This window comes from Drosophila albomicans, chromosome 2L, assembly GCF_009650485.2.
Source record: "Drosophila albomicans strain 15112-1751.03 chromosome 2L, ASM965048v2, whole genome shotgun sequence".
Lineage (NCBI taxonomy): Eukaryota > Metazoa > Arthropoda > Insecta > Diptera > Drosophilidae > Drosophila > Drosophila albomicans.
Genome location: NC_047628.2, coordinates 18070595 through 18212600, shown reverse-complemented (window position 1 = coordinate 18212600; position 142006 = coordinate 18070595). Strand labels below are relative to the sequence as shown.

At 38.0% G+C, this 142006-nt stretch overlaps 15 protein-coding genes and 2 long non-coding RNA genes across 22 annotated transcripts; 9 read left to right on the top strand and 8 right to left on the bottom strand.

The window, feature by feature from the left end:
• Positions 1-40824: 40824 nt before the first annotated feature.
• LOC117565380 (casein kinase I) lies at positions 40825-42345 on the top strand. The gene has a single exon (XM_034244453.2). It carries the CDS (start codon positions 41049-41051, stop codon positions 42141-42143), a length of 1095 nt encoding a protein of 364 aa, XP_034100344.1. The 5' UTR covers positions 40825-41048; the 3' UTR covers positions 42144-42345.
• A 29107-nt stretch (positions 42346-71452) lies between these two features.
• Positions 71453-100510, bottom strand: LOC117565315 (dynein axonemal heavy chain 7). Its single transcript, XM_034244353.2, has 22 exons — positions 99849-100510; positions 99560-99784; positions 97918-98080; positions 97613-97846; positions 95469-97048; positions 95204-95326; positions 94982-95135; positions 93624-94919; positions 93115-93561; positions 91398-93025; positions 90377-91163; positions 89955-90137; positions 89502-89848; positions 88359-89198; positions 87933-88298; positions 82158-82445; positions 81687-82102; positions 81450-81628; positions 77934-79310; positions 77249-77498; positions 72283-72434; positions 71453-72118 (listed from the first exon to the last, which is right to left on the bottom strand). The coding sequence occupies exons 1-22, from the start codon at positions 100370-100372 to the stop codon at positions 71612-71614; spliced, it is 12066 nt and encodes a 4021-aa protein (XP_034100244.1). The 5' UTR covers positions 100373-100510; the 3' UTR covers positions 71453-71611.
• Positions 72527-76813, top strand: LOC117565316 (cilia- and flagella-associated protein 91-like). Its single transcript, XM_034244354.2, has 3 exons — positions 72527-72983; positions 73054-73291; positions 73816-76813. The coding sequence occupies exons 1-3, from the start codon at positions 72662-72664 to the stop codon at positions 76709-76711; spliced, it is 3456 nt and encodes a 1151-aa protein (XP_034100245.1). The 5' UTR covers positions 72527-72661; the 3' UTR covers positions 76712-76813.
• Positions 100511-100625: 115 nt separating the features above from the next.
• LOC117565318 (elongation factor Ts, mitochondrial) lies at positions 100626-102326 on the top strand. Its single transcript, XM_034244358.2, has 3 exons — positions 100626-101121; positions 101185-101433; positions 101696-102326. Exons 1-3 carry the CDS (start codon positions 100954-100956, stop codon positions 102221-102223), a joined length of 945 nt encoding a protein of 314 aa, XP_034100249.1. The 5' UTR covers positions 100626-100953; the 3' UTR covers positions 102224-102326.
• A 44-nt stretch (positions 102327-102370) lies between these two features.
• LOC127565253 (uncharacterized) lies at positions 102371-104680 on the bottom strand. The gene is made up of 3 exons (XR_007954623.1): positions 104413-104680; positions 104060-104312; positions 102371-102509 (listed from the first exon to the last, which is right to left on the bottom strand). It is a non-coding gene; the product is annotated as an uncharacterized LOC127565253 (long non-coding RNA).
• Positions 103288-104303, top strand: LOC117565320 (uncharacterized). The gene is made up of 2 exons (XM_034244360.2): positions 103288-103730; positions 104065-104303. The coding sequence occupies exons 1-2, from the start codon at positions 103355-103357 to the stop codon at positions 104280-104282; spliced, it is 594 nt and encodes a 197-aa protein (XP_034100251.1). The 5' UTR covers positions 103288-103354; the 3' UTR covers positions 104283-104303.
• A 217-nt stretch (positions 104681-104897) lies between the features above and the next one.
• Positions 104898-119379, top strand: LOC117565317 (villin-like protein quail). Of its 3 annotated transcripts, XM_034244357.2 has the most exons (8): positions 104898-104990; positions 105369-105432; positions 115841-116050; positions 116110-116312; positions 116376-117318; positions 117809-118849; positions 118907-119098; positions 119169-119379. In XM_034244357.2, exons 2-8 carry the CDS (start codon positions 105406-105408, stop codon positions 119280-119282), a joined length of 2730 nt encoding a protein of 909 aa, XP_034100248.1. In that variant the 5' UTR covers positions 104898-104990; positions 105369-105405; the 3' UTR covers positions 119283-119379. The 3 variants fall into 3 exon arrangements, with proteins under 3 accessions (XP_034100248.1, XP_051858895.1, XP_034100246.1); XM_052002935.1 differs by lacking the exon at positions 104898-104990 and having other exon boundaries at positions 105059-105432; XM_034244355.2 differs by lacking the exons at positions 104898-104990; positions 105369-105432 and adding an exon at positions 111954-112540.
• On the bottom strand, positions 119331-119713 carry LOC127565254 (uncharacterized). Its single transcript, XR_007954624.1, has 2 exons — positions 119608-119713; positions 119331-119548 (listed from the first exon to the last, which is right to left on the bottom strand). It is a non-coding gene; the product is annotated as an uncharacterized LOC127565254 (long non-coding RNA).
• Positions 119714-119883: 170 nt separating this feature from the next.
• Positions 119884-120492, bottom strand: LOC117565321 (uncharacterized). The gene is made up of 3 exons (XM_034244361.2): positions 120400-120492; positions 120095-120343; positions 119884-120026 (listed from the first exon to the last, which is right to left on the bottom strand). The coding sequence occupies exons 1-2, from the start codon at positions 120458-120460 to the stop codon at positions 120297-120299; spliced, it is 108 nt and encodes a 35-aa protein (XP_034100252.1). The 5' UTR covers positions 120461-120492; the 3' UTR covers positions 119884-120026; positions 120095-120296.
• A 30-nt stretch (positions 120493-120522) lies between these two features.
• On the bottom strand, positions 120523-121673 carry LOC117565319 (mitochondrial inner membrane protease ATP23 homolog). Its single transcript, XM_034244359.2, has 2 exons — positions 120918-121673; positions 120523-120856 (listed from the first exon to the last, which is right to left on the bottom strand). Exons 1-2 carry the CDS (start codon positions 121581-121583, stop codon positions 120656-120658), a joined length of 867 nt encoding a protein of 288 aa, XP_034100250.1. The 5' UTR covers positions 121584-121673; the 3' UTR covers positions 120523-120655.
• Positions 121674-121926: 253 nt separating this feature from the next.
• LOC117563934 (glucosidase 2 subunit beta) lies at positions 121927-124087 on the top strand. Its single transcript, XM_034242506.2, has 2 exons — positions 121927-122985; positions 123167-124087. The coding sequence occupies exons 1-2, from the start codon at positions 121995-121997 to the stop codon at positions 123829-123831; spliced, it is 1656 nt and encodes a 551-aa protein (XP_034098397.1). The 5' UTR covers positions 121927-121994; the 3' UTR covers positions 123832-124087.
• On the bottom strand, positions 123993-124810 carry LOC117563935 (ragulator complex protein LAMTOR3 homolog). The gene is made up of 3 exons (XM_034242507.2): positions 124707-124810; positions 124440-124638; positions 123993-124265 (listed from the first exon to the last, which is right to left on the bottom strand). Exons 1-3 carry the CDS (start codon positions 124748-124750, stop codon positions 124128-124130), a joined length of 381 nt encoding a protein of 126 aa, XP_034098398.1. The 5' UTR covers positions 124751-124810; the 3' UTR covers positions 123993-124127.
• A 14-nt stretch (positions 124811-124824) lies between these two features.
• LOC117563932 (conserved oligomeric Golgi complex subunit 5) lies at positions 124825-127717 on the top strand. Of its 3 annotated transcripts, none has more exons than XM_034242505.2 (4): positions 124825-124954; positions 125225-125852; positions 125920-127002; positions 127063-127717. In XM_034242505.2, exons 2-4 carry the CDS (start codon positions 125238-125240, stop codon positions 127639-127641), a joined length of 2277 nt encoding a protein of 758 aa, XP_034098396.1. In that variant the 5' UTR covers positions 124825-124954; positions 125225-125237; the 3' UTR covers positions 127642-127717. The 3 variants fall into 3 exon arrangements, with proteins under 3 accessions (XP_034098396.1, XP_051859005.1, XP_034098395.1); XM_052003045.1 differs by having other exon boundaries at positions 124829-124946; XM_034242504.2 differs by lacking the exon at positions 124825-124954 and adding an exon at positions 125047-125127.
• Positions 127718-127887: 170 nt separating this feature from the next.
• LOC117564769 (apoptosis inhibitor 5 homolog) lies at positions 127888-130267 on the top strand. The gene is made up of 7 exons (XM_034243668.2): positions 127888-128070; positions 128226-128387; positions 128459-128983; positions 129041-129241; positions 129306-129508; positions 129570-129756; positions 129820-130267. Exons 1-7 carry the CDS (start codon positions 128002-128004, stop codon positions 130081-130083), a joined length of 1611 nt encoding a protein of 536 aa, XP_034099559.1. The 5' UTR covers positions 127888-128001; the 3' UTR covers positions 130084-130267.
• A 1032-nt stretch (positions 130268-131299) lies between these two features.
• On the bottom strand, positions 131300-132680 carry LOC117563993 (small glutamine-rich tetratricopeptide repeat-containing protein beta). Its single transcript, XM_034242582.2, has one exon. It carries the CDS (start codon positions 132536-132538, stop codon positions 131483-131485), a length of 1056 nt encoding a protein of 351 aa, XP_034098473.1. The 5' UTR covers positions 132539-132680; the 3' UTR covers positions 131300-131482.
• A 260-nt stretch (positions 132681-132940) lies between these two features.
• LOC117563991 (protein PALS2) lies at positions 132941-140783 on the top strand. 2 transcript variants are annotated; one of them, XM_034242580.2, is made up of 10 exons: positions 132944-133451; positions 133778-133875; positions 137624-137776; positions 137850-138347; positions 138721-138819; positions 138880-139041; positions 139102-139312; positions 139375-139706; positions 139778-139852; positions 140025-140783. In XM_034242580.2, the coding sequence occupies exons 1-10, from the start codon at positions 133355-133357 to the stop codon at positions 140199-140201; spliced, it is 1902 nt and encodes a 633-aa protein (XP_034098471.1). In that variant the 5' UTR covers positions 132944-133354; the 3' UTR covers positions 140202-140783. The 2 variants fall into 2 exon arrangements, with proteins under 2 accessions (XP_034098472.1, XP_034098471.1); XM_034242581.2 differs by lacking the exon at positions 139778-139852 and having other exon boundaries at positions 132941-133451.
• Positions 140784-140792: 9 nt separating this feature from the next.
• On the bottom strand, positions 140793-141680 carry LOC117563994 (proteasome maturation protein). Its single transcript, XM_034242583.2, has 3 exons — positions 141402-141680; positions 141075-141340; positions 140793-141013 (listed from the first exon to the last, which is right to left on the bottom strand). Exons 1-3 carry the CDS (start codon positions 141402-141404, stop codon positions 140878-140880), a joined length of 405 nt encoding a protein of 134 aa, XP_034098474.1. The 5' UTR covers positions 141405-141680; the 3' UTR covers positions 140793-140877.
• Between the last annotated feature and the right edge of the window lie 326 nt (positions 141681-142006).

Sequence of the window (142006 nt, the reverse complement as noted above, 5' to 3'; positions counted from 1 at the left end):
GATTAGACTGGCCGCAGCATCCAACCCACACACGTAGCACGTAGCGAAATAAGCGTCAAACAACCACCCGAAACAGAAGCAATGACCATACCAAGTTGTTCCTCTCTCCCCTCCATTCCCATTCCCAATCACCACATCAACCAAATTGAATAGAATCGACATAGTCAGGAGTGTGTCCATCCATCGTCCTCACTCCAAGTACTTATTTTTTGCACCAATGTTAATGACTGATTGTGCGTTTCTCAGCATTTTCTAAATGGAATTTTGATTGTATCCGCTTACGTGCACATTTCCCTTCCGCCTCGGGTGTTAATCATTATTGCATGCGTCAGGCTATTCAACTTCCACTACTCTGTACTATATACTATTCAATACTATACTCTTCAACTGCCAAGGCTTCGGACTAGTTTTCTTAGTCACGTCTGCCTTTGGACATCAAATAATCTAGCTGCACTTCCAAATAACACAGTCAACGTTTTGGGCATATTCATAACTTTATTTATCTAACTTTGGCGAGGGTGGAGGATTAAAGATTGGGTGTATAATAATAAAATATTTCAAATAAATTTTCCTTTAAATTATTCGTGTTTTAAAGATAACACAAAATACATACATATATTTGAATTTACTATATTGAATTTCAATATTTCATTATTCGATGAAATACTTTTTTTCATACTATTTGATAAATTATTATTTCGAACTAAAAAACGAAAACTTTAATTTCTTATTTTAATTCTTTATTAAATAATTGCCAAAAATACATTTGTCTTTAGGGATATTTGTTTGATATTTATAGTAAAATAAATTCAGGTCAAATTAAATTATAAAATCTTCTAGCCAATGAAAATCAAACATGACTTTTTTGTATTGTTTTATATAAAATACTAAATACATATTTCCATAAAACAATACAAAAAAAGTTTTTTTAATTGTCATTCGTTAGAAGATTTTATTTGCCACATTAAATTTTAAATTTTATAATTTGATTTTAATTTCAAAAGATTCGCATTTTTAAATATACAAATTATATTTTTTGAACATTGTGTATTTTGGTATTTATTTCGGTATTTCTTCTTCACTTTGTATACTATAAAAATTATGCTTTTATTACTTTGTTTCAGAAAAATGGCAAATTTATTTGCTGAGATGTTGAGATTGATAATTACGATTTGATTTTCCCCTTCAATTATTTTCATTTCTCAATACAACAAAATAATCATAAATTTAAACCTTTTTGCCATCGAATTATTTGATTCTAATATCAATTTGCCCCATTTTCTATTTGATGATGCAAAGAAATTGTTTCATTTTTCGCTTTGTTTTAGTAATGAAAGAGACAGATTTACCATTTTTTTTTATTTCTCTTCAGTTTTATTTGTCTGTGCATTGGCAACCTTTCACTTAATTAAAATTTCCTTTTGAATGTCAAAGAAAATAAATATAAAATGCGCTTTACGAACTTTTAATATCAATCCATTTTCTGTTTGAATTAAATGCATATTTATTTGCATATGTTCGGGTATATGTTCATATATGTTTTATTGCAATTTCCATTTTTGTTAGGATATGTGAATATTCGGTAAGCTGCAAATAAATACAAAAAAATGTGTTCTTTTGCTGGTTTTTATTGTGCAGTCGAGCGAACGAAATGTGCAATAATAAATGCTGACTGTCGAGCAGTGAGCAGCGAGAACGGAGAGAGCGATGTCTTTGTCCAGCCACGGACGTGGAAACTTTATGTGCTTTCAACGGTTTTTGGGTTATTTCTGGTGCCCAGGACTCGACTCTGAGTTCAAGTTTTATTTGGGAGAGTAAGAGAGTAAGGCAAAGGGAAAAGGGAAGGGGAGCTGACATCGTTAACATCATCAGTGAAGCAGTCAAATGCTAATAGCTGCCGTTTCCTGCAGGTCCGGTATTCAGGAAAATTATGCGCACAAGCGAGCGAGAGCTGCGTTTTTCCCCTCCTCATATAATTTTATTTTTGCTTCATTTCTGTGTGCTGTGTAGTTTTTCAGTTTCATTTTATTTTTGCACAATTTTATACAGACAGTTTGTTTGCAACGCAAAAATCAGCTGCACAGCAAAGTGGAGCGAAGACCGAGTGATTATACATTTCATCTTTTTTACATTTTCGTTGGTCAGCTGAGGGAGTGAGGAGGAAAAACAGAAATATATGTGTATGTATGTATGTATGTATATGAAAATGTTGCATTTGCATTTTAGAATATGCAGCAAATTAGAGCGGGAAGTGCGCACATTAACGAGGAGCAAATCCTAACGAGAACTTTTCTTGCCCAGCAACTTGCCAAAGCATTTGCAAGGCTAAATAAATGCTAAACAGGTTATTCACTATGCTTTATATATGTATGTAGTATATTATACACAAGTTGCACAACTGCAACTAGGTGAGCTCTTTAAATGAGGTTAAATTGTTGGCAAACTTCAATCGAGAAATGTAACTTATTCAACTTAACGTAACTTATTAGATTATGACATTACTCGTATAATTTAAATTGATTTTTCAATTCAATTTTGGCAAAGCTCTAATTATGGAAATTTGGATATGTTCAATTGAATTTAATTAATACTCTGCTCTCAAAAGTTCAACTAGGCTTGTCACTCAAAGCCAAAATAATTTGATTGATTTGCGAAATTAAATCGTAATAACCAATGAAATTCCAAAAAGTAATAAATGCTCAAAACGAGCAAAGCAAATCAAAGCAAAGCACAAACAATAATGGCAATAATATAGATTTATATTTTTAGGCACAAAGGCGAAATTAAACAATGAATTGCAAAGTCGTCAGTGGGTTGGGGGTGGGGGCAATATTTTCAATAAAGAAATTCCACAAATCATTACCCGAAAAACCGCAAAACACACAAAACTCTCTCTCTCTCTCTCGCTGGCTGGCAAACTTTCTGACAGGTCCACAAATGGAGAAGGACATGACGCCAACAGAACTGAACTGAACTCAATTCGAGGGGGCAACAACAGAATTTTTGCGAGGCAAACAAGTTGTGAAAATGGCGGACTGCAGGAGAAGCGACTTCTACGTCTTCTCCATCTTCTTCTTCTTCTTCTTTCTCTTTCACTGACAGCGCCAAATAAATTGAATCAAACGAGGAAGTACTGCCAACAACAAGAACAACAAGAACTTGGGTGCTGTGTGCAGCATTTTGAAGACGAGGCAACTTTGCATGCTTCGAAATTCAATTCTAATTAACATAAATTTGCACAAATGAATGTCAACCACAAGAGGCAGCTGGAAAGAATACTACGACTTTCACACACACACACACGCACACTCAGAACTTGTAATTTAATTTATGTAGCTTGGCAACTTTTTCGTGAAATCATAAGTCAGCCTCCAGAGCTACAACAGGTGGGAGAGAGAGAGAGAGGGAGGAAAAGAGAGAAGATTGCCCTGGTGCTTGATTAAAGTGCGCTTAATCCAACACCAACACACACACAACTTGTTTCCGCTCATATGTGTGTGTATGTGTGTGTAGAGTGTGGGAGTATGGGTTATTTCCGGTTCTCATCTGCCTTTAGTCTTTTGCGTCGTCTTCGTTTCTGTTGTTGCCAGCTACTAATGAGCTCCACAGCAAGCACAAATATTATTTGACTCAGAATTTATGCAACAGCAGTACGATGCCTGACACTTTCCTCTATCTCTCTCTCTCTCTTTCCCTCTCTCTTTTGTGCTTTGTCTTCACTTTTAGCATACTTCTTGCAGAGGATATGCACAATTTTTCATTGTGCCTGCCACATTCAATGATTAATTGAGTCATAAATCTAAACTGAGCACTTTTCCCAATGCTTTTGGAGGCGACTAATTAGCAGCCTTTAAATTTATATAACATAATACCAAAATGCTCAGCTAATACATATAAATGTTCGTTTTTACTTGGTAACGATGATATATTGGACAATGCATCTTTTCAAATATATTTATCATTTATTTAAATATAGTTTATATATTTAAATAGAAAACTTTTTCACTTGATTGAACCAATGTATCATGTTGCTAATTTATTTTCATTCTAACCATTCGTTGAAAATTGTCTTTTTGAAAATAACTAGCATTTGCTTGCAGATATTTGAATATATTTTTATGATGCCATCATATTGTTCAAATGTATTATAGATTTAATTGATTACAGCTATTTATTTTTATAATTTTTGGACATTTTTTATCATATATTTTGGGTTTTAAAATACATGTTTTTTAGATTATTATAGAAAATGTATGTAATTCGCAGAAGGACCCAATAAAGTATATATTCTGGTATATTTTGTATATTCTGTGGTATATTTGGAGTGTACTACAAAATCGATATACCAAGTACAGGCTTCGATATGTTGTTTTATTTCAATTTTGTGAATGCACTTGTAAATTTTCTTCTATTATTGATATTTTGTTGATTGTATGTTATATTTTGCAATGTTTCTCAAAATTCGTTTCAGCATTGATTGATTGATTTAAAAGGTGTAACTCTTGATTCCCATTTCCTTTGAAAGAGTATTACAAATGCGACCTGCGAGTTGTGACGTCAAATTTGGTTGTATATGTATGAGTTTTGTGAATTTTTTTGCTACGCTTTTGTTCTTGGCAAAAGTTGCCGGAAACGGAAATGGCATTTTGTGCGCGCGCTTGCTGCAAGGCAAGTTGACTTAACTTTGAACTTCAAGTTGCCGAATAAACTTTGAATGAAGTCGTGCCGGCAACACAAACGGGAAGGGGGAGGGAGGGAAATGGAATAGGAATGGGCAATGAGGTGATGAGCAACGACAACGTCACGGCGATGCCAAAGTTAAGTCGATGCAGTGAACCAGATGCACAGAGCACAGAGATGACAGCGATGTGATGCGCTTTACAGGGTAGCTCAATGTCAGGCACGCCCGATTATGCGAATGCAGCTAAAGGGAAGGCAACAAATTTGCCAGCGGTTGTCAGGACAACGGGCAAACAAAGGCACTCGGCGATAACGGATGGTAACGATGGCGATGGCGATGGCGGCGCATGTCAGGATGCGCTCTACGAGGATGTCGACGGCGATATGCAAATTAGATACAAATAATAGTGAACGAAAGCAAAGCAACAAAAAAAAAAGCGTACAAAGTTGAATGTGCCGAATGTAAATGGAAAACAAAAATAAATTCCACAAAATCCTTGCACGTATTCGCCGTATCTGTAGCTGTGCATCTGCAAGGTAGACAGCCGACCAAAGCAGACCAGAGCAGTCTCAAAAGGGGTGCAAGAAGGGTGGCGGGGTGTTTGATTCGGGATCGCGTTGGGCTGCTGCCGTTTGCTATTTGATATGCACAGCGTCATAAATAATGTTCAGCATTTAATTTCATTTCCATTTTACGATATGATATTCAGTTCTCGCTCGCGCTCTCTCTCTCTCTCTCTCTCTCTCTCTCTCTCTCTCTGACTTTTCTCTCTGACTCTGTCAACGCAGCTGCCGCAGCGTGCACAAATTGACAGAATTGAAAGTGTAATAAAATTTGAAATTGTATTTTCGTTTCGCGTACACTTTTCTCTGCCAGGCATTTAATTTTATGATTTTTGATTTCAATTGCAACATTTGTGTGCCCCATATATAAAGTTTCACTTTGACTTCCACTTCCACTATTGCCCCCCGAGTAACTTTACTTTAATGCATTTCATATTGCAAAAGTTTGTGAACTAAACAAAAACAAAAACAAAAAAAAAAAAAAACATACAAATTGGCAATTTGGACAAACAACACAAACAGCTGCAATCTGTCAGTGGAAGTGAAGAAGTTTGTCATTCTTTATGCAACATTGAAGATATCAAATTTTGTGCAATTGAAATGTTATTTAATTTGTAAAAAGAAACCGAATTTAACTCTATTTATTCTATACACATAGAGAAAAAATTTAGATTGAAAAAACTTGTTTTAAGATTTTTTTCCATCTACAAAAGAACAATTTTTAAATAAGATTTTTGGGTAGTGACAATCTTAAATCAAGATTTTTACCATAAATTTTGCATTAAATATTAAAATTATTTAATATTAAAAACATCTTATTTGAAGATTAATATTTTGATTATAGAATGTTTTATACTAGATTGAAAAGTTGACTGCAAATTTTTGATTTAAAATTTGTTGTTATTGGAATTATTGTTTGTTTTAGTTTAAACAATCTAAATTTAAGATTGTTTGATTTTGATTTAAGATTTACAAGTTAAATTTAAAGATGTTTACATTATTGAGAAAAGATTTTATCTTGAATTTCAAGATCTAGAATTTTGTAGATTTTCAATCTTGATAATAGAATAAACATTCTTGCGTCAATCTTGTTTAAAGATTTTATTCTTGAACCTTATTTCTTTCTGTGTACCATTGATAATCTCTCTTTCTAGTCTCAAATTTGCATTAATTTCGTTTGCTGAGAATCCTTACTCGTGCCGCATTGTTTGACAAATATTTGCCTCTGTTTAATTGCAAGCTATTTGCTGGATGTCAAAACAAAGGCGAAGATTTTGTGCAGAGGATGACAATGTCAATATGCAAAACCAAACTATTGTCGAAATATAGCTGCAAAATTAATTCATAAGCTAAGCAAGTGCGGCTGCGTGATATCGCATCGTATTGTTTCGCACAATATATTAACAAACAAAAGGAGAGATATCTAAAGCAGCAGCAGCAGCAGCAACAGCCGCAGTTTGTGATCGATTACTAAGGCTTAAACAGGCACAACTGTACTAAGGATTTGCATATCCATTTCCCTTCCGTGTCTTTATTTATTGATTGCTGCTGTTGTTGCTGTTGCTGTTGATGCTGTTGCGTGGGTTATAGAAAACCAAAGTCTGACCACACCTTGGCAACAATCTGGCTTAGCAGCAGTCACTCAACAATGGCGTTCATATATCTTCTATCTTGCAGTTGCCATGCCATCAGCTTACACGTATGTGTGTGTGTGTGTGAGTGTGCGTGTGATGGGCTATCACTTGTTTAGCCATTAGTGATTTATGTCGACCCACAGAGCCACATGCTGATGAAATGCACCCAACTTCCTGCCAGCTTCTTTGACTTTAGTTCAGCTCTCACATCTCCCTCTCTCTCTCTCTATCTATCTCCCTTACTCCCTCTGCCATCCATTTCAATTCTATTTATTTTCTCTACTCGACTTTGCTGTCCAATGCCGTGTTCTGCTTGTTGCTTTTCTGCTTTGTGATGTCCTTTGCCGTCTGTCCATTTTGTGTCTGAGCTACTACTTACTACCTGACTGTCAGCAGGCAGCTCAAATTATTATTACCAAGTGCACTCGGGCGTATGCGCAATGCTTTTTTCCACTTGAGCATGTCGGTGGCAAAAACAATAACATTCACTCTGCAAATGCTCTGTATTTGAGAGAGTTCTTCAAATTATTATACACTTCTTCAAAAGCATACAAAATGATGATGTATAATTTAAATCATTGATTAACTTTCAAATTTAAAAAGTACATCTACAATTGCTTTTTCAAACTTCCACTTCAATTGCCCATAGAGTATTCAACTGTCGTTTTATCATCACCATTTCCTATTGCTATTCAGATTTCACTTCTTGACTAGCAGCTGCAAGCAACAATTGCAATTTGTGCTGCGCACAATTGTGGATTATTCATTTGCAAAAGTTTTCTCAACATTCTCCACATACTCAAGAGGTATTTGTTGTATCCTCCTCTCCTTCCACACCCAATAAATATGAAAACAAAACGGGTTTGCTCAAGCTTGAACTAACACATAAAGTGGAGCAAACAATTCGAACTGCAATAACAATAATCATGCAATGTTATAAACATATTTGTTTATCTTTACACAAATCGAACCTTTTACAAAATAGAAAAGTTTAAATTTAATACAATATTTATTAATGTGGTTATTCTTAGCTTTATTGTGAAGTTATCTTTGTATTCTCTATTCATAATACAATAAAACGATATTAAATATTTTTTTGTGTATTCTATTTTGATAATAATAACTCGAATTATAAGCAACTTTTTAACAGGGTATTTCCTCTTCGTTTACTTCACTACTCTAACATTCTTATATGTTTTATATTGCTGCTGTTGTTGCCGTTGACAACAAAAGGGATTCTGCTTGTCAGCTCATCATGATTACGATGATTTCGATGATGATTGCCGATGATGGAGTTGTTGTTGCTGCTTGTATATTTTGCTGCAGCAGCAGCGTTGCCATTTTCTGCGAATTAAGCCAATTTAATATGGAATGGAATGGCTCTGACAGCTCGCTCCACCCAACAATAGCAACACAAAATAAAACAACAACAATAATGGGAAAGAAGCGAGAATTGCAACCATGGAAATTAATAACTGAAGCCTTTTAAAAGTTTTTTAATAGCCTGGCGGCTTCATTTGTGTTGCTTCTGCTGTCATAATTGTTGTTGTAGCGGATGTTGCTTTTGTTGTTGTTGCTGTCGTTGCTGTGGTTGCTCCTGTTGTTGCTGTTGTTGCTGTTGCTGTTGGTGCTGCTGATGTCGTCTAGCATCACTTCATTAGCGCACACAAAATTCAGCGCATGAAAATTGTTTTCCATTAGTGCAACACACCGGAGACTGAAGATCGGGCAGCAAAAGGGGTTGCTTGTGTGTGTGTGTGTGTGTGTGGGCGTGGCTGGTTGACAAAGTTGCCACTAAGCCTTTATGCATTTGTTGGCTTTGATTGTAGCTGTGCAGCCCAAGCCCAGCTGCTTGCTTTCATGTGGGCTAAACCGTATGTGCAAAAACTTTGCCCGCCAACTCGTTAGACAAATTGAAATTTTGTCGTCAATTGGCGCTTTTAGTTGCCTAGTGTGTATAATATATGTATATGTGTGTGTGTGTGTATGTGTGTTGGTGCTTGTCAAAAGTTACTCAGCACTCGGGGCTTTGGTTTAAGCTGCTCGGATCGTCGGTCTCCCCTTGGTATGCATGGTATGCTATGCAGGCGCCTATTTTAGCTGCCAGAGTTTTTGGCCAAAATTTAATTTGACGTCCCCTGTAATGGGCTTAGAGTGTTATCAAAAATGCTTTTGGCAAATGCCAAAGTCAACTCGCAAAGTTGTCAATGGCAAAAAGTTTATTTTTATTACAGATTTCAAATGCTAGCTAATCTCTTGGCTGAGTCATTCTAGTTGATTCAGCAACCTGCATTGTAGTTTAAAGACTTAATTGAATACATTATTAAATTTCATATTTCAATACCATTTTTATTAATAATAATAATTTTATTTATAGTAATTAGTAGTTTGGTATAAATTAATGTAAGGCACGCATTTAAAGATCTCTTTAAATATCTAGTGAGGTTAAAAATTCAAATTATTATTCGATTATTATAATCGAATAATTTTCAGTGTTAGTACAAATGTTCTATGTTGTATAAATTATTATTTTAATTTAAATTATAATCTTCAAAAACTTGCATCGACAGCATTTTAAGCACTTATTTAAATTATTAATTACACAGCCACACAAAAAAAAAATATTTTTTCGGGTCTGGAGTAAACATGATCTGAGCCCAGAACTCGGAAAATAAAAATTTTATCAAGTTTTTGAGGTTATGTCGTAACCCTGACATTCTGGAGTTTTTTAGACCTCGGATTCGGATATATTTTGGTCTGATATTTCCTGATATTTTTTGGTCTGCGCTTTCTTAGGTTTGTCTGTTAGTTAGTCACAACAGATACTTATAATAACACTGATATAACTCTAATCCAATTCAGGCTTTATTTTGTTTATAAATTCTTAAAATTTACTGCAAATAAAGTACGATATACCTTTGCCATTTTTAAAGCAATTAAAATGTAACAAAGTGCAAATGCATTACAAATAAATTCAAAAACATTTGCTTTGTTTTTTCATTTGCCCAAAGTATTTAAAGTAAAATTTATGGATACAATTCATGGCAATATTTGGAAATTTGATTAAGACCTCGTGTCCTGTTCCGCTCCTCTCTCGCATCGAGTGCCGTGAAATTCCAGTCCTGAAACGCTATTCATAACAAACTGGCATGTGAAATGCGTTGGATGCGCCGACCACCTGCCATTGAGCATAATTCATTTTATTTGCACACATTAAAAATGGTTTTTCTATAGATCAAACAACACCAGAGCAAAAAAAAAAACAACAAATATGAACAAACTTGCTAAACAAATATTTTTGCAATAAAGAGAAACTATAAGCTGGCCATGTGTACAGAACTTGTTTCTGTTTGCCAATGCAATTGAAGCCAGCAGCCAGTTATCTAAGTATCTAGGCAACCAATGCGAACATTTCAAGTACTTAGGAGCAGCAACAACAGCTGAAGCTGAGCTGAAGCTGCTTTTGTATGCGAATTCCCTGTAAAATATGCTTAAGAGATGTGGAAGTATTGTACGATTGAATGTTGTTACAAATTAAATACTTAATTCAAGAATCAAATGAGCTTTTCATTTATAGAATTGATTAATGATTGAATCATAATTTCATTAATAGATACATTAATGTATCTGCAGGATACTCGCGAGTTCATCACTTTGAAATGCATCTTATTTATTTATTTGTGTGCTTGAATTGTTGTGCTGGCTGGCAAACCGAGTATAAATAAATCAATTTCCATTGAAAAGTGTATTTTATTTGCATTCGCTCGAGTGCAAATTGTTTGTTAGTGAATATATGTGAGAGTGTGTGTGTGTTTGTGTGTGTGTTTGCTATTTGTCATGAGTATCTCACGGCATTCGTTATTTCAGTTGTGCTTTGTGAATATGGCTTAAGAAGCGCACAGAGAACACATTTTGCTACAAATAAAAGTTGAAAATTTCCTCATCTTGATTGCACTTTAAAATGAAAAAAGACAGCCAGAAGTCAGTTAAGTAGAATAACCAGCTAACCTATAAAGACAAGAAAATTGAAGCGAAGAGCCACAGAAAACCTTTCCTGACCGCATCTTGGCATTTTGCAAGCCTAAAATCTAATCAGCACAACGCTTGTCACCTCACCTGTGCCCCCAACAACAAAAAAAAGCATAAAAATATGCATGACACATACGCGTGGTTGGGCCTGAGTGTGTGTGGGTGTGTGTGTGTGTGTGTTGATGGCTATATGAGGTCTCTATATAGTCGCACTTTGCTTGCAATGACGATGACTCCCACATATGAAAACATTTTTTCATGGCACATGCCAGAAAAGGCAAAAACTTTTCTGCCACAGGAAAAGTTGCGGCTAAGCCAAGGGAGAAAAAGGGTGCCCCAAAAAATAAACCCAAAAAAAAGAAGTGCTCGAATGTGGCGGTCGCAATGGCAAAAAGTTGGAGCACGATGATGATGATGATGATGACGATGTTCGTTTGGGCCAACGTTTTTGGCTACAAAGAGTCATCGATCCATTAAAACCAAAAGTCTGCGCCCGAAAACTGTACAAAAGCAAAACCGATGGCGATGGCGATGGCTGAAGCTCTGTAGCTGAAGCTGAAGCCGAAGCCGAAGCTAAAGCCGTCGTCAAGCCAACGGCAACAAGGATGCTGGGTCTCCCTTTTTCAGTGAGTGTGTGAGCTGAGGTTAAGCTGGCGGGGCATGAGCACAGGTAGTCAAGGTTGCTATGGCAATATCTGGAAGCGAACTCCTCGCATGTGTGTTGGTGTGTGTGTGTGTGTGTGTTTGCATCGTATCTGTTCGTGCTTGTGTCCGTCGTTGCTCATACGCCATGTTGTGCGCAGCTAAAAGCCTCACTGCCTGAGTGTGGGGCCGACTATAAAAGCGGTTGCCATGCACAGCTCGCCGCACAGATGCGTTGTCAGGTGGCTCCACGGCAGCCACAAGGCCAGCAGCAGCAGCAACACAGCAGCAGCAGCTCCCTTGAGGCCTTTGCCGAGCGAGTCTCAAGTGCCTTGTGCTTGGCCCAGCTTGGATTTTAGTTTTGCTTCCATGTTTGTTTGGCAGACTGTCCGGAAAACTACACTCAACGCGCAACGAGTGGGCGAAATGGGCGCAATGGGCGGGGCAAGTGGGCTGGAATCACTAATGTGGTTAGCAGTAATGACTGCATTTCAAATGCATAAAGGAGATCTCTGCAGCACTTAGCCATAACTGGGTGCAAACCCTCATCTAACCTACTCGAATACTTATTATATTTTGATAGCTTTGCCATACAAAGCTGACAGCCGAACCAAACTGACAACTCAAACTCACAAATGGCAAAGAGCGAACTTTAAGGCCGTTAAAGTTTAGAGGCAAACTTTGATAATCTACAAAAGTTTACACAAAATTAAGAATATTCTCCGGATGGCAAAACGAACATATTGTGCAAAAGTTTAAAGAAAACTTTCGTTAGCTCACTGATAATCAGAAACATATTTTTAATAATACGACATAATTGGGAGACTTAAAAAACTCGATTATATTTAAGTTAAAAGTATGCCAATTAATTTGAAGAAATTTATTCTGAATATTTTGATTTTTTTGTTCCAGTTTTGAGTAACTTATTAACACAAATTCTCAAATGTCATCAAAAAATTCATTTCATAATTTTCAAAACCGAAAAAAAATCTATTTGCTTCTTTCATCTTTTAAATAGATACAAAGAATGTTTGAATTTGAATTAATTTATTCATTAATATTAGATTTATTTTCAATACAACAAATGAAAAACGGTTTTAAAGGAATTTTACGCTACTTTTAACAATATATTTTTATTCTAATGTGAGGACACAAATATAGAAAAAAAGATTAGGTTAAAAGGTAAATTTTCAAAATTACGAAACTATTTAAAATTTGTCTGATTACATAATTAAGTTAAGTGAGAATCATTTTATACATTTTTGAAAAGATTTTTTTATTAGGGTTTCAAAATGATGAAAATATCAATTTGAAATATATTTACATTAAGTGAGGATCATTTTTATAAACTTACTGATATGGCAACTCAAACTGCGTCTGATTTTGCGCAGTGTATGTTCTGACGCTTGCGCCTTGAAGCTCGCTGTGAAAAAAAAACATGGCTGCGCTCACAACCGGGACTCACACGCCACGCACACACACACCCGGACACACGAACACAGAGAAAGAGAGAGAGAGAGAGACACGCACACACACGCTCAGTGAGACAGACAAAGGCCATTTCCCCTTAACAAATGAGCAAGCATTGAGATACACACACACACTACACACACACACACACACATTGTTGGGTTGTGTTTGTTGCTCAGAGTTGTGCAAACGATTTTCAACACATTTACAATTATTGTAAGTGTGTGCAAAATTTCAAACATTATATATGTATGTGTGTGTAAGCGTGGGAGTAAATCAGCCACACAGAGTGAGATAGAGACAGTGAAAGAGAGAGAACGACCGAGTGTGTGTGTGTGTGCAAAGTGAACATTCGATTTTACCGGTTGCTGCTTTTTGCCGGTCTTTTACAACAACTCCAGAGAGTGTTATGCACTGCTGGGAGATGGAGAGACGGACAGAGGGGGGAGGAGGAGGAAGAGGAGGAGGTGGGAGTTTAACTGTGAACTCCACTCCTGAGTGAGCTGCTGTTTTGGGCATTTTATGCGTTTGGGGAACTGGAGACAACACACACACACACACACACACACACAGAGAACCTTGCAACTGAAGCGATATCTGCTTTTGCTGTGCGAGTTGGAAGACTCTTTCTCTCCCTTGAGTGTGTCGCCAACGTCGCCGCCATATTTGATGTTTGCCTGTTGGCCTGTTGTTATTTTCGATTTGTCGTTAGGCAACAACAACAACAACAACAGCAACAACAAGAACAAAGAAACTTGGCCAACTGATGTTTGTTGTCTTTGCTACAGTTCACTGCACGTTTTCCCAGCGCACTCCATCCATACATCCATCCATATAGCATACATATATCTACATATCTATCTAGCTATCTATTCACCTTTTGACCAGGTCTAGGCCAACCCCTCGCAACACGTTTGCAGCTTACTAGCGTGAGGTTTACTCTGCCATGGGCAGGAAATAGACGCTTCTTGAGGCAGTTTGACAGCCAGAGAATAAATGGTTGATAATATGGTTTATTATCCATTATTATATAATCAACAAGTTTTAAACATAACTTTTGACTAAGCGATTACATTATATCAAAGTCAGGTTATGCACTAAGTAATACAATACATTTAGACTGATTACTTATATATTTTATAGTTCTGTATAGTTGATATAAATCGAGAAAATACTCTGAATTCAGATTACTTCAACATCTTCCAGAAATTGCAAAATATTCTTAACAAAAATTTTTTATTTAATTTTCAACTTTATATTAATGATAAACTACAATATTAAGCAAACTCATTTCAAAACAATATTTTATTATTAATTCTTAAAGTAGGTTATTTTATTAAATTAAATTTAGTTTTTGTAGGTTTACGCGAATAAAAATATGTCAATAAACCATTTTAACATTACATATATATTCAACAAGTTTAAAATAATGTCATGTTATGCAATGAGATATTCTACAAAAGTATTTCAATATTAATAATTTAACAAATGAGCTGGTTGCCAAAATCATTTTTTTACTGAAAAATATTAGGTTAATATAAAATAACTAGTTATTTTTTATACCCGCTACCCATAGGGTAGAAGGGTATTATAACTTTGTGCCGGCAGGAAATGTATGTAACAGGTAGAAGGAGGCATCTCCGACCCTATAAAGTATATATATTCTTGATCAGCGTTAACAGCCGAGACGATATAGCCATGTCCGTCTGTCCGTCTGTCAGTCTGTCCGTCTGTGTGTCTGTCCGTCTGTCCGTCTGTCCGTCCGTCCGTATGAAACACTGGATCTCAGAGACTATAAGAGGTAGAGCTATAATTTTTTTTTGACAGCATTTGTTATGTTTGCACGCAGATCAAGTTTGTTTCAAATTTTTGCCACGCCCACTTCCGCCCCCGCAAATCAAAAAAATCGAATAACAAGCGTAATTTTAAAGCTAGAGAGTTGCGAATTTTGGTATATATACAATATTTACTATAGTAGTTATGATTCCTGAAAATTTGGTTGCGATCAGATAAAAATTGTCGAAGTTATTAAAAAAATACTTTTGTATGGGCAAAAACGCCTACTTACTAGGGGTCTTAGTTGCTTTGGCTGACAATCTGGTATATTGTGCCGTCTATGGTATATTTTGAATGCGGTACTATGTCGATAAACCAAATATACCATTTGGTATTTTTTTAGTATTTTTGCAGTATATTTGGTATATTTTGAGAAAATACCGCAAAATATGTTTCTTTTATTCAAAATGGGTAGCGGGTATCTCACAGTCGAGTACACTCGACTGTAGCTTTCTTACTTGTTTTTAAATTATTTTTGTGAACTTAAATAGTATAAGAGTCATAAAAAACAACTTTGCAAAAATATACTTTTTTTTTGTTACTTGATTAGATTAATACGCTCTCTTAACTTTAATAAAATGGTTCAACCAAAATTAAATCGTAAATTTAAGTATTTTATTACTATACTCTATTTTATTTTTAATAAAATGGTTCCACCTAAATTTTATCATACTTTTTAGTATTTTACTAGCATTTATTGGGTTAATACACATTCGTAACTTAAATAAAATGATTCAAATAATTAAAACATGTTTTTTTTATTATTTTATTAGTATAGAGTTATATTAACCTACAATATGTATAGTTTCTAAACTTTAAAAAAATGTTGCAACCAAAACTAAATCATATTTTCTTAACAAACTTTCCTAACTTTTTTAAAATTTTTCGACCAAATTAAAATCATAGATAAAATGAATACTTAAACTAAAGATGCGTTTAGAATACATCAAACAATCATCTGAGTTTCATAGAGCATATTGATATTCGACTTCTTTTATTGATTGTCGCTTATTATGTTGTTGTGGATGTTGTTGTTGTCCGTGTTGCTGTGGTGTTGTACTAATGGGCAGCCAGACGCCATTGGAAACGCCAAAGCGTTGGCGGCCATTGCGCGAAATGTGTTCGCGTTGGCTGGGCAACAACAGCAATAACCACAACACGTACACACTCACACACACACACTCGCTCATACTTTGAGAGAGACAAAGACAAAATGAATGGCACTAAATGAAATGAAATCAACATGGCTGCCCGGATCCGGATCCGAGTCCCGCTTTCTGTTCTCTGTTCGCTGTGTTTCTGTTTTCTATTTTCTGCTTCAAACTCAACTGCAACGTTGGCATTTTTCCCACTTGTTTTCTCTCAACTGTTGTAGTATTTTTTGTTGTTTGGTCGTTGTCTATGCTTTTTCATTTGCTTTCGTTGCGTTTCGCTTCCATTTAGCTTTGCCTGTTATTCCTCTCACACCAAAACTCACACAATCGATGCGGAACTCTGAACAGAAGAGGCGAGGCGAGCCGTGTTGTAATGTCCTATCGGGCTCATTAGGCCGCAACAAATTTAATTGAGGCACTTTTCAGCCGTGTTGCGTGCCGAAAAACGTGTTCAAAATGTAAGCCAACAAAAACAAAGCCATAAAATATTTTGCAATATAAGCGTTTTCTCATATACATGTAGTATGCTGCTGCTGCTTCCGAGTGAGTTGGTTTTGTTTATTCATTTAGTTTCACTTTTTGTCGCGTTCGCTAATTTAATTCAATTAAATGAGTTTTAAAACGTTTTTATTATTGAGTATGCTCTGTGCGTGCGCGTGTTTCTGAAAAGGCAATTAATAAAATTGCAATTGTTTAATTTCCGTCAAATGCATTTAGCAGAAACTTTAGCGCAGTCCTTGTTGTTGTTTCCTTTCTGGCCAATTTTATCAAATCTATTACACTTTAACACATACACACACACACACACACACACAACAAATTAGTTTCGATTGTTGCTGCGGCTGCTGCAAAAGTTTCGCAATGAAATTTTGCAAGTTTCCTGCCAAACTCGTCAAATTGATTGGAAAATACTTTGGCACATTATTCGAAATAGTTACAGTTGTAAAACTAATTACACCATAAATATGAATTGCTTTAAGCCACATTGTTTTTGCATTTTGGGGAATTGTAATAAAGGAAATTTAATTAAATCGAGCAACATACAAAATGTAATTGAATATCGAAGACATCAAATTGGCTTCATTACGAGTATTAAAATAATGTTTGAAGTTTTTGGGTTAATTAAACAGTTCTAACTTGTATTGAAATACAACATTTGTAATGGGCATACAATTTTCTTTGTTATTGAAGTAATGTTGAAATTGATACATGAACTGTCTGTTTTGATTAAAATCAATGAACAATAGTTCCATTTATTGAATTTTTTCTTTTTTGTTTTAATCAAATGATATTTAATATTTTGGAGTTTTTAATTTTGATTGAATATTCAATACTTTCAGTGTGTTCGTTAAACTGTTGAAGTTGCTAAGTTAATTAAAATTTTCGATTCTGAAATACAAATGATATTTTATATGTGAAGAATTTTCTATGTGCAATCAATTTTATTTTTCATTTTCGGTTCTTTCACTGACTGTTTCAATTAAAATTAATGAAGAATAATTCCATTTGTTTGATATTTAATATTTCAGATTTTTTTAACATTCGTTGAATATTTAATAGTACTAAAATAATGTTTGAATTGTAACTTTATTACTGCCTAACAGCTTTAATTAAAATAGATAAATAAAAGTTCTTTTATCAAAATTTTCAAGTTACATTCAAACTTTATAATTGGAAGATTGCCTTGAACAATCTTAAATTCACTTTAAGCCCAGTCAAAAGTAATCTGAGGGCGTAATAAAAAAACATATAATAAATTTGAGTAGTGTGAACTGTTGCCCCAAACTGCTGCCACATGTGGCATCGAGATGCTGACAACACTTTAATTTATAGCAAAGCGACGAATTTGCCGTTGCCTTTCGCCTGAAGACGAGACGTGGGGGACACTGAGGAGGGCAGCTTTTGCAGCGTATTTTCTAGTATTTGGTTGTGCTTGGTGGAAAACCACTTTTCATGCACATCAGTTGCAGCTGTTACAACACAGAGTCGACAGAAGAAGAAGAGCAGACGTGGGGCAATTGCAATTCACGACGCTTAAAAGAGAAAATCTCTGGCAGTTTTCGCCAACCGACAAGCAACATTTGATAGAATTTTAGCTAAGAGCTCTGAGAGAGGCAAGAGGCAACAGACTAAAGTGATGGATCGGAAGAAAACAAGGGAAACGAGGTGGAGGAGGGGAGGAGAGGGAAAAGCTTGTTATCATTCGGTGCCCCAACTGTCACCTTCTATAAATCAGCACATTCTACTCGCTGTAGACCTGCATACACTTGCACACATACAGTCTACAGTATTGCTTACAAGTATATACACACTCGCATGCTGTGCCATTTTGTCGCTGTCGCTGTCGCAGTCGCCGTTGCTCTTGTTGTTTCCCAACTAATTCCCTTAATGGAAAATTGCACAAGCGTGTTAAACAAAACAAAAAAAAAAAAAAACAGCAGCGAAAAGAACGAAAGAAAAATTGCAGCAGCTACAAGAAAATCAAGAGGAAAACCATAAGAAAAACTGGCAAGCAACCGGCACGTGACGATGCTTAAATACCCTCGCAACATTCAGTTCATCGAATTACTTACCACAACTTATTAAGGAGCAACTTTTATTTGTTCTACTGAACTGCGCATATGCTGCAAGTTAAGTGCAACAAAATCTCTTGTGGTAAAGTTGTCTTATCGATAGCAGCACAAGCGACAAAGTTTCTTAAAGGCGTTGTGAGAACAAAGTGGTTAACAATTTCTGTAACTGATTTATGCTCTACAATTTTCGACTATTTATTCATTTAATTTATTTATTATGCTGCGAATACTTTACTAATGCCTTTATAATTAATATATTATTTTTCTTTTATTTCAACCAATTGTATTACTTAAAATTTAGTATGTCATCCAAATTATAATACTCTCTTTAATATAGAATTCAAGCACTTGTAGATTTTGGAAAATTAATTTTCCATTTACTTCTTTATATGCTGCAAACAGAAATTTCATTGAAAATTCTTCTACTCATTGTCCATAAGATAGTTTGTAAAAAAAAAACGATTATATTTTTTAAACTATTATACAGAAATTCATACTATTAACATAGTATTCCACAATTTTGCACTACAAAAATAAAAAAAATAAGCCATGAATCTGTCATTATATTATTTATAGAACTTTATTGAAGCAATTCAATCATATACATATGTTGTTTTTCAAGTTATGAAGATTTTTCATAAATTTTACTTGGCTTTAGTTAGTATTTGTTAAATACCAACAATTCTCTTAATCAGGTAATACTTGAACATTTCTTTTAAATTTAATAGATTTTTATAATATCCTATAATTATATTTTTATTGGCTGACAATCTGGTTTAATTTGGTACTATAAAAATATAGTTTGGTTTGGTATAGTTGGTATAGCTTAGTATTTTTGCGGTATATTAAGTTGGTATATTTTAAGAATAATAGCGCACTGTTTTGCTCGACTCTAGCGTTCTTTCTCGTTTTAAATTAATATTGTATATTAATGAAAACATTGATCCCAAAAATTAAACGTTTCTGTTTAAAAGTTTTTTTTTTTTGTGCTGCACTTATTCAATGACTTTTATTGCTTTTGCTGCTTGTTGCCAACTCATACTTATTGAGCGACCCTCGCTGCTAGGAACATATCTGTGTTGCTTTTACGCATAAAATATTAGTTGCCGCATTGCAATTGTTCTTGTTCCGTGTTGCGGGCGTTGCATTGTCTCAATTGTTTCGCTCGCTCTCTTTCTGTTTCTGTGTCCCACGCTCTCACTCACACACACACACACACACACACAGATTCTGTGTCAGCCTATATTTTTTGCCATTGTAATGCATCCCCTGGCCGTGCTCTGTTTACACCCCCCTTCACCCTCTAGCCTGGCCACCCAGCTGCCAGCAAGCGAGGCAGCGAGTGTAATAGGCCGCTTGTCGTATCTGAAATTGGCTAAGCCTAAAAGTATGCAACATTTTTTTTCTTATTTTTCTGTACACATACATATTTATACCTATTATTTATTATATTATTTATTTATATGTTTATTGTCCTAGTTAATTTGTATTATTTAATTTGTTTAGTTGTATAAAATAATCTGTAGTCTGAGAAAATGGTACTCAATGTCTTGTCATGTTTTGTTCTGAGAAGCGGAGCTTTATTTACAAATGAGACTGAAAGCTCCAAAACTAGCGCCATCTATTGGTGGACCACGATACATGCAAGCATGAATTGCTAGATCAGCTGATCGTGTTAAGTCCAGACCAAAATAGACAAGCGATTACCTTTTTGAGTAGGATTAATTGTCAAATTTCCGAAAAAAAAGGTTTTTGTTGTTGGTTTTGGTTGGAAGAAATGGTTAGCAGGTTATGTGCAGAACCTGAAAAAAATAGTGGAAAAGTGCATGTGCTTTAATAGAAAAAAAAGTACATCAGTGAAGTGGTTGGTGTAGTCAGATGCATAAAACGTACTTGTGAGTATACAAAGATACTTCATTGTATAATTGTTATACTGAGTCGTAATCTTGTCATCTTCTTTTCTTTTACAAAAGTGCACCTTGCCGTCCACTTGTAGCTGTTTGTCCACTATAGGAATTTGCCAACTGGCGTAAATAAACCAAGTGCCGTTTTCCAGATTAGGGTAAATATTTGTTATACGTATATTTGGTTTTTTGTTGTTTTAAGTTTAGTTTTGTCTATTTATTTTTAGATTCGGCACTTCGTCATAAATTATAATAACTCAATCCTAATTTATATAATAACCCAGCCATAATTTATACAATAACCCAGTGTGTAAATTATAATAACCCAGTGGTAGAATTTTAAATTAATTTAAAATGAAACGTCAAAACACACAACTGCTTGATTAACGGCCAATCACCAAAAGCTCCAAGTCGCAGCTGTGCTGGACACATCAGCTGTCTGGGCAACGCAAACAGATGAGCTGTTGCTAGCTGCAGACGCTCATTGAGCACAGGAGAATTGCTTCCCAGCAGGTTGTGTTTCTACTGCAAAACACCTGCGTCCGGCAGCCTTGCGATCTCCGTTGGCTATTTGCTCCGCACTTGTGGTGGCATCGAGGCCGAGTATCTGCGTCACCCAAGGAGGAAGGCGAACGGCTGACTAACAGCTTATGTTTTTTTTTTGTTTGTTTGTTTATTATTGTTAATTTACGTTATGTTGTTTAAGTATGCATTAATAAGTGATAGTCCATCAATGTTGTAAGTGTAATATGATGTGGCGAGAAAGTTGAACCAACAACTTTTCTGGGTCCTTCATAATACAAGTACCACTGTACTATTGTATAAAATAGAAATGGCAATTATTTAAGAATGCATGTAAGGCAACCCCTATAGGCAAATTATCTTTGTAAAATTGAATTTAGTTATAAAAATTAATGTTTTTGTATTGCCTGAAAAGCATGTAAAACCATACTTGCATACATTTGTATGTATGCATGTTTGTTTTGATCGACGCTACCGGTCATAGCAGTCAGCTTTCATGCAGGCGCAAAAGCTCGCAATTATTATTATTCCCCACAGATACACCACAGACAGGCACCAACACAAGGAAAGATCTTTCTGCGTGGGAGTCTCTAATGTATGTAAGTCTGTTTCACTCTAACTAATTAATAATACATGAGCTATAGCTAAAGCTTCCCTTTTGCTGGTGGTCCATCTGACCATAGCGCTGCTACAGCTGTCTGCAGTCCCAGCGGTCAGTGACCTTGCGAGACTGGCAATAGCAAAACATTTCACTGAGTGACAGCCATCAGCTGATCCTCATTTTTACTTGCATCTAGTGTTTGCCTATATTCGGTGTGATGGTCTAACATTGCATTCCTAAATGAACCAAAACTAGTTCATTTTAGCTCATTTTTTCCTTCTCTTAATTTATTCAACATTTAAATGCAAAAATAATTATTTATATTATAATTATGCTAGATCATATTTTATATTTATAGGTTAATTATTTTTAGTTTTTCTTTATTTATTTTTTTTTCTTTTTGCTTTATTTATAATTTCCCGCCTCATACACACTTACCATGTTAGTCCGTTAATCTATTTATTTATTTATTTTTCTTGTCATTTTTTTTTCTTGTCATTTCATAATGTTGTTGATATTCCAAGTATTTTTGTTATCTGTTAATAAATTAAGTATGTCCGCTTAATTGTTCACTTTTATTTGGAACCATGCCTAACCAAGCAGGAGTAGGTTAGCCGAACCACTGTCTTTTAGGGATCCTGCCAACTTTTAGTTTTTGGCAATGAATGCAGGATCATGGTAGGGAGGGCGTCTGCACACAATAACAGCTGTGATGCATTAGAGAGTGGCTCCGTCTTCTTTGTTAACCTACCTTCCTCTCCTTCCCTTTCTCTTCTCTTTCACTATTGTTTAATGTAACCTTCCCATTACACTCCTTCTTTTCTGTCTTCCCTTATGTACGCGAATTTTAAATGTATTATTGTTATAAGTGGTGCGTCCTATTAGTTGGCCCTTTCCTTGAACCCCATGCTATCTGAGCAAAGCCCGGAGAAGCCAGCGCGTACGCCACACTAGTAAACCTTCCACCAGCACCAGACGAATACTACACTAGTGATTCGTTACACGAGGCAGCCAAACAGAGAGCCAAGCTGTCTGTTGTTCGTGCTGTCGCATTATTCTTCCGCATTTGCTGCCACTTTTCTTTATCAGAACAGCAACACTGGCCTGGTTTGGCCTAACCCCGACCCCGCGGACAGCTTCGTCTCCTCTTCCTCTTCTCCGTTTCCCTTGACTCTCCCCCCAGTCTCAATCCAGCATTGAATTCAATATCTCGTGTTACATTTCATTGCATGCACAGATTTATTATTGCGAAAATGGAAAACTCGGCTGCAGATGGTCTCTCCTTCAAAAGCTGAGAACGAAATGAAGCCCATCCTCCTCTTCATCCTCCTCTTCATCCTCATCCTCATCCGCATCTCACACATTTTGTATTAGAGACCAACTAAAGTTGAACTCTCGGGGATTTATGTTCGTGTTCGTGCTTAATATTTTCCAAGTCTTTCGCTTAGCTGGCATTTTTAGTATGCCTCAATCCCCCAGTCGCCATTTCACTTGCGTTTCCCTCTTACCTCCTCACCTCCTCCTCACCCACACTTCAAATGGATTACGCACTTACTGTTTGGCTGTTTAGTACATTTATCCAAAGGCAAAAGTTCGACTACATTTTACAACATGTGTAATGGATATGTTCGAATCTTGAATTTACAACAGCGTTTATTTTTAGATTCAATTGTTTTTCAAAGCTGAGAAAACAACCTGCTCTTTAAGTGTCACTATGATGTTTATAAATAAATTAAGATGTACAACGTATTCTTTAAATAAGATAAATTGTTTAGCCAGAGGACAAAATCTAACTTTTAAAAATACATAAAACATTTTTACGTTAAGATAAATTCTTTAGGAGGTGGGCAAAAATAAATTTCAATTTAAATAAAAGTTAAACACTTTTGGGTTTACATTTAATGCCGAAGACCAAATTAATTTATATTAATGCAAATAATTTTATTATTAAAATATGCTCATATGCTCAAAAGTTAGCAATTTTCTTGGGAATTTTAACATTCTTGTCATATTATTTTTAGATTTCGATTCCCATTAATATTTTTGCCATTGAAATTATTCAAAGGACATAAGTCACTCTTAATATTTCTGCTTCTAAAACAAAAGTTCTAAAAAATAGTTCTTCGACTCACGTTGAATTTCTCTTTATTTGAAACTTTGAGCTGCCTTTATTCGTAATCTTTTTTTTACATTGTTTGATTTTTTTCTCTATTATAATATTTTGTAAGTAATATAATGACAATGTACGTTTTAATAATAATGGAAAAAATGTTTTCTTAATAAACATTTGTTTATATTTTAATGCACAAAACATTGTCATTCAAATTTATATTCTGTAGCAAGGATATCTTTAGAATTTCATCATCTTATTATTTTGTTTGTTTATTATTTGTTATTTTCCGAGAAAATGTTTTTCAACATATTTTCAAAACAATTCAAATCATTTTACCGAAATAAATGTCTCTTAATATTTCATTTTATAAATTCTAGAGAATATTCCATCCATTGGCATTGAATTTCTCTTTATTTGAAATTTCCAGCTGATATAAAATCACAACAAAGTCAAACAATAGTGTTGACAACAAATAATTCATGATACTTATACATATTTTGGCACTTTTGGCAGAGCTCAAGAGCTGCGAAGCATATTTCTCATGAACAATTAATTAAGATGTGGGATAAATGTCACTTCAGATTTTGCTTAATGCACATTTAACCGCATCTGTGAAAAGTGGGCGGTAAAAACAATCTGCAGTTGAATAACGATTCTCATTAAATAATGTCAGATTTTGTCAGTCGTATAATTATGAAGCAGACACACGATGCACAAAGAACTTGCGATGAGTGCAATTTACTATGGCTGACAATGTGTGAGAGTATGTGTGTGTGTCTCTGTCAGTGTGTTTGTACAAGATTTATATATTTTCAATTTCCGCTTTTATGAGTGCAATGCGAACATTTTCATGCATGAGCGAATCGAATGACCTCCTCGCCAGCCAGGATGCCAGTCGTATTTATAAAAGGCAATAACTATATAGCTATAGATACTTTCACGTGTGTGTGTGTGCATAGATATAGCCATATTTTAATACACACACACACAAACTTACACATATGCTCGTTTGAAAATGTTTGAAAAGGCTGCAAACGAAAACCGCATGCAATTGCAATTGAACTGCTTATGCAAATGCCAATCAAAATGTTTTTGCTATCCTCCACTACCCCACTCTATCCCATCCCCCCACCATTAATTCTTCTCTCCCACTCAACCACACACACACGCGTTTGAGGCATAAATATGCAAAGGATGTGGCAACCACAGGCACTTGAGAGTTGCAAGTTGCGAGAGTGAAATTTGCATAAGAAAAAGGCAAACATTGTTGTGCAAATGTTGCTCGGTTTCTACTTCTGCTTCTGCTTCTGCTGCAGCTTGTCTCTGCTTCTGTTGGATTTTACCCAAGTAATCTCCATTGAACAGTTATTAAGTTTTGCGTTTATTGCCATCAAAATCCAAGCTGGGTCACATCGCATACTCAAAGGAATGGCCCCAAGGCAAAATGCTCTGTACATTTTGTGTGCATATGCGAAATGAAACGCATACGCCCCGTTGCCCAAGAGAAAATGCTAAAGACGCAGGCGAAAGCGGTGGCGGAGGCGGAGGCGGAGGCAGAGGCAAAGTCGTAGCAACTGCCTTCATTTTCATGCAAACAAATTTGCATGCCAAAGCGGCAACAGCAACAACAACGCCCCAAGGCTCTCTCTCTCTCTCTCTCTCTCTGCTCTCTCTCTGCTATCGCAATGTAGCTCTCAAATTCAGGCTGGGCGCGTAGAAAAGCGCAAAAGAAAACGAAGCGAAAAATTTATACAAAAAGTGAACAAACTATGTACATGGCTGAATTCTGCATATGTACACTTATTTTTTACATATACATATGTACATACATATGTGTACCTAAAAGATGTGCTTAGTCGCTGTGGCTGCTGCCAGATGTGAGTGCAACTAATGCTGTCAACCGTGCCACGCCCACACTCTTGTGCGCCCAACTGGCTCATGTGTCGCAGCTAAATCCCTGCACTTTGCCAAACATGTGCACATTATTTTTGCATTTCATATACCTCGTAAGGCACAAACCAAATTCGAGTAGTTTGTGCTGCATAAAATTTCGGAAAATTTTAATTTCAAAAATAAAGATTGGAATTGACTTTATTTTTGTTAAAACTTAGCTTTCAATGTATCTTTTCTAAGTATTCATTTAATGTTCAAAGTGTTTAAAAAGAGAAAGAACATTCCGACAACGTTATAAAAGAAAAATATTATATTTTATTTCAATATGTCATCGGAATATATCTCGTAAACTACAAACATATTTGAGATTTTTTTGCTACATAAAATGTCTGAAAATTCAATACAAAAATCACAAAAATAAAGTAAGAAAAAGAGTTTATTTTTCTTCAAAATTAAATAAAAGATACTCTGCAATTGAAGTTCTTAGTTGTCAATATATTTTGCCTAACTATTCAGAGTGTTAAAAAAGAAAAAGCCTAAACTATGGTAAAGTTAATTTTAAATATAATTTAAACATGTAGTATTTGAAGTACAAAGTTCTAAAGTAGATAAACACAATTCCGACAATGTTAAAAAGAAAACTCTTTAATTTGAATACTCAATTCCTGAAATGAAACTAACAAACTAACAGAAATTCTATTCTGTTAAAGTATTAAAAAAGAGATTTTATAAATAATGCTCAAGAGTTTTGTATAAATTTAAAATTTGATCACTAGTATATGCTGATATCAATCTAGCCACGAATTAAGAGTAATTCAATTTACTGCAAGTTGTGTTTCTATTTCTTAGTTGTTCAACATTCAACTACAGCAAAGCAAACTCTATCCTATGTTATATAGGGTATATTTGAGTCAACATCAAGTTTCGCTCCATATTTGCATTTGCTTTTCATTTGTGTTGTGTTTTCTATGTTGTTTTTTGCCGAGATGCATTTTGTTAGCTAAGAGAGAATTCTGCCTGTTAGCCTTGTTAAAATATTTAGATATTAAATTCTGAGCGCAACTTTTACCTTTTCGCTTCAGCTTTTCGAAGCGCAATTTTCAAATAAACGTCAAATATAGTGCTTGTCTTGTGTCGCTCTCTCTATATTGCAATTTTCTACTTAGTATGTTTTTTTTTTTTTTTTATGTTGCCTTCAGCTTTTCCGACAATTTGCCTTTGTCAACTTAGTTGGTTGCCTGGCAACGACGCGTTTGTCGCGTCTTTACTTTACGAGGTGATGAAGGGCTGAGGCACATTTCCGCTTCCGCTGGCCTTGTGCTCATCCTCATCCTCAACCTCATCTTCATCCTCGAACTCATCTCTATCCTCGTTGTCAAGCTCGCCATTTTCTTGGCGTCCTCTTCTCGTCCTTCGACTCGCTGCTGTCGCTGCTGCTGCTGCACTAAGCCTCAGCTAATGCATATTTGTGCAAGAGCTTTGCATGTAGCTGACGTTAAATTAATTTCCACCAGAAATTATAATCTCCATCTTCCTCTTTCTCATTTTACAGCTTATTGGCATATTTTAGTTGGCATCCTACAAGTTATTTCAGCTATTTTTAATAATAAGGTTTGCTATTGCATCCGCCTCACATAAAAACCTCTTCAATATGCAATTTTACCTTTTAAGATAATCGCAAGTCAAAAACAACTTTATGGTGATGCTTCGAAAAATAAATATTTTGTAGATTATATATACTTTTTATATATACTTTTTTAATATATCATTTGGTTACTACAAAGTTAATATTTGTAGTTCTATGATTGATATTATATCACGTATTTTTATGGACTAAGTTACTGAAAAGGAAATTCATTTTTCTCCTAGTGCTATAGTCCGCAGTTTAGTATGCTTTAGTTAACTCATTTGAGTTGAAACTATACTCATTATATTACAAGAATCTTTCAACAAGTTTTCAGAACAGTTCAGTAAGTGAAATACATAGAATAAAACCCATCGCTCAATCTGTGCCTAATATTTTATCAACAGCTTGACAAACTATTTTTCTAGCTACCTTCTGGATTCAAAAATGTTTGTCAATTATAATCTTTAATTTATGAACATGTCTTTGAATTTGGTATATGTTATATATTATTAGTAATAACTTATACCAATAAACTCAAAAATATTTCATTAGAACTGAAATCGTCGCATATTAAAACATTTGCTACTTACCAAGGAAAGATTTTCTAAATAGCCCATTTAATAATATGTCTTCTTTATATTAATTGTTATATTTATATATTATATTATAGTTATATTTATATTTCATTATATTATATGTAATTTATATTGCACCAATTCTCTGCAATATTTTCACTTTAGCAATGTCTTCAATTATTTAATAGTTTTATTATATATTATTCTTTCTTTTTTTCAACAATTTTATCGTCGTTTGTTTTCGCTTTGATATGTAGAGTTTCGTTCGCTCTTGGCATTCACCGCGTGCCTTATGGTCAGAATACATAGAGGCCTACAGTGGATACCAGGAGAAAAACGTACCAAACGACGTCACTGAAAGAAACACTGAAAAACAGTTCTTAAAGTCCTCTCAGTCTCTTCAATGCGCAACTGGAACTTGTTTAACTTGTGTGAGATGCAAAACAGCTGATGTCCTTTGCTATCTTTTGCAATTAAACGCGCCTCAAGGAGGCGAGGTCCTTTCGAAGGCGAGGCAATGACCCAGCACGCAAAAAAAGAACTACCGAACCGAACCGCAAGACTTTAACATCGAACCGGTTTCACTTTTTCGAATAACAACATTTTGTTTTACGTTTTGCGTTATTTTGTTGACGATTTGCGATTGAGTCGACGAGAGCGAGGTCCTGTGTGTGATCCTTGCGAGTGCCGCGATCGAACTGCCCGAATTGCTGAATGCGCAACGATACAAAACTCTGATCCCGGCCAGAGCCTTAAGTAGTCCCACGATCCCACCTATTTAGGGGTTGATCCCAAGCACGGTAACAGGATCAAGCAGCGCTCTTTCTTTCTCTTTCACTCTCCCTCTTCCCGCTCGCCCTCGCCTGAAATCCGGTTTTGCAGTAGCCTTTGAATTATCCTGGCAGGCAGCTGCCTGCTTGCCTGCTTGATTCATTCAGAACGTGCATTGGCTTAGGACATACGCATCGAGCGCCCGCTGCTCCTTGTTATTGTTATCCTTGCCGATTTTATAATTATGTGCAACTGTGTGTGTGCGTGTGCGTATGTGTGTGTGTGTGTCCCTTTTGGCTTTGTTGTTGCTGGCGTCAGTGGCGTTGCAAATGCATTTTTATATCCTGTTTATGCGCGCGCGTTTTTATCAATGGAACTTTGATTTCTCCCTCCCTCTCGCTCTCCCTCTTTCACTCTTTTGCTGGCTTTCTCCCTCGTCAAGTCAACAAAAACATCATGGAAAATGTGAATGTCATCTGCGACTTTAAGATCTTGATGGTTTCGTCAACTTCGCCACTGTCATTATACTGCGTTTTTATTGAAATTGTTTCTATATTCTTTTGTTATGCAAATTTGGAAGTTGACTCAATATAAATGTTGTGCCAGAAAGGGGTTTGGTTGAAATTTATATAAAGCATTTGATCGTAAAAGAGATATAATAATTTATAGACTTTAAGCAAAATTATATGAATATCTAAATACACATAAAAGAAAACTGAATACAAAAGTAAAGAGTCTAAAAAGTAATGATGACAAAACATATTTTAAAAATTTAATTTCAAGTAAATTTACACATACTCAAGAAATTTAATGTAATATATATAATGCTCACACTTAATTTTCGTTAAGTCTAAATTTACAGTAATACATTAAATAATATAATTTACATGTTTGTTTTATTTTAGATGATGCGAACAAAAATATATTGCAGATTTCTTCACTGTGGCTGTAAATATTTTTCTTCTACTCAAGTAAGTACAGAATTTGCTTTACTTTATATTGTATATCGTACGTCTAATATATAAATACATATTTTATTTTGTACATTATTGAATTAGAAAGAATCTGAAATAACCAAAAGGCAGATTTCCTTGAAATGGCTTATATTAAACATATTCGCCTTCTATTTATGTGGAGAATTTACTATAATTAACAATGAAGATCTCAGGCTGAATACCTGTATACTAATTCTTTTTTGTTTATATATTAATATATTAGAAAAAAATCTGATATATTTAGTGAAAAGAACACTCGAATTTATCTTTTGTTATCAGCATAGAAATATTAGATAGTAGGAATCTTTTTATTAATAAGAATGCTGAGCTTCTATATCTATTCAAATATTCTATATATATTCAACTCAAATTTCAACTACATGTTTCTCTAAATGAAACACTAATCAATATTAAAAATAATAGTAACAATATCAGCAAATAGAAATAGCTTCTTCTTATTTGTTATTTGATCTTATATTTAAGAGACATTCTTGAAATGCTTCAATAGTGCTCTACTCAAATAGCGGATTGAAAAGCGACAACTGCTATTTGCCGATCAATTGCGAGGCGCACTCACAAAATCAGGGCGCATCTGGAAAAACTGCAGACGGAAAAGTCAGCTGTGGCAAAGGTTTTTCTTTGGTCTCGACATTTTTTTTTTGGGGGGAGGTTGCATGACAATGGGATAAATGTGCATTGTTGTCGGCAGCAGCAGCAGCAGCAGCAGCAGCTGATCGGCGAGCCAACAACTGTCAATTGAATAGAGAGACAGAGAGACGCCTATCTGTGTGGCGAAAAACTCGTAAGCCGTGGCCCGTGACACACATTTGGCTGAAATACTAACTCGATTCTCTCTCTCAGTCTTTGCTATAGCGAATTGGCGCCCAAAAAATGGGAAAAAAAGAAAACTGAATGGCAACAATGAAGGCAGCGCTAACAAAAGCCAAACGATTTCTGAGGGGCGTTCATAAAAATTGCATCACTTCAGCAGCTGTCAACTGAACTCTGAATGTTCTGTTCAGTTCTGTTTGGCTCATGCCAAACAGCTGAGGTTGCAACTGCGATTCTCTTTGCTCACTATTGATTTTAATGCGACACATTGTAGCTACTATTTAAATTTCTCATGCCCGCCCGTCGACTTTTTATCGATTGTCAGCGGATGCTTGAATGCTTTCAAAGTTGCTTCGAGCGGAAGAGGGGAGGATAAAAATAATGTGAAAGCTAAAAGTATCTCGAGTCAGCAAATGACGCGTCACATCACATAAACCTGCACAACCACATTGAAGCCAAGTGTGCATAAGAAATATGCAAATAACTGAAGGGCAACACTGAGAGAAATTGGTAATGAAATGCAAAATACTCCTTATATAATTCCCTGAAGTCACTTAGTTTAATAAGAAGTTAGCTACAACTTCTATTTAAATCTTTTAGATCAAGTTTTCTCTTCTTAGTGTATAAAAAGTAACAAGCAAAGCAGAAATTCTACAATTCCTATTTCATCAAATTAAATTTTAGATGAAGCAAACGAAAATATTATTTTGTTAATAAAAATATGCGTCTTCTATTCAAGTAAGGGAAGAATCTAACGTTTAAAACCTACATTTTTTATATTTATTATTAATACATTATAGAATTATAGAATTTGAAACATTTTGGGTAAGGAAAGGAAAATTGAAATAGAAATTATTATCAAAGTGCTTAGAATCGTTTATTAAAAACATTTTCTAACAAAACATTCTACCAAACGGGTCACTTAAAAATCTTGAACTACGCATTTTGTTGGAAATATAACAAAATGTAGATGTATTACATCATAAAGACTCTTATGTTGATATAAACATAACCTATTGCTATCTTATTTTTATTCACAACTTTAAGAAGCAATAATTTTGATAAAATATTTATATCATTTTATTGATAAAGAATTGTATTCGTTATTTCAGTAAAATAATAATACAAACTAATAAGATATTTTATTCAGTATCGATTTCTCTCTATTCGATTCAAACTGTTTAGTTGTTTTTTTCTGTCAGTGTACTCCAAGTTTATTTAGTTTTGCTTTTCTGCTGGCTGCTGTTGTGTCATAGAAATGTTTATGCCTGCTCTCTTGTGGCTTTTATGTAGACACACAAATACAGAGGCAGATTCAGACAGCATACGAGACACACACACACAGACAGACTCGCACAGCCACAACCACAGAACAGACATGCAAATGGTGTCCTGTGTCTAGCTTCCACTGTACTCGTATATCCCATGGCGAAGCTGTCTCAATGGTTGGCAATTAGCTGTTGTTGTTGCTGTTGCTGCTGTTGTTGTTGTTCTCATCGCTGTCGCATTGCTGTCATATGAGCACTTAAACATGATTTTAATGTCAATGGCTTCCACGCTCTTTTCTCTCTCTCTCGCTCTTTAGAAAAACCGCCTCAGACAAAGACAACGACAACGAAGCAAGGAAAAAATAAAAGACAAGAATGTTTGTTTACTCGCAAAGAAGATGAAAGTGTTAGAGGTCGTAGCACCTTTTTTTTATATAGATTTTACTTTTCAGCTTGATGAGCTTCACCAACTTAGTTGTATGTGTGTTGTGTTGGCTGCTGTTTAATTTGCTGTAAAGGACACTGAACAGCCGCAGGATGCACGTTAGCTGTGCAATTAAAGTGGAAATTAGTTGGCGAATTAGTGAAGCAAGAAGCTGCAGCACTTAAAGCAGAATTTCATGATCGATTTTGTATATAAATAGTCGTTGTCTTTCTTTGATGATTTCTTTACTCCACCTAAAAACTATGATGCATCACTTAATCAACTCTTTGGCAACTTTTAATGCAAAAAAGTTGAGCTCACCGAAAAAGTTAGCCAAACAACTTTTTGGCAGCCTTCAACTTAAAGCTCAAAGCCTTAATTCTTTTTCGACAGCATAAATGGAAAATGACTTTCCGGTGCACAAGAACAAAAAAACAAAAAAAAAGCAGCAAAACTTTTGCTGCAGCGCAAATGAAGTCGCTGTTCAAAAGTTGCAGCCAAACAAATTTTTAACGCCAGCGAAGCGTAAGAGATAAATAAGACTCGAGTGAAGTACGGAAAAGAGTAAAGAAAAGCGATGAAAGAACAAACAAGTTTGCTATGATTTTTATGCAAAGCACGTTCGCGAGTGAAACGAAAATGTTGCACGTCGCACCTGCAACGAGAGTCACATAAAAATGTCATTTCCTTCCGCGCGCACACACCTCACTCAAAAGGAGAAAGAGAAACGAGAAGCGAGAAACGAGGAGGAGAACGGGCAACAAACCTGCCATTAATGGCCACCGATGTACACACATTTGTGCAAAAAGGAGAAAGGTAAAAAAAAAGATAAAGCTTTTGCTAGTACGACAAATCATCAACTGCGAATACATCCTCATCATCAGCAGCAGCAAAAGCAGCAACGAGGAGAATGGACAACAACAAAAACGTATTTTTGGGTGCGGTCCTTGACATCGCGTACGACGCATGACATTCGCCTCCCTACGAATGTGTCTCTGTGTATGTGTGTGTGTGTGTGCTTCCTTTGCCTCTGTGCTTCAGAGATTTCACAGGGTTGCCTGCTGCGAATACTCGTTTCGAATTCACGATGAACTCGATTTTACGACAGCACCCGCAGCCATCAACACAGCGACGATGCCGATGCTGTCCAGAGAGATGCTCACTGTTAAGTGTATGTGTGTGTGTGTATCGCACTCCCCCACACACACATCTTCCAAGAGACTTGTGTGTGAAATTTGGCAACTCACGAAAGCCCCCTCAAGGCAGCTCCCTAACTTATTTATTCAGTGGAAAATTATTCGCAGTCTGTTTTCCGTCCAGCATTCTATGGGGATTTTCAATGCCGACACTTGAGTTCATAAGCATTTCATACGATAGCATGAAAACTCAACTTAACCGTTATATATTACAGCTTATAAAATATTATAGTTTGTATACACATTTTGAAAAATCAATGTCAATAATATTCATACATTTAATTTGATATTATATTTTAGATTCTCATTTCTAAGACAAAAGGTGTGTGGGTTTTAGAATTTTTAAAAACAAATTTATAGAAATCATTAAGTGAGGCTTTATTAAATATACTTCCAATAAAATATATTTTATTTTGCAATGAAAATACAATTTTTGAAACTTATAATTCATAGAAATCATTAACATACTTCCAATAAAATATATTTTTTTTTATAATGAAAATACAATTGAATATTAAGAGATTTTTTCTTAGCTTTCAATTCAGTAGAAATTATTCGGTAAACATGTTTTAAACAGATCAAATAAGTTAACCCATATGGCATATATTTCGAAAAAAAAAAAACATTTTAAATTTATAAAAAATACGAAAAAACTTCCTAATGATCTTTTAACCAAAAAAATGTGTGTAATATCTTGAATTTTTCTTTTTAATTATATTTTATAAGAAATATTAGATAGTATACTCACTCACTATTGCCTTGTCATTTATGATCATCTTGAGTGATGTTTGCAGAACGACAACAATAAGAAGTGTGTAGTAAGTAGTAGAGGAGTAGAACGACAGCAATATCAACATCAACAACAACAACATCGACAACAACAACAATGACAACACCAAATGAATTTAACAGACATATAGACGTATATTCCATTACAACATCAAGTACATACCCATTGGCGATATACCGCGCACTTTCAACGTTTTTAAGTTAGTTTCTCTCTTTTCTTTTGATTTGCAAAATAATTATATGTTACATGGCATTTGTTGTCAGCACTTTTTACTTGAATTATAGTAATATTTTATAGATTTGATGTATTTTTTTTTGTTTTTTGTAATTGCACAGAGTTTTCACTTTTCATCGATTTTATTTTTTTCTCTCTCTTTTTTTTGCTCCAGCTGTTGTGTGTTCAATTTGTCAAGTGTATGTGTGCGTGTGTGTGTGTGTTGATGATCAGCCTTGAAGTTAAAATATATAATTAATTATTTTACTGTCAACCGTCGAGTGTTGAGTGTGTGTTAGTATTGGTGTCGAACTGTCTGGTCCAGTGTCGAGTGTCGCGCGTTCTGATTTTGCTTTTCCTTTATTTCTTTCATTTTCTTTTTATTTTAGCCATTTGTCATGTACAAGTGTCTCCCCCCTTCTCGCTAGTCTCTGTGTGTGCATGTGTAGGTGTCTCAGTGTTTCTGTGTATTTGTGTGCAGCAGGAGGAACTCTGGAGGCCGTGGCAAAACGCTGATCGCTGAGCGTTTCGTTCTGTGTGTTTGAATTACGTGTGTAAAGCGCAGCACCAAGCGCACTAGTTGACGCCTAAACGTCTACTACGAATTGCGTTTGTTGTAGCGAACCCCAATTTCGAAAAATTCCAAATGGCGGCACACGCACACTACCGCAAAAGCAGCAACTGCGACATCGGCAGCATCGCTAACAGCAGCAGCCGCAGCAGCAGCATCTGCTGCTCACTCAAACTTGCGCAGCAGTAGCTCGCTCTCTGCTTGTGATTTATGTACAAAATGGCAAAAGCAACAACAAAATAATACAAAATACACTCACACACTGATGCATGTACATTAGTACAGCATCCGAGACACACACACACACACACACAGAGAGAGAGACACATGACTCATGCATGAACTGCGCTGCTCGCAGCGGCGACTTAATCCCAACAGTGTCCTGTTTTTGGGGGTGGCATTGGGCAAGCTCCCAGGCCGAGTATTCCGTTTATTACATAGTTGCTTCTCTTCTCTATATATATATACTGCCAACAAATATATATACAATTCAATATATACATATATATATATATGTATATGTATATACATTTAGCTAAGTGAAGGCAGGCAGACTGTTGCTGCCGGCTTTCGATTTTGAGCGCTTTTTGCTGCAGCCTCCCAGCAAAAGCTTTTTGAGTGAGTTTCGCTTTTTGGTGTCTGTTTTCTTTATTTTGTTGTTGCTCGCTCTTAATTTTATGTTTAATGTTTGCAATTTGGACTTGAGAACAGCGCTTTAGTTTAAGCACGTCCATTAATTTAACTGCACTGCTGTATAATAAATTTTATGACATTCGAAGTAATTAGAAATACTTAAATATGAGTCTCAATTTATAACATACTTTTTCGCTGCTTAAATTTGTTATTATTGCTGCTTTATAATTCGCAATATTGCGCTTAATTTTTAACTTGATTTTCATTTCAAATGTCTTTCCACTTCATTCCCTTTCCAAACCTTGTTTGCTAAACTTTTGCTCAAAAGCTCTGCTCAAAAAAAGCGACGCTTTTTGCTGTTGCTGCTGAGAGCAAGTTTCTCTGCTCTGCCAAGGTGAGAGTAAGAGATAACCACAACAACAACAACAAAAACGAGTGATGAGCTGATGAAGAAGAAGTTGCAAAAAGCAGCAGCAGCAGCAGCATCATAAAAATCCATTTTTATGGTCCCAGCAAACAGCGCTGCCTCAGTTGCCGTCGCAGTCGCTGCTTGCTGCTGCTGCTGCTGTTCTGGCTGGGACACACAAACCACCCCGCAGCCGAAAAACGACAAAAAAAAAAAAGATTAAGTGAGAAATGGGCAAAAGGGGGTCACGGGGTGTTGATGCTGCTGCTGCTGCTGCTGGGGTGGCGAGTACCAAAAATGTATGAAATTTTACTGCCTGCCAACGTCAACAGAAACTTCAAACTTTGCTGCCGCAGTCGCAGTCGCTGTCGCTGTCGCTTCAGCTGCTCTTCTGCTGCTCCTGCTGAGTGGCTTTGAGTGAGCGCGTGGAATGTTGCCATATGCCGCCATATGTACACATTTATACATACCAAAATCTGCTCTCTACACTCTCTTCTTTAGCTGACTGTCCTTGTCGCTCGCCTCTCTGCCTCTCGCTCTAACACACGCCACAGTGGCTGCTGTGTGAGTTGTTTGCGTAGCATCAGCAGCAGCTACATGCTGGGTACAGTTTCTCTGCAGCAGAAACAGCAGCAGAGCGGCGTTAGGCAGCGACTGCGACGTTGACAGCGCAGTTGGCAATACACTGTGTCCGTCCCTTCATCCCAAGCGTCCAGACGTGCAGACTTTTGACTGTATGTGTGTGGGTATGTGTGTGTGTGACTGTGAGTGTTTGTGTGTGGGGGGTGACCACTTTTTCGTGCTTGACGATGCCTGCTTCATGTTGTTTTTGCTGCTGCTATTTCTTTGATTGCCATCGCACAGGGTGCTGCAGCTTAAGCTGCTGCCGCCCTTAACGGCGATTAATCAAGCCCAATTAAATCAATATTAATATAAGCTCGCTTTATATTGTAGTAAAGTCGACTATCTCAAAGTTGATTTAACTATGCAAACACCCTGTATAATTAGAAAGTTGCAAAGCAAGTAGCATAAGGTGACTCTGATTTATGTTAATAACTTTGTCAAAGCTCAAATAAAACTCATGGCACACTCTGCCTTAATTACACTCGAGAATTTGCATAGCTTGAGCACCCTGTATGACCCTGTAGAATATGTATACTGAATAACTGAAGAGTAAATTTAGATTTAGTATTCTATTTACCTAAACATATGCTGTAAGTGCTATAAAAAGCGTTAACTTACATTTAGGAGGAAGTCTTTAAGTATCTATAGCCTAGTCACCCTGTATTTGCCGCCAATATTAGCACTATACAGCCATTATCTTGTACGAATGATTAAAATCACTATCGAAAATAGTTGAAATTAATTTACTAATACAGATAAATCTTCTTTGGCATGCAGACACCCTGTGTTTAACATAAGTAATGTCTAAGAGGCAGCAAATTGAACTCGTCACCCTGTATTTGACCCTATACAAAACTCACTTTACTCTATACGATATAATAAACTCAATATCAATACTTTAACTGATTATATAAATAGATACAAAAATTGGACACCCTGTATTTAAAATATTCAATGTTAAACAACGCCTAATAGGCTGCAATTTAGATTTAATAAGGCCAAAATCAGTATACGACCCGCATAGCAATCTTTTGCCATCAAATTGACAACGACAAAGACAAAGTGTGGCTCTCTGTGTGTGTGGGAGCGCTGGCGCTGACACCCTGTATCTATCTAGCTGGCCTGGCTGGCTGGTCATATTTAAGTTTAACAAGTACATAAGCACTTGGCTTTAAGCACATAAACAGCGAAATGGAATTAAGTTTGCCTAGCAAAGAAACATAAACTGCTACAATTACAATAACAAGAGGCGGCAGGCCCGCCTCCGAGCACAAAAATTGAAACTAGTCTAAAACAACAAACAGCAGACAAACAAGAATAATAAAATATATACATATCAACACACACACACACTCTAATACTATAGAGAGAAAGCCTGTTAAAGTTTTTTTTTTATTATTTTGCCAATGGCACAGAGAGCAAAAGAGAAGCGACAACAACAAAAAATAAAAGAAAAAAGGGGGAAAAAAGAGAATTGAGTATGTAATTTATAATACCCTTTGTGCTCGGTGCTGCTTTGTGCTGGTGAAAAGTGAAAATAAGTATGTGCAGCTGTGTGTGTGTGTGTGGGTGTGTGGGTGTGTTTGTATATGTCAAATACTTTATACCACACTCACACACACACTCACATAAATGCAGTTGAATGGCTGTCGCGCGATGCTTTTTCGCCGCTTGTCGTTTGTGCCGGGCAAATAGTTAAAACTAAAATAAATTTAGTTGTTGTCCAACACACACACGCGCACACAGACACACACAAAAGATAGCGACGCCATTTTTGTGCACGTTCTTCGTCCCAAGTCGCAAGCGGCGCTGATAAGTATGCAATGCTTGTTTGGCTTTGGCTGCTGCTGCTGCTTCTTCTTCTTCGTCGTTGCCATCGCACGAAATCTCATTATATTTCTTTTATTTTATTTGCTGCCACATCGTCATTTTCTTCTTCAGCTGCTTTCTGCTTGGCTGTTACTTCTTCTCTTTTATTTTCGGCTTTTTATGTCTATTTTCTATGGTTTTGGCCAAAGTACTTTTCTATGTATACACCGACTACCGACTACTGACTTTGGGCCAGTTAACAGCCCAGCCTCTCCTCCCCCTTCTCCTACTCCTACTCCTTGCTGGCACATCATTGTCATCTACTTACTTACTACTACTTACTGCGTGCTTAGTTATTGTTTTAGTGTGGCCTTTTGTTTCAAAATTATTAACAATGGACTTTGCCAAGTGAAAGGTGCTTTACTGCCGCGGTAGACAGGTGACGCAAAGAGTGTAGGGCGGCTGGAGGGGGAAAGAGAAAGCTGGCTAACAAATGCTGGTAATAGCATTTAATGCACCTGCAAACATACACACACACACAAACACACAGACACTAGAAGTTAAGACGCTTTGTTCTTTGTTCCCATTGTCATATTGCAACGCTTACTGCAGCTGTTAGAGAGAGAAAAACGTGAAAGAGATAGCGAGAGAAACACTTTAGCAGCGCGCGAAGCGACGGACGCAATCATCATCATCGTTATCATCATCGTCATCATGAGCGCACATAAGCCGCTTTATAAATGAAGCATTTGCCGTGTGTTTGTCCATTATTTATTATTTATTTTCGTTGCGCTTAATTTTCACTCATTTGAAGCTCTGCTGCTGCTGATGCTGCTGCTCTTGTTGTTTGTTGGCTTTGTTGCGGCCTTGTCCATCGTCCTCTATCGTCCTTCGTCCCTCAACTGCCCCATTTCATTTAATTGCGAAATTGCAAGCTAATGATCTAATTCTATATTTATACACACTGAACACATTTGCATGATGTCGCATTAAACCATTTAAATTTATGTGATTCGCTGTTGAAATATTTAAACACTTTGCTGTCGAATTTACGACGAAAATAAAGAGGATTAAATATAGTTTATAAAAATAAAAATGCGGTTTTTCACATCTTAAGGCTTACCACGTTTGTGGTAAAGTGAATGTTCTAAATCTTAATTTCAATATTTACTAAAATAATACAAAACAAAACAAGTAAGAAAGCTACAGTCGAGTGTACTCGACTGTGAGATACCCGCTACCCATTTTGAATAAAAGAAATATATTTTGCGGTATTTTTCTTAAAATATACCGAATATACTGCAATACTAAAAATATACCAAATGGTATATTTGGTATATCGATATAGTACCGCATTCAAAATATACCATAGACGGTACAATATACCAGCTTGTCAGCCAAAGCAACTAAGACCCCTAGTAAGTAGGCGTTTTTGGCCATACAAAAGTATTTCTTTAATAACTTCGACAATTTTTATCTGATCGCAACCATTTTCAGGAATCATAATTAATACAGTAATTATTGTATATACCAAAATTCGCAACTCTAGCTTTAAAATTACGCTTGTTATGCGATTTTTTTGATTTGCGGGGGCGGAAGTGGGCGTGGCAAATTTGAAATAAACTTGATCTGCGTGCAAACAAATGCTGTCAAAAAAATTATAGCTCTAGCTCTTATAGTCTCTGAGATCCAGTGTTTCATACGGACGGACGGACAGACACACAGACGGACATGGCTAGATCGTCTCGGCTGTTGACGCTGATCAAGAATATATATACTTTATAGGGTCGGAGATGCCTCCTTCTACCTGTTCCATACATTTCCTGTCGGCACAAAGTTATAATACCCTTCTACCCTATGGGTAGCGGGTATAAAAAGAAGTCTAGAGTCGAGTGTGTTCGACCTTTTAAGTAAAAGCAAAAGAGTACCGTATTAATTTTAAAATATGTTGTACCGAATTAATATACCACCAAAATGCTAAAAATATACCGAATGATATATTTAGTATATACTACACTCAAAATATACCATAGAGTGCAAAGTACCAGATTGACAGCCAAAGCAATTAATCTCTATCATTTACCAATCGAATCTGTTGAAGAATGTAAACTATTGTTTAAGAAATTATGATAAATTTAAAATTAAATTTTACAAAATTTTATTTTTCCTAAGCTTTTTATATATACATGTATAATATATAATTTCTATAACATATAATGGAATCGATAATCTAAACTTTATTTTAATTTGATACCATAAAAAGAATAAATCATAGAAAAAGTTTACCTCCTTTTATATCTAATTAATGTAATCTCGATTTTCATTTTTTAAAACAGCACAAATAAAACTCTAATTAAAAATTTCTTCAAATTTTGCATACCAAATTTAATTTTAAAATTTGTGCCATTTATTTCTAAAAACTCCACAATTTGAAGGATTGAACGAAAAAAAACGAACACGTAAAGCAAGCATAGAAAATACAATACATGAGTTCAGATATTTATTTCGGTTTTTGAGTTAATCCAATAAAGAACGTTTCATACCAGCTTCAAAAGTGGTCATCCAATTGGATACCGCAGTCCCCAAAAAACAAAAGAAAGATAGCAAACGATTTGATTCGCTGAACGAGTAACGATTAATGATCGGGCGTGCTCAGTAAAGAGATATTTGTTATTTACCTCTCGACGCAAACGAATTAAAATGGCATCGAGTCGTGTTAATCTTTCGAATTTGGCCCTCGAGAATCGTTTGGTTGGTGGCAAATATCGTTTATTGAAATCAATTGGCAGCGGATCCTTTGGTGAAATCTATCAGGGCATCAACACACAGGACGGCAAGGATGTGGCCGTGAAAATCGAAGCAGCCGACGTCAAGTATCCGCTGTTGCGTTACGAATCAAAGGTTTACGATCAGATCGGACCACACGCCGGATTGCCAACATTTTTGCACTATGGCAGCGAGAAGCGTTTCAATGCACTCGTCATGGAACTGTTGGGACCCTCGCTCGAGGATCTGTTCAATCTGTGCCATCGTCGCTTCTCCCTGAAGACGGTGCTGATGATCAGTGATCAGCTGTTGATGCGTCTGGAGTGTGTGCATCTGCATAGTTTCATACATCGCGACGTCAAGCCGGATAACTTTCTAATGGGGCTGGGCAGGCACAGCAATAAGTTGTATTTGATTGATTTTGGTCTGGCCAAGCACTTCGAGGATCCGGTTAGTCATCAGCATATTCCGTATCGCGAGGATCGCAATTTAACCGGCACTGCGCGTTATGCCTCGATCAATGCACAGCGTGGTATTGAGCAATCGCGGCGCGATGATCTCGAGTCCTTGGCCTATTGCATCATGTACTTTAATATGGGAAAATTGCCGTGGCAAGGTGTTGTGGCTGCCAACAAGCAGCAGAAGTATGAAAAGATCTGGGAACTGAAGCAGAGCATGTGCATCGATGAAGTGTTTAGGAATTGGCCCAATGAGTTTGCCTTGTTTATCAAGTACACACGCAACTTACGCTTTACCGATGCTCCCGATTATGTTTATTTGCGACAACTGTTTCGCTTTCTATTCCGCCAGCAGAATCATCAATACGATCACGTCTACGATTGGACACTGCTGCAGCAGGAGCAAAAGGAACGCGATCGTGATCGTGAGTATCGACGTCGTGCCAAACAGATGCTCGAACAGGAGTTGGGACGTCGTCAGCGGGTGAAATTGCAACGCGATGAGATCGGAGATAGCAGCATTAAGCCGTTGAAGCATAAAACAGCCGAAGAGCGAAGGCATCGCAAGTGAAGTACTTTGAAACATTCAAGTTTCTTTCAACGTGACACATTTGTGGCACATTTTAGTCAAAATTATTGAAAAAATAACTCATCGATTGCATATAATTAGTATATAAAAGATTTTATTGTTAAATTGTTGAAATGTTTTACATAGTTCAGTTTCCCTACTTTGCCTGCAAACTTCAAATAAATTAAAATTGCACAAGCAAATAAGCGAACATTTCTTTAGCATTTATTTTGTTTTCGTTGAAGTTAGAAAAAGTAAAGTACAAACTTTTAGTTGATGGCCTTAGTAGCTAGCACTCCCTTATTTTAATATAGTTATTATATTATTTTGTATAATAATTAATTAATTAATTAGTACTTCGATATATTTTATTATAATTTCGGTATACTCATTCAGTGTCGAGTATTCTCGACAGCTACCTCACTTGTTATACCCGCTACCCATAGGGTAGAAGGGTATTATAACTTTGTGCAGGAAATGTATGTAACAGGTAGAAGGAGGCATCTCCGACCCTATAAAGTATATATATTCTTAATCAGCGTCAACAGCCGAGACGATATAGCCATGTCCGTCTGTCCGTCCGTCCGTCTGTCCGTCTGTCCGTATGAGCACCTTGATCTCAGAGACTATAAGAGATAGAGCTATAATTTTTTGACAGCATTTGTTATGTTTGCACGCAGATCAAGTTTGTTTCAAATTTTTGCCACGCCCACTTCCGCCCCTTTAAATCAAAACATTCAAGTTTCTTTCAACGTGACACATTTGTGGCACATTTTAGTCAAAATTATTGAAAAAATAACTCATCGATTGCATATAATTAGTATATAAAAGATTTTATTGTTAAATTGTTGAAATGTTTTACATAGTTCAGTTTCCCTACTTTGCCTGCAAACTTCAAATAAATTAAAATTGCACAAGCAAATAAGCGAACATTTCTTTAGCATTTATTTTGTTTTCGTTGAAGTTAGAAAAAGTAAAGTACAAACTTTTAGTTGATGGCCTTAGTAGCTAGCACTCCCTTATTTTAATATAGTTATTATATTATTTTGTATAATAATTAATTAATTAATTAGTACTTCGATATATTTTATTATAATTTCGGTATACTCATTCAGTGTCGAGTATTCTCGACAGCTACCTCACTTGTTTTATATTGTTTTTATTATTTCTACCTTGGTATAAAATTACAAAGCAAAAAAATCATACCAAATCACATTCATTTCTAATAATATTTCATTTTATATGAAATTTCCAAGTTTTTGGAGTTGATCAATACATTTTCACATAAGTTGTAAAACAAGCGAAACTCTCTTAATTTGTTTTTTTTTATTTATAACTTGGTAACTTGGTCACGAAAATTAGTGTCCAATAATTTAGACACAGAAGCTCTTTGTTCTGTTTGCTCTGTTTGTTTTTACTAGTGTTCTGAGTTTTTTAAAATCGTTATACTATAGGTGCTCAAACAAATTTTTTGTTAATTTAATTCAACATTGTTTTGCGTAACTTTTAATCAAATTCTAAGGAAGCAAATTTATAGACGAAGCATCTTAAGCAGCAGCTTTAGATATTAGGTTTTGTTGTAAGTTCGCCAAAATCTTTAAATATTTTCTTAGCGTTGACCTGTTAACTTCAAAATAAATAATTCGGCAAGCAGCGAACCAAAATTTTCTTATAATTAAGTGTGTAATTCTGGTTGCAAAGTGAAGTTAAAGAAAACTAACGTCACAAATTGTCATGTCCAAAGGACGCCACGGCAGGTTTATTTTTCGCTAGTTATTTATTGAGTGGCAGCCGCACACATACACACACACACACTCACACACAAACTAACACACAGAAACACAGGAAAAACACTTGCAAGTTATGCGAAAACAAAATAAATTTTACAGCAGCAGCGGCAGCCAAGACCAAAGTCCTGCCCCAGTCGGCAAACAAAACTGCACACAATACACTGGCAAATAGTTTATCCCCAGACCGCAGCAAGAGCTGGAATATTTTGCCATTTTTCTTTACGTTTTTGTGCGACGAAAAAATAAGTGGAAAAGTTTTGTGGGGAGAATGCCTTGACTGCTGGCGATGCGCGATGCTTAGAGTTCTGTTAAAGACGGGGTCGTGTCGCACCTGCTGCCAAATTAAATTGCAAAATAAAACAAAATATATTATATAGAGAGAGTATATCACACACAAAAAAAAGTTGCCAAGAAATACAGAAAACTGCGATGGCAAGGCAACTAAAAATACGTATATACATAGAAGAGAGAGCACAATGGAACAGTCAACTATGGCTATGACAGTCTGGCAATTTCAATAATTTATGATGCTTGCACTGTAGCGAAGGCACAAAATCATTTTGACATTTCCAGCAATTTTTCTTTTGCCCAAGCGCAAAAGTTGGCGCAATGGAAAAACATAATTAAGTGTCGTCTTGAGTGCTGCCCGTTGACGTGGCAAATAGTTGATGAACAGCGCAAAAACAGAAAAACAAAAGTAGAAAAAAAAAAACAAAAATGCCACAAGACGAAGCAGGCTGAAAGTCTAGTTGCAACTTGTCGCAAATAAAGCGGCTTTTGACAACACTGACAAGTAGCAAAAGTGGCGGCAAGTTGCAGAGTTTTAGCAGAGCACAGCAAAACGCCAAACTAATGTTGCAGTTCATCCGTTTTGGCTGCCCCCGAAACACACACACATGACAATTCCTCCGTCAACGTATGATAAATTGTTTCAGATGACAACGAGGACATCGAGACAACTTGCTGAAATGATGCGATGTGTTATGGAAATTCGACGTCCGCGATGACTGCAAATGTTGTTGCTTTCACCTCAGTTAAACTGTCAGTCAGTCAGTCAGTTCGTTCCTCGTGTAATGTAATTGCACATTTCGTTGTGTGCATGCCAAATAGGTGTTTATTTAATTTGTAGCTGTGAATGGCATCCCAACACGTACAACACTTCTTTCACCTGCCTTTCTCAACTGCTGTCTGATTCATTGCGACTATTCAAAAATATTTCTGTAGTCTAGTGCGGCAACAACTAGTTGTCAACGCTGTGGCAAGGTGACGTCTCTCTCTCCCCCTCTCTCCCTCTCTCTATCCCCCTCTCTCTCTATCTCTGCGAATGACATTAAACAAACAGATCAGACAAATTTCACAAAAGTTACTCAAAGAATAAATGGAATGATGTTGTTGTCGACTTCAAAGTCTCAATTAATTACTTTTCAAAGGCATTACGATGTCTAAATAATGCAATACTTGAGTTAGCAATTCAATTAAATCAGAAAATGCCTTAGAAGTCACAGATTTATTTTGCACTTTACAACCCAATAAAAATAAATTACATTTAAAAATATATAAAACATTTTTGCCAGTTAAATAATCAAATAAAAATTAAGAATGTAAACTCGGAAATTGAAAAGCGTTGTAGACAATAATAAGAAATGGTTTTCTAAAATTTGTGAGCAACAATTTATGATACAAGAAAAACATCCAACAACACGTACATTGATTTTCCTAGAACAAAATTACGATTGAATAAAATATCCATCAATTTCATAAAAAATAATTTCAACAAACATAACACTTACTTTCATTGGCTTTTTTCACCTAATGAAAGTGTTAACAAAATGGAACTTTGCTTAATATCTGGTATCATTTGCTCTCAGTGGTATATTTTTTGAATGTATTATATTTGTTATCTGGTATATTTTGTAATCTATGGTATTTTGAATGCAGTACTAACCTGATATACCAAATAAAGCCTTCGGTATACTTAAGCATATTTTTCAATACATTAATTTAGTATATTTTTAGAATATGGTTGTATTGAAAATGTGAAGCGGGTATCTAACAGTCCAGCACACTCGATTGTAGATTTCTTCCTCTATTATTACCTTGTAAAAATGTGAACTAAAAATAGATTTGATAGCTACTTATTAATGTGCAAAATTTTACTCATTTATAATGCAAAAGCAAGCACTTCCCCATCTCATTAGCAACTTGTAGTTGAAGCATTTGAAATTATATTCTTGTAACACAAAAGAAGCTCGCGAACTATTTAATTAAAATATATGCAACGCCCACAAAGTGAGAGCTTTAAGGATGAAATTTGAAGCAGGCTTGTAAAGATGTGCATTAAGTGCGGAATTAGCAGAGAGAGAGTAGAATAAAAAAAGGGCAGACAGAGATTGTGAAATCATAATTTAAGCCAAGCCGAGGCACTTAAGGTGGGAGCAGGTAACCCAAGTGGCATCAACACGTAGCCGCAACAGCAGCAAAACTCAACTAATGGTCGACAACAACAAGGCGAGCAAAGTTTTTGCAGATTTGCTGCTTGCATTTATTTGCCAACTAACTGCAACTTACAACGTGCAACGCAATGAGATAATGTAAGCCAAAACCAAAAGTGGTGGTAGCTCACAAAGTTTTCACTCAAATAATTGCTTTCACGGGGGCCGAACTAATAGATGTAGACTTTCCTTCACAATCCCCCAAACTCCGAATACAATTTGGCAGCTTTGTTGCTGCAACTATTTAATACTATGCCAAATGCGAACTACTTTTACTACATTTTACTACCATTTCTTCTATTTTTTTTTGTGTATAGCAGTAGCAAGTATTTCTTGTGCTTTGAGTGCCACATGCGCTTTGAATTATTTATTAAGAAAAGGGAGTGAGGGAAAGTAATTATGTGTAACGTGGCGTATGCGCAATGCTTTATGCCATTTTCAAAAGCAAAGAAAATTAATTAGTTTGCCAGCTGCAGCAGCCAGCCTGCCTGCTTTTGTGGTTGACAAGCGAGCTGATAATGAATCGATTTGTTTCGAGTGAAAGAAGCGCACAGCAGGTGCGCTAACTTAAGCAGATTTCACTGTCTGATGGTCAGCAGAGGCAAGAAAAGCAAAATAACATCCTCCGCCTGCCCCCGCTAACACCTCAAAATGCCAAAATAACTTCAAGCTGTTTGTTTTGTTGTCTCTAAAGTCGTAGGTGGTAGCATCAGCAGCTGTGGGATAGACACAGAATCGAATGTCATTAAAATAAAGACAAGCAGTCAGTCCGGGTGGTGGCAACCGGCAACTGGCAACTGGCAGTCTAACAGTTTGTGTATGCTCCAGCATCATGTTGAGAGCTCATTAAAACGAATACGAATTTAATGGTACTTAAAGCGGAAATTGCCTGGGAAGTTTCCGCCATGGTAAGCACACAACAGCAACAGCAAATGGCGCTCAGCCGATGCTGAGATCGAAGTCCCCACAACAAAACTTTTACGAGCTGAAAACTATTAGAGACAGCAGCAACAACACACACACACAAACACACACACACACACATAACAAGTCACCTGTGTGAAGGGTGGAAAACATTCTAGAGTTGCGCTAAAATGAAGCCATCGCACATTGCACATGGCACAAAAAACGATGCATGCTCTGCAAAAAAAAACACTAGAAAGCAGCAATAAAAAAATAACAAAAAAGCGCAAACTAACAGTTGCAAATTTTCACTGATAAATAAGTCGAATATTGAATGCCTTGAATAAATGAAATACATTTAAGATTTCTCCTTCTGTAATGATGATGCTCTTGATAATCCTTTCAAAAGGAACTTAAATATTGATATTGGCCTTAATGCGGGCACGTGTCTGCATTTTGTTGAAAGCAAATTCTAAACTAAAGCAAATGCGGGTTTAATTTCAGCTTAATTTCACTTGCTTCACAAAACAAATTTAATAGAATTAAACTCAATTCAAAAGCATTAAGAAGCTGAGCAAATGTTTAAGAAGTATTTGTTCCTTTTATGCCGCCCCGTATAAATGTTACATAAAAAAAATTTCCATATTATTGATATCCTAAGCATAAAAACAGAGTTTAATTTTCGAATAAAACAAATAAAGTCATGAAATAAAATAAGATTCATTTTTAGTTCTATTCTTTGATCAATAAATAATTATTATTTAATAACTTACATCATGTTTATCAAAGTACTTGTCAACAAATAATAATTTTATTCAACGATTATTTTACAATTTTATTATTATACCTTCTTTATTTAGATTTTTTTTAGTTTTATTGTATAATCAATAAATAATCATATCCACTTAATAATGATTATTATTTTAGTTACTTATTTTTTTCAAAACATTTTTCTTACACTGGAATAACAATAATTTATGATAATTTGAGATTTTTTTTTGTAAGATTTAGAATGATTAAACTTTTACACATATAATTGTACATATACATACTTTTATACATATACATATGTATTTTAAATTAACCAATTATATTTTTTATGAAGCCAAATCGCTTAACAAATGTATAATACACAACTTTACAGTAGAGTAAAACGTAACCCGTAAACAAGAACGACAACTGAAAGTTTGTACTAACAAAGCGTGGAAAAAAAACGCGAACGCACAAAAGTATGCAATAATTTAGTGTCAGCTGCACTTGCCGGTGTTTATGCGCGTAATTAATAATGTCACAAATGCCATGGCAAATCTTAGATGCCCTGCCTCGAACTTGTAGTTAAACAGAGCACGCTCACAAAACAAAAAAAGAAAGAACAAAAGCAGCGAAACTGTAACTCAGCTCAGCTGACGAGGCGAAAAAGTGCGACGCCATTTTTTGAGACGCACAAAAGTATGCTATAATTGAATGTTTGTTTGCATGGCGTGCAGCGCAGGTGTTTACGCCTCTCACTTCTATCTCACTCTTTCGCTGTGTGTGTGTGTGTGTGTGTGTGTGAATGCAAGCATATGCATATTTTTAGATCTCTCTATATATGCTAACGAGTCTGTGTGTGGGTGGGTGTATGTGTTGGCGTTTTGTTTGAATGTGTGGGCTGGCAAAATGCTGGAAAATTTGCTGCATGTATGTACATATGTGAGTGTGCATGTCAGCAAAGCGCCCATAATGGCAATACCATTGTATGTACTTTGAGTTTTCAATTTCAGCTTTTTGCCAGCAGACATACAGAGTGAAACAGACATAGAATGAGTGGAAGCGAGAACGAGAGCGAGAGAGTGTGATATGTTGGTTGGGATTATGATGCGTATACTCAATTTGGTCATATGTCCGCGCTTTGGTTTTCGTATTTTATGCGCACCACGCGAACATCAAATGCGTTTTTCCGTTTGCTTGTTTCCCCCCCATTTTTTTTATAGCATTGTGGCAAATAAAACGGGCTCGAGTTCAACCAATTGATTGCGCTTATTGAATCATATTTCAAAGTCAATTGTACCACATATTGTTTGTTGCTTTGTGTTCTATATTAAATTCTTTGCAAATCTCAAATGAACTTTTCTGAATGCAATAATTGAGGGACGCCAAAGAGAAAAAAAGACGAAGTAGAAAAGTTGAAGCGCATATATAAAGTCTCAACAGCTTTTCAAATTTATAATTGTGATGGTCCGAAGCAGCACGCACACAAATCCCAATCTCTCCCCAAAGGCGGACGTCGACTTATCGTCGTCGTTCACATAACAACCGACAGTCACACATAGACAGAGACCAAGAGAGACATGTATAGAAATACACCCACACACCCAATCACACATACACATACGCACACTCAAAGTCGACTTTGAAGTGCACTTAGTTGCCAAAAAGTTAATAAAAATAAGTGCCTCTTGGCCATTGCCAAATGCCGGAGACCCAAAAAACATCCCGAGCATATGAAGTGGCGGCTTCAACTTGTAGTCCGACTTTCGGACATGGAGACTCGAGAACTTCCCCTGACACACACACCCGCACACACACACACACACACACACACACACGCAGTCATAAGTAATTTAGGGATCCGGCGAGGGACAGCTGCAAACCGTTACTCTTGTTACTTACTTACCCAGGCACGATGCTGGAGAAATACCACAAAACTTGGAAAAATAATAATAACAATCTGCAGAGCAGCCAGAAGCAAAACTCAAGTCCAACGATGCAGAAATGTTGTGCCAGCAATTGACAATAATTGCTGTTGGTAAAACATTCTTTACGCTCTTCGCTCGCTATGCAAAAAACACGAAAAACGAAAAACGATAAACAAATGGCAAACATTGCTCAAATCGTTTTCGTTGTCATTTCTCCATCATCAACAACAATAAAAACATATAGCATACTTTTGCTGCTGTAAGCATGCGATCACAATTTTCAATTAAAATTCAAAATTAAAATGAGTGTAAATAAAGTCCTGCACAAATACAAATGTTAATAAAAAGGAGTTTACATTCTCTGGAATTTGCACGTGCGCGAACTTTGCCCCATTTAACATGCGATTTATGAGGGAACAACTTTTCTGTGTGTGTGTATCGGTGTCGAAAAACCCTCCTGGAAAATGTTGCTATGACCTAGGAAGCATTTTAATAAAGCAACGAAAAAATGTGCCAACTACTTAAAGAGACGAGTGAAAAGCCGCAGCGAGGCTAAGACCCTGTAATCGCATTTCTAATTAAGTGCGAATATCCAGCAAACGTTCCAAACTCTCCTTAGCTTCTTCTTCTTCTACTTTTCCATCTGGAGACAGCAAATTGTGTTGTCGCCTAGTTTATTTCATCTGAAAATTTGTTGCTTGCCTTTTTTTTTGCCTGTGCCAGCTGAATTTAATTAAATTTCTTCACTTCAAAGCGCGGGTAATGTGTAAAATGTCCCACCGACTAGTCAAAACGAAAGAAGCCAACTTGGCAAAAGGCGACAACAAAAAAAAAAATAATGGTTAAGCAAGTCTTAAAATTTAAGGGGTTTGAATGTGATAATATCCTATAAAATGAATTACTAAAATAAAAGTTGTATATAAAAAGAAAGAAGCTTAGAAATGTTTACTTAATAAAAAAATCCTATAAATAATAATACTACAGTATTCAAAAATAATTAAATTAATCGAAAAATGTAATTACAGTTTTCACTTTATATATGTGAAGAAAAGAATGCTTAGAATAATTAATCATCATCATTAATTTTTTGAACATAACTTAAAGCAAAAATATACATACACAAAAAAAAAGATAATTTGCCCAATAATAAAATTATAAAATAAATAAAATGTTCTACAATGAATAAAAAATTGCACTAAAAATAGTATTTTAACTTAACAACCTACAACAATTAAATTAAATATTAAAATATTTTTATTTTATATAAGTAAAAGTACATCATATTATATATTAATATAATACATATCATTATTTAAATATATGTATATATCATTATTTTTATTCCAATTTTGCTTGTCGAAGTTTTCTTCCCTCAAAAAGCAAGAGAATCTGAAAAACTAGTTTCATTATTAAACTTTCACAATATTTGTTTCATATTATTTATTAATTTTTCAATAGTATAGAAAATTACTAATATAATAAAACGCAAAATGTATTTCTTATAGAAGCCCAATAATTTATTCTTTGTTTATTTATCAAACCCCTTATCATTCTCTTTGTTGCACAGGGTAGATGAGCAAGAAAAAGTGCAAAACAGCGTTGAAATGACTGCAGAGGAAAAAGGAAAACTTAATTTTTTTTTATGTTGTTGTTTTCTTTGTTGTTGCCTTCGTTATTTTTTGCAGTGCCTTCAACTTTGTTTCCTTCAGGTTACAAATTGTTGAAGCTGCTATTTCTGGCTGTTGTTGTTGTTGTTGTTTCTACTTTGCTTTGGTTTGCTCGTTTCATTTCGTTTCGTTTCTCGGGTTTCGCTTTTACTTCCCTTACTAATTAATTTCGATTCATTGAGCACTTTACAAGAAATTACACACCCACTCGACACACCCGAAATGTCTCTGCTTCAAGCTCTCCACTTCTTCCTCTTCTTCTATTTTTTTTTTTTTTTATTCCTCACTCCATAGATCCGGAATCCTATTCCGATTCCCATTGCCATTGCATTACGTTTTATACTATTGCCTGTCGGTGAGTTTATTTTATTTTTCCATTTTACCTTTTTTTTTGCTTTGCTGTGTGCTTTGCTTTCACTTGCAGCTTGTTGGAACTTTTAGCCAGGAGCAGAGTAGAAGAAGTAGCATCGAGAGAGCATCAAAGGCAATCACTGAATGCCCCAACAAATGAGCGTTTCAAATTGTTGCCAACAAATTTGCTGCCATTGAAGGAATTGCTACTGCTGTTGCAACTATGAGAGGGAGACGGAGCGTTAGAGCGAGACGACAGCCAGCTAACAAAGGCACACTAATACCTACTACTCGAGAAATATCAGCATCGAATCCAATAGTCGTCTATATATATGTATATATATGTACTCTAGCATCATCCAGTTGCACTTTTGCACATTGTGTGTTTGGTTTCATTTCTTTCGCTTTGCTTCTTTCTATCCATCCGCCTTATCGATGTGTCAATTAAATGGTCTTAATCTAATGCATGTGTTAGATGTCCGCATTAAGCAGCTCGACATATCGTTGGCTGTCAGTTGCCAACGACATTGACATCGACAAAATCCAATAGCGAGCTCCGATTATACTCATTGAACAAGGCGTTTCAATTAAATTGAACATGAATCCAAACTGATATTTGAACTAGCTCATCAGCTGGCTACACTTTGGATATTTCAGGGTTGTTACAAACGACTTTTAGACACACACCTTAAGTAATTGAAAAGTTTACCCAAAAAAAACTTGTAGACCAAAGTTGTTGAATTTGCATATCCGAGACTTTTGGATTTGATTTTGTTGTAGGCGTTATCAGTTTTCCACTAAATTTGGCACTCTAATCGATTGTATGTAAAGTGTATTTATCTAGATTTAATGCAAGTTTCGTTTTCTTACGTTTATTCATTTGTCTACGCTTAGATTACTTTTATTTAATTAAATATTGTGGTCAATAAATTCATCTTGCTTTTATTTATTTTTTTGTGCTTGGATAAGTAAATCGCAAATCGACCAAAACAGAAAAGCAACCGTAATTTTGAAGCTAGATTCGCAATTTGTATTACAAATAAATTATGGAGTACCTGATTCATGAAAATCTGGTTGCGAGCAGATACGATTTGCAGAATTTATTTAAGAAATACTTTTGTATGAACAAAAACGCTTACTTGCGGGAATAGTTGCTTTGGCCGACAATCTGGTATATTTTCAATGCAGTAATATATCAATATACCACATATGGTCCTTGGTATATTATAGTAATTTTGTGGTCATTTGGTTTATTTTAACAATAATACCACATTGTTTTTCTTTCATTGAAAACCTGTAACTGGTATCTTAAAGTCGAGCACACTTGATTGAAGCTTTCTTACTTGTTATTTTATTAAATATTATGGTCAATATATTTATCTGGATTTAATTCTCTTTTTTTTATTTATTTATGAATTGGTTACTTTTATATTATTGAATATTATAGACAATATATTTATGTAGATATAATTAAAATTTATTTTGTATTTTCATTTTTATATTATAACAAAACTTATCGTTCTGTTCGTTTCATTTATATTTATAAAAATGTAATGCATATTTTTCTCTTTTCCATATATTGATTTATTTTACTTTTATTTTATACGATATTAAGCTACTCCACAACATATTCCATTGTTTGAATATTCCCTAAAATGTAATTCGTTGGCATTAGCATTTAATTTCTATATTCATTTCGAAATTGTAATATGTATCTCCTCCTGCTTTTTATCTCGCAAACACGCCACATACTTCAGCACATTGTTTGCCTGCTGTTAAATTAAAACGAAAGCGCACAAAGCATCGAGAGTATCGACTGCCTGAGACCCTGTAATCAAATACTCGAATTCAAAATCTGAATAAATTAAATAATGTGTGGCTTCCACTTTTCACAAATTGAATACAACTCGAAACGTTTCTCGTTTTTAATTTCAATTTTTCAGGCATTTATCATACTCCACTTTGTTACAAATAAAAAAGAAGGAATCTTATTTATATACGAAAATTTCGCCTCCCTTTAAATAGCCGAGATGCCAACAGGAACATGTGCAAATTGCTGGACAAACTTTACATTAACCGAAAACCCGCAAAAACCTCAACATAACCTCAACACACACACACACACACACAAATAGAAAGAGAGAGAGAGCGAGAGACAGATACAAGCGAGGGAAAGCGGAAAAGCACGTAATAAAAATGTAGCAAAAATAAAAATTAAATACCATATAAAAAAAGTAAACGTAAAATGAAAAATAAAACGAAATAAAAAGTGAGCGAAAAAGCGAAAATGGCAGGAAATGCGGAAAATGCGGGAAATGCAAGTGTAGCAGAGAGCAATTGCAAAAAGCGAAGCCGCAGCTACCGAAAATGTATTAAATTTTCAGCATGCTCATTAAAAAAATATTAAAATAAAATTTCTATGGTAACATGAGCGCACAAACACACACACACACACATGTTGTACTAATAATACCCATATGTATTGTGAGAAATGAAAATAAAAATGCGAAACCATCGTCTGCCTGATGGCAAAAACATGAGTTGATTGTGTGTGTAAATGTGATGTGTATGTGTGTGTGTGTGTGTATTAAAGTGTAGAAGGGTGAACTGAGACCACATTAAAATTGGCATCACACACACAAACACTCGCACACACACACATGCAGATACCGTCACTAACACCGACAAAGAACGCCTGCACATTAAAACAACGCCATGTTGCGGCGCCCAGCTGCCCTCCGCTGCTGCCACGCCCCCTCAAATAAAAAAACAAGAACTGCACAAGTCGAGACACGGCACGAAAATGAGAAAGAGCGGCGAAGGGGAACGGCGGGGAGGGGAGAGCAGGTCAACAGCAGGGGGCAGGCTCTGAGCCAACGATATGTGAATATCAAGATTTAATTTAAAGTTAACTAAGTAAGATTAAGCTTTACCATTGCACACACACACACAGACCCAGAGATACACATATACACACACATGCACGTGGCCATTTGCAGGGTGCAAATGTAAACGAGGAAAAGGGAGCGGAAGAGCGAGAGAGAGTGAGGAGCAGGGAGCGGGGAGCGAGACTTGTACTCGTATCAAGTAGAGCAGAAACTCTTAATAAAGCAATTGCCTCTGGCAGTCAAAAAGTAAACGTCGGCGTCGTGCAGCAACCTGATTACGACAACAGGGGAGGGGTGCAAGGGGGAAGCTGAGGATGTGGCGGAGGCACCTCCGTCCAGGACCACGACCTCAAGCTTGCGTATGTGTATGTGTGTGTGTGTCTTTCTCTTTCTCCCTCCCACTCACTTACAAAGTAATGTGCTTGAAAGACCTTTTTTTTTGGTCGCAGTTAGTTCGCTGTGTGTTTGGGTTGGTTTAAGTTTAGTTAGTTGCCACTTGGTTGGGTGGCAACTTGGGTGGCCAGGCAGTAAATGTTATTGTAAGTGTGTGCGAGTGTGTGTGTGTATGTGTGTGTGTTTGTGCGCTGTGTGTGTATGAAGCTGCAAATGAAAGTTGCACGAACAACGCCCAGAAATATCAACTAACCATAATTATATATTGAATAGCGCAAGCAGAAGAAATTTGAAACGCCAACCGAAGCAGAACCAACTATGAACTGAATTTAATTAGCTTTTTCGGTATGGATTGCAATGCACAGTGGGAAGCAGTAATAGAAAAAGTGCATTCAAAAATAAAACATTTAAGGAAAAATTTATTGAAGAAGTTAGTCAAATAAATATATATAAAATAATAAACATATTGTAATATACAAAATATATAAATTGATTATAGTGCAGATTTATATTAGTACAGATACATTTAATTTCTCTAATTCTGATCTACAAATATGAATAATTTTTCTTAAAAGTTGTAAATTGTTAAATGTATTCTTAAATGTAGAACATTTGTTTTCTTTGATAACATTGCTCGTATTCCGAAATTTAATCACTATATAACGTTTTTTGAAAATAAGTTATGTTTTTTCGCTTTCAGATTTTTAAGGTCTTTAACTTGAGACGAACGTTTTTATTTTATCAGTCTTTTTCAAATATGATCAAATTATTGTAATATGCAAATTCTTTATGTCGATACCAAAATTTTGTTATAAAAGTATGATCAAAAGTGTTTAAATTGCATTTCTAACAAGGAGCAACAAAGTCTCATAGCCATTTAGTAATGAAGATATTGTGTTATTATATTTGATTTAAAAAATCTATTCTTTTTACTTAATTTGAAGAAGTCTTAAACTAAAACGATTCCATATAATAAAAATAATGTGTTTTAACTATTTAATATAATAATAATAATGTGTTTTAACTATTCTTTTAATTTATTTTTTAAGTGTTGAATCTGTACAGCAGAAAATTGCACCTCAACAACACATGGAATTAATTTGATAGACGAAGTCATGAAGTCATGATTTTATAACATTTATTTACCATTAAATTTGTATTATTTATTATTATTATAATAAGACTAGTATTTAATACTACATTTAATAGAGAAGAGAGTACTGGCAGCTAGTACCATTTATTTTATGCGAAATATGAGACATTTTCTAACCCGTAAACTTAGTATTGTGTGCCACTGTACACTCGAGTTGTGGCAAGAAAATCTGTGCAGCAAAAGGCAAATTACATAGCGGCAGCATATTATTTGCAGCAGAGGCAGCAGCCGAAGCAGCAACGACAGCAACTTGGACACATGAAATACAGCTTCCACCAACAACAACGAGCAGTAAAACAACAACAAGAGCAACAACAATGACAGCTTTAAAGGGCTTCGAAATCCTTTTATTATCTCTCTATATATGCATGAAAAATATTTGTGCTAAGATGACGACGAAAAGGGGACAAAATGTGATGCAGAGGCGGCTGATGATAAAGTGCTGCACAAGGGGGAGGAGGAGGAGGTGGTAGTGGTAGTGAACGGGGTGGAAGGGGGTAAAAACAAATTTAATGTAAACATAAAAGCAAGTTTCGGGTAGCTAGTTTTGCATTTTATAATCAGCGCAAAACGCGGGGGTTGGCCGCGTCCCTCGATTAGGGTTGATGGTTTGGTTTTGCGCTTAAGTTTGAGTTCGAGTTGGAATCTGAATTTGAGTTTCGAGAGTCGTGGGTCGTGGGCTGTGGACTGCGGACTGAAGGCCGAAGGCAAAACACCAAAATGGGTGAAGAACGACGAAGGGTGACTCTCGATGCTCAACTAGACTGTCTGCCACGGCATGTGCTGCATTTGATGATGCTGCAGCGAGCTGAAAAAAAAATAACGAAAAGGCAGCTGAACGAGATGATGACGACAACGAGGTGGAGGAGGACAAGCGAACAGACAGCCGGAGAGACAGACACACATTTGCCCTGGAGCCTTAATAGTGTGGATTGTGTGGACGAGAGATCAAGATCGAGGCGAGACGAGACGAGGCGAGGCAAGGGCTTAGACTGTGTGCCCTTTGTGCTTTGTCAAAGGGAAATTTTATATGATTTTTAATGCTTCGCGCTTCATAAAAATGTTGCCGTGGCTACAGAAACGGAATGCAAATAAATTGGCTTCACATGGCTTCACAACCAATGGCAGCCCCGAAGCCTTTAAGCCAATTTCTTTTATGTTTATGGATAGCCATTTCTCTCTCTCGCTCTCTCTCTCTCTTTCTCTCTCTCTCTCTTTACTCTACTGTACTCACTTTTATCGTTCTATCGTTGTGTATTTGATTAACACGCTATTGAAGCTGCGCAAAATGGCAAAATGGCCCAACAGTTTTTCGATTTTATTTTGTTGTTCTTTTTTTTGCCTGCCCCAAAAATTTACATGACAAAATTGCTTGAACTTGCCAACACGAATTTATGCAAAAATATCTCAAAATTTGCATACTACCGAAACTTCTCTATAGCATACATTTTAGCGCAACACACACACACACATGCAATATAGTATTAACAAAAAGCAAAAAAATGAAAAAGGTAACTCTGCCAAATACTTTCATCGGTTTAAAAATAATTTATACACAGCATGGAAGCTAAAGAATTTCTGGGTGAAGCTGAGAAATTCCAGGTGCAGCGGAAGCTGTGAATTGTTGGCATTACATTAAAAAGTAGTTAGATGCAGCAGCTTTTCAATTTAAGCTCAGCAACCAGAACAATTTTGTAAATTTGTAACTTATTTGGAGCAAATTTGTTTAAACTCTTCATGCTTTTACTTTATTGTCTGCTTTTTAATATCGTCAAATTGTCATATAGTATTGGTATTATTTATTTTTATATCTACTACCCATAGGGAAAAAGGTATTATAATATATATAACTATGTGCCTACTGCCAAAAGAAGGCATCTCCCCATAAAGTACATATGGGTAATTCCATGACGGAATTTGTCCCGTGCGAGACTCTTTACATTGAAAATAACATAAACTAAAACAATTTTAAAAATAAGAAAAGGTTATTTTTATAGCTCTAGATTTTTAAAATTGTAAAATCGTGCGTATGTAGCGTGCGACACGTGGGATTTGCCCATATACCAAATATAACCTATGGTATAATTTAGTATTTTTGTGATATATATTTTTAAATTATTACTGCACTGTTTTACTTTCATTTAAAATTGATAGAGTGTATCTCACAGTCAAGCAGACTCAACTGTTACTTTCTTACTTGTTAGTATATTCTTTAGATATCAACACCAACATAAAGTATATTTATTATTTACATTAAATACATCAAAGTTATTCACAAAATATATAATATATCATATGTAACTATATGCGGTTATCTTGCCTTACTCACTATTCAACCACAATCAACATGAGTTTCATAGTTTAATTCACATTTTATTAAATTCTATATTCTAAAATGTAAATACAACGTTTGGAAGACAATATTTCAAATAAAACACAAATTGTGTTTGCCAGCTTCCGGCAATAAAATAAAAGTAAATAACGAAAAAATGCAATTTGCTGCTATTCTAAAACAAATAAAACTTGTGCAACCTTCAAATACTTTGCCAATATATAAGAAATATAATTAATATTTGAAACTCTTTAAAGTATTTTTAACAATGCGACTGTGATTCATATAAATATTTAATTGCAGCAAATAGCAATAATTTGCATATTTAATGAAGCAACACCTCATTTTAAGCACTTTTGCAACAAAATTCGCTAAAAGTTTTGCTGCGCAATTTACAGTGTGTCTGAAAAAACTTCAACCGCAGTGCATTAACATTCGCTGCCTAGCAACTGGCGATCAAAAAAAAAAAAAAAAATTGAAACCAATTAAAAATGGAAACGCTGAATGGTGAATGACACAACAACAACTACAAAAAAATGAAAATGAGAGCAGTGAAATTATAATATTATATACATAAAACCATTTCCACCCGGGAGCAATAAACGCTTACGCAATTTAATTGCGCACAAAATGGCACGAAAAAATACAATCAAGCAAGAAAATACAAAAACAAGAACAACAAAAATGAGGGAATATAATTGCCCAAAGCTCGCTTTAAAATTGCAGCTTAATTAATATGAAATAAAGTGCAAAAAGGCAAAAGCAAATGCGAATATTTCATAAATCGGCGTATTTATAATCATTTGTTCTTTTTTTTCGACCGCTCTACTCTTTATGAAAGGGTATTATAATATGGTACGCTAATGAATGAGACAATTGCAGGAATTCTGAGGAAATTAAGAACAATTTTATATTATTAAATAAGTACAATAATAACAAAATGAAAATATTTCATAATATGTGATGGATTTTTAAATAGTTAATTGAAAATGCATTAATGATAGATTGTTATTTTTGAATCTTTATATTTTGTTTTTCTTAAATAATTTTTTTCATGTTAAGAGCTGCTTTATTTTTATGATAAAAAAAAGCCACTATTATTAAGATGAAATTTAAATTATTAAATAAGTACAGTAGTAAGAAACAATAAGGGAACATTTCATAATATGCGATGGATTTTTATATATTTAATTGAAAAACCTTTAATGATAGATTCTTATTTTTGAATCATTATTTTTAGTATCTCTTAAATAATTTTTTTATTGACTAGTTTGATTTATTTCATGTTAAAAGCTGCTTTCTTTTTATGGTTAAAACAAAGCCATTATTATTAACAAAAATGTTATATTATTATGAATTTTTAAATATTTAATTGAAAATACATTTTAATGATAGCTTCTTATTTTTGAATCTTTATTTTTAGTTTCTATTAAATACTTTTATGTTGACTAATTTTATTTATTGCAAGTAAAAAGCTGCTTTATTTTTATCATATAACAAAGCCATTCATAATTTTAAAAATCAAATTTACCATCTTTATTTACCTTTGAATTATTTTTTAGTGGCATTGACTGCACTTAATTGAACTTTATTATCTGATTTTCATTAGATATCCGAGCAGCTTATCGATCTGTCAATTTTATTGCATTCTTCTCTACGTTAAGCCACAAGTATTTTGCATATTTTCAATGAGCGAGTGTCAGCTCATCCCGTTTATAAATTTTCCATTTTCAATTTCATTGGAAATGTTTTGAATACATGTATTGTTCTTTCTTTTTTTTTTGTGCAGCACATATCAAAAGTCAGCTTTGCGTTTGGAATTGGAAAAAATCCCCTAAAATATTCAAATACGAATTGAAATTGAAATTGAGTTTGCACAAGTCAGATAAGTGTCACGAGTATTTGACGTAATTTTTGGAAGCCACCTGTCGCTATATATTTATTTATTTTCTGGCGATATGTGCGGAATGAATAAGCAGATTTCGAGATAGATAAAATGGAAAAGTAGACAATTAAGTGAGTAAATGCCCAAGTTATTAGTTTGAATACATTTTTTTTTTGTTGCATGCCTTAAAGCGGACTCTGTGCGGCAGCTGCCTCAGCTTGCTGCTTATTAGTAGAAATATGTGTGTATATATAAAAAAAAAATTTTTGTTATTTGCGCTAAGTATGCAGAGGAGTAAAGGACCTTTGCCTGGCGGCCAAGTGTGGCGTATCCTTGCAGTTGCCTCATTTTCATATTGCTTTTGCCCAGCTCATCATAATATTGCTTCGTCGCACCCCAAATGAAGAGAAGCTGGGACACCCTTAGGCCATTCTTCAGTGTCAAAGCCAGCACACACACACACACACCTCACACAACACAGCATTCACCCACGCACACACACACATACATACTGTTTAATGCGTGTCGCTCACATTTTATGAGCTGTCGCAAAGTGCGAGAAGGCAAATGGCAAAGAGGCGAACAAAAAAATAAAAAAAATAAAAAGAAAACAGCAGCGGCAGAAACACAACAAAAACAAGTAAGAAAGTTACGGTGGAGTAAGTTCGACTGTGAGATACCCGCTACACATTTTGAATAAGAGCAAGACAGTGCGGATTTCTTCTTAAATATACTAGAAAAAATACTATAAATATACCAAAGGTTGTATTTGATATATTGATAGAGTACTACATTCCAAAAAATACCATAGAGTGCAAAATATACCAAATTGTCAGACAAAAAAGCTAAGACTTCATTGCAGTAGGCATAATCTGACATACAAAAGAATTTCGTAAATAACTTTTACGATTCTTATCCGATCACAACAAAATTCTCAGGAATCATATAGATTAAAGTTATTATTATATGCGATTCTAGCATACGCTTGTTATCCGATTTTTGTCGATTTGCGGTGTTGGTAATGGGAGTGACAAAAATTTTAAGCAAATTTAATCTGCGTTTAATCATAACAAGTACTGTCCATAAAAAATTATAGCCTTATCTCTTAGAGTCTGTGAGTCGGATAGTCGGACGGATGGTCGGACATTGCAATATCATCTTAGCTGCTGTTCTGATCAAAAATATATATACTTTATGGGGTCGGAGATGCCTTTTCCTGCATATTACATTCATTTCATTGAAGCGCAAAGTTGTAATACCCTTCCACCCTTTGGGTAGCGGGTATAAAAAAAAGTAGAGAAAGTAAAAAGGAAGTGCGCGCGTTCACCCAGCTGTGACCAGCATCGCAAATAAATGAAAAAAGTTAACGAAAATCAAGCAGAAACAGCAACAGCAACAACAACAACTCGAATAACAACAACGTCAGCGCATATAACCATAGGTAGAAAGAAGAACGTTATTGGTCATGTTTGTTGCGTCTCCTTTTATGCTGGCGCTCTTATTTAATTAAATGTCAAGGGCTTGCGTGTTTGTTTGACCCAACTGGCATTTGATTTGACTTTTAGATACATCCGAATGCTACGAATGACAGCCAAACAATTGCACACAATTTGAATATGCAGCCAGCAAAAGCGAATTTCGAGGAAATAAATGAAATGACATTAGCCGAAAGTGCTGTTAACGCATATTACATGAATCTAGGGAATACAAAGAGTGTGTGTATCAAAGTCGCAGCTTAGATTAACCAAACAGATTAGTTGTAAATACATTAAGGAAATACGCAATTTGATGATGGATAACAACATTAATTAATTACACGCGCCTTCAGCTAAGCATTTAGCTTGAAGTCAGCTATTGCTCTTCATCATCATGTCACAAGCGAGCTTAAAAGTGCCTTAAAAACAGCCGAGTACAGAATTATTATCGCTACATTTTAATTCCTCTTGACTCAGCAGATCATCCATGCTTACAAAAAAGAATAAATACAAAATAATGAAAACGTGTGAATGCTTTCCACTTGACAAAATAACAATAATACGGCTCAAATGCAATGCTTTCAATTTATTCAACCATAAATAATACTCATACGCAGCGTGTGCCACATACACGTGTGTGTGTTCTAAGCATTTGCGGCAAAAACGTTTTTCTATGTGCAGATTTAATTATCTTCTAATTGATTTGCATGCGGCCAGCATTCCAATCAAACAAAATCATTCTCAAATTATTTGTCAATATGATTCGTAAAGTTGGCTGAAATTTTGGAAATTGGAATTCGCATTTTTGTGCACTTAATTTCATGCTTCATAGCGTCCTGAAAAATCATTTTGATATTGTTTTGAAATGTGCTGTAAACAGAACAAATGTGTTATAAGGGTATGATATTTAAAATATGTTCTAGATTATAGGGAAGTTGCTTATAAATGGTATGTAAAATAAAAAAGAAGTAAGTTAAGAAAAGAATACAATGCATGTAAAAAAAGTCGTAAAATATGCACGCTATCTATTTTCAATAAAAGTGAAATAATGCGGTATTATTCATTAAAAATAGCAAATTAATATACTGAAAATTAGTAAAAATATACCGGCACCTAATATAGCCTTTTGTATATTTGAATACTTTTTTAGTATATTGATTTGGTATTTTATAATGGATATACTATTACAATATCATAGAGCACAGAATATGTCGACACCAAAGCTGCTTATAAATCTAAATAATATATCTTGTTATATATTTATTTACTTATATTCAGAAAGAATAAATTTGTGAATATGTACTTGTTAAATTACTTTACAGGGTATTCTTTCGCCTCGCTTCACTTCATTTGCTTCATTTTGACTTGTGTTTTTGGTTTGTTTTGTCACTAAATAAATGCGACAGTTGATTATAAATTGCATGAAAAAGCAATTTTCTTGTTAATTTGCAACTGATGGATTGCATTTAACGAGGCAGCCGCTTTTACCAAAGAGAAATGCTCAACATTTTCGGGATACAGAGAGGGAGAGAAACATAGAGAGAGAAGTGGATGCCAGGCAGGGAATACCACAAATGTTTCAAATTATTATGCTAATATGTCATTACATTTAATTAACCACATTTGGCAAACGACAGAAAGCTCTGAGAGAGCTCTGAATGTTTGAGGCTACATCAAAGGCATTCTCGATTTGCGCGACTTGCTTGTGTTACCACACAGTAATTAGAGCTACGCTGGCAACTCTGGCAACTACAACTACAACATATTATCAATAATGCACAGCTTGGTTTTGCTGTTTTGTGGTTTACGGCTGATTAACATTCGACCAAAAGTTTTTGGCTTTAATTAGTTGGAAGTGCGCAGTGCGATGTGCGAGTCTGTTTTGGGCTAAATCAATTTGTGTATGTTAACAAATTCAATTTAGCTAAAATCCTTAATTTCAATACAAATAAGCTTGATTCACTTGGATTTGCTGAGTCACACACATAGAGATTTGGGGACATTGGCGAAAATTGCGCAAAACGAGCAAAAATAAAAAAAAACTGTTCATAATTGCATGTCGTAAAGTTTTCAACTTCTATTTGAGTTCTCTGACAGCATTTTCGCCCTGAGAAAACAACAAGTTGTTGTTCGGCTTGGCCTGCGGTGGACGAAACAATTTTCCAAACTAATGCCTCATCTTCTGCAAACACAAACGCCTGACCCCCTTGCATCGCCTCTCCTCAAACATAACCGCAAAAGCTTCCTTCCAAGGCAAAGGACCTGCACATGTGTAGACAAGAAGCGCCGCCGGCATAGAAGAAGAAAAAGGAAGGAAAAAATAAAAGAGAAAAGAGAAAACTAAGCTAAGCAAAAACCGAAATCCCAAAAATCCCTTGATTTATTTCTAATGCTCACGCACACACACACTGGAATACACGCACATTCACACACACACACACACACATGTGGGAAATACATACATAGGATGGTAAATAGAGCAAGTGAAAAGTTGTCTGCAACAACAACAAAAACAACAACTTCAACATATCCCGCAGGAACTAAATTGTGCCAGCGGCGGTTTTCTTTACCTTCTCTCTTTCTCGTTGTCTCTCTCTCTCACTGTTGCGCCTCTTTGTCCACCTCTTGCTCTCTCTCTCCCCGCTTGCGTCTTGCCATTATGTTTAGAATATCCTGCTGCCGCTGGCTCTTAAGGAATTGCTCAAAAAGCACGAACATGCAAAGTGAAGCTAAACGAAAGTGCCTCAATTTAAGTTGTAAGCTGATTTGCTACAGCACACACGAGTAATATGACTGCACACACGCACACACACAATCACACACTCACACACACACATGTGCTGTCACATTTGTATCTGCACTTCATATGCGTGAGTTGCTTTGCCGGCAGCTTATTGAAGTAGAAAAACTTTTGGCTGTAACTGTAAGAGCAAATGCTCAAAATTAAGGCAAAACTTTTGCCATTCTAACCTAGAATTTTGACAAGCTCTAAAGGGATTGATAGACTAGAGAGTAGGTTAGAAGAAGCATGAATATATTATTGAGTATAAATAAAATATAGAATATGAGAAATGTTTCATATGGAATAGTAAAATAATAATGTAGATCAGAGATGCAGTATAAAATATTGAATATGGAATTTCTATATAGAATATAAAAAATGAAGAAGGTAATAAATGAACTAGAAAATATTTTATTTTAAATAAAAATTAAAATAAACATACATATAAACATAAATAAACATATATACCTAAAACATATAAACTAAATAAAAAAATATACATTAATAAAATATAAATAAAATAATATAACCTAAAATAGATAGATAGTATTTCAATATTTTAGGAACTGAAACTACTTTGAAATACATAGAAAAAGAATTGGTTATATAATATTTAGTTAAACGAGAATAAATAATTGCAACGGAACTTGAATTTATGAAAATTTAATATAATTTATAAAAAAAATAGAAATTCACAAATATTAATTTAATATTAAATAATTAAAAGAAAATTTCAGAAGAAGACCGCTGAATATGAAATATAGATGGTGAACAATCGAATAAAGAACTTGAAATAAGTAAAAATTAACATAGGGTATGCACAATTAATAGGACAAATTAAACAAAATATATATTCATTTTCCAAGTATGGAATAAGAAATGTTGAATATACTCAATAATGTATCTATAATGGAATGGAATATCTAAATGAAATGAAATATACATATAAATCAAATGAAATAGAATGAAATATCTAAATGGAATGGAGTAAAAAATTAAAATGGAATGGAAACAAAAATAAAATGCAATGTGAAGAAGTAAAACCAAGAGAGGTGCAAACTTGAACTTTGATAGAAAATAAGAAACAAAAACAGAAAAAAAAAACATGAAATGATATAGTGTTTATTTACTGGCAACCCAGAGTATCTGTGATTTATCAATGCCGGGACAGACTTCATTTCTTGAACCGGACGCGTCTTGTCTTCGCTTCGGATTCTTTTTGGTCTGATTTTGACACAAATCCCTTTGGTGCTAAAGCAATTTATGCGGTTGAAGCTATCGGGCGCAGGGCAAAACACACACTTCTCAACACACACACACATACACAACAGGGATAGCAAGTGAAGATGTGCGCCCTGAATATGTGAATACGCTTTTTGTATGGCCCACATGCACTTGACTGCTTTTCTCGGTTATGGTTGGATGGCTGGATGCTGGATGGCTGGATGTCTGGCTGACTGGTCGGATGGTTAGTTGCTTGGATGTTTGGCTGTTTGGTTGGTTAGAGATTGGTTGCTTCGTTGGGCTGCATAAGTGCAATTTTATGTTTTTTGCCCCTCATCCGCCCTCAAGAGTTGATAAATGGCGCCCAAAAAGCGACCCAGCCCTAAAGAAACGTATGCATTTCGCCAAATCTCAAAGCCAATTCCCCAGCCTAGCCTCTTCGCCCATCATCCAAACTCCCAACTACTACAGTGAGTGCACACGTATAAACAACAACAATATATTACACATAAAAAATGTAAATTTCTGCACATAAATTCACAAATTGTCATGCATACCTATGAGTATAGTACATATTTTGTAGACATATTCTTTTTTTATGTCTGTGTCACATCACGAGGCACGAGGCCCAAAACGTCCGATGGCGTAGAGGATAAGCCCAGAGCCACGCCCCGCCCGTTACGCCTACCTTTAGCTAAAAACATGGCCGCAGATAAAAAGCCAAAAAAATAATGCCCAAAACATTTCATGTCATAAATTTATCAACATAAGCGCCAAAAGAATCCAAACACACAAAGCCAATGTACCACAAACAAAAGTCTCATATATTATACAAATTTTCGAGCAGCGAATGTTTTATGCTCTTATAGCCAATTTAGCTCTAGAATAAATTGCAATAGAAAGGATTAAACTGGGTTTAAAATAAATGATACATTTTCGAATACTCGTATGAAACTACAAAGTTTCTCTCAGCCACTCAAGTATATTTTTACACCCGCTACTCATAGGGTAGAAGGGTATTATCAAAGTTATATTTCCTACAGGAAATGTATGTAAAAGGCAAAAGGAGACATCTCGATCCTATAAAGTATATATATTGTTGATCAACGTGAACAACCAAACCCCAGAAGGCCATGTATGTACGTGTGGTATATTTTGTACTCTATGGTAAATGTTGTACTATATTATTCTACCAAATATAGCCATTCGTATATTTTAGTATTTTGTGCTCTATAATTGTAGAATATATTTAAAATAATACCGCAATATTTTGCTTTTATTCAAAATGTAGCTCTTTTACTTGTTTTTTAATGGCATAATTATGAAATACTGCAAAAGAAAAGCTGAACAATTTTACATTAGAACTGCTCAATTCAATATTTCTTTAATATCCCAAAAACATAATCAGCAAATCGAGCCTAACAACATGCCATAATTTCCCTAATTCAAATGGCAAACGACTTGCATAAATCAATATACCCGTAACACGTATTACGAATAAATATTGATTTACAATTTTTTGTGTTTAGAACATTAATTTATTTGGGGTTATAACAACGCCTAACGCCCCCCTTTTTTTCGGTGTTCCTCACTCTACTCTCTGGATGTGTGTAGAACTCTGCTTTTGCGGCTGCTGCTGCTGTTGTAACGTCAGAGAGAAGGAACGATAAATTAATTTAAGTGCCTGAAAATATTTTTGATAACATAAAATCAAGCAATCCGTTCCAGAGATCTGCCTTTTGGGCAGGCCATTAAACGAAACGAGTTGAATTTAGCAGTTAAATGTCTTTATATTTTTGGAAGCAGACTGCTCTAAGGGGAGCGGGTGGAAAATGGGGGAAAGGGGGAAATGGCTAGGAAAAGGGCAGGCCTAGGCAGCATTATAGCAACTTTGCACATTTTATTTGTCTTACGCTTGAAAATTTAATTAAAAAAGTCGAAAGCAAACGAAGTTTTTAAAGAAAATGTTGCCCGGCATTAACGAACGTTCGAGAGTTGCCTCAGCAGCGACGGACTGCAGAAGACTGTCGGAAAATGTGGCACAAGTAGTAGAAGGAGGAAAGAAGTGGGGAAGGGCGGAGGAGGGGGCAACTTGCCAAAGTTGCCGCATCGTTATCGGCGCCATCATCAGCAAGAGCAACAACAGCAGATACAACCACAAGAACAACAACAACAGCGCAGTGAATTTCTCTTCGATTCGTTCGTTAGCAATACTTTTTAGAATAAATTGTGATGGTCCGCATCCCAGCGTCTCTCCTCTGGTCGAAGTGCCAGCCAGCCAGCCGGTTGCGTGGGTGAAGTTGAGGAGAGGTAATTTGTTGAACGCACTGAGACGTTTTTGGGATGCGGATGCCACGCTTCGTTTATGCTTCGTTTGATTCGCCGCGTCGTTGTTGTTGTTGTTGTTGTTACTGCTGCTGCTCTTCTCGTTCTTCTTGTTGTTGCCCGCGCTGGAAAATTAATTGCATGCAAATATTGGCAGAGCGAGAGCAAGTAAATATAATTTCGTTGTTTGCTCATAAATACGCATTATTATTTGGTAAAAAAAAAAAACTCCCAAGATACGAATGAAAATAGAAAACTACCCGCAACAAAGAAATAGAAGCAAAGTGAAAAAGGGAAATTTGCCTTAATACTCTAACAATGCATTGCACCACGTAATTTGCTGCTTATGAAGAGTATTCAATTGGAAATATTTTCAATAGGATTAGAGTGTTGAATAATTTATGTTAAAGTAAAATACTTTATCAGATTTAATACATTTTCTTGCTTTTCAAATTATTTCACTTGTTAAACATTTTATAGCATACTTTTCAGGGACTTAAAAAATGGATATTTTTACTTAAAAATTAAAAATATCTTAAAATTAAACCGAATTTAATTTAATGAAGCTTAAAGTCCTTTTATGCAAACAATTTATTTAAAACACTTATTTAGCTCACAGTTATATATAATATTTATACCTTATCTAAAATTTCAATTCCAAAATTTGAAATAAATTTTAAAAAAGAAAATACAAACTTCGCATTCTATTTAAGAGTTCAATATACATATACATATATATATGTATATAATTATATATATAATTTTGAAAAGAAGCAAAGAAAATTAAAGAACTTTATCACTTTCAACATATTATTTGATATTTAAATCGATACAGCAATTTGTGAAATAGTCTTGCATCTTTAGATGAAAATCTGAACAGCTTGAGTAAATTCGCTGGGCAAATAACGCATGACAGGCACTGTCATATTACAATTGATAGCAGTTTCCTCAGGAGATTCACCTTATCCCAGAGCACACCTCCTCTTGCCACTCGCGCATTTTACCCTTTCAGAGTGTCGGGTAGAAAACTACCCGAGACAAGTGGAAAAGGTAGAGAACGTAAAATCAAGATGGCGTCTGATAAGAAATGAAAGGATTTCGACAGCTCGAAATGGAATGAGAAAGACGAACGCCAAGGGAGTTGTGTAGATGGCAAGATTAGCGTGGCAGATTTCAACATTATCTAATCGCTTTAAACAGTTTGTGAAAATGTTTTCTAGCTTAATTAGCAACATTATCATTGATGGGGTCACGCTCAGCTGACTGAGGCCCAAAGGCGTGTTGGAATGCCAAGCAACAAATCGGAATGGAGTCTTATTTTTGGGGTGCAGAAAGGGGAGTGGAAGAGAGAGAGAGAGAGAGAGAGAGAAAGAGAGGGAGAGGGAGAGAGAGAGGAGAACAGTTGCCAGGGCGCTGATAAATGGCGTTTGCCGCTTCAAGGTGGTAATTAATGGGCAAGCAGAGTGAAGCCATTTTCAAGTGATAGAGTGTTATAATTAATAGGCACGATAAGCACGGCATCAAAAGGAGCCAGGTACAAAAAAAAAAAATACCCCCAATTTGATCCAATTCTGTTTCTGGCTTCTGTTGCGTAATTGCCCAATAATTGAACTAATTAAAGTTCGACAAAAGTGAGTTGAAAAGCGCTTTGAGGCAGCGATAAAATTTCCTGATTTTTTGTTAAGTGTTGCGCATAATCGTCAAAAATACACTTTCCCTATTTATTTTTGTGTTGCCAGCGATTCAGCACAAAAACTTTGCTCATAAATTATTAGACAAAATTGGACACAAAACAGAAATTGTGCAACAATTTTAAATAAAGCCAGCAAGAAGCAAAAAAAAAAGAGAAGAATGAAAAGAAAAGAGAAAAAAACAGAAAGAAAGGGAAACAGCAGCAGGGAAACACTCAGCTTAAAATGAAATATGGCTGTAAAACAGGCTAAAAGTTAAATAATCACAGTCATGTCAGATAATAAATGATTAACGTGCCTTTTGCGTACATCCCCCGGAATTGCTGCGAGTTAAATCCAAGCCATTTGGGGTCATTTATTTCGAGTCTTGAAGCACAACAAGTTGCCAAGTTGTAACTTCAATGCGCCTCTCTCTTCTCTCTGTGTGCGATATTAAATTTTATCTGCAGCCAAACACAAAGTTTGCATGGAGAGAGGAGAGAAGAGGAGAATGTTCTGCACTTCAATTGAAATTGATGAGCACCGCCCAGCAACCACAACAATATCAAATGAACCCATAGTTAAGATATGAAGGAGACTGAGGCAAACACTCTGTTTGTCTGTCCTTTGGGTTGTGCAAAATTAAATCCCAGCCTCTCACGACATGGCTCATGTTTTCATTTACTTTTTGTATGTTTTAATTTTTGTGAAAATTTGGAGCTAAGCTGAGGGGATTCAATTTACAGACATAACAAATAAAATACTAATTTCACAAAATCGATGAAAAATCTAGTAAAAATTACGAGTAAGCTTTTAAGCAATATAGTTTGTCATAAAGTTGTTTGGTGACCATTTCAATTTATTTGTCAAAATGAGAATGAAGTCATTCTTTATATAAAATATGTAATTCATTTCCAAGCTTGCTGTAAATTATACATTATTTTCTTTTTCAAGAAGTTCAATTTAATTTGGTTCTTTCCAGTGCAATTTATTTCTGGACTTTATTTACTTACCTTAGCTTTAAAATCACTTAACATTTCAATCTAGTTATCAATAACTTATTCCGATAGTTATTAATACACTTTTTCACAAACATAAATTAAAATATTAATTTGATATTCTAATTAACATTATTTATAAAATGTATTCTATTATTTATATAAACTTTTTCTGCATTTACATATTTGTAATGCAATTTTCTTTTGTTTGTTGTTCAGTAAGTTTTACTTCGAAAATAGATCAGTTCTAATTCTTTACACAAATTTCACTCGTTACGCCTTTGCTTTAAATAAAAAGACAATTGATTTAATAATCTTACTCACAACTGCAGCTGACAATTTATTTATACACACACACACATACTACTCTGTACACAATTGAGCTAATGAATGTTTTTTGTCTATAACATACTTACAGAAAATATATATTGCAGTCTCTACGCTTCGAGTGCTGTTCAACGCAATTTAGAAACTCAGCTGACAAAGCAACGCTGTGCCACGTATAATCCAATGGGCGATTGGAGTGTTTGGATTGCAGCTCAACAGCATGGCAACAACAAAATTCGTGCTGTGTCCTGTGGTGGATAAAACACCACGACGCTCCGCCGTCTTGTACATGGGACACGTGTAACTGTGACGCTCTGGGAGATCGGTGCGTTTCAAGGGACGCAACCAGATAAGTGGCATCGTGTCGAAGAGTTCACGTGGTCGTGACTCAGCCAGATATTTATTCTTACGATCCCAGCAGGCGCCCTCCAAGAATATGCCATAGACGAAGACGCCATCGTCGGGTGCGGAGAGTCCTTTGATTTGATGCTCCTCCAGCGAGAGCACTTCATAGTCAAAGGCCAGCAGATCGATGGAGATGACATATTTGCGAGCATAATTCTGTTGGGCGCCCGTCAAGAATGCCTGGGTAAAGAAGAAGCCCGACAGCCAAAAGGTCGATGGAGCGCCATGGTCATACCAATGCTGTGTGTGTATGTGTGTGTGGGTGAAGAGGAAACAAAAAGAGGGTCAACATTTGTGCAAGTAGGGGCGCCGCTTCAACCCACAAACGATTGAGCAAACAAGCAAAGTTTTGGTTGCCAAGAGAAACGAACTCAACTCAACTCGATTCAACTTGGTCGACTCACCTGCAGGAATTCGAGGCGACGCAAAAAGTCCGTGACATAGCTGCCTAGTGGCTTGAGGCTCGGATACGACTTGCTGGCCCACATCCCTGGAATTTTGGCAATCAGCACCGACTTGTACACGGCCTCAACAGCAGCGGACATTACGACGAGACCTGCAAAATGAAGAAATAATCAAACAAATAATCATCAAACAATCATACAAACAAATTAAAACTCAAGTAGGCCAAATCAAATTGAAAATTCAATTAGTACAAAGGACAATCAGAAAGTGTACATCAATAATTGAACTCAAGTTACCGTTTCGGCATAAATAAATACTTGATAAATTACGTTTAATTAGCTGCAAATTAACAAAAAGAGAAGAACGAGAATAACGAGAATGCCAGCTCAAGAGGCGGGCGTAATGAATGTGCTCTTCGAGGCGCGTCGTATGCGCAACAGCAGCTCGACATCGCGGCACAGCGGCTCCTCGCCCCGCATTGCACCCCTCGAGGTGAAGCGGGTCAAGTCGAAGGAATCTGTGCAGCTACTGGTAGAGCCGCCAAAGCATGCCAAGCGTGTGACCTTTAGCAAACAGAAGCAGCAACAGCAGCAGCAGCATCAGCAGCGACAACAAACCGTAGTTAAGGATACGGAAATGCAGACTGGTTTAACCTCATGTCTAATAACAAATCCCACGCTGGAGCCACGTGCGGCAGGCGGTGAGTTTAGTTGGTTCGTTTATATACCGCAAATCGTTGCTTGATCTTCCTTTGATTGCCTTTTGTTTAGGTGCCAATAATCCGGCGGAGCGTAAAGTCGGTTGGTTGGCGCGGACGGACAGCGAGTGTCAATTCAAGGCACCGGGCATTGATTTCCTAACGGAACGCGACACAAATGTCATCACATTCGAGGTGAAGATGCGTGATTCGCTGCAGAGCGTCAAGGACTACACGACCAAGTGCGATTACTTTCCCAAGTTTGTGGACAAGCGACCCTTCAAGGATCAGGCCACACAAACGCTTTATAGGTAATTCTCTAATTTCTTAACTGGTTTATCTGGTTTCTTTTTTTAAATATGCTAAATCAACAAAATTTTCTAAAGTAGTACTCTAGCTTTGTATTGTACGGTTATATGTTTTTAAATTATTTATGAATTCGAGTTAACTTTTAACTTTTATATATTGTGTTGAATTATTATTAAAAATCATTAGAAATTTATTTTTTTATTGATATATTTGGAATTCTTACTTTACGATTATTAGTTAATAATTTAAGTTTAAGTTTAAGTTTTTTTTTTATAATTCTTATCGTGTATTATTTGATCTCAGATTTCACTTTTTCTATTTAACTATTTTTCCATTTATTCAACTTCAAAGTAGTTTCTATTCTATTTTTAAATTTCAATTTTATTTAAATATTTTTGTTTAAATTTACTTAAATATTTTATACTTATACCTTACTATTTTCAAATATAAATTTGAATAGTTTATTTTAGTTTTTTTTTAAATAGTCAGTCTTTAATTTAATTAAATTACTTTTTTGTCGCTCTAGGGAATCTTCGGCACAAACTCTCGCATACTTGCCAGACATTGTGGACAAGGAGCAGTCCGAACACCTGGAGCTCTTTAATTTGGCCACGCTGCTGCCGGGTGACAAGCCCCCTGGACTCTACGAGGTGGAAATACTAGAAAGGGCACGCAAGCGTTGGGCCTTCAATCAGGCGCTGAAGACGAACTTTATGCAGCAGTTGCACGAGGCACGCGAAAGTGCGATCAATAGCAAATATCGTCCCATACTCGAGGCCTTCGAGTGGGAGCAATGGATCGAACGGGAGGAATACATACAAGAGTGTCAGATGATGCGCTTGGAGATTGTGATACGCATGTTCGACAAGCGAGAAAGGCAAATGCACACCGCTTCAAAGACACGCATAGAGGAAGCATGTGCCACCATTGAGAAGCGTCGCCAGCACGGTCTCAACAAGAACGAGATAAAATATCAGCGTGCGATGCGACGCCTGCAGATCGAGCACTCGGGCACCTCACGTCGCTGGAAGAAACAGAGTCCAATGCAGGCGCTGGGATCGCCGTGCTCGGAGTTCTACGGTCCGCTCATACGTCATGGCGTCGATCCGGCGCGTCGCAATTTTGTGGGCGACGGACGCAAGGCATTTGACATGCGTATCGATAGCCTGGAGAAGCGTGTCGACATGGACAAGCTGGAGTGTCCGTTCACCAAGCTCAAGGAATGGTCCAAGCCCAAGGAGTATGTGAAGGAGTACGAGCAGAACTTCTGCTCCGACAAGCATCTGCAAAAGCTCTACGAATCTCTGAAGACGCTGCGTTCGCAGGCGACGCGCCAGAAGACAGCACCAAAGTGCCTGAAGCGTCGCCCGAAGGTAGCTTCCGAGGTGGATGCGCGCATCAGCTACAACTACGAGGATGTGGATGCTACGGACTTTTTCAGGGATCGGGCACGACGCTCCGACGTCGCTGAATTGAAAGTGAGCGAGGAACTTTCACCCGAGCAAATACTGGCCATACGCAACTTCCTTGAGGATGAGGAGCGACGCAAACACAGTCCCGATATTGCGGAGCAAATGATGCGCGAACGTCGGACCGAGGATCTAGAGCAGCTGTTGCACATCTACGAGGGCGGCACCATTGGCTGGATTATGCAGTTTCTTTCGGAGGAAATGGAGCGACTCAAGGAGCAGCGTAAGCTGCATTTTTTCTCTATATTAGCGCAAAAGGAGCGTTGGCGTCGCGAAGCTGCCGAGGCTGGTCTACGGCAGAAGGAGAATAATTTACGCATACTTTACGAGGACATCTTTCAGCAGAGCAATGTGGTTAACAACGAGGTGACCGAGGACTATATCAACACCATACTAACCACAGATATGGCGCATATTGCCGAGAACAACGCAGCAGAATCTGTGATTGTTTTGGCCAAACAAATCGATGCGGATATTCAGCGTTGGCTGGACAACATTAAGCTGGTGCAAACACCGCTCACCTACGAACCTTTGCGTGAACTATTGCGTGCCATGGTCTTTCCCGACCTCAACACTTTGGTGATCAAGTATGAGAAGACTCTGATAGCCAAGTACATCATAGACGATGTGCTCTTTGGGCGCATCTGGGAAGAGTTGGAAACTTATGACATTGCAACCGTGATTGGCAGTGATCTCATCGATCGCTTGATTGACAATGATTTGTATTTCTTTTCAACGGAGAGTGAAGGCGAAACACCGCGTCCACGCACAGCCAACATCGAAGTAGAGGCCATACTGCGAAAGGTCATTAGACAGGCGGTGCCAGGAAGACGCTGGAAGACGGAAACGGAACGCGTAGCACACGAGAATTGCAACGATCTGTTTGATGGGATTTTCGATCGGATTCTGGAGGAAATTAATCGAGATATTGAACCCATGGAACCGGTGGAATTGCATCAGGCCTTCTCACGACAATTGATTAGCAAACGTGATAATATACGAGAATTGGAGGAGGAGAATTTGCAGAAACGGAGGTTGGATGAAACCGTTGCTGAAGGTGAAATCGAGAATATTATGCATTTGAAGACGCAAGTTTTGTCGCTGCTTAAGAAGATGAAGGGCGATAAGATCACAAAAGCTTTGGATACCGATGAGCATTATTTGGGTGATGCTAAAGTGAAGATCGAGGATGATCAAAGCGATGCATTGGTGCATTTGCACGTCTACAAGGAGAGGGAAAAAATTTCCGAAGTTGAGGGTGATGTGCACAGCATAATCAGCATGTTGGATGTGACCAATGAGGAGCATTTTGCTACCGTCAAGCATCCGGGGCCGGAGTCGGACATTGCTGACGATACGAGCAGTTCCAGGATGACATACATTGGCGTGGAGTTTGGCACAAAGACCAAGAAACCGGAGGATCAATTGATACACGCGTTTCACGAGCTCATCGATGGCACCGTTCCCAGTGATGCGTACACGGAATACGAGGCCGATGACGAGAGCAGCTGGTGGCCTCGAGATAACTACGTTGGCGAGGGCATAGAGGAGGAGCTGCTTATTTCTACAGACGCTCCAAGCACTGTTTTGCGACGACAATCGTCATCGGAGGCGTCATTAAAGGGAACATTGAAGCGACCAGCTGTATCGCGACCTCCATCGAGAGTTGGATCGTTACCTGCATCAAAGCAAGCATCGCAGGCGGAATTGCCAAAGGCGCAAATCCCAAGGGCCACAAGTCTGCTGATCGACGAAGAAGAAGATGAACATCCTTTGGGAAATCTTTCCTCGAATAAAACATCAAATACGTTCTTCGATGCGAGGGACACAAAGAAATTTAGTGGCGTGTCCAGCCATTATGATCTAACGGCTCCCAACGATGAAGTATCGCAGTCAGGAAAAAGCGTAAAGTCTGTGAAAAGCGAAGACAAAAATTCCCAACATCGCGAATAGAAAGGGAAAATTGAGTATGCTGATTTTGGAGCCACTATAAATAGTGAAATGATGATGTTAAATATGATTATAAATTAAAAGTTACTTTAGTTATTGTGCAGATATTGGATAGATATATTTATGGTGGTTAACAAAAGGTTTGACCTATCTCGAAAGAGTGTCTTTCCGTCTGTCCATCATTACAAATAGCTAGATTTTAGAGAACACCCTTCTGAAATATATTAGCGCTTTAAAAGTTCGTCATATATTATGAATTAAAGTTTCTAGTTAGCATACTGAATAATTAGTTTGTATTGAAAACTTATTCGTCTAGTCGTCTGTCTGCCAATTTAAACACCTAGATCACAGCGACTATTAATGGTGTTAACTTGCTCACAGCAATCTAGCGAATACTTCGGAATCTTTGATACATTTTTTACATTTCTCACTTTAATGCGCATTTAAAATCGAAGAAAAATTTAAATAGAAATTAACCCAAAAATGTAACTTACCTATTTTACATATACCATATTTTTCGACTATTAATTCGTAACTTACCCTTGATACCCTTTCGCAACGTAATAAGGCTCGTTCTGATGGTATTCAGCAATACATTGAAACGCACCATTTCCTGCACAAGCACCGTGTTCATGCTTTCGTTGTAGCGCGTTGGATAACGCAACAGGGCCGCCTCGCGATCAAACAATTTGGGCAACTTGTCCAGTATATCGGTGGCCACATTGGTGACAACCTCCTCAGGCGTCAATGCCTTGGAACCCTCGCTATCGTCCTTGCTGCCACTGGTGTCCTTCAGGGGTAGATCGTAGAGCGCAAGGAAGGGTGGACATGTGGGACAGGTGGGTAAGGATAGATTTTCGGGAAAACGTTGCGACAACACTTCAACATAAACCCTTTGGGTTTTCTCCAATTGCTAAAGCGCAAGCATGAAAAAAGCAAGAAACTTGAGAACAGCGCAAGGAGAAGAGCAAAGCAACGATGACAACTTACGCGTTTCTCATAGAGATCCTTTCATTTGGCGTACAAAAAAGGGCGAAGAGCAGTGTTAATAGAGGGTATAAACTAGACTAGACTAACTAAAGTACTCGAAAGACTTACCCAGCGTTCCTTTTAAAGCAGCATTAAAAGCGAAGCAAGAAAAATAAGCAGTATTATAAGCAGTACAAATTACTACAGACTAGACTAAAGTAGGAACTTCCTTATAAGAGAACTACCCTTTACTTACCTGTGTGAGCAGCGTGTGAGACAACAACATGTCCGTCTCCTGCTGATCCTTCATAATGTCCGCATTCGCATGGAAACCAAAAATAGATGGCGCCGAAATTTGCGGCAATTCACGCGTGAAATTCAAATACAAATCAACGTCTTTAAACACAGGCACATAATACAAGCCCGAATCATCCAAATAATACGGTTTCTCCAGATCAATCACAGCCGGACAATAGAAACGATCCAAGATGGTCTTGAGAGTGCGTCGATCCCAATCATCAGTAACTCGGCCACCATAATTGCACTCGCCCGTCAGATAGCGCAAAGCATCATAGTTTACGGTCTCATACTGATTGAGGAACATTCGCAACTGCATCAGCGAAATGCGCAGATCCGTCTCATTGAACTCGTAGGGAATATTCCAGCCAATGGGTCCAAAGTAGCGACGCTCTTGTATCACCGCATGGAAGAAGCACAGCGAATAGATCAACTGCTTGAAGATACGTGGCTGAGTACAACTCTCGTACCACTCGAGATCACTGATCGGATCACTGAGCATTGAACGAAGGATATTCGAACGCAATCCCTTGGGCGGTTCATTGGTCATTTTGATGCCATTCTGCAGCACCACAACGGGGAAATGTTCAGCCGGATACGAGGTTAGCCACAAACGGAAATCCGGATGCGTTGAGTCGGGCAACAGATTCTCGCAGACTTTCTCCAGCGAAGGCATAAAACTGGCAGCCAAATGGCAATTCTGCAACACAACCCAATTGCCCAGCTTGACGCCCTCGTCGATCATCTTGATGGCAATCGGTCCCTGCCCTTGGCCCAGCGACAGCGAAAACAAACGATTCGTACCAAAGCCTTGATCCTCGGCGAACTTGAGTAATGTGGCAGTTGGATCCGAACCGGGTGTTAAAATAAATATCAAGGGTACACAACAATGTGAATCGCCAAATGAGGCACTCAAATCGAACTGTGGCGGATCCACAAACTTTTGACCCAGTTCGCTGGTGACAAAATTCAACACAGCTGGCACCAATTTATCGGGCCGGAAGCAGCGCAACAACAGCAGCTTCTGAAAGATAGTCAGTCGGCTGGCCCAGTCCTTGGGTATGGACGCATTATCCTGGGGTATTTTCGCATCGAAGAGCTGTTTCCAGCTGGCTGAATTGGCGGCCACATCTTCGCGCAATCCCTTAAAGCTGGCGAGATTGGAGAGCCGACAAATCTCATCCCAGTTTTGTACACCCAGCCAGGGAGCGGGATTCTTGTGGGGATTCTCGAGGCCAATGCCACCAGTCAGTAGAAACATCCATTCGGCGTTGTCAATCAGGTTGTCATGCTTCATCAGATTGATGTTCAATATGAGGGAGAACAAGAGCTTATCCTGTCATGGAGCAGAAATTTCATTAGTTGGCCTACCTTCTCATTCTCCTCCGTCTCTCTCGACTACTCCCCCACTACCCCCCTCTACAGCGGATTCACTCACGCATTAAATGGGTTATACATGGGTAAAAAGGTTGCCTCGCTCAACTCGGCTCTCGCCACTGAAATCAAAGCCATTTCCTCAAACGAAGCAGGCAGAGCAACAACAACAACATCACCAAAAAAATTAAATGCTGAAAAACCCCAAACAGCGAACACCATTTGCTTCCAGATAGCATTTCAACTTGGTCCCCTACTCCTACCCCACCCACATCTCTCCCGCTCCACTTGGGGCATTTTTCACAAGAAAATTAAAAGCCAAGGATCAAAGGCGAGCTTATGCGGAAGGCAAAGGGCACATCGCATAATTGACTGAAAACATCATGAAGCCAGCCAACAACTCTCACTCACTCTCTCTCTCTCTCTCTCTCTCTTTATCCCTCATGTCTCTCTATCTGTGTTTCATCTTGTTTTCTCTATTTTATATAATTTTTTTCCCTTACTTTTATGCACTACGAGAAGTGTACGAGATATGAACGTAATAATATTATTCCCACTGTGTATGAAAGTGGCACAGTGGACGCTTAAAATGATGAGTGTATAAAGGATACCGACTTATTGGTGGCAGTGTTGCAAAAAAAAATTCAGCTGCCCTGTTATAGGTGCAAAACTGATGGAAAAGTGGAGAAAAAACGGGGCAAATATATTTTTTAATCAATAGGAAAAAGGTTGTGTAATACTCGTATGTGCATGTGAAGCAGAATATCTACAACTTAAATTTAATTTAACATTATTCCAATTTGTGAAATTCGCTTGAAGATTACCATCCAGTTTCATGAATGAAACTTAACTTTAATGAAATGTATGTTTTAGTAGGCATTTAGCTTTATTAATATTTATTTGCAACAATGCACCATAGGAAAAAAGTCAATTTTTTTGGCATAAAATCAAATTATTTTACAAATTATTTTTAAAAATAAAATATATTTTTTGAATTTACATACCCTAATTAGCCAAGAACCGTTATCTAAGATTTTTTACTAACAACACTATAGTGTTGATAAACGAACAAAGTCAGCTGTTCGATTGACTTTGTTGTGTGCTTAAATTAGTGAAAAATCTTTGCAAACTTTCACTGTTTATTTTGTGGAGCAACAAATTGATTTATTATTTCTGATTATGGAAAATCGTCCTATGGTCCGATTCAAAAAGCAACAAAATCCGAAATTACACATTAATCTTAATAGTATATATACAAAATTTTAAGTTTTTATCTTTAAAACTAGAGTTTATGCCAAAAAAATTGACTTTTTTCCCACAGTGCAATGTTGAAAAACTCCTTGTTGTCCTTGAGCCCTGACTTCATTTCAGCTATTTTAAAATCTGAAGACCCTAACGTAAAAATGAAATAATAATGATCCGTAAAATTGAATAGGGAAAGAACCTTACGTTTTTGATATATGTGAATACTGAACTATAAATTCTTTATACAAATTTCCTTTAAATTTTAAACCATTTTTAGATGAACTAAAGATTGCTTAAATGAACAAAATTATTATCTATCTCCAATAAACTTAGATCTATGCTTTCCCATCAATATATGCAAAATGTTTATCAAACTTATTATCTAATATCCAATAATCTTAGATCTAAACTTTACAACCAATATCTGCCGAATGTCTAACTTTAAGCAAAACAAAGTAATTTAAATTGACGCACCTGGGGAAAAAGAGCTCACACAGCAGACTGTCAATTGAAGTGACAGCAGCGTGGCAGGGAATAATGAAGGGGGAGGCTGAATGGTTACAGCCAGGCTTAGGAATTATTATAAGCCAGTCAAGCAGAACACGTTGGCCATCATCAGCCGTAGCAGCAGCAGCAGCAGTGGCCACAAAGAAAATAAAGCAGCAAGTACTACGCTTCGAATGGAACGCAATGGGATTATATTGCAATTACTGCTGGCAAAGGAGTCGAGACGAGTCGAGAGTGGAATAGAGTCAAGTTGAGTAGAGTGAAGTATAGAGTAAAGTTGAGTGGACCAAAGACTCGAGGTTCTGATGCGGATGTTTGACGATAATTGGCATTAAATTAAAGTACTTACACGCTCGAATAGACTGCGGCAAATGTTGACGTACAAACTGTATGTGAAATGATTCCTCAAGTCGGCCAAACGTGCCGTAATATCATCGACCTTTTCCGTGTTGTCAATTGAGCCCATGTAAAGGTTGACAAACCACACCAAACTGTACTGATACATGGGATCAATGTTGGCCAGTTCCACTGCGAAAAACCATAAATTTAATTTACTAAATTAAATGTGATATAGGCCTCTTTTTACCTATGGTAAAGAATAGAATTGTCGAATGCTCCGCAATGGGCACATAACTGAGACGTGCCAGATCGATTTGTTTCTCTGTAGCTTCCGTGATAATTTGCTTTTCGCTAATGTCATTCGCCAGAGCTTTGGCTGAGCTCAAGATCTGCACAGCCGTCTCATCCTCGAGTATATTCTCGGCCGATGACAGCACCTCCAATATCTGATCTTCAGTCTCTTTTAACATGCGTTTATTCTCAGCGCCCTGCACAATCAAATTATTCTTTTCGGCCTCCAAATCGGGACGTTCTCTGGCTACCGTAATGCCTAGCAATTGATCCTGCAATCCCTGTGTGGTAATCATGAAATTCAACAGCGTCACCTTGACAGCCACCTCGGGTAAATAGTGAGGATTTCGAAGCTTTGTGGTCATGTAGAATCTGTGAAGATATATTCAATATAATGTATTTAACAAAAATGTTAAGTATACGCAACTTGAAACTGTGATTGTACTCAATCACTGAATCTCCCAGCTTAATGCACAATGTGCCGCCTTGTTTGAACAGTGTCTTCTGCAATATGGACTCCAGTATGGGATCCAATTCCTCGCCAATGTTCTCGAGCAGCACGGGCAAACCGAATTGTATGGCATTCTCGAGGACACGCGTGTAATCCGCTTGATTCAATCGAATCACACACAATTTGTTGTTCTTCTCGTAGTTCTTTATCCATTTATTGGCCTGTCCCTGCGGATCAATCATCAAAGGCCAGCGTCGTGCATTTCTGCAAAAGGGATTACGATGAAATACGCATGTCGATGAAATGAGGGGAATGTATTTTAAAATGAACACCGGCAGAGTTGTAATAAATACAAATTTCTCGCACAACTAAATACGCAAGAAATTGTTTTAAAAATAACAAGAAAACTGAATTTGAATTTGGCAAATTCTTAGTATTCACACTTGTGGAGTATTTCGTAAGAATTTTACTTTTTGAGTGAATACCCTCTGGATAAATTTTACTTACAACGGCAGTTTAACTGCCGTTAAAAAGGTACACGAACTTTTAAATATATGCTACAATCTCAATAATAAACCAACATTATGATTTAACATAATAAGCGAGCCTTTGTGTGTTGACTTGTTGAATAATGCTGAGATTCACAAGAACTTGAATACTCTGTGGAATGAATCATTTGTGATTTAAATTTAATAAAAATAATTGAGAGAAACATAATATACACTTGAGTATTTATGCTTTTCTAAGAAATTTTTAGGAATACGCTTTTGACATGGAGTACTTCAACAACATGAACAGAAGAGAGACTCGTTTTATTTGTTAAATATTTCCAAGATATGCAAAAATATAAACGTATACTTTTATATACCCTACGAATTCAGTTAAAAATTGTAGTTCTGCAACGGCTAAAATTGCACAGAAATTAAAGTAACTAAAATGCATTTATTGATTTATTAGATCACTTTACTTAAACACGTTGAATGTCAAAAGTGGACATAAGTAGAGGCCAAGTTGACCTTTATATTATTTGGAAAATATAAAAAAAGTGAGAAACTTAAAATAAAAAACGTTCAAGGACTACTACAAATTCATAAATTAAATTTTAAAATGAATTGTTAATAGCTTTGAGCAGTTTACCAACTTTCGTATACCAAATAAGTCCAGAATACTCAAGAATTACATTTATTATATATTTTAATTCTTAAATTAGTATTTATGAAAGCGGCATACCTTTTTGTTTGCTTCAACTTAAAGGGCATAAAATGCCACAAATGTACATGAACAATATTGGCTCAACATATTTATGAGCGTAAATATTTCTATAGAAATCCAAATATGAAATTAATATAATGCACAGACGGAAGCAAGGAAAAATATAATAAATACATTCGCGAGAGCATTACATATGTGTGTAAATACAGACATACCATAAATATAAATAAATATTTGTGTGTTCAATGTATTTTATTTGCGAATGTTTAAGGCCTTTTATGCATGCTCGCTATCAGATACAGATACACAGCGATATGCTGCTGATATTCAGATACAATAGAAAATCGCAAAAGGCAGCATCAACAACAAGAACAACGAGGAGAACAAGATGAACAAAACAAATGAGTATCTGAAACGCGACAAGCATCAGCATCAGAGCACATGACAAATTCACACCGAATACAAATTGTTCGTGCGAATGAATGAACATTTTTGTAAATTGAAAACTTGATGAATGAAAAATATTTGATGGAAAAACAAAAGAGCCAATTCCGAAAACGCAAAAAAAAACCAATAAAAAAATAGCTGGCCAAAAAAACAAAAACTGTCAGCGAATAAATGCGCATACTACCAAAGTACTCCACATATAGCTATAGACATATTCATATTTGCACATATTCATATATACATCGGCATGCATATAGAGTGAAGTATGTATGTATAACACTGGTCACACAATAGTTGAATGCAGATACGGAAAACGATTGCAATTGTTGAATGTGCCTCAACTCCGATTCCGATTCCAACTACTGTAGGCAGTGTGAAAAGCTCGACCAGAGTTCAAAGCACCCACAAGGGATTGTCGGAGGGAATGATGTGATAGCAAAAAGCAAAAAAAAAAAACATCGACTGAATGAAGAACAAAATACATAGTGCAAAAGCAAAAAGGAACAAGAAAATTATTCACACAATGTAATTGCAGTAAAAGAATACAAATTGTATACAAATGAATCTCTTTTTACAAAAAAAAGAAAAGAAAAAAAACCACAAGTCTTCATTTTCATTCTGCTCGAAATTAAAACATAAATACGAAGACTTTAAACCAACTCCCTACAGAGAGAATCGAGATGAAAGCTTAAAGCTCAACACAATGCCAACAATGGCAAAATAAATAAAAATAAAAATGCTATTCCCCAAAGGCAATTCTCGTTTATTTTGGCCTTTTTCAAATTAACATTATTTAATCAAACATTTATGCAAAGAGACAGCGCACCCGAAACTGGCCAAAAGCGAATCCAGCACCTGCTACCCCACATTAGCAATTTACGTGTGTAGGCCATGTAAATGAAGATGAGAATGGAGATGGAGATGGGAGTTGGAGTTGGAGTGGGAGTTGGAGATGGAGATTCCCTGCTGCGGGTCCCCTCATTGCTGGTCCCTTTGTGTTCGCATCGAGAGATGGTCACCATGTGGTCGACGTGTCGCTCAAGTCCAACAGAAATGCGAGCATAGCCCACACAAATGGCAACCGCACAGCAAAAAGCAATACGAAAACAAAGCTAACGGAGGAGAGAGAGCTGACCGAGTGTGCTAGACGGACAAATACCCTGTGGACTATATTATTTACATTTATCATCTACTACTCAAAATTGTGTAACCAAATTCCTGCTATATTGTATGACTTGTTCATTAATTTCCTACTTTATTTTGTACATATTGCAACAAGTGAATCTTACTACTATATACTGAATAAAATTATAGCTAGCCTGAAGACCATAGGCCTTTGCTCTGGCCCATCTCCTTGCAGTAAAGAATTATATTCGTTATTATATAATAATACTTGTAAAATAATAATAACAATAAAATTTGAACTACTGTAGTATATTATAGAACTATAAATAGAATTGATTTCATCGTAAAAGATATGGAATATTTAAAACTCAACTAATATTAAAGATATAAAACTATATATTGTTGCTTTAACAAAATACAAGATATGGAATATTTACAATTTCAATATATTTTTGGGTCATTTTCATTAATGTTTTTCAGAAAGAAAACACCAATTGAAGTTTATACTACAATCTCTGATAATACATTGCTAACGAAGCTAATCATTACGATCGCGACATTTACCAGTTTTGTTCCAAACTATATAATTATGTTCAACAGTTTATTACGTATGTATATTTGAATATTTGTAAAGTTAATCGTTAGCTCGCAATAATACCTTGAATTATTACTATCACTTATGAATTTTACCTGCTTTTATAAGTATACGTTCCTTATTTATCATTCACTATACAATTATGAGCGGTATCATTTAACTAATTCTCCAGATGCGGCTCACTTAGGATTAAAGAAATGAATCTAATATTTAATAGAAAATTTATATAGCAAACATGTTGACATACAGACTATTAACACTACTTAAGATTTAACTAATATACTACCGCAATTCTTGTAGCCTAATGCAACTAATATGCTCTCCCCTGCAAAAGAGTATTTTTTTAAGCAAACACAAGAAGATAACTAAGCAAGAATTCATCTGTCTTGTGTCGCAAGCTGCAATAGCTGTAGCAGTTCACTACAAGGTAGCAATACTAGAAAGCTGAGAGCAAGTTGATGGTCGTCGTAGTAAACTGTCGTCTGAGCAAATCCCAACATCATTCATTTGCCATGTCTATTCGATGTAAAAATTAAACGTAATGCGCCCGGAGCGCACATTAATCAATTGCTTATCCTTATAGTGTGTGTGAGTGTAAATGCCTACAACTGTGCAGTTGTGTGAGTGTGGTTGCCTCAGAGCTCGCACCTCAGGTATTTTCGGCATGCTCCAAATTACTTTGAACACTTTCCGAGTCAACAGCAGTAGCAGCATCAGCAGTAACAACAGCAGAATCGGCAGCAGCAGCAGCCAAAGAATTTCCTTTATTAAATCGACAAGAGACATGGTATGGCATGTGGCATGTGGCATCGCGACGTTGCCACCGTCACTGAGGCTGCCACTGCCGCCCTTAGTTGACGGTGGAAACTTAGCAGATGCGTAAAACTCTCATACACACGCATCAAACATGAAAATGCTACGCTCCTTCCCAGTACTTTGCAGGGCTTGAGCGGGGGTGAAGATGTATTTGTACCTTGAACTAAACCAACCACCGGCGCATGCGGTGCTCCTGTGTCCCGGCCACATGCGGGCACACAGCAAAGATAGAAGGGAGAGAGAGATGAAGGGGGAAAGTACAACCCCCGCGCCTTACGTGCCACCTTTGGAAAACTTGAAGCTGACAGAGAAACGCAGCATCCGGTGCTGTTCTCACACTCGCCACGCTACTAAACAACACACAGTGCGTATCTTTAATTTTCATAATATGCGTGAATTTCAACATTTTCGTGTTTTGTAATTACAAAACAACAAAAAGAAAGCAGACACGAGGGCAGCGAGGTAGAATTAGAGGCAGAGGCAAACGTGCGCCTGACAAGCGCCTCGGCTATAATTACCGTGTCAGGTTGCCTAATTGATGTGGGCTCTATGCACGATTATAATCGAACGTGGATTTCAAATTCAATTGACTAAAATTGGGGAAAATGAGATTGGGGGTCGGACACGAGCCACAGCTGTTGCTCCACTTAACTATGAGCAACATTTGCCTGCAATTTGTGGGGTCAAAAAGCAGCAGCAGGGTTCTTAAAGTATTCTTCACAAATTACAAATGAGATTTGCAACTTTCATCAAATTTTTGGGAAATAATTTTTAAAAGCAGATGTAATTTATCGATCTAACCATTTAAACTTATTAATATATTGTAATAAGCAAAAGCTTTTACACAATTAAACTTAACACTTCTGGAAATATAATTCTAATTATTTTATTATTCAATTTTCAAAAAGTTTTCGACAAAAAATAAAACAAATTTGAAAATTGTTCAATGATAATATTTTATAAGCAAGTTCTACAAAATTGAAATTAGAAATGCAAAATAATATTATATTACTCAATAAAAAAAAACAATAGAACATTTCGCTACTCGAATTTTAATGCAATTTTATAGAATTATAGTTAAAATATGTACATAATAATGCATATTCATAACTGCTATTTGCATGTAATTTTGAATTATATACATACATATGTACTAGCAATTTCTCAGAAAATGAAATAATGAAGCCAAGCCTTTTAAAAACAAGTGCAAAGCTTAACAGCTTTCTGTGAAATGCAAACAACAAGACAATTAAAATTCACTATAATAATAACTAAAAGCTGTTTTCAGTTGAAGCTTTCAATTATATTTCCAAGAATATGATAAAAGTGGTAAATTTGAAGCCAAACTAATTGCATTTCGAGGAATTAAATTCGAAAGACGGCTGAATCAACAATTACAAGAATTACTCAGAAGCGTTGCCAATTAACGAAATTTCTCTGGGACTTATATTAAATATAGACAACTGAAACCAAAAAGGAGCTTGCCTTGCCGCTCATTAAAAAAATTTCTCCCACACAAAAATATAACAAAATTTCTACTAATTACTCGTACTCACTTCATCATAATGGCGCTCTCCACAGAAAAAGCATCCGTAGGCAGTCCGCAAATGTTCCAGAAACGAATCTCAACAGCTTCGCCCAGCACTGTGGCTAGCTGAAAGTCTGGAGTGCAGGTGACGCCATAATCGATGCACTTGGTGACCCATTTGCGAATTTGTTTCACACGAAAATCAATAGTGAAGGGACCCAAATAGGCGACAACACCCGACGAGATGAGCACATCGCCAGTGACGCTCTTGAAGCTCGCCTGCAAGTTCTTTGCCGACTCGGACCAACGAGTGCGTTCGCCTCCCAAGCCCGAGATGAGTTCCTGGGCACGTTGCAGCTTCTTGGTGCAAGCCTCGTGCTCTGCTAGAAGTATACTAAAGAAAAAAGAAATAAAACTCAGCCGCTGCATCTCTGAAGCAACTACAATAACTCACCCATATTGCCTTAACTGCTCATCGAGTATCTTTTGAATAGCCGCCAAATTTGCCTCGACTCGCGCCAATTGCGCCAACTTCTCGTTGAGCAGTTTCATGGCAGCATTATAAGTAGCTTCAGCCTCGGCGAGAGCAATCTTTTTGGGTGCCACAATCTTGGCCACCACATCGTATTTGGACAGCGCAATGACCCAACGACAGAGACCCTCGCAGGCCGTAGACGCCGACTTGATCTTCTCCGGATCGAAGGCTTCGTTGCTGAGAATACGCTGTTGCAGCTTCTTCATTACCTCGGGCGGAATATTATCCTTGTCAAAGTTGAGCAAGCTGTCGAGAAACTTCATGTCGCTCAGCACACGCTTTGAGGGACCCCAGTAATCTTCCACAGTGCCCACGCCACTGGGATTGGGCACTTTGTCCGGCTTCATGTCTTTCAGAATGCAAACAGCTTCCATCACAATGCGCACACCAATTGGCGGACTCTTCATCGTCTTGACCACAGCAATGTCAGCGGTAGTGAGCGTATTTAAAGCCGACAAGGCTGCCTCCAAAATTGGCAACGCTTCGCCTAGCTTGGCATCGCATTCATCCTTGATCTCCTGAGCCACGGCTGCCTGCTCCTTAGCCGCCTGCTCATCGAGTTTGACCAGCTCTCGCTGCTCGGCGGCCACTTTGCTGTCGGCCGTCACTTTGGCCACCTGTTCGGCCACAATTTCGGAGGCTTCCTTCAGCTTGGGTTCGAGTGCCTGCAATTGTTCCTGCATCACGCCCACTTGTTGGGCAGCAATGTCCAGCTGCGAAATACCCGTCAAATAGCGATTGCGATTCGTGGTAATGTTGCTAAAAGTTGACGTGATTAGTTACTCAATTTACTGCACTTTTAATGTCGATATTTGCACCTAACAAAAATTTACTTCCATAAAATTATTGAATACTAACTTATATAAATAAAAATTCAAACATCACAGTTAAAGCTTAACTTAACCAAAAAAAAATTCTACGATCATTGTGACTATCAAATATTAGTATAAACCTTACAGAGTAAAAAGAATTTCCAAACATATTTCTACTCTAATTGCTAAATTTACATTATTTTTTTTAAAAAAGATCTTTATGAATTTATCGACATTACTTTGTACTTACTTTCTCTTCTGACTCAACAGCGATTTGAATGTCTGAATCAATTCCAAATACGAGGTGGGCGTCACATAGTTGTAACGATGCAATCTGGTAAAGAATTTCGCCGAAAGTTCCTGCGTCGAGGTGTGGAATTCCATGCACATGTCAATGGCTGTCTTCCGCTCCAGAGCAGTCAGATCCTCAGAGGCCAGAAAGCGTGTGGACACCGCGAGTAGAGCATCCTCTGGCCAGGGCTGGAACCAATCGATGGTGCAGCAATTGACGATCGAGGGAAACTTGCGAATGCGATTGCGCAACGCATCGCCAATGGGCGACATAGCTAACACAATGTGAAGCTGTTCCTTGCAGGTCTACATAATAAAAAGGTATTCAAAGAATTGCTATTAGTATACATTGCTAACAAGGAATCATATATAATGGTATGTGTGTATGTGTAGATCAACGATCATCTCCCACCGTCACAAAGAAATTAAATAGGGCCACGGGACTGCCGTCGGTTTGCACGGCTTTGTCGCGCTGTTTGTCGATTTGCGACATCTTCTCCACCACTTCGATCTTCTCCTCGTTGCTGAACAGATTGGGCACCTCGCCCGAGTTCAACAGATTGTTGATATCCTCCAGGAAAGACTCGTCTTTGATCTAAAACGCTCAAAATGTTAGCTAAGCAGTCGAGTACTTATTTAAACAAGAGAACGGGAACCAAAAGCTACCTTCGGCAAGCCAAAGAATTTATATCGCTGCAAATTGTTAACTGTAAGAGCTATATATGATTCTCTCAATAACATTTGCAATGATATATAAAATGATAAACTAAACTATCTACAGATAAATACAAAGTAAAGAAATAGATTTAATCCGATTGAAGACGATTGCCTTACCTGGACATCCGTAAAAAGGAAAACGCCATGCATTTCGGACGCACCGATCTTGCGTAATATTAATTTAATATCCTCATGATACTCATAAGGACCATACAATCGAGTGATTTCCACTTGGAACAGCTCATAGTCGCATATATGCGAAGCCAGTCGAGTCAAGCTCTGGCGCCCGGAGCCGCCGACACCGATGAGCAGAGCATGACTACGTGGCTGCTTTATGATGCGACATATGCGCGACAAATGCTCGATGGCAAAGCGGAAGAGCACCAGATTCATTGGTTTCTTCGACATGTTATTATATTCAACAAGATAGGCCTCCACCACACTGCGCAACTCCTCCAGATCCTGCACCTCCACATAGTTCTTTGTGTCCGCCTTCGGATTCGTGAAATCACAATAGATCAACTGTCGGAAATCTGCCTCCTCCAGCTTCTTATCCTTCGCCACCAGGCGGCCAAACAATCTTGTTGGATCGATATTAAAAGAATCCTGCACTGTGGTGCACAACTTGCCAAATAGCCAAGTGCGATCCGCATCCTCCACCAAGCGATCGCCGTAGACACGCAGCACTTCATGCACCCACAGGCGACGCATCGAATTCATGTCCTCCGTTGCCTCCGGCACCGACAGCAAGACACCCTGTATTACACGCGAGAAATCGCGCAGATTGAACAAATAATGCGACTTGGCTGGCGTGGGCAGCAGATTCAACTTCGCATCGTTGTACACTGCAAGTGTGGCGCTTACAATCTCGTCGATGCACGGATCAAACTCCTTCGAGAAGCCGCTGAAAGGAGGAGAAAAGATTGAGATAACAAAATATTTAGGTTGAATTGCAAAGGAGAGTTAGTGTAAAGCAATTGGTCGAATTTTGTATGTTGCCTATACAAATTGTATACTCTAGAATTATAGCGTGACTCCTGGCAGGTGTGATTTTGTTTAAATGGGGAAAAGCTTATTCCCCATCTAGACAAAATCACGCGTGTCAGGATCCCAATTTGAAGTTAATTCAAGCACTCACCGTGTATCCAAATGCCAGAGCACAATCTTGCCAAAGATGGTGTTCATAATGTCGTCGTTAAAGTCATCGATAGACACCACATTGAAGAAGCGCTGGAAACGCGGTGTGACAGTATTGCCCGTCGAAGGCGGTCCCATAGCGACAATCATCTGCAGATCAATCAGCTTCATGGGCACAATATTCTTGCGATCGTACCACATCATGTGATCGAGCATCATGCGCAACAGCTCAATGGGCGGCTGAGCGCCATAGTTCTCCTTTAGTGGCATTGAAACATCGTCCACAAAGATGACATAGCGACTGTTGAGCGGTGGACCAAAGACGCCCTTGCGACGCTTGTCCAGCTTGGACATGATGATGTCCTGTGTCTGATTAGCCGAAGTTTGAGCCGAGAAACTGATGAGCAATGGCTTGTAAGTTGATAAATCCATGCGATTAAGCATATAGTCGATGACATAGACACTCTTTCCCGTGCCCGTTGGTCCCACCAACATCAAGGGTTTACCATGTCGCACCAACAGATCAATCACGGCAGCAATGCGCACGCTCTCATTGGTCTGAATGATGATCTGATTGACGGGTATATCACGTGGTAATGGGGGCGCCGAGTTCACATCATCCTGCCACGGTTTCCACTTGCCTTTGCCCTCCTTTATGTAGCGATAATCGAAGACCGACCCCTGCTTGGGTATGGGAAATATGAAAGGCTTGGCCAGCGTGTCCACATAGAGATCCTCGGGGACATCGTAAGTGTCGTAAAGGCTTTGTGGAAACGTTTTCTCCAGCAACGCTCGAAAGATTAGATTAAACTTCTCTCTACTCTCGGCATTCAATGAGCCGCCCAGCGACCAAATCGCCGAAAACAAAAAGATGCCTTCGACCTGGGCGCGAAAATCTAAATCTGATATGTTGGCTACATATTTCTCATCACGAAAATCATCGATGAAGCACTCAAAGAAATTCATCAAACTGACCATCAAATTGGTATCCGAAGTTGGCGCAATTTCTCGTAAACTCTTCCTCACCACATACAACAACAGAGGACAGAAACGTTGTACCAGCATTGAGATTAAATTCTTGCTCACGCTGTGAAACGAGGCGGGCAAAGTGTTCTTCCAGGAAGTGACCAGCGGTTCCCAGCCCAGCGAACTTGGCTCCAAATAGATCATGCCACAACGCGAAACAGTGGCTGGCGAAGCAACCTCCAAGTCCATTGGCTCAAATATCAAATTGGTCGTATTGGAGAGCTGTATAATCTCGCCCGACATCAAACAGAGTTTCTTGTTGTCGTCCAGCACTGTGTTCATGTTCTCAATCCAAATAGCATCCACGGGACCATCAAAGATCAACCACTTGCGATCTGGTGAATCGGAGACTGCAAAGAGGCGATAGTTTACAGCCAGAATACCATCGCTCCACTCATGGGAGACTGCATCAAACTGTCCATAGAGCTGTCCCATGGTTATGGCCTTGGGATTGATGATCGTGAAGATGGCCTTATTCTCAGAGCCATCCTTCTTCTCCATGCACTCCAACGCCTCAGCGAGAACACGATATGTGGTAGTCTTGCCACCAAATGGATTACCCACCAACATTAGACCGTGACGCACCACAATCATTTCGTAGAGCTGCAATTTGATTAGAGATAGATTGTGAAATACTCCATATATATCATATCATATAATAGGAGCTATAATTACTGCCTATATGTCCTTACCTGTTGAACCTTCTCGAGCACAAACGGCGTGCACTGTTTGTTCTGCCGCTCACAAGCCAATTGAACGCAGGCATTGAAGACCACATAATCGGCCTCGGGCAGCGTGACGCCCGGGAACAGATCGGAGGTAATGCCTTGGAATAGCGGAATATCCTGGTTCAAGAATTTGGGCAGATTGACGTCCTTAATGGAGCGTAGCACCAAAATATCCTCATTCTCATCGCGATACCGCAGCTTCAAGGCGCCAGCAGCCTTCAGCACAGACTTGACAGCACGCATGCCATAATCATAATGGCACTGAGTACTCAACTGCTCCGAGCACAAGCGATAGGTAGCCACAATCTTAACCGACAGCGGCTTGGCGGTAAGAAAACCATAAGAGTACAATTCAATCTCGGAAATCAAGGCGTAATCCGGCACCATCATAGCCACGGAACGGAACAAAGCCTAGGAAAGTAAATAAATGAGTTTATAATATACATATATCAATAATTAATCTGTGAAATTACCTTCAGATTATCGGGCAACTCGGAGCGACCAGCGTAGCCAGGATTCATGGTGATAAAGACAGCGCAAGTGGGATCCAAGGTAAGCGTGGTACCCTCAAATACAAGAGTCGGCGAACCTGAATTGATGCCGCGCTGAATGGTTAAGATCTGTTGAGCGACCACAGACAACACTTCCAAATCAATGCGGTTGAACTCATCAAAGCAAGACCAGGCGCCACACGAAGCCAAACCCTTGAAGAACTTGCCCAGCGCCAAGTAATCCAAGCCATCAGAGCAATTAAACACCACACACTGCTTGGCCACAGCTTTGGCCAAATCCTTGGTGGTCTCTGTTTTGCCAGTGCCCGCAGGACCTTCAGGAGCGCCACCCAAATGTAGATTAAGAGCAGCAAACAGCGTGCGATAGCAACGATCGGTCAAAGGAGTGACAACCAAACGTGGAGTATTCCCCAGATACTCGTAACCATAAGGCAGGGAGCAATTAATCATCCTAGTATCCAAATTGTTGTCCTCCCAGTAATAGCGCAGCTGGCACAACCACTGAAAGTCCTGCAGATCGTCTACACCCTTCTCCACAATATCCGCCAATACATCGCGAGCATGCACATCGAGCACAACCAAAGCGCCGAGAGTTATGCGATTCTGTGTGTTGAGATCACCGCGCACTAGATCGACAATCTTGTTGATTTGCATCATGCATTTTTGCAAATATTTCGCCAAACTTTCTTTAGGTGTCTCGCTGAGAAAGCACTCCGTGATCTCCAGCGTCCAATAGGTCAAGGATATCGATTGCACCGACTGTCCTGGCCACGTCAACACCCAAATGTTGCGCTGCATCTTCACATAGCTGTAAAAGGCCTCGGAGATCTTGTGATGCAAACTCTTCTTCATGTCGATCTCCAGCTCAAGCAGCCACTTCTCCACCTGACCTCGCGCCTTAGCCGTGGAGATGACATCCACCAGTATGACCTCCTCACGCTCCGAAGAACGCATAGCGGTGACCTCCAGTTCCTCGGTAAAGTTGAGTGTGCCAATGCCCTCGAAACACTTCTTGAGATGCGGCTGGACGCGTGTGGGATCCTTGGTCTCTGAGAGGATTTCGAGCAACTCGTCGTTGGAGAGGAAGAAGAAACGTGGGAAATACAGACGTTTCTTCTCCAGGTAAGCATTGAGTCCCTTTTGTATAATCTCCAGCAGATAATAAGCCTTCTTTAGCTTGTCGTTCATCTTGTCGATTTGAACGACGGTCATGACACGCGGATCGGAAGCGACTTGTTTCATTAGTTCCTTCCAGATCTTTACGTGAAATGAGGAATCAGTAATTACTCAAAATAGATAACTTGAGAGTCTAGACTCACCTTATCCACAGCGCTGAAGCGACGTCCTTCTTCGGGCATTTGCTGTTGAATGTCGGGACTGCTGAATATAGGCTCCAGATACATCCAAGTAGCTTGAACACGCAGCCACTCGTCCAGAATCTCTTGTAGCAACATAAGCTTGGCTTCCCACTTGCTGTGAACAAGAAGGATACAGAAGTTAATTAGCTGTTCGACAGAGCAGAGTAGAGCTCTAATACTTACAGTATGTCCGCCTCGAAGGGTTTGATGTAGGGTGAGCTCTTCATAGTCTGCGTTTTGATGATTTGATCGTCCAACAGAATCTGTATGTCATCCACGGCAGACAACTTGAAGGTGCCTGAATCTCTGTAGTAAATAATTTAATTGCATTTAGTAAGAGTTTTTAAGAACAATAGTTGATAGGTGTTTATAAAACGGACAATTATCTAAGAATGTAAATGTTTTAAAAGTATTTTTTGTAGTATATTCTTGCCACTCAATTCCTTACCTGTATGGCGATATATTGAACTCGACGCCCTCCCATTCGCTGACCATTTTGGCCATGGCCTTCTCCAGATTGTTCTCCTTGGTAGCACTCTCCGAGATCGCCTCGAATTTGGGCACATACTCGTCCAGCTGATACTCGATAATCTTCTCGAGCGTCAGCTCCGGCGACACCTTGATGGGGAAGCCAATAATCTCGGAAACTTGCTCCCAATGACGCGCCTTCATGCCCGGATTGCCCAAGGTATTGATAATCGGCATATGACCGCGGAAATGTTCGATTTGCTCCTTGACATCAAGTATGAGCTGCATGGTCGTTGGATGTTCACCCATCTGCTTTTCTAACTTCTGAATGACGCGATAAAAGTTGGCCACATCGCCATCGATCTCATCGGGATCAAATGAACCCACTTGTGAGTACATCCACGTCTCCCACTTGTCGATAAAGTCTTGGCCAGCATCAAAGAGGTTCTTATAGGGCTTCAGTTGATCGTGGGTCTTCTTGCGCACCGGATACTGCGAGAGATCCCAGCCATAGGCGGTTTCCTCCTCGTTGATCTGATCGATGGTCTCCATGGCGGTGACAAGTCGCTGATCGAGAAGTGTGGCACGTTTCTTGTACTTGGATAGCTGCTTAATATCGCCCCAAGTGTCGTAGCCTTGTACTTGATCGTAATAGTTTTGCAGCTCGCGGCGGAACATTTCGATGCGTTTCTTGAGCAGCTCCTGGTACTCGATCATCTTCTCGGCAATGATGCCGCGATGCTGTTCAAACACAGAGGCCAATTTTAGATACCATTGGAACGAGTTGCTGTTGTTCTTAATCTCCAGCGGAGAGTAGAGAGTGTGATCCATTAGCCAAAGTATCTCTGTCATGTTCACCTTCAGACGCGTCTCCATCTCCGGCACTAGATTCTCCTCAGCATGCACCACATAAGCTTTGAGTTCCATCAACTCGGCGGTGTCCTTGGGCACTGTCAACGCCTTCTTCGCAATCATATCGTATTCTTTACCTAGGCGACTAATCCTAGCCTGCTGATCTGCCACCATTCTAGACAGCAAATCCGATTGCAATTGTCGCGCCAACTGTTCCATGTGATCGATAAACTTCTCGCGATGAAACTCATAGAGTCCCATGCGTATTACACCCCACACTTCCTTCGCAATGCGATCCTCCTTCTCCCGATACTCGTACACCATATCGATGTACTGCTCAAACGTTGCATCGCCCTCCATGAAGCGTCCCACGCGCTCGGCATCGATGCCGTTGATCAGATCGATAAACTGATCAAAGTCTTGTAAGCGCAGTTCGGGTCCAATGCGTTGCTCCTCCAGCATCATGCAAATCCGATTCTTGGTGTCAGCCACAATGCTGTCGGGCACCGTTGGCGTTAAGTAGAACTTCTTAGAGATTTTGAGATCCGTATAGAGTTTACCCTCAATGCGTGGCATCGATTGCACACTCAACACAATTGAATCTATGACACGCAACAGTTCGCTCTGAATCTTGGAGAAACTGGGATTGAAGGCAATTGTGTCCTCCTCGGCAAGGAAGATGGAGATCTCAAAGCCAGGATTTGAGTGCTGTTTTGTGAAGGAGAAATAATAATGGAAATAGATCATAAATGGAAATAGATTAGCTTTCGTAAATTTAGAGAAAAAAAATAAAAAAAATTATGTTTTAAAGAAGGGAAGAATAATAATAAGCTTGAACGAACACACTTGGATTATATAAATAAATAGAAGAACTGTTAATATAATTAGGCTATACGTTGGACCATTTAAGTGAAATTAAAGTAATATAAATTATTATTATTTCACAAGCCATAAAAAAGCAACAACAAATTGCAAGTTCCCTAATTTAAGGCTTAAAATAACATAAATTAAGAATGTTATATTCCTAATTATTATTATTACATTACGAGCTAGAAATTAAGCGTAACTAATTCAGTCATTATCATTACAAATCCTCAAAGCCAAAGCTGCCAAAAGGTTAGGGGTGAAAAGCTTGCTTTTACATCCCAAGAAATTCTGATTTAAATTCGCAGCTAAGAGCTTTTAAAACCATTAATGACAAGGACATGACTGACGGATAGACGATATACTAAAAGATTCCCTCCCTCCCCAAAGAGCCCGCCCTTGTCTTACGCCAAAATCGCAAACGTAATCAGCGAATGCCTTCAAGCTGCGTATGCAAATGTCCTCGAGCTGTTGTGTCATTAAAGCTGCGACACAATTGAAGAAACGCTTCACCAACGTCATGCGTCTGATGTCCGGCAGTTGGCCACGTTTGCTGGCCCTTAACAGCGTCGTATGGATCTCTCCATACCAAATATCCTCTAGCATTTGCTTGGCCACATCTATGTGACCTCCACAGATATACTAAAAAAAGGTATACAACAAAATTTCAATAGAAATATCTAAAGTATGGAGAGGATCGTTGTAAAACTTGCCACAAAATTAAAGAGTGTGAAAGGCTGTTCGACCTTGCTAAGCTCCTCGATGTTGACCAAGAACTTGCTGCTATACTTCATGCTCCAGACCTCCAGGATGCTGGCAACGCTTCGATGGATGCAGAAGAGGGTTTTCATCAAACGACTGCGATTCTCATCATAGCTGCAAATGGAGGAGATTTCATTAAATGACGCTGCGAGAGCAAGTTATGCAAATTATCTTGAATGGGAAAACTTTTCACTTGAGCTATTTTAATATGGCCCATTAAGCAGTGTGCATAGATCCAAAACCGACTGCTTTCAAACGCCTAGCTTGGCCTACATTTAATGAGGCTAAATGCTTTAAGCTATAAATTAGAGCTGCCTGCCTTCCATGCCTCTTTCCTTCCTCGCTATCGATGTGCTCCCGCCCAATTTCCCAAAGACGACCCACTTAGGGTCGAAAGTTTTTCCATCTCACAAAGCGAATGTTACCACGCCCCCTCCGCTCCGCCCCGCGCCAAGTTCAATTCATTTTTAAGCATATCCCTTTTACAACTTCGTGGAATATGTTCTCTAGTGTAGTGTGTAGTGAGTGTAGTGTGTGTGTTGTGTTTGTATCTCCGCCTCCTGTGCTGCAAAAGTCTTAATGTTGCTCATCAGATGTCAAACCAATACACAGGAGGATTTAACTTTCAGCTCTTTTTGGTTCCGCCTCTTCATCAGGTTCAGCTTCTCCTTCAGCATCAGCTACAGCTACAGCTTTAGCTTCAGCTTCGACTTTTGCTTCCAAGTTCTTGATGCTGCTGCTCCTGCTGCTTTTCCATTTCCGCCTCCATTGCCTGCCATTGTAGTTGCAAAAGTGTGGTTAAAAACTTTTCTCTTTTTTTTTGGTATGCCGCAAAGCGATTTCTCGCGTTCCCCGCCCCCTCCGCACCATGCTTCACTCCCTAGTCTAACAGCCAGGCAGTCTCTTAATAATCTTGCCCTGCAAACTTCTACTTCACTCTCCCGCGTCTCATATATGCGCTATTGTCAAGTTATTTTATAAGATTTCGCACGCTGACGACTCATTTTGAATTGACTTCTTTATACAATTTACAAAGGCAGTCAGCACACGCAAACACTTACACACACACACACACACGCACGTAAGCTTTTTAAGTGTGTGTGGGTGTAATTGCATGTCAATTGCATGCTTTTGAAGCTGGCAACTTTCTAACGACTTTCCTGATATGCTTCCCCGGAACTTAATGGATTCCAATTTAACACTTCATTTTAATACGCTTTTAAGCTTATTTCTTCACGGTTTTGGGTTGTACATTCTGTATTTTAAATCGTGTGATTTTGAAAATATACATAACTAATTAATTTTGGTTAGAGTAGAGAAAAAATTAATTATTTTTATAGCCTTATGAGAAGTATACTTTTCTGTTATTAATTTAATACACAAATTATTTGATCCGGATATTAAGTCAGGATGCAATTAATTTGTTGTTTATAATTTTAAATAACAAATGGAATTGATTTAAATTCCATTTAATGTATAATTCAATGTTTACAACATATTCTATCCATTGTTTAAGATTTTATAAATAGTACTTATTTAAAAAATGAAACCAAATGAATATTCAGAATAAATCTATAATCAAGGAGCACTTACCGATATCGCCAGTGATTCATGAGTATTTTAATTTCCTTGCGTTCGGGCGTCTCAAACGTTGCTGGAGTTCCTTCTTGAGTTAGGCGATCCAACACTGAATGCCTTAAAACAAAATCGACCACCGCCTTTTTCATGGCAAACACATAATCCGAACGCACCTCAGCAATGTTTTCAACTAATGCTGACTCCCATTTTTTTAATAATGGTGGCACTAGATTTATAATTCTGCAAATTAGTAAATCGTTAATTCATTGGAAAGTTGGCAATTTAGTTAATTTTCCAAAACTACCTTTTCAGTGTCTTTTTACTGATGGTGGACACGTGTATTGTGTCAATGCCATGCTTGATGTAGTAATAATATCGTAAAACTTCACGTTCACTTTGATCTGGAAAAGCAGTATCTGCTGTGGGAGCTTCTTCACCACCTTCGTCCATGTTAAGAATGAGCTCTACTAGTTTACGGCGAAAGTTCTCTCGTTCTTTTCGCATGGCCATGTAATGAGACGTTGGCTTGCCCTGATCACCTGACTTGTCGGATGCTCTGTGCCGTGATCGTGATTTTGTGGCCACTAAACTTTCGGGTAGATCCGATAGCATTTGGCCATCAAACAAGCGGCTGGCACATTCGGGCATATTGAGTTCATACCACAGCTTTCGCGATTTGTATTCCGAATTCGCTTTTGATTGCAAGATGCTTTGCAGCACATCGGGCTTGGGTCGTGTGTATAACATTTTCGATTTCGAGCAGATGCGTCTGGCACCGCAAACCGATGTAAAGCTTGGTATTTCCTTGTTTGGATTTTGTTTCGCCATTGTGCGTGCAGCTCGTTCTTTTTCTTATGTTCTTTTCAAATTACGCGCGCACACCTAACCTTTTTGCCGGCAGGTGGCAGCACTGTTTAAAAAAAAATGTATCGAGTTGAATTATTGTCAGAGTTGATTTCGATTCATCGAAAGCGAAACATCAAATATGTCAAATCGATAGATGTGTAACAGCCGGTTGATAGGAAAGGGAAGGAAGGGGGTGGTCGATGTGTGAGAAATTGAAACTAAAAATGACCGAAAAAGAACAACAACAAAATTAAAAGCACGGGAAACAAGTATTGCACAAGCAATTTCACACCGCGTTTATTGTTATTGTTAAATTAAGGCGCCTCAACGCGTTTATTACGATTAATTAAAGACCACAACAGCCGGTGTTTGCTGCACTATCAACTGTTTGAAAACAAATGCAAATCACAAATTAGAAAAATTGATTTAACAAATAGTAAACCCAACAACCTAGGCAACAACCATCAGCACATTTTTTCTGTTGCCCATAGCAGCAGTAGGCTAGTGCAACAAGTAAAATAAGTAAATTAGAAAAAAAGCCATAGATAAATTCTCAATTAAGTATGTTGCTGCAAAAGTTTCTCGGACGTACTCTTCACACCACGCGGCGCTTTTATGCCGCCGGCGCTGGTTTGGAGAAGAGCGCGCTGTCGGCACTGAGGAAGAAGACCGGCTACACATTCGCCAACTGCAAGAAGGCGCTCGAGTTGCATAACAACGACATCAGCCAGGTGTGAGGAAGGGGATGTTATTAAGTGTGTAACCACTAAACCTTTATCTCTTATTCATTGCAGGCTGAGAAATGGCTGCACGAACAGGCGCAATCAATGGGCTGGTCCAAGGCCACCAAAGTAGCAGATCGTGTCACCACACAAGGATTGGTTGGCGTGCTCATCAATGGCAATCGTGGCGCCATGGTGGAGTTGAATTGTGAAACGGATTTCGTGGCACGCAACGATACGTTTAAGCGCTTCGTGGATCACGTGTCGCGCATTGTGCTGCACTACACGGATCAAACGGAGTTCGACGGTGACATCTGGAAGGTAACCAACGAGATACATTTATAACCATCCTATGGATGGGAAGTAAAAGTTTGTGTGTGATGACATTATCATATAGTCACGTTCATTTATCTTTCCTTATGATCCAGATCCCACGTCACAGAGTTAGACATAAACACTTAAGTTTACTTTAGAATTTAGACCCTGCACCGTTAATATCAAAAGAGTATATACTACTGTAGTTATAAATTATATATAAGATATATCTCAACATATTAATCTGTAAATTCTTGTTGCTTTGCAGCTTGGCTTTGATGCGGATGCTCTGAAGAATCTGGAAACGCCGCAAGGCGGCAATCTGGCCGATCATCTGGCGCTGCTTATCGGAGCCATTGGCGAAAACGCAAGCATACGACGTGCCCTCTGCTTCAAGGTCAACAACGATCTAATGCTTACTGGCTATGCGCATCCAGCGCCCACAAACATCACGACCACACAGAATATAACCCAGGTGGGCAAATATGGTGCCATTGTCGCTTTTCGTGCACGTGACTTTGATGATCTGGAAGTGCAAAAGGGAATTTGTCAGCAAATTGTTGGCATGAAACCCATCAAAATTGGCGAATATGGCAAGGATAAGCCGGCGGAGAATAAAGATGATGAGACGTGTCTCATTTATCAGGAATATCTGCTGGATGCCGATAAGACGGTGGGCGAAGTGCTCAAAGAGCGCGGCGTTGACATCGTTGACTATCATCGATTCGAGTGCGGCGAGCCATCAAAACGCGATCTCAAAGATCTGCTGCAGGCGCAGCAGCTGAACAGCAATTGAAGAACAATTCGAACTTGACTCTGTAGCATCCAAAATTTTGTTGTACACCTTTATTGTTAAACTCGTAAATTCTAGCCACCATAATAACAAATTCTGGAAAACAAAAAAACACGCTTCCAGGTGCCTCTTTCTATTTCAATTCCATGCGTCACCGTCGTCATGCCCCACACGTTGTGCTTGCTTTGGGGGTAGAACGAATCCAAGTATCTGCGTGCGGGAAGCACGCTTGACCGCCTGCCACACTGCTCCGACTCTGTCTCTGTCTCTACCAAGCACCTACAACCAACTGGCATTAAAGCCAAAAAAAAAAGAGAATGCCCGGTTTATGAATGAGTTTTATTCAACTGCCGCGTAATTACCCGCACGTCACTTCTTTGTGCCCCAAATGAGATGTGCGGAAACATACTATGCAACACACAGACACAGGTGTTGTTAGTGCAACAGAACCTCGCCGCGTCGAAAAACACAAAAATATGCAATGAGAGTAACCCTCCACCAAAAACACTCTTCTGGTCTTTGCATAAAAAGTAGGAAGTGCTGTCAGGTTTCCCCTAAAAAACCAAACTGCGAAAAAAGTACTTTGAATAGCGATCACGGTAAAACTTTTTCTTAGGGTGAACCAAAGAGATTATCGTTGTAACGCCAGCAGGAAATGTCTTTCATCTGTTGCTGATCTTAGAGCCTAACTGTTAATCATTTAAAAAAAACATCTTTTACTTTTGAGAATTTTGCTTTTTATTGAAAGAGAACGTTAGTTCCCCAGTTGAACTAAAACTAACTATTGTACCTTAAATACCATACCATCTAGCTATCAGGAATATTATTTTCTATATGTAGTTCAAAATTCTATGATTATATTTGAATACAAATTTTATATATTTCTTTAATGCTATTCTTCTATTCTACTTATTGAATTATTTACAATTAGAAATTATGAAATTTCATTTTGCATAGTTTCTCGATTTGATTTAGTTCACTTTTCCAGTTCCATTCCCGGATGATGGGTTCCCCAATTTCATTTTGAACTAAGAGAGCTGTCAAATATTATTGTTTGTCAAATACTTGTCAAAAATTATTGTTCAGTCATCAAGGTAGGCTTTTAGTTTGGTGCAATCGAGAACAGCTTATGAAATGGATTTTATGGATCTGGACTCATTTCGTCAGAGATATAGCGATATAACTGTCACAGCTGTGCCATCTGTACCGAAATCAAGTAATTCCGAGGAAAACCTAGATGAAGTGGAGAATAACACTGTGGAAGCAATTCAAATGGCACCACCAACACCACTTGTGGAAATCATACCACTAGGAGCAGCAACTTTCGCTCCCTCCTCTTCGCACCATACGCGCAGCAAGTTGCAACAGCAACAAAAAGTGGCAGATGCCACGGCCTATGCCAACGAATACAAACAAGTGCTGGCCAAGCTGGAGTACACCAAGTTTGTGCAGGCCCAGCTCCAAATGATGTCCCTGACCACCAATGGAGCTGGAGGAGGAAATGCAACGGGTAAGTTAAGATTAATTCGTATTAAGTAGTCTTTGAATAGGGTATAACTTCTAAACTATAAGGAATTGAAAGAGCTTTTAAATTCAAAGACACACGTAAATTCATACAGAGTATTTATCGTACAAATAAACAAATCTGACGGCTTTAAAGTAAATAATTAATTTTGTTGTTGGGTCTACAATACTTATGAGGAGAAATGTTCGTGTTTAACTGTCCCTTAATATTAGATACATATAATCCAATAAATTGGATAAGCTCTAAAAATACATATTCTATACAAACTATAAATAATTGGTATGCAATTGAATTTAAATCGAATTTATATTTACCACAGAAACGCCCAACATAGTGGATGTCTACGGCAGCCTGTTGCGGACCATAGCAGAGATGCAAAGCAATTTGGGACCAACAACAATTGGATTGCGTGCCCCAAAGGAGCGCCTGTTGCGTGACATTGCCCAGGCACGTGTCCTTGTGCGGGAGTGCATTCTCTTGCTCATGCGCGACCAGCAGCAAACAGTAATCGTAGAAGAAGCCACTCAACGTCAGTGACGTCAGCTGGCAACGCTTTAATTACTTCAACTTTTGTTTTAGTGTGCCATAGTCATAAAAAAAAGAAAAACAAAAAAAGTACATCAATGTATGCGTGTGTTTCCGAAAACCAAATAGAATTTCTACTTACCGTATGTACACACTGGCGGTTAACACTACAACGCCAACAACAACAGTAAACACAGCGAGGAGGGAAAAAAAGTGTGTGCCGAAAAGGGTCACAAAACTTAGCAACGACGCTGCCGCCAACGCCGCAGTTGACGCCGACGTCGGCATCGAAGCTACGCTTGCCTTGACATGCGACCGAAAGCCTCGCTTCAATTGAAGTCATCAACAAGCAGCAGCAGCAGCAATAGCAGCAGAGGGGACGTTGCGTTCAGTTCAGTCGTAAGCCGACTTTTCACGGGTTAAGCCACGCTCACGCATTTTCAATTGTTTTGTGTGCTTGTGTTTAATAAGAGCAGTTGCCTGCCTTTTGTGCTTCCGTTTACAATTCGGGTTAATTTGTTTGGAAAGTGCGAAAGAGCTTTTATTTCCGCTGCACAATTTTCGCAAGAAATTATGAATTACGCAAAAAGCAGCAGCAACTACTACATCAGCAACAATAACAACAAACGTTAATTATAGCACACGATCTGAATCTGCACACGCGCGCGCTCTCTCTTTCTATCTACCTTTCTCTCACTTGCTGGCTTGCTCTCCCAATTTGTAAGTGTGTACACATTGTCGAGTGTTTTGTGTAACGGTAAATTTGCGAAAATAGCAAAGCAAAGCGAAGCTAAGAAAAAGAGACGCCGCTCTTTGCTTTGGTGACAGCTCTAAAGGAGTGCGAAAAAGATTTAAATTGTTTTTAATTTGTTGGTGTTGCACTAATTGGGGAGCGGCACTTGTAAGTCTCTTTTGTATGTGCAACAACTGCTGGCGCAACTGCAACACTGCAACACAAACATCACAACAACAATACCAAACAACTGCAACAATAGCCATAAAAAAGACAGCTGCTTTGCTGCATTTGTCGCTTGCAGTTTGTCTTCATTTCGCTTTTGTGCTTTGTGTTTTTGCATGACAACAACAACTACAATAAAGACGACGTCTAAAACAACCGCGAATTAGTGCGAACAAAATGCCACCGTTTAACTTCATTAAGCAGGTGAGTGTGAAAATAAGCATTAAAATGCTGATTTATTGCATGTGCTAACAATGCTATTAAAACTGACTACATACATATGCATGAAGACATCTTTAAATTGTACATATTTACCAATGTACATTAATTGGTACTTTAATAGCATAATCAAAGATACCGAATGTACACACAATACGTCTGTCCCACTTGCGCACGAAAGGTAATTGCAAAGCAGAAAACAAAAACAATCGCATTGCAAGAAGAAGAAGTGTAACCAAATTTACATAGTCATGTTCAAGAGAAGGGTTCATTTCTAGGTTTGAGTCTCGCTTTTCAAACGTGAGCATAGAAAACGTATTTGTAGATCATGACATTTCTATTCAATTTAAAGTACCGTAGAAGGAAATCTAACCAGACACGTTCTCCACATATTCAGTATTTCGACATATGTACATAGTTTTATGTTGACATACTTTGATTCATAATGAATTAATTACCCAAATGCTTTAAAAATTACATTTTGTTGTAATATCAACAATAATTAATTGCTTCTATTAATACATTTAATTGAGAGGTAATTGTTCATAGTTAGTCGCTAGATTACGTTCAATAGATGTCAGATAATAATAATAATTTATCTATGTAATATTAGATAATGCAACATAACTTGTTAATTATTTGATTATTCATAAATGGTGCGATTTCTATGTGTCGACAGATTAAATTTAAGAGATGTGAAAAAATAATTTACTTGATATAGAGTTTATTTTATTTTGTATAGAAAAATCTAAGAAGAAAATAATTTCCAGAAAGTATACATGTATATCAAATAGATCGAATTCGAATATTAGAATTTCTTTTACTGTATCTCATCACTTTATGCTTGATAAATTGCCTCTTCAATAACGAAGTATTTATAGAAAAGGTATCTAGAGGCAATCTACTGTCTCTTCAAAATAACATTCAGATAAAATATCAATAACAAGTAATATTCCAATAGTAACACAAGTTGTCGTAGAAATGCTACCGTTAGATAGCTGCACAATATCGATGACACACAACTCTATTCTATATATAAAACGAGGAGTCATATTCTGGAAGAAATCAAGCAAAACGTGTCTAATTAGCAAGGCAAACTTTGAAGAGAAAACAAACACTTTGAACACGTTACACAATTTGAATATACACCCGAAACTCGATGGGATGCTATGAAAATAGATTTATGTATCTTGAATGTGAATGTGAACGAAAAGCGCAGCTGGAAATGGGAGACGCGGCTTTTGTAATTAAGCGTGTCTGCTACTGATCCGATGCACAGATAGATGCTTAGAGATAGCTTCCGGTGATTAGACAACCCAACAAGACCAAAAAAAAAGAACGAACACGAAGAGGTCGGCCATAAAGGTGGGAATAATTTCTACGGCTAGCAAACACTGCAGACTAGACCAAGAGCTTTCTAATTCTACAAATTTTTGATGGGCCAGACCCAGTTGTCTACCATCTAAGATCTCAGATCTACTCGCTCTCTGGGCGCACAATGCAAATGGTCAGCAATGGACTGTGTTTTAGAGGCTAGTCAAAATGGGGATGTGATCATATTTTGTTTTTTTCTCTTTTGGGTTTGCTCTGCCTTTGTCTAATGAATTTCCAAGCCCATTAAAGTAGCATTTTTGTTTAATTTGGAAGGTTTTTCTTTTTGGGCCGTGTGATAATTAAGATGAATGACCCCCGCCGAGAGAGCGAGATAGAAGAATAGGCAAACTAGTCTCTTTCTTTCTGGTCTTTTTTTTTGGTTAGAAAGTTATTGCACCATAACATTCGGAGGCGAGGTTTTTAGCTCCAGCTCCCGATGCTGAGCTGAGCTGAACTGAACTGAACTGGAATACTGGAGGGTTTATCTCGACGCGGCTCAACTGTGCCGGGCCATATATTTGCATTTTTTAGTATGGGTCAGGTTAATTGCATGTTAAATAACTGTTAAATAACGGTTACTGTACATCTGCAGCAGCAACATGAGCAGCCACAGCAGCTGTTGCTCTCGCTTGTTTGACTGTTATGGGTTAACTTCAAGCAATTGTTGTTCAACTTCTTGTGCAATCACTCCACTGTCTGACTATCTGACTGCCTGCCCTTTTGCTTGCCTGCTTTCTTTACCAGTCGAGCACCCACAATGTAATACCATAATACACGGTACCTGAAATTATTTTGAACTTTGTCTTGCAACTCGCACCCACATCTCAAAAGCTTTCGGCGTGGGAAGACAGACAACAGCAGCAACATCAACAACAGCAACATCAACCACAAACTCCTCCTTCTTCACCTCCACTTGAGAGAGATTTTGTCAGTTGTCTTGGATTTATTTTCGATATGCTCACAATTACCAATCGGATCCTAACGGTAGCAAAAACAAAATCCAACTCCAAATCCAGAGAAATGCAACAAATTTCCTAAAATGAGTTTCCTCCTCCTCTTCGATAAATCTCGTATCTTTGGTTGCCTTTCGAATTCGAATTGATTAATCGCGGCGCTTGGCTTGTGCATTATCAAAACAAATTAACAATTCGAAATGCTGCTCTTAAATGCATTTTCAGCACAATAACCCAATATATTTTATTATTATTACTGTTAGCATCGAACTCGTTATGACTTCATCCCGAATCGAATTTTAGTTACTCTTTTCAGAGTTGCGTTTTGTTTACCTTTTTGTATGACAACAATAGCTATAATTCCATTTTCTATTTTCAAAATTTATTATTCTTGTTTATCTGTTATGGTGACATAACTCTTTTTATTGCTTCTGCTTTTTACTGAAATTTGAATGTTGATAGAAAATTGAATTATGAAAGGGGTTCGGTAGTAATATTGGTAATCGAACTAAATTTTGTACATTTTGTGAATATTGCATTTAGGTTTGGTAATCGACCTAAAATTTTTACTTTAAAGGGTGATACTTTGAGATATTATATTGTTTTATATATTTTTTAAAAGGTATTCAGTTTGTCATGAAGTTAAGATTGTTTTAAAAACATAATTTTGAATTGCAATTAATTTAAATGAGAAATCTGTAAAGAGATTTAGATCAAAATACTTCAATTCAGTTCAGCTTATATTATTCAAAATCTTTAGTATAACTCTTGATAGGAAATTTTTAAGACGAATTTAATATGAAAACTCGAAAGTCTTAAGCACCATTAAACACTTCTTCAAATCAATTAATTACAAAGAGGTAACCACTTTTGTAATGAATCACTTTGTCGAGTAACTTTCAAGTGCACACACTTTTGGACAAGATCATTAAATTCCACACATCACACACCTGATGACATATTCAGTGTATTTACAACTGGAAAACAAAACGCAAAAAAGAAAAAGAATTACAGAAAAAGAATACATTTCCATTTGTGATGGAAACAGCTGTGCTCATGTTGTTGTCTATTAGAGTTGTCTAGTCTGGTCTTGGCCTGCTCTGTGCGCTGGCAATTAACCACAGCATGGGGAATCAGAATTGGAATTGGAGTCGCAGTCGGGCAGCGTGTTTGCCATAGTTTAGCCATCTTCAGAGAGATGCGCAGCATTTGCTGTTGTTGTTGTTGTTGTTGGTTGGCTAATGAAAAGGCCAGCTGAAGCTGAGAGTGTGCGAATGAAAGAAAAACACAAATCGGCACAATCACCGCTAGCGGGGCTAAAAGCAGATGGAATACTAAAGAAAAATCAAAGCGGTACATTTTGCACTGAACGTGCTCCGGGTTTTCCTCCCCTTTGGCCCCCTTCTTTGATATTTCCCTGCTTTTGCCAATCGCAGTCAGGTTGTAGAGTTGTTGTTGCAATTGTTGTTAGCCAGTAAGTAAAATGCATTTAATATGCTGGCATTGTTTAAACTTTACGTAAATGTCGTTAATGGGTGTTTGTCTTGAGGTGAGTCTACACAGACTGCACAAGAAAATCCAAAGGAAAAACCAAAGCAAACACAATAAGATTGTTGTAGACCAAAAACATAACAACAACAACAACAGAAATGAAAAGAAAAGGAAAAGTCAATTGTTGTGTCTTGACGTGTGTAATTACCATAAATTGTAAATTACATTTTTCATCATATTTTGCAGTTTTATTTTGTTGAATTTTTTCTTCTTTTCAATATGCTAAAAGTCGCACATTTCCAATGGCAAATGCTTTGCATTTACATTTTGCTTTCATTTTTTTTACCTCCATTTTTCGTTTTGGTTCACGCCTCAACCTCAACGGTTGATTGAACTTGTCAGAGTCGAAGTTGAAGTCAAAGTCTGCGATCTATTTGAAAATGTTGCAGAGGGAAAATATGTGTGAGTCGATGCGGTTTGTTTTTATTTTTGTTTTTTTGAAAGGCAGCATTATTGTTGCACTCGAACCAATAACAATGGTCAGGCGTTACATATAAAGGTACAGATACAAATGCAACAACAGAAATCATACAGATACATGTACTCCGTTGAAGACCCAAGGCGCTTACTACTTAGTATATAGGCCCATTAGCGTCTTTCACGCTTCACACAAATACTTTGACTCATTAAGGAGCCGTCGAGCAAAGCGATTACCAACATTTTGGCTTAATTGCGTTCAAATCCAAAAAAAAAAAAACTACAAAACAAAACATCAAATTGTTAAACAAATCATAAAGCAAGTTCGCCAACATTTCAAATGCTTTTCACCGGGAAATTGACACAGACACATAGCAGAAAGAGAGAGGAGAGTGAAGATAGGGGAATCTCCATTGTTTCCCTTGGGCTCTGCGACTAATGATTATAGACGATACGTCGTCGGGCGATCGAACTGACAGTCGGTCTATCTCTTTTATGCATAAATCATAAAAGTAAATGCCCAGCCAAGCAAAGCAGCTGACAAACCCATCGGAAACCTGATAGTTGCCATCCATCTATCTATCTATCTGTCGTTGAAGTAGTACTTATGTTTACCTCCTCTCACTATATACAATGCATGATTGCATATGGAAAATGTCAATACAACAAGTGGCTAATACGGAAGACAAATAAGCTTAAAGCGACTAACAAATATGCTTTTTGGCCAGGAACTGCCTCTCAAAAAAGCTAATTAAATTTATTAAACTAACAACAGTGAAAATTAATCTTCAGCGATTGCTTTTTTAAGGAGAGGAAATTACGTTAGAGTTTAATGAGGTATTCAAATTATTTTGGATAGCTAAAATCGTAGAAAACAATCTTAAAATACATCCTTAAATTATAAATCAATGCTGAATGTTGAAAATAATTTCTAATTAATAGCAAACCAATTTTACAAAGCTCAATTTATTGAGTTAAGAGTAGAGAATTAATGTTGAGCGATTGTCAATTTAAGGACAGAAAATTTCATTAAATTTTAATGAGGTATTCAAATTATTTGATGTTGCTAACATCACATAAAAAATTTACAATTGAAAATAATTTCTAATAAATATCAAACCGATTGTACAAAATCTCAATTTGAATTAAAAATAACACGAAAATTAATGTTGAGCAATTGTTATTTTAAGAACAGAAAATTACACTAAAGTTAAAATATATTTGAATAGGCATTCTAATTATATTAATATGCTACTATGCTATGCGATTATATTTCTAATAAAAAGCTTTTAATATTCATCTCCTAATTCAAGAAACATAGGCGAAAGCAGTTTGCAATAAATAGCAAACTAATATTTACTTTTTATAGACTGATCTTAGAACACTAAAATATATAATTTTAAAAATATTAATGTGTAGAACTCATAGCCAACATTTTGTTAAGTAGTTTATAGCTCTAAGCAATGTTTTAGATGCTGTGCTCTGAATAATTAAAAATAGAAATGTTTAAGAAAAAATACTCTATAATTATAACGTAGCTCTTGCTGGATAGATGCTCTGGTCTTTAAAATTCAAAAACTAAACGTTTTCAATTTTTTTATATTTTTAAAGTATTTACTGAGTAGTATACACAAAAATCTTATGACACCTCAATAACAATTTTTCAATCTCTAAATTAGAATCTTAATATTAATCAAGTTTCAAACTCTTCTTCTTAGGAATTGTCACCTCTTTGCCAGCTCAATCATAAGACTCTTTGTGTTTTTAGTAAGTGCAAGTACTTAGAGGGTAATGCCAGAATAACAACTATCCCTTTTGTTTCTGTATGCTTGTTTATCTATCTGTTACTTATATCAAGTGGCATTATGCACATAGCTAATGTTCCGTTGGCTTTAAGCTCTGCATTGCCTCCTCTCACTGTTCAGAAACCACAAAGTAAAATGCTGCGCTTTCTGCGCTTTTCTCACTTTTCTTAGAGCCAAAGACACATAACTGATAATTTCATTCATGCTACACTCCCAACTCGCGACTCCCGACTCGCAATCGCAGTTAGAGTTGAAGTCGCAAACGAAGACTTGGTCTTAGGCTTCGTCGTTGTCTTCGTTGTCGTGTCTGAGTCACAACCAAAAACGCTTCCCAGTTGGCTAAACTCGTGTGTCTCTTGGCCATAAACTTGGTGGCTCGGCATTTGCGTCGACCAGTCTGCATTTGGCTTTCTGGCAGCGACAACGCACTCGGTCGCCGGTCGAGTAGCAGCAGCTTTACCAGCCAGTTACCAACTTTTTCAACCCGTTACCCATCACTCAGTCAGTTGGCAGTCTCCTCGCAGTGCTCTTCTTAACGGTTTCGTTTCCACAACGTCGCGAATCTCACGCGAGTGGCAAGATTGTGAGAAAGGTGCCTCGATTTTCCTCGATCTTTGATTCATTGGACTTCTAATCACTTTTACTACAATTTATTTACTCAACCAAATTCTCAAGTAAACGATAAACAAAAAAAAAAAACAATATTTTAATCATAAAAATAGCAAAAAAAAAAGTACGCAAAAATATAAGAAAACACAAAACAAAAAAAAGAGAAATAGTTCAAATTTGTGGTGCGCGTAAGAAAATCGAGTTTGGAAAAGGATTTCACTTTGAGTGCTCGCCGGCAATTGAAAACTAGTTCAAGGCTGCCTACCTGTTGCTCTCCAATATTGCAAGAGACAGTCGAATAACGACAGCGACAACAGCAACTCCAACTGCAACTGCAACAACAACGGCATCAAAATGGAGATAACGTTGTCACCAAAAGAAACGGTATTTACTTTACAGGCTTTTCATTATGCATACTTATGTCTGACTGTCTTCTATCTTTGCCTCCCCACTATCCCCACAATCAAATCCAACTGTCTCTTTCAAGTTGACTCCATCTAAGCCGACAAGTTAATTTCTAGTCTCTTCTCTCTCTCGCTCTCTCTCTTTCTATCTCTTTGGCAATTACAAGCTGATAATTATTACTGGTATCTATTCGCTTTATATATTATCATTGCATTAAGTGCATTCGCAACGTTTATTCGATTTATTTGATGTTTGGACAGCGCTTAACACGCTTTTAAAAAAGGTTTTGAGTTTGCACAGAAACAGAGAAATTTTATTTATTAATGTCAACACAAAGTGTTTGGCCTTTATGGTTGTTTATATTATGTCATTAAATTAAAGTGCTAATCTTGGAAAGGAAATTTCATGATACTTATGTTGCAGATTAAAAATACTGTGTTTAATTAGGAAAATACAACGTAAGTTGTATTAATTTTAATTATAAAGCATATATATTTAACGTCCTCAAATAATTCCTAAATAAAGTCAAAAATTCCATAAATTTTGTAATATCATGAAATATTTTCTTTTTAGTAAAAAAAACAAACTAATTTGTCGGAAATATTTTTCACTCAAACTAGTTTTTGAGATTTGATATATATATTTAGCGTCTTTAAATAATTCTTAAATAAAATTTGAAGCTCAATAAATTTTGTAATTTAATGAACCATTTTATTTTTGGTAAACGAAACAAAATATAAGTCCTTTGTTGTGAATATTTTTTACTCAAACTTCTTGTTGAGATAAACTCAGGATTTCTTTTTACGAGTCACGCTTTTTCTATAATAAACATTAAAAAAACCAAAATAAATTAATTTTCTTTAGTATATATAAGCATAATTAAATCTAGTTTATCTCTAAACACTAAACCATTTATAATTCTAGACAAATTAGAACCATTAACGAGACGATAAACACGAGTTTCATAATTACATTCAGAAGTTTTCAGTTTCGTTTATCGCATTTATATCATCTGTAATGTATGCACGTGAATGTAATTCGCTTTCTTGGGGGTCTTTCACCTTTTTAATCTGGCAAATAGTTGTTAGTTGTTTGTTTTAGTTAATTGCAATTAGAGAGACAGTACACAGAAAATCGCGTGTGTTGTATGTCGTGAGCTGTTGTTATAAGGGGACTCACATACTACGAAAAAATATTATATCATTTATATTTTAGGGGGGTGGAGGGCGACCAAAACCACAACTTAGCGTAATGAAATTTCTAACGAAAACGCTTTAATTTGTTAATTTGTTGTGATTGTAAAAAACAACGTGGATTTCTTTTCGTTTGCTGGCACTTTCTTAGAACATTTCTTGGCCTGATGATGACACTAATTAATCTTGTGTTGTGTGAAAGTTGAAGAAACACATAGACTAATATCATCATGTGGAGCACAGAGTGTATAGCGGTATGTTCCAGTTTTGTTTTTTTTTTTTTGTTTTTGTAGACATCTTTTTACGGCCAAGTGACAAATAGTAGTTTGGCTGTCAGCGTACAATCTTGGCTCCAATCAATCATAGCGTCAATTGCCAAACGATGCCTCACCATCTTCTCTCTTTCTATCTTCAGTCTTTATCAGCCCCAAAGTGCAATGTGGACCAAGCCAATTCACTTGCCATTTCCAGACACTAATTAAAATGTTTTGCGCGCAATTTGACGAATTTATTTATGTTATTTTATGTGACTAACAAAAGATATAAGAGAGCAGACGAAAAAAAAAATAACTCGAATAACAATTTCAATTATAATTGCTGTCTCTGATTTCTATAAAATGTCGTTTGGGCCTGATGATGAAGGCTGATGATGGTGGTGATGCCATCACCCAGCCAGGCGAAGCATGAACTTGTTTTTGGTCAATGAACACACGCTGGCTGGCAAATACATGGAAATGAAAATGGAGCTGGAAATGGAAATGGAAATGAAAATGTAAATAAAAGTTATCAAAGTGGATGGAAAGAAAATAAGTCAAAGACAAAGGTTGATTACGATTATTAATTAAATGAAAAAAAGCCACAAGCTAATGACATAAAGATCTGTTAGCTGGTTGCGTAGTCGAAGGTCGCCGCCCCGAAAAAAAAAACTCCAAACACAAACTCAAACCACTTTCTTTCACTCGTTCCACACGCTCCATAAATAAATAAGAAAATTAATGTTTGATAAAAACAAAATACAAATAAATACAAAAAGAAAGAAAAACTGGCTGCGTAGAGTCAGAGTCGCAGTCGTCACTCTAGTACAGTTTTCACTATCACTTCAAATTGGAAAAGCAAAATGCAGAGCGTACACTGCCATCTCAATACCCGTCCCCGAATAATCAAAACTACTTTGTCTGGTTTTCTGTTGTCGATCAAGGCATCACCGACATCCACATCCTTCAGTCACAGCCGTCAGAGGCAGAAGCTCAACTGTTTTGTTCGCCTTGGGGCATTTGATGATAACTGTCGCATCGATTGAAGAGTGGACAACAATTATAGAGCGTTCGAAAGGTGTTTTAGTGTCTTCGAACAAGCTCTTTAAATGGCGCCTTGACAGGCGTCATTAAGCCACATAATTGAGGCGTGGAAATCAACAGCAAAATATGTGGTCTAACAAAATGCAGCTGCGAAAGTCGATCAATGCGTTTCGTCAGACTTTTAAAAGTGCAATTTAATAAGACTAGAGCATATAATAACTGTATTGGAGTTGATTTCAGCTTAAAAGCCAAGCTAACTTTATGTAATGGGCAATACACGCTTAAGAGTGTAGGAAATATGCAAAATAAATTAGGTCTAAATTGTCTTTGGGTCAATAATAATAATATTGAAGTCAGGTTTACTAAATCCTTTTCTACTTGTTATAGTTTGGAATATAGAATATTTAAATAATTATTTTAGAATTTAATCATTATTAATATTTGATGATATTTATTCATACTAAAATTAAAAATTGATCTGCAAGTGAAGTTTAATATTAATATTATATTAGCTTAAACCGTTTAACGCAATTAAGATTATGCTATTTTTATCTCAAAGCTGTCATATTAAAATGTAACAATATAGATACAATTTTATCCTAAAAAAATCTATAAACAACTGACATATTGAAAGTTAAATTAATTATATAAATTCATAAAAAACGTAACCAAAAGATGAATACAATTTTATCGTAAAAGATACTATAATCTAACTCCAATTAATACTTTTTTATTTTTTAATATAAATAAGTAAATTTACTAATTCAATTTCAAATAATTTTTTACAGGAGGTGCGTCCAAACACAATACCCGACTTGAAGGTGGATGCCACATTCCGTAAGGTGCCGAAGCATGCGTTAACCTTTGAGCTGTGGAAGATCGACGAGGATCGCTTAGAAGCCGTTGCTCGAGCACAATATGGAACATTCTACGACAACTGTGCATACATCATTTATGCATCGAGTTTAGTGGGACACTATGCGAATCACGAGACCATCGTAAGTACTCTTTTTTATGTCATTTCCATTGCCAACTAATCTTTCGTTTCGATCACTAGACACGCGAGCAGAAGCCGAATGTGCCGTTGGAGCGTTACATACATTATTGGCTGGGCAGCAATGTCAGCGAACAGAATCGCTCGAATGTTGTGCACAAGATTCAGGAGCTGGACTCGTATCTAGGCAATGTGGCGTCCATTTATCGCGAGACGCAGAATCACGAAAGCGCACGCTTTCTCTCCTACTTCAAGAAGGGATACGAGTGAGTAATCTTATATATTTAATCAGACTATAATCTAATAATAAATACTCTTTTCATTTCTAGTGTACTCTCTGGCGCCTTGATCAACTCGGTTCAAAAGGTGCGTCTCTTTCAGCTGTACGGTCGCAAATGGCTGCGTGCCATTGAGCTGGCTGAGATTGAGTGGTCACACTTCAATTCGGATTACATCATGGTGCTGCAGATGGAGGCCATCACCTTTGTGTGGATTGGACGCTCGAGTGCCTCGATTGAGCGTCGAAGTGCGCTCGCCTGGGTGCAGCGACAGCGAGGCAAGGATTCTGGCACCATTTGCATCGTTGACGATGGCTACGAGCAGTCGATGAGTGCGGAGCACAAGCAGGCATGGAATATGGTGTTGCCACTGCAGCAACGTCGTGTCTTTCAATCCAATCAGCAGCTGGACAGCAACAGCTATGACTCCAAAACGAATGGCGATATCAATGGCAGCAGCAACAAGTTTCGCATTTACAAGTGCAATCAACGTGGGCGATTGCATCTCGATCAACTGGACGTGGGCATGCCCAGCAAGGATGATCTAAGCGATGCACATGGTGTCTATCTGCTCGACAACTATGGCCAAAGCATTTGGTTGTGGGTTGGCGCCCAAACCACTCAAGCGGATGCTCTCACGGCCATGGGCAATGGACGTGCATTTGTGAAGAAAAAGAAGTATGCAAACAGCACGCTCGTGGTGCGTGTGCTCGAGGGACAGGAACCCGTGGAGTTTAAGCGTTTGTTTGGCAACTGGCTGACTGTGTGGCAGGATAATACACGAGGCCACAAGCCTGTGTCCACCAAGTTTGGCAAATTGGATGCGGTTCTGCTGTGTGAACGTCCCAAGATGGCAGCGGACACACAGCTGGTGGACGATGGACGTGGCGAGCGTGTTTTGTATCGCATCTTTGGCGATCAACTGGTCGAGCTGCCGGCCACCAAAGTGACGGTCTTCACCAACGCCTCCTATGTGGTCAAGTACACCGTTCAGGTGAGTGACCAACAAACAGCCAACACTCTTTGATGTGTTGCCCAATTGTGTTCGCTTTCAGCACAGCGTTGTGGCTGTGGTTGTGGCTTAGGCTTTACTCTTTTCATGTGTAAATTAAACAGAATTGAAGAGGTGTTTTTAGGTAAGGGAAGTGTAAAAATAGTAAAGTAGAAAATTGAAGTCTAAATTTATATTTACAAATTCATCTGATGATTGATTTAGACGCAGATGTCAGACGAAAAGTTTAATTGATATGATCTTCAATTCAGTATTTCTATTAACTTATTAAGCTAGTGTCGAAATCGATTTTTAAGTAAAAGCTAAAGGTATTGCTTCTGTAACCCGCAGTATTAAAAGCTTTATGGGTGCCTAGTCAAATTTGTTATTTTGTAACTCAAATGAAGCTGAAAGTTAAGCAATTGATATGCAAAAAAGGTCTCACATATACTGCAATAGATTGTTATTATTTTTATTATTATTTACTTTTCAGTGTGCCACGGTTGTGCCCGCTGATCTGGCCAGTGTGGGCGTCAAGAGCATCATCTACCAGTGGAACGGTTCGGAGGCATCGGCGGAGACAATTGCCAAAGCAGATAGCTTTGCCATGACTAGTTTCGAGTCGATGCAAGGCGCGGAGGCGATGTTTGTGCAGCTCTACGAATTCGATGAGACGCCACATTTCTTACAGCTCTTCGAGGGCAAACTGATCATAATGCGAGGTCAACGCAGCGAGCTGCTGCACTCCAATAACAATCACAATTGGGACTTCAAGACCAATATTATGCTGGAGACCTTTTTGCTGAAGATCTATGGCGATGCCAGCTACAACTCCAAGGCTGTCGAAGAGCATCCGTTGTCAGCGATCAGCTCCAAGGATTGCTATGTCATCAAGACGAGTCATGTGTGGGTCTGGTGTGGACAGAGCAGCACTGGCGATGCTCGAGAGATGGCCAAATCGGTGGGCGCACTACTGGGCGAAAGTTCGCTGATGCTGGAGGGCAAGGAGAGCAAAGAGTTCTGGCAATCGGTGTCAATGTACTTCAATCAGACGCTCGTCATCAATGGGCAATCGTGTGGCAGCAGCACTACGAGCAGCAGCAGCAGCGGCGCCGGCAGCATGTGCAACGGCAGCAACAACAGTGGCGGTGGCAATGGCAATATTTCGCCCACGTTGAGCAACAATTGCTACTTGAACACCACAATGCCAACGAAACCCAGACCGCCAGTGCAATTGTTTCTCGTCTGGTGGCAGCAGACACAATTGCGCTGCGAGGAAATATTGGGCTTTGACCAAAAGGATCTCTGTGCCGACTCCACGTACATACTGGACACAGGCACCTTGGCTTACGTCTGGCTGGGCTCGAAGGCGTTGCGCCAGGAGCGTGATAAATACACTGCGATAGCCCAAAGTTATGTACAGAATGCGCCATTTGGTAGACGCTCGGCCACAGCATTGGCTGTGGTGCGTCAATATGCGGAGCCCAATGTGTTTAAGGGTTTCTTTGAGACGTGGCACGATGAGCTGGGAAAGGCAAGAGAATGAGCGATAATCCTCACTTAATAAATAACTGATTCATTTCTTCCACAGAACTTTCTCAGCTACGAGCAGATGCGTCAGGAACTGGGCAGCGTGGCGCCCAGCAATGGTCTCAGTGAGGGCTCCGCTCTGCATCTGAACAACAATCAGAAGGACTTTGATGGCCACAAGAAGTATCCGCTTTCTGTGCTGGTGCAGGAAATGGATATGCTGCCACCCGAAATTAATCCGCTGCGACGTGAAGTTAGTTCAGATCTTTACTTTACAACTATTCAAACGGAATTAAATGTTTTTCTACTCTCTTTTCTTGCAGGTTCATCTAACGCACGATGACTTTGTTGGAGTTTTTAAAATGTCCTTTTATGAGTTTGATGAGCTGCCCAAGTGGAAAAAGCAGGAGCTCAAGAAGCTCTACAAATTGTTCTGAGACAACTCGTCTCGCCAATCTCCTGTATATAGTATATTTTAATCGGGCTTTTTAGTTATTTGGAGATGTAATAAAGCCACTTATATATATAATTATATATATGCATGGTATATACTCCGAATTAATAGACTATAATTAAGCACTGCTGTTTTTTGAATTAAAACGAAATATATATTATGCGAAATGCACACAACACAATTCAAAGATGCGCTCATCTCAAGGATTTGTTTCCACCTCCGAGGAGTCCGGCTCATCGTCACCGGAACCTGTTGAAAATAAACTGCAACTGCAAATGATTTCACCACGAAGCGAAGTCCACACTTACTTGGAAATATCAGTCCCATTATAAAGTCGAAAATGCCACCCAATAGATCCCAGAACATGCTTAATTTATGTGTGTTGCTTTTGCTGTTGCTGCTGCCGTGTTTAACGTTTTGTGACTAAATGACGCCCATTTTGCGGTTTGGATTCTTTATCGTCTGTCGACCATTTAATGAGCCGTGACAAAAACTCGGTAATTTCATTCTAATCAAACGCACGAATCCTCAATTTATCGATGCGCGTGATTTGGGTCAGTGGAAATGCTTTTAAGGGTAAATGTGCTCAGAACTGTTTTTATTTGTATTAATAACTTGCATTCATGATTTCTACACTTTATTATTATTATATTTATTATTGATAATTGCTATTATTATTATTGATAATCTTCATCATAATAATAATCGCCAAAGTACTGTGCATCAGCTACAAAAATTAGAAAATATAATTTAAATTTATTTCGTTATGGTATCTTCTATTATAGTACTACTTACTGATATCCGAGAAGAACATATCGTTGAAGAAACCCAACAAAGCCTCTACCAAAGCCCAGCAATCCATTTTATGAAACCGATTTTTGAGTTTTCGGGGGGTTTTTATAGTTTGTAAATTGTTTTGTCTTTCTTTTTGTGGTAATTTAATTAATATATTATTTTGTTAATGCTTGGTTGGATGCCAAATGGTTTCGACGAGCGCCTAATCATCTTCCACTGATTCTGAATAATCATTATACGAATTATCCGCTGGCAGGACAGACTGTTTAGTTAGAGAACAAGGATTTAGACAGCACTCTACTTACAACCAAATATGATTTCCCCTATAAACTCGATTAGAATGCCAATAATTTCGCAGTCCTCCATGATTCACAATAGTTAACTAAACTCTCGGACCAACTGTTGGCTTAATTTAAAGCTATCATTGACTTGTATTTTATTTTATTTGCATTCAACCTTGAAAATAATGCATAAAATTAATTTAATGTTATGCCATTAATTCTTAAAACATAATTTGCGTTTTGCAGCGATTAATTGAATTAGTCTGCTGCTCTTGATTTTCTAATACACATCGTAGCCATACATGGGGGCTTCCATGAAGGCCTTCTGTTGGTCTGTCGAATTGCGGCGTATTCGGCGTCCAATCGGCTCCAGATCCGCATAGCACTTGGGGAAGACGCGCTCCACTGCATCCACAGCCGCCTGATGACTAATATTGCGCACAGCGAGCACCGAGGCCAAGGCCTTGGATTTCACACAGTTCTGCATGATTCGAAAGATTATTAGTAATAATAGATTTTAGATTAAAGTAGAGATTACTCACCTGATGCGCCTCCTTCACATTAAATGGCGAAGCATCGCCCTGCATCATGGCACTCAGGAAGGAACAATGTGCCAAATTAGCTGCCCTAATCTCAGTGCACGCCAAATGATCCACATTGCGGAAATCCAAATCATTATTACAGTAATCGAACATGTGAATCATCTCGTGGGTTAAGACGCCATGCACCATACTCTTGTTTTTGGCCATATTCTGGCAGACAACAATCTGATTCAACACCGGATCATAGCCACCAGTTACGCTGGGATCGCAAACCTCACAAGAGATGTGACGCCGCAGATCCATGGGGCAACCGGAGCTGCGCAGGGCGCCCATCATCAGCTTGACGAGCGGACCATTCTTCACGCACCAATAAACGTTCTGTTCGCACTTGTAGCGATCGATGCTCTCCTTGCCCTCGCTTCCAAACAGGATGTGTGACAGTCTTGGTTTGTAAGCTTCACCACGTCGCTCCGGATAGAGATCATAACCCCATTCCTTTGGCTCTTTGTCCGGCGTTGTTGCTGGTGGTGTTGTGTCTGGGTTGGCAGCCGTTTTATTCACATCTTGCACTGGCTTAGCATCGGCCAGTATCACAGCTTCTGGTGGTGATGGAGTAGTCTCCTTTGCTGGCGCCGCTTTGGCCCACACTTGTGTCAGCAAACCCATTGTGTTGCTTTATTTATTTTATCCCTGCTGTAGGTAAGGCAAATAGTTGAATAACAAACCGGCAGCTGTTTTGCCAGTGCTGCCAATGCGTCCTAATAATCGCAGCAATGTGGCCCATATTATGGCCTAATTAATTATATTTTTATTTTAAAAAATTTTATCAAGAATTAAATATTTTATTAATATTAAAATATAAAATTAATTCGGCAATTAAAATAACGTCTTTGTCATTTTTTAAAATTGTATTTCGATATAATAATTAACCGAAGTGATATTTTGCACCGATATATCAGTATTTTATGGTCTGCAGTTTCTGGTATTTTTTTGGTACCGTTAGCCTCCACACTTAATTGTCGACCGGCATTTACAAGTGTAAAATTTCCACGTAATTGCTACGGTTCAGTTTTCACAATGCGATTGACAAACAAACAATTAGTATTGTTAGCAATATGCGCAGTCGCCACAGTATCCTCCGTTTATGGCGGCGAAGTTCCGCGTCCTCGCGGCGTTTCACTAGCTAAGGCGGCGCTCTATCAACCGCGCTCTGATGGGAAATGGACATGCTTGGATGGCAGCAAAACGATACCATTCACTCAGGTGAACGATGATTACTGTGATTGCCTCGATGGCAGCGATGAACCTGGCACTTCAGCATGTCCCCAAGCCAAATTCCATTGCATCAACAAGGGCCATCAATCGCTGGACATTCCCAGTTCACAGGTGCAAGACGGCATTTGTGATTGTTGCGACGGTAGCGACGAGCTGCCCGTCGTGGGCTGTGGCAATACTTGCAACGAACTCGGTGCAGCGGCAGCTATTGAGCGACGCAACGCTGCGGAGCTGCATAAGCGGGGCGCTGAGAAGCGACAGGAAATGATTACCCGCGGCAAACAATTGAAGGCAGATCGGGCGGCACGACGCTCAGAGCTGGGAGCACGGATCAAGGAACAGGAGGGCCTGAAAGCTGAAAAGGAGCAGCTCAAGCGCAACGCTGAAGCTTTAGAAAATGAAGCAATGGAGGCCTTCAAGGAGCAACAGCGTGAACTGGATGCGGAGACGGCGCAAGCGGAGCAGGAACCACAGCAAATGCGCCAGGAGGCGACGCTCAGCTTTGTGCGCTACGATGCCAACAAGGATGGCTTTGTGGAGATCACCGAACTGATGGTTGACATGAATCTAGACAGCGATCGCAATGGCGTTGTCACTGTCGAGGAGGCCAAATACTTTTTGGATGAACGCGAACGTGTTGATCTGGATGCCTTTGTCACATTGGCCTGGCCACGCATCAAGCCACAGAAGATGCTGGCCGAAGGTCTCTTCCAGCCGCCAGTTGTAGAGACTGAGCAGCCAAAGCCTCAAGTGCCAAGCACTGAAGCCCCACAGGCCCCAGTAGTCAATGATGGTAAGTAAAGCCGTATACTTATAATTTCTAGATGTACAATTCTTTTAAGATTATAGTTTCGTAGGAATTCGACTATTAGTTTGATGAGTTTATCTCAAAATTCTTATTTAGAATCTGTTCCAATTACCTATCCAACTACCTTTTTTGGAAATTATAATGTTTTTGATAATATCTATTGTAGAACAAGCGGACATGGAACTGGGAATTGATGAGCATGGTCACGATGGCGAAGAGGACAACGAAGATGAAGAGGATCAGTACGAAGAGGATGACGAACCCGATGTGGGCGTAGGAGAAGCCACTGCCGACTCAGAAACATCAACTGCCGCACCCAATTACGATCCTGAGACACAACGACTGATCGAACAAGCCAACGAGGCGCGCAATGCTTTCGATGAGGTGGATCGCCACATTCGTGAAATTGAGCATGAAATCAAGGAGCTGGACGAACAGGAAGGCAAAGATTATGGCCGTAACGAGGAGTGGGCGGTACTTGATGGCGAGTGTTATACGTTCGAGGATCGCGAATATGTCTACACTTTGTGTCCCTTCGATCGTGCGTCACAAAAGCCACGCAACGGTGGCGCTGAAACCACTTTGGGTCGCTGGGATCAATGGTTGGGCGAGGGCGACAAGTATAGCAAACAAAAGTATTCGAATGGTGCCGCTTGCTGGAATGGACCACAACGTTCAGCGCTGATCAACATTAAGTGCGCCTTGGAACCACGCATCACGGGAGTCAGTGAGCCAAATCGGTGTGAATATTATTTCGAATTCGAGACACCAGCTGCCTGCGATAGCGAGGCTTTCCAGGCCGCCGAACAGAATCAGCACGATGAACTTTGAAAGATAGCAACAACGAGAGATTGATAGTTGAAACGAAACGTTGGATCTGGTTAGCAGTTTGTAGTTCTTAATGGAAGTAAATGTAATTTGTAATTGTAAAGTGATTTTTGCTGATCATTCCCCCACGTACTATATATATTTGTATATCAAAGGCGCGCTCATTTTGCATTCGGTCGTAGACAAATATTCAATGTATGCTGCATTTAAGAGCCAAGTAAAAAGTTTCATTTTTTAAATATACATTCTATATACTACACATATGCTATGAGGCTGTTGCTGCTCTTTTTCCTCGCTTTCTACGACTCTGTCACGGCCATTTTGATGTCCTCCAGATACCCATCCACCTGATGCTCCAGCGCTAGAATGTGACCCGTATTGCAATCCTCGGCGCCCACAAATGTAAGGATCAAAGGCAATTTGTTCATTTGCACCACCTAAAACAATAACAACAATAAATGTGAGGCATCATGATAAATAAATAAAATCAAGTAGAAAGTCCATAAACCAACTAACTTTTAACACCCTTCTACCCTATATGACTAGCTAGGGTATAAAAACAATCAATGATAAGCAGACAGCTGGTAACAGCGAACGCTGGTCACACCCACCTGATAGTTAGAGTACATGGAAATAATGGTTTTGTTGCGGCCCAAACCCAGTTTGCTGGCCTGATCGCTGGCTGTGGTGAACGTTGGGATAAGTGAAGGCATCAATGCAAAATCTACATTCTTCTCCTGACTGTGGCTAACACGAAGCAACGGGACTCCATCGCGGTCCGTTATCTGAATCACGTAAAGTCCACTGACCCTGTGAGGAAAATACAAAAGCAATTAGCAGACGCCCTTTTTTAATAACGGTATTTAAATGTCACCAACTTGTGCAGCAAACCGTTGAAATATTTTTTGATATCGTCTGACATGACGACAGCCCCAAACAACAAAATTATAATAATACAACAAAAAATATATTTTCTTTTATGTTCGCCGTGAAAACAAAACAAACACGCAGAAAAGCGCTAAATATGGACTTACTGTTCAGAAAAAAATGCTAAAATGAAAGAGAGAAAAATCACTGCAGCGCAGTTGATAAATTTAAATTAAAACGAATTAATAAAGGTATGCTGGTAAGTAGCATAACTGGCAGCACATAAAATAATAAATTAATATTCTCAATAATACCACAAATATTCAATTCATTTTTAAACTTCATCAAAACAAAACAAACATATTAAAATACATTAAATATGCCCGTAAAATACCTAAAAAGTACCAAGTTGAGCTACAGCTGCGTTGCAATGTACGTGTTTTTGTTTTGTTTATTCTCTTCGTATTTAAATTAATTTAAATAAATTAATTTGAAACTAATAATATAATAAAATTCTTAAACATAATAGGGTATCGAAGACAATGACAACGAGTAGCCTCAATGCCAGCAAGGACAACACGTCGCCAGTTGATCCAAAAACAGATGATGACGACTACACATCGTCGATGTCTCATTTGACGATTGGCGCCCAGATCCAGGAGTTGTCAAAGCGTCTGCAAAACACCACTGAGGAATTACATCAGCAGGTGCGCGACAAGCATGGAGCTCTGCTGCAGCAAGCAACGCACGCTGGACGTTTCGATGCTGCTCTCAATACGTTAACCGATGATGTGCAACGAGTGCGTGCCACGGGACATCGTCTGAAGAATCAGGTGGACACTCAATATCAACTAGTGGAGAACCAGACGCAGGTTCTGGGCCGGCTGCATGAGGTGTCGCATCTATTACGCTCAGCAGGCACGCTGCTGACGTTGACCGCCAAGTTGAAGAGCACCAAAGACGTTTTGCGGCAAGCAGAATTGCACTTTGAGTTAGGTCAGTTGATCGAGGACAAGGAACTGAAGGACATTGAGTTCATACAGGAGGAGCGCGCGTATGTCATAAGTTCCGGCCAAAAGATACGCAATCTGACGCAGATGCAGTTGGTCACGGGACTCCAGGAGCGCAATCAAACGCAAGTGGTTAATGCACTAAAAGTATGGGACTTAATAACTAGAACTTAAGATGCTTCTCTACTAGTTGCTCCCCCTACATTTTTTTTAGATTTTCATGAACTTCAACACGTTGGAAAAATCGCTGGAAAATCTGCTGGCTACCTTCATAGCGGACATGGAGCAATCTCTTAAAGAATGCTTTGCTGGCACAGACATCTCAGTGCTCAACAAAGCCGATGCTATGCGCTCGCCAACCAACTCTGCCAGGAACAACAGTGCTCGCGGACCCGGCAAGGCGCCTCAATTGACCACGACGCAGAACTTTCGAGCCAAATTCTGGAAATCGTTACATTGGCTGCTATACGACGAACTCTATGAAAGTTGCACCCAAATCAAGCTACTAAAAACATCTCTGGAGCAGATCAATCAATTTGGCTACACTTCCGAGTCATCGGATCAATGCATTCCCCAACGCTTCTGGCAACGTGTGCAGCAATTATTGCGCAAATCATTCGACGAGTGCTCGCAACATGTGAATCAAACGCTGCAGGAAGGTCTCTCCAAGCTGTTGACCTCGGCACGAGGCTTGGAGCAGCGACTGCACAATGAATTCCAATTCGACAATGAACTCTTTGCGCCCTTGGAAGTGGGCTATGTCAGTAAATGTGCAGCCAACCTGAAGGCGTGTTTGGCTGGCGTTGAACTGCCTGGTAACGAGACCGTGGACAACTTCATCAGAGTCGCAACCACTGAGCTGAGTGCTGCACTGATCGATAGTCGCCTGAGCACCACAATTGCAAATGTTTTCATTGCTTGTGGCAAGGAATTGTGCACCAAGTTGGAGGCACAAATTAAGCTGGGGGCAGACTCCAAGCAAGTTGTCGATATGCCCAATTTACAGCAACAGCAGAACACACAGCTGGCGAATGTGCTTTACTACTACAAGGATTCAGTACGTCGCATGTTGCGTGATTTGCAACTGCAGTTCGAGAAGACAACAGGTGGAGCAAGTGGCACAATTGCACGTTCCTTGGAGCTGGCTGACCTACTAATTGGCACCATACTGCAGCAGATAATGGAATCGATTATTACCACCATCAGCATCATCATTTTAAGCATGCATCGGGAGCCGGGATTGAATACAGATCGCCTATCCACAACGGGCCCATCGATGTACATGAAAGAGCTGCAGGTTTGATAGTTCCTTCTTTTTGATATACCATTTATTACCACAAGTTTGTCTGATTTATAGGAGTTTATCTCTCGCTCCTGGTCGCATCATATTGAACTATTCGACGACAAGGAATTGACCAGCAAATGTGGACAGGAGCTCGCAAAGCGTTGCATCGAACTCTTTATACATAATCTGTGCATCTTGCGACCGTTGAGTGCAGCGGGCAGGCAGCGTTTGAAACAAGATTGCCAGAACATGGAACAGGCATTGAAGCCTCTCTGTCCCAACTTGGCTGAGCTCGGCAAACCGTCGCGTTTGTTGCGCGCCATGTCGCTGTTGATAGTGCAAACGCCACAAGAGTTGGTCAAGCAAACAGTTGGATCGGATTCCTTGGTCCCTAGCTATATAGTGCTGTTGCTGCTCTTTGGCCATGCCGGAGCAGAGCTGCAATCACCGCACACCACAGCAAATTGGTCCAATGAACGTTTAATAGAATGGCTCGACGGGCACACGGCAGAGCGCGAGAAATTGGAGCTGATATCGGGGGCATTACAAAGATATCGTGATAATGCGCGACGCAAGAATATACAGCAGTATGATGAAGTGTATCCCATGATGGTGGATTACTTTGAGCAAGCCTTAAAGGCAATTGCATAATTTAAATTTAAAAATTTCATTTGTAACGGCAATATATTTAAAATACATACTACCAGCAAAAATTGTATGTTTGAATAGATGCGATAGGTATGATACAATAGTTGAAATATATTAGCGATATGTACGCGTGATTCAATAGTTGAAAGAAGCGATAATCGATGCAATAGTTAATGTATCGCATAGATAGTGTTGTTATCGATAACCAGGGTTGTATGCTAGCTGTCGGCACATTTACTCAAAGTTCCATCGCTGACTAGACACACCATTTTGTTTAAGAAAAAAAGTCGTGAAAACGTTTTTCTTGTGCTGTGTGTAAAGTGACTTTTGCAAAGTAATTATAAATAAAAAATAGCAGTAATAATGGACAATATTGAACGACTTTATAAATGCTACGAAGTATTATCAGAGGCGGGCGATAAAATAACTGAGGTTAGTGCTAAAAGAAAAAACGCGTCAACCCACACACACAAACTCATACATACACAAATACACGCGCGCCGGCGCTTGTTTAATAAAAAAAGTGTGCAAATACACATACGCTAACATAGACATCTGTATAACATTTTGGCATTTTATTATTGCAGCATGTGGCGGAATACAAAGAGATATTGCAAGCCGTAAAAGGCACATCGAAAGAGAAGCGATTGGCATCTCAATTCATTGGCAATTTTTTCAAACATTTCCCCGATCTCTGCGACACCGCCATCGAAGCACAGGTTGATCTATGCGAAGACGACGATACACAGGTTCGTCTATTAAAACTAACACATCATCAAATCACATCACATTTAAAATTAACTTTGCAATTGTAATACAGATACGTCGACAAGCAATCAAAGACTTGCCCAAGTTGTGTCAGGGTAATGCGGATGCCACAATTCGCGTGGGCGACACGTTGGCCCAGCTGCTGATCTTGGACGATGCGACCGAGTTGCAGCAAGTGAATAACTCGCTCCTCACCATCATTAAGCTGGACACCAAGAATGCCATCATCGGTTTATTCCAGCAAATCACAACCGGAGATGAGCCAACTCGAGAGCGTTGCTTCAAATTCATTGCCACCAAGCTGCTGACTATGGGTCCCAACATTATTACGAAGGAAATCGAGGATTATATCGTTGAGGAGGTTAAAAAAGCATTGCAGGACGTGACAGCCGATGAATTTCATCTTTGCATGACTATTTTGGGTGCAACAAAACTGGGTAACACAATAACCGGACATGCAGAGCTAGTTAAACTGGCCACAGAGCAGGCAGAGCTAAATACTGATCCGATTGCGGTGGATGATGAAGTTGTAGAGCGTTTCATACAATGCGCCACAGCAGCTGCACCTTATTTTTCGGTAAGCAACTCAACTTTCAATTGTAAGATCATAAAAATAATCTTTTGGTATTTTTAGAAAACCATTAAATCGACACAATTTGTGAGCTATGTTTGCGATAAACTATTGCCCATTGACACATGGAATTTGCTTGCAACAACAGTGTCACAAGATCAAATACAGCTGCGACTGCTGAAAGTATTCGCTGAGATGATCACCAACACGGACAAACTGGAGAATGCCAGCGAACGCATCAATGCTGTCTACAATGTGCTTTTGGTATGCATTGAGTTCATGATTAATTTGTAATTATACTAAATTGATTTATTATTATTTATTACAGGAGTACATGCCGTTGCCAAAGCTAACTGATGAGGATGTGGCTGATGCGCCGCCTTCGTTTCAGTTCTCGCATGCCGAGTGTTTGCTCTACACATTGCACACATTGGGCAAGAAGCATCCGAGCAATTTAACATTTGTTGAAGACGCCGAGAAACTAAAAGACTTTCGAGCTAGACTACAATATCTAGCACGCGGCACACAGGGGTAAGTGACCCTATTTATTTTCCAAAATAATATAATCTAATTTAATATACTTTACTTTTAGTTATATTAAAAAATTGGAGGAGTCACTTAAGGGAAAAACGGGCGAGGAGCTGAAAACCGAGGAGAATCAATTGAAGCAAACAGCGCTGAAGACAACATCAAATATCAACATATTGATACGCGATCTATTTCATTCACCGCCCATTTTCAAACACGACATTGTGCTCTCCTGGATTGTGCCCAAAAGCGTAAGAAAATGGAATATTTTTTAATGTTTGTTCTTTAATTTTTAATGTTGTGTTCATCTGCAGAGTAAGCTGGGAAAACGTCATGTGCCAATCACATTTGGCGACAAGGCTGCCGCCAATGGCAAGGAGGATACTTCGGAGCAGCAGGAAAAGAAATCGCGACCATCCAATGAACAGAAATTTTATTCACCACCATCCGGCAAATACTCGGGCAAAGTGAATCCCAACTATGGGAACAACAATCACAACAACAACCATCGCGGGCGCAACCGTGGAGGAGGCGGCGGTGGAGCTGGAGGATTTAGGAATCGACGCTACAGATATTAAGATGCCACTAAGAAAACAGAATTTTTGCATATTTTCATTGCAAATCCTAGTCGTTAAACAACTACAAACACCACAAAAAAAAAAACGAGAAAAGAAAAGCTATTTGAGAACCTTACAGAGATTATGAAAATATTCGTAACGACGTTCCAACTCACTTGTTTAATAAACAACTTCCAAAATCACATACGGGCGCAACTTTGTAGAGACTGCTTCACAAATGTCATCAACACGGGTTCCAGGGTGAGTATCATGTGAGCTTTTCATGTAACTGTCTACCTTTGATATATTTCAGAGTTGGTGTGCATCAAAATATCTCAGCATCATCGAATTGTATGGTGCACCTCTTCTATTAACAATTCTCTTCTTTTATCTCTTCCTGTTTTGTTATTACACAAACAATTGCTTCGTATGTGAAACATGTTTGCAAATATTTAACGTCTCTGATATCTTCAAGCAAAAGCCACGTCCAATTTCACCATTTCTATCAACCATTCATATTGTCACCATCATATGGACGTAGACTTTGTTTTAATATATCAAGCAACAATTTTTCTATCCTATTTATAAAATAATAATACAAAAATAGTTTGTAAACGTAAACGAAATAACCAATTTGCAATATATATATCCTCCATATAATAACCACAATATCAAGTTGAGAGTAAAGTAAGGAAGGCCCCTCTATACATACGAAATAAAGAAAAACAATGAAATGATATGCACAAGATTTACAACCATGTACGTGAATGAAAAAATAATAAGATTTTATCACAAATCCTTTTAAATATATAACTAACAATTGTACTACATAGCGAAAACATCCTACAACAGACATACAAAACAATATGCAAAATTTTGAATTTCAATAAACGGAAAAACTAAAAAATGGTTTCATTAGAAACCTCAAAAATTTTTTTTTATTAATTTGCAGGGACTACAAATGTTGATTTTAATTTTAATAAAGAGAATTTTAGAAGTGACTTGGAAAAAAATGAACACCTGCTCTTTGGATTCATAAAAATGAAAGATCTCAAAGTTCATATTTTCTTCGATGAAAGTATAAGTAATTATTGCTCATATGTAAAAAAAAAGTTACATAAAGATTATTCATGAAAACAAAATGCAAATACAAATTTTCGTATATTATTGGAAATGAATCATTATCGCTAAAAAATCTTAAAATAGGATTTTAAATGGTCTCTCAATCAAACTTCGGTTGTTTCGTCGTGTGTTGTATTTATTTATTTAGCATTAATAAAAATATATATGTATGTGTATTATGTTTAGTTTATAAGCTTGTAACATTTAAGCAATTCATTTGCTGTTCCATAGTACAACATGATAGTGTAGATGTGTTGTTATATTGGACTAACACCACACGGACACATCGTTGATGCATCTAGACGCTTGGAGGAGGCTGCTGGTTGCCGCCACCTGGCTGCTGTCCACCTGCTCCAGGATTGCCGCCTTGCTGCTGCTGGGCACCCACCAGCTGTGTGGCGAAACTCTGGAACAACTGCAACATATCGTTAGGCATTGCTGGCACTTGTCCAGGAGCAGCGCCAGGTGCCCCAGCACCAGGTGCACCGCCCTGGGGTCCACCCATGTTGCTGAACAATTGACCAATCGTGTTCATGACCATCGGATTCTGTGTCATCGATTGCAGTTGCTCCAGATCAATCTCAGCGCTGCTGAATAAATTGCGTATAGCTGGATTCGTCAACATAGCATTCAGGCCATCTGTCAGATGCGATAGCTGTGGCGGCTGATTGCGTGCATTGCGCACGACCTCCAGATTGTTGCGATAGTCAGCATTGTCCGGCTCCAACTCAATCGCCTTAGCATACGCCTGTTCCGCCTCATTGAATTTGCCCAGATTGGAGTATGCCACGCCCAGGCGACAGTACGCCTTACTGTAGTTGGAGTTGTACAGGAGCGCAGACTTGCAATCTGTCACGGCGCGTTCGTTGTCGCCCAGTCGAATGTGTGCCGCAGCTCGGTTGCAATAGAAGATGGGATTCTTGGGATCAAAGGTAATCGCGCGATTATATTGCAACAGCGCCTCATTGTATTTGCAGTCCTTCATCAGACGATTGCCCTCGTTCTTGATGGACTCAGCCAGTGCCAAGGATTCGGGATTGCGTTCAATGTACAGCGATTGGAAGAGCTCAAACATATCAATGTTCTTGGTGTTAACGCCGCTGGTGCTGGGCGCCGATGAAGAAGCCGCTGCTGCATCACCACCAGGAGCCGAAGCCGCCGATGATGTTGTACTTTGTGTGGTTGCAGTTGCCTGCTGCTCTTGGGGCTCCTCATCACCCACATCGAAGGCAGCCTGCAAGCATTGAATGGCGACTTCAATGCTTTCACTTTGATCCGGCGACATCACGTCCACCTGCTTCTTCAAGTAATCAATGAAGGAGCGCACAAAACTTTGCTGCACTGCATCCGGCATTTTGTGTGAGTATAGTTTTCTTTAATTTATATAGATTTTACTAGTTAAATGTTTTGTGGAAATTCACTTATGTGGCTCATTGAAGGCTTTCCTTACACACAATCATTCACAAACACACGCACACGCTTTATGTATGAAAATTTTGTATGAGCATGCGACCGATAAATCCAGCTAAAATCAACTCTGTTGTGTGTACAACTTCTAGGGTTGCTGTGTTTCGATAACACACAAGAATACGCAAATTTTCGTAGCAAGCAGCATTTGTATGCGTACCGCGCGCGTGAAAAACTCGTTTTTTTATGTTGTTTTGAATGAATGAGCAAGCTCTCTTGGCAAAGAGCTTTTTGACACAGCATGCAACAAAAGACTTTTCAGTTAAACGCTCTCTGGCCCTCTTGGCGTGTTGTTGGCCCGCTGTATGTTTTTGGTTGTGCGCGTCTTCCAACTTGTTGTACTTGTTTTTGTTGTTGTTCGCGTTGTTGTCGTGGCGGAATAATGATTGTTCAGTGTGTATATCATAACAAAGCAGAAGATTATTCAAATTACTTTTAAACATATGCTGCGGCATTGCCAAAATTAGCAAAAGTCCAAGAAGCTACAACTACTACTTAAGCGACTGCGTGTGTGAGTGTGTATGTGTAAGAAAGAGTGCGTGTTTGTTTGTGTGTTTGTTTCCTTACGTGACGTCAGTGTGCCTTACGTACAATCCTTTACGTCTTGTGGTCAGTTGGTTTGATTGACTCACTGCCAAGACAGTTTTCTGTCTGCCACCGAAAGCACACACACACATTTAAAACGCTGAGTGGCGCCACAAACATGGTACGTTGGAGCGCACGTTCGCGTCGGGCGCGGCAGGATCAGGTGGAGCTGTTGGCCAGCACTAATAAAATAGGCGAGGACGACGCCGATAATGGTAAGTACTTCAATAACATAATCTTGATTTAGTTTATCACAAATCTAAGCACATGTACATATTTGTTTTTTAATTTTTATTTTAACATTCATTCTTAAAGTATATCAATTAATTGTTTTCAATATCCCAACAGGCATGAAAACACATTTTCATTGTGATATTTCATGGCCAAATAGTGTATTGAATTGTTTTGTTTGCATTCATATCTTTAGCTAAATTCTTCAAATGGTAATTTTTTACTCGTAAATATGCAAACTATGAACTATCAAATAGTTGCTGCATCAATGAAAAGCTTATTATTAATTTTATTCTCTATTTTATTGCAGCTGCATATCGCAATTCCGCTGATCTATCGGATACCGATGAAATCTTTCTCAAGGGTCTCTTGCTCAGTAATCCATCAACGCCGCACAAGGAGCTTATGGTATGTACATATGTAGATTAAATCTCCACACACATCATTTCTTGATTGTTACTGTGGTTCTTTTTTTTTGCATTTGGAACATGACCCAAATAAAGTCGAACCATCTGCCAATGAAAAGAAAATGATTTTTCCCCCATTATTGAACACACGCATGCACAAGCGAAACGATTGTTTACGCTGTCGATGTCAATGCATGCTGAGTATGAACACGGTACAGTGGCTCACAGCTCATTTGGTACAGACTATGTATGAAAGTAATATCTTAATGAAAATTTTAAAGCATAATAATATAGTCATGAGTACTATTTTTATCATTTTTCTTTTTCATTGTATACCTCTAAATAAAAGGTGTTGCCTAATTAAACTGCACATTATGTTATATTCGTACGCTTAAATTTTGATGGTATATAAACTTTCACATCTATTCTGTAATCAAATGAGCGGCGAACCACTGTACACACTACGTATTATTTGGAGCAAAAGTTTTGTGTGTGCGCTTACGCTTTTCTTCTTTATTACATCATGTGCTTGGGCTACTTCACGCCTGATTACTTGCGATATCATTTGCTTACCATAGCAGTAAAGAAGGGTCATGGCTGCCCATTTACAGAGCTTTCACTTAACATACAAGTAAAGAGCACGGACAACGATGCTAGAACAATAAAAAGAAATAAGTACGCTGACTTAAAGCTTGGGAACGTCGCGAGCAGTGATTACTTTACTTTTGTCGTTTATCTTATGAAGTGCGAAACGGTTTTATTACGCTGTCCGTTATGGGGACAATACTTTTATGGCAATTATGGCACAATTATGGCAGCGCAATTAACACTATTCTTTGGCACATTCAACTTGACCTCTTGTTGTACATGCGATTATGCAAACTATTAGATAATTTATGACAGGCTATTGATTTTCTCCTCATTGCAAAATAATGCTAATGAATATGGCATCTAAATCTGCATAATCAGTAGAAATAATATTTGCTGGTTTTTGTTTTGGTTTTGCTATTTGTGGTAAACCAAAAACACGCGAAAGCCAAACAAACTAGATTTAATCAACAGCGACGTCGCGTGTCGCAGATAATTAGAATAAACAATTTTCCTAGCTAAGAATGTGGTTTTAAATGTATGTGTGTGTATTTGAGTGTTATTACAGTGACCTGCTATTGAGAAAGGCAGTGAAAGTAATTAAACTTACAAGTCACGAGATTTTTCATTAAAGCAAAAAATCAAGTTGAAAATATAAAGTAAAGTCACTGCACAAAATGCCACAAGTCAATAAAAAGCAGCAACAAACGGCGACATCAACAACAACGCCCTATGGGCATACCACAAAAAAAAAAGAGTGGCTACAAAGCTTTGCAAACCGGTTTTGGGAAATGTTTTCCTAAGTAAATGCGCATACATGTGTTAATTATGAAAAGTTTATTTTAACGATACCTGGCAGCAATAACAAAATGCACACAAGCTATAAGCTGTGTGCAAAGTGGTTGGCCTACTAAATGTGCAGCACAAAAGCTCTGAGAGCGCGGCTTCAACAAGCCCGTTGAGTCGCTGTTAACTAACAGCGCCGATTACAGCGGCGTACAGTTGTAACGTTATTCCCAATAAGACAATCACTAGCACACGCACACACTCATACAACTAAGAGCGCGACTAACCTGCAAGCTCACTCACTCATACAGTGTGCTGCGCTGTGCTGAGCTATAGCCCTAGCAGTCTAACATGCTCTGCCTCTCTCTCTCTCTCTCTGTGCGTGTATCACTCACACCCAACTGTATGGTAAACTGGGTTTCATGCCCAGAGTCAGTTACTTGCGAGCTGTGCTAAGGTGAGGTTCTGTCTGCTATTGCTTTGTGTTGTTGTCGTGACTCTTGCTGACTATGTGTGTGTGTGTGTGTGCATACATGAGTTAGTGTTTGCGTGTGTGTGTGCGCGCTTTGCTTGCTTGAGCATGGCTTAAACGGGGCAGCGGCTCGGCATAAATATTCAACAGTTAGCGCCCCGCTCATTCACTCTCGCGCTTCGTTCGCTCTCTTCGATCAGTTTATAAATTTAAAAAGACGCTATTTGAATATTATAAAGTGCTTAGTGGTTAAAAGGAAATTTGAAATCGATGAGTGTTTCGTATGTGTGCCAAAGTTAAATAGAGCGAATATAGCACAAGTGTTTTTTTTCTAGTTGTGTGTGTGGTGTTGTTGTTGCTGCTGCCTTGGTTACTCATTCAACAACAAACCCCCAGTATTAACCTGGCTAACTGGCAGTTGATGACGTAGTCGCCACACGTCTCGAGTCTCGTTTTATATTGTGTAACGTCTTAACTGTGTTTTGGCATTTCAAAAAACCAAGTGCTCACACACACAACTATAGAGTCAAGCCAGAAGCTCACTCTCTCACACACACACACTCACACCTTTTGGTCTTCAGTCACGCTCGCGCTCTTCTTGGCTTTAATGCTGCGCTCGCTCGTTTGGGAGTGGCTCCAAAAAAAGTGAAAAAACAATTTAGTAACAAAAAGAGTAAAAAACGAAAAGTGCTTTCTTCAAATAAAATCAATTTAATTAACACTTTATTGTTGGTAAACAACTTGAAATAACTCGTAATACAATGTCGCACATTTTTAGGTTAAACATAAATATATCTTAAAGATTCGTCAGTTTTCCTAAAAAACACGTTTAACCTTCGCAGTTAAGAAACACACAACAACTGTTCATTGTTATTTATTAAGTGAGTAACTGCAATTTGCCTAATTAGCGTTTTTAACCTGTTGAAATTTTTTCAACAAATTGTTATAAATGTGCGTGTTTTGTACGATGACAACAAAACTGTAAGGTGAAAGCCCTTTGCAGTGAGCAACAACAACTAACAGAGCTAAGCTCAGTGTCAATAACAGTTGTCATTCCTGTGCATTTGAGCGTGTGTGTGTGTGTGTGTAAGGGTTAACAGCGGGAATTCTGTCTGCGTGGGGCTTCATTGCACACACGGAAGAAAAGAACTCAAAAACGGAAATTCGATACTATGTGATGTGTAAACAAATAAACAATAGAATCGCCGATTGACAAAAGCTCTAAATTAGGATCAAGTCAACAAAAGAGAAGGCGAACTAAACTGTTTCGTTGATTCGTCAAGTGTTCTTTCTCTTTCTCTTTTCGACTAATGCAATTTGTGTTGGCAGCAAAGAAAAAGAAAAAGTCTTCACGTACACAATAAATATTGCATGTGGGCGGAAATTGTAGCAGAGTCACAATAATAAATACACACTCAGAGACAGGCAGAAGACAGACAGGCAATGAGAGTGCCACAATGCTGACAAAGGGTAAATAAATTCAGCTGGAAAAGTGCGCCGGAAGACCAGAATTAATTGCAATTGCAGCGAAAACAAATTAAATTCACTCTTTTTCTTTTCCCTTCGATCGACCTAAATTTTGTTGTTGTCAGCAACGCACACGACCCAAATATGTGACCCAACACAAAATAGCTCAAAGTTCAAAGGGTTAAATGAGGCTGCCAAAAAAAATGTGAACGATAAAAAGCGCAAGCTTTCAATTAACAGACGTAGATGTCAATTAAGCAGAAGCAAAGATGACTTGACCTAGGGCATGACAAACTTATGATGAGAGCTAAAAGAGCAAAGAGCTAACGCCCCATCATGTCAGACTTAGAGTGAACGATTTAATTTAATTATGCGTACATGTCTCATTCGTATTCGCATTCTCATCTCATTCTTATTCACTTACTCTCGTTCACAGCTAAATCCAACAGAGCCGCAGCCCGTGCCCGCTTTTCTGCCCGCCCATTTAAACAACAAGCCGATCTGTGACGATATCATACGCAAATTCTCGCCCTCGCGACGTTTGGAATCCCGTGAGCTTGCCAAGCTCTTGGCCCAGCCACACTTTCGTGTAAGTAAAGAAAGCTCTCTCTAAATTTGATAAGCTCTCTCTCAGTATCAGTGTCTTCTTTTATCTCCCTTAGGCTCTGTTGCGTGCTCACGATGAGATAGGATATTTGTACGAGCAACGTTTGAAAGCTGTTGGCGGATCTATCACAAAGCTCGAAGCAACTTCTCAACGCCAATTAGGCGGATATCTCTATACGGAAGACGTTTTAAATAGCAAAATGCCAGTGGAAACGATTAAAATGGTCGGACTGCGTCGGGATCCAAAGCAACCGTTGGGTCTGACCGTCGAGGTGGACGAATATAAACAGCTAGTAGTAGCACGCATCCTCGCCGGCGGTGTTATCGATAAACAGGGCATGCTCCATGTTGGCGATGTTATACTCGAGGTCAATGGAACGCCCGTCCGATCAGCTGATGATTTGCAAGTGGAGGTGTCGCGGGCGAAGGAGAATCTAACGCTTAAGATCGGACCGAATGTCGATGAAGAGATCAAAAGTGGTCGTTATACGGTCAGTGGGGGTCAGGTAAAACAGAATGGCATCACAAATCTTGAATCGGGCAAGAAACTAACGGTAAGTTGTGTGTTGCTTTATAGTTGCGGTTAATTGTTACCTTTTTGCTATTAGAAAAAGAATATTTTGAAAAGTTTGCTACTTTTTTGCATGGATTTTCGACAACTAGAACGAAAATAATTATTTTTGCCTAGCTTGTTCAACTTTTTACTTTATGTACAACCTATACATACATATATTTTAAATAGTAATTTTATCAATTGAGCTTTCAAATTTCGAATTATATTGATTCATTTAGTCAAAGAAAATTCCCACCCAAAAAAAAAAAAATAACGCCTGCAATTGAGTAAGTAAATTTAAAGCTTAGCCTTTCTACTCTATATTCTTCTTGACTTATTTATACGTCTAATGCTTGTAATTGTTTCTACCATAGTGCTATATGCGCGCATTGTTCACATACAATCCATCGGAGGATTCGCTATTGCCCTGCAGGGACATTGGCTTGCCCTTCAAATCGGGCGATATTCTGCAGGTGAGTTTCAACATCAAGTATTTGGAAAACAAGGTGTATAATAGTTTTATCTTTTTGCAGATCATTAATGTTAAGGATCCCAACTGGTGGCAGGCAAAGAACATTACTGCCGAGTCGGATAAAATTGGACTGGTGCCATCGCAGGAGCTGGAGGAGCGACGCAAAGCTTTTGTGGCGCCCGAAGCCGATTATGTGCACAAGATTGGCATCTGTGGCACTCGGGTAATTAAATGCTTAAATTAATAATTATCAGAAATCTGTTTAAATTAAATATACTCGCAGATATCGAAGCGCAAGCGAAAGACGATGTACCGCTCTGTGGCAAACTGTGAGTTCGACAAGGCAGAGCTGTTGCTGTACGAGGAGGTGACGCGCATGCCACCATTCCGCAGGAAAACTCTTGTTCTCATTGGTGTCTCTGGCGTGGGCAGACGTACGCTCAAGAATCGCCTGATCAACAGTGATGTGGACAAGTTTGGAGCCGTCATTCCACGTAGGTTAACCAGAAAATATCTTTTGGAAACTATTTAAATCTCTCTATTTGCTTTGTTGCAGACACCAGCAGGCCTAAGCGCGCCTTGGAGGAGAATGGCGTAAGCTATTGGTTCATGGATCGTGAGGAAATGGATGAGTCCATCAAGCAGAATGAGTTTCTCGAATATGGGGAACACAATGGCAACCTCTACGGCACCTCGTTGCAGTCAATCAAAGATGTCATTAATAGTGGACGCATGTGCATTCTAGACTGTGCGCCCAACTCGTTGAAAGTGCTGCACAACAGCCAGGAATTGATGCCATTTGTCATCTTCATTGCGGCGCCTGGCATGGAGCAACTGAAGACGATCTATGCAGATCGTCGTGCCACCGGCTCAAATAGAAATCTATCTGTATGTTTTAGTTTTCCCAGTTTAGTTGCTAGTTTATATCCTTTTGTTAACCTGTGTTGCTCCTTTTCCAGTTTGATCGTCAAAGTTCCATACGCTTCAGCTCCAGACGCGCACGTACGCTTGAGTCGTTAGCATCGCTCTATGAGGTAAATGTAAAGGCAATGTTTGCAATGTTGAAGCGTTCTAATGCTGCATCATGGCATACCCAACCTACAACCTGCACGCATTTAGGCCACCTTTATAGCTCTGCTAGATCTCTGCTTGAACACACAAATATTGCTTAACACATCGATCAATTCTGCTTATTATTATCAACAGGATGACGATCTCATCTCCACAGTGGAGGAGAGCACCTTTGTGCAGCGAAAGTATGAAAAGTATTTCGACATGGTCATTGTCAACGAGGACTTCGATGAAACGTTCCGTCAAGTGGTTGAAACCTTGGACCAGATGAGCCATGAAGAGCAATGGGTGCCCGTCAACTGGATATATTAGGAACGCAATTCTATTTGCAAATCGAATTCTTCTTATTCTAATTAGTATCTATTGTAATCATCACAAAACGAAACGAATTAATCCATACATAACACTAATGTATATGTATTTAAATATGCAATATTGTGTATAATGTACAATGTTATCAGGCCCTCCGCTTCTTTTAATTGGTTTCCTTAAGTTATAAGTTTAATAATGTTACTATGTATTGAAACGAATTCGTCCATTCGCATGCTGTTTTAACTTGTACGCCTTTATTTTATTTATACTCTCGCGTGTTTAAACGTTTTTGTGCATTTCTTGAGACTTTTGTCTCATTGCAATGAATGCGCTCTAGCTACTTCTTCAATTTTTATTATAACTTTTTGTATGCATATCATATATACTATATTCATTTAATTTAATGAATCTCTTGAGTACAACCAATTCTTATTATTACAAATCAAGCTCTGCCAATATATTTCTTTAGTTTTTAGTGCTTAATGTACTACGTTTTGTTTTCAGTGAAATGTAATAAGTTTGTGCGATAAAATAGCAAAATGTTGATGACAAATAAATGCGCATTTGGCTCAAAATAAAAAAGCAGGGGAATTCCACACCTTAAAGGAGTTTTCCGTTTATTTATCCATATTGGTTTAATATAAAGTTGATGCTTGTGAAAGTGATAATTATTCAACTAGAGATAAATGCCCATGGACTTCTCGACGACAGCATGAGGTTGACGCATCTGCTCATTGTGTTCGGGAATGTTTAGGAAGTCCTCAAAGGCAATCTCATCACAGCGACCAGTTAACACATCGTCCATCATATTGCTGCAACACATAGTTCATATTTTAGTAATCCCTTTGATTACAATTTAATGGTAACAACTACCTAGAGTGCAGAAAAGGGAGACGGCCGACTTGACGGGCAGCAAAACGATCCATGCCCATGCGTAGTGGGGCACCTAGTCCCTCGTGATTGCGCAGCATTTGCATATCAATATTGTATCGGTGATCCTTGTAGTTCAATTCCGAGTCGCGCAAGCGATGGATATGCGCTAATTGACTGACACAATTTGGCTGTGTAGGCAGAACGGCTTTGCCGGACGCATTGAGGACGGGCACGTCTGTTGGGCGAACTTTAAGTGATTGTTGGTTCTGTAAAACAATATCGGTGCCTTTAATAACATTTTAACATACTATTTAACTAATTTCTTACCATTTTACAAGCTGCTTTTAGTAGATTCCGGGTGTTTCGATATAAAACAGTTTACAATGACAACACAAATTTAGGTGTGACTTGAAGTTGGCTGCACATTAGTGTTTAGTAACGTTGTTGAAATATCGATAGCACTATCGATGTATCGATGATTGAACTCCTCGCTCCTCAGCTAAGTGGCAACTACTCGAAGCGATATCAAAATACGTTTTTAATCGAGTGCAATAGCAGCTAGCTTTTGCTCGGTAAGATTTTTAAATTTGAATAATTTTAACTTAACAATTTATAGCACAATATAATCTAAATACGTAATTTACATATGTATATATTTGTGACAGCTTGAATTTGAAAAGCGAAAATAATCATAAAAATTTACGCGTATAGTGTGCTATGAGTAATTTTACCTATGCACACATTTGGGAATCTCGTGCTCAAGACGCACTCTAATCAATTCAATAAACAAATCAGGCGCACAACAGCACACAAGTTGTTGTTAGCTTGCTTTTGTTTTTGATTTTTTGTGAAATCGCCCACACCTTTTAGCGGCTTTTATGATCCGCTGCTCCACAGAGCACCGAAATTCAGTTTTGAGTTTGCTTGTTTTT

Coding starts and splice junctions, on each gene's coding strand:
- LOC117565380 (XM_034244453.2), top strand. CDS start 41,049: ATGGCATCGAGTCGTGTTAATCTTTCGAATTTGGCCCTCGAGAATCGT.
- LOC117565316 (XM_034244354.2), top strand. CDS start 72,662: ATGCCAGCTCAAGAGGCGGGCGTAATGAATGTGCTCTTCGAGGCGCGT. Junction 72,984..73,053: donor GGAGCCACGTGCGGCAGGCG/GTGAGTTTAGTT, acceptor CCTTTTGTTTAG/GTGCCAATAATCCGGCGGAG. Junction 73,292..73,815: donor GCCACACAAACGCTTTATAG/GTAATTCTCTAA, acceptor TTGTCGCTCTAG/GGAATCTTCGGCACAAACTC.
- LOC117565315 (XM_034244353.2), bottom strand. CDS start 100,372: ATGGCGAAACAAAATCCAAACAAGGAAATACCAAGCTTTACATCGGTT. Junction 89,199..89,501: donor CTGTTGAGTCAGAAGAGAAA/GTAAGTACAAAG, acceptor GTCAACTTTTAG/CAACATTACCACGAATCGCA. Junction 77,499..77,933: donor CTCACACGCTGCTCACACAG/GTAAGTAAAGGG, acceptor CTACCCCTGAAG/GACACCAGTGGCAGCAAGGA.
- LOC117565318 (XM_034244358.2), top strand. CDS start 100,954: ATGTTGCTGCAAAAGTTTCTCGGACGTACTCTTCACACCACGCGGCGC. Junction 101,122..101,184: donor ATAACAACGACATCAGCCAG/GTGTGAGGAAGG, acceptor TATTCATTGCAG/GCTGAGAAATGGCTGCACGA. Junction 101,434..101,695: donor TCGACGGTGACATCTGGAAG/GTAACCAACGAG, acceptor GTTGCTTTGCAG/CTTGGCTTTGATGCGGATGC.
- LOC117565320 (XM_034244360.2), top strand. CDS start 103,355: ATGGATTTTATGGATCTGGACTCATTTCGTCAGAGATATAGCGATATA. Junction 103,731..104,064: donor TGGAGGAGGAAATGCAACGG/GTAAGTTAAGAT, acceptor TATTTACCACAG/AAACGCCCAACATAGTGGAT.
- LOC117565317 (XM_034244355.2), top strand. CDS start 112,511: ATGGAGATAACGTTGTCACCAAAAGAAACG. Junction 112,541..115,840: donor CGTTGTCACCAAAAGAAACG/GTATTTACTTTA, acceptor AATTTTTTACAG/GAGGTGCGTCCAAACACAAT. Junction 118,850..118,906: donor GGCACGATGAGCTGGGAAAG/GCAAGAGAATGA, acceptor TTTCTTCCACAG/AACTTTCTCAGCTACGAGCA.
- LOC117565321 (XM_034244361.2), bottom strand. CDS start 120,460: ATGGAGGACTGCGAAATTATTGGCATTCTAATCGAGTTTATAGGGGAA. Junction 120,344..120,399: donor AGGGGAAATCATATTTGGTT/GTAAGTAGAGTG, acceptor CTGTCCTGCCAG/CGGATAATTCGTATAATGAT.
- LOC117565319 (XM_034244359.2), bottom strand. CDS start 121,583: ATGGGTTTGCTGACACAAGTGTGGGCCAAAGCGGCGCCAGCAAAGGAG. Junction 120,857..120,917: donor ATGTGAAGGAGGCGCATCAG/GTGAGTAATCTC, acceptor CGAATCATGCAG/AACTGTGTGAAATCCAAGGC.
- LOC117563934 (XM_034242506.2), top strand. CDS start 121,995: ATGCGATTGACAAACAAACAATTAGTATTGTTAGCAATATGCGCAGTC. Junction 122,986..123,166: donor GGCCCCAGTAGTCAATGATG/GTAAGTAAAGCC, acceptor TATCTATTGTAG/AACAAGCGGACATGGAACTG.
- LOC117563935 (XM_034242507.2), bottom strand. CDS start 124,750: ATGTCAGACGATATCAAAAAATATTTCAACGGTTTGCTGCACAA. Junction 124,639..124,706: donor TTCAACGGTTTGCTGCACAA/GTTGGTGACATT, acceptor TTTTCCTCACAG/GGTCAGTGGACTTTACGTGA. Junction 124,266..124,439: donor CCATGTACTCTAACTATCAG/GTGGGTGTGACC, acceptor TTATTGTTTTAG/GTGGTGCAAATGAACAAATT.
- LOC117563932 (XM_034242504.2), top strand. CDS start 125,075: ATGCCCGTAAAATACCTAAAAAGTACCAAGTTGAGCTACAGCTGCGTT. Junction 125,128..125,224: donor AGCTACAGCTGCGTTGCAAT/GTACGTGTTTTT, acceptor TAAACATAATAG/GGTATCGAAGACAATGACAA. Junction 127,003..127,062: donor TGTACATGAAAGAGCTGCAG/GTTTGATAGTTC, acceptor TCTGATTTATAG/GAGTTTATCTCTCGCTCCTG.
- LOC117564769 (XM_034243668.2), top strand. CDS start 128,002: ATGGACAATATTGAACGACTTTATAAATGCTACGAAGTATTATCAGAG. Junction 128,071..128,225: donor CGGGCGATAAAATAACTGAG/GTTAGTGCTAAA, acceptor TTATTATTGCAG/CATGTGGCGGAATACAAAGA. Junction 129,509..129,569: donor CTAGCACGCGGCACACAGGG/GTAAGTGACCCT, acceptor CTTTACTTTTAG/TTATATTAAAAAATTGGAGG.
- LOC117563993 (XM_034242582.2), bottom strand. CDS start 132,538: ATGCCGGATGCAGTGCAGCAAAGTTTTGTGCGCTCCTTCATTGATTAC.
- LOC117563991 (XM_034242580.2), top strand. CDS start 133,355: ATGGTACGTTGGAGCGCACGTTCGCGTCGGGCGCGGCAGGATCAGGTG. Junction 137,777..137,849: donor TGGCCCAGCCACACTTTCGT/GTAAGTAAAGAA, acceptor TATCTCCCTTAG/GCTCTGTTGCGTGCTCACGA. Junction 139,853..140,024: donor CGTTAGCATCGCTCTATGAG/GTAAATGTAAAG, acceptor TATTATCAACAG/GATGACGATCTCATCTCCAC.
- LOC117563994 (XM_034242583.2), bottom strand. Junction 141,014..141,074: donor CTCCCTTTTCTGCACTCTAG/GTAGTTGTTACC, acceptor TATGTGTTGCAG/CAATATGATGGACGATGTGT.